Genomic DNA, 141,922 nt, shown 5'->3' with positions numbered 1-141,922 from the left:
CGGGCGTTGTGGTGTCGCCGTGCTGTCCCCTCAGCGGGAGCCCGTGGTTAAATGTGTCTTACTCGGGCAGACGTGGCCGCCTGTGCTTCCGCGGGTCGTGGCGTCAGGTAATGGAGGGTGTCCGGCTGCGCCGGGCTGGTCGAGGATGTAACTGCTGCCCCCAGAGGCAGAACCGCCATCTCCCTGCTCCGATCTTCGCAAAAATAAATGAATACATGCGTGAAAGTTGAGGGAATTCGTTTGGGGTTTTTGAGGAACCCTGACGCAGGTGGCCGCGTTGAGCCCGTGGAGAAGTGGAGTCACTGAGAACAAGTGTTAAACCCCGTCAGCCGGTTTGGTGGAGAGAAGGAGGCGGGTGCGGTGGGTTCGGTAGGCGGTAAATAGGAGCACTCTTCATTGAAATACAGCCAAACGACAACCATCAGTAGCTTCCTGCCAAAGAGCATGCGTCGAGTAGGTCCACACGGATTTTTCGAGTCTGGTATTTTTCTTGAAAGCTTGAAATGGGGTTGGTGGCCCTGACAGGCACAGAGGGCTCAGGGGCTCTGGAAGGTGGGCTGGGAATCGGGACACATTGGATCAATACACTGGCTGCTTCCAGCTCTGCTGCTGTGTAGATCAAATCACCTCTTAATTCTCCTCTTCGCTGTGGCACCGCTTAGTGGCTCCTATATTGGAGCTGAGGATGAGGAAAACAATCATTTCTTTGCCACACGAAGTATTGTCTCTCCTCAGCGGCCGCTGCAATGAATGAGAACAAAAACCAGTTTCTAAAAGGGGACTTGGCTTATTCATTTCCCTAATTTTGGAGTCTTGGGCTTGGCTGATGTTAATATAAGTAATTCTTCCCAGAGGGACACTGCAGCTTGAGAGAGTGACCTGGAAAAAAAATGAGGTTACTAGGAGGATGGATTGTTCTAACAGGAAAACAAGTAGTTTGGTTTCACTGTTACTTCTCAAGCTTCCTATCTCACAATGGGACAGAGTTACCTTAGAAATGCTTGGGGTTTGCAAAATGCTACACAAATGTAGTGTTTACTCAAGATTACTACAGAATGACTGTGCTGCAAAATGCTACTTTCTTATTTAATGTAATCCCCTACCAAATATCACTTTTGGGGGAAAAATAGGGATAAAACTGAATGCGAAACAGCTTTACGATCAGGAAGTTATTACATATATATTATATATATATCAGTACTATTCAAGAAGTTTGTAGAAGGAAAACATTCATTCATGTTCTAGACCCGGGCAAGGGCAGAGCCTCTTATCACTACAGTTGGGAGTGATTTTTTGAAATTATCATAAGATATAGTTAATTTCATTTTAAAACCTGCATGTGCCATACAATCAACAGAGCAGAAGTTGCAGCTAGTTCTTCAGAGGGAAGAAAAAAAAAAGTTTTCCATTTATTAATAAAACTACCAGCCACACCTGTGGAAGTGCCAGATAGGATTAAAAGGAAAACTTTCTGTTCAAGAACATCAACACACTGTTCCCAATGTCACTGCTGAGCTGTTATTGAAAAAGTTCAGAAGACAGGTGGAAACAACATAGGATTTGATTTAGTTCTGGTGTGGTGCCTGCTGTTGGGGGTTTTCTTTGTTTTCATTCTCAATGCGGGCCCTGAGCTCTGAGTGTAGGGGGCTTGAGAGGCACTTGATGTTCAAAGGGTAGAGCTGCCCCTGGGGCAGGGGATGCTAGAGCACCTGCTAGTAGTGAAATAATGAGTGTTCTTAAACCGGGTTTCATTATTTATACAGGTCCAAGCTTGCACTTGTTTTTTACAGTCTGCCTTCTCCCCTACGAATTAGCTGGAGCTAAATATAAACCATATAAAGCCAGAGGAGCAGCAGTGGAATGTAAGATCCAAATGTTCATGTGATGGGAGGAGGAGGAAAACCCAGCAGAGAGAATTGTTTGTTGGGAACCATTTCTGACTAGTGTGGGGAATAATGTTTTAGTGGCTGGGGAATGACAGTTTCTTATTACACTCCCTTGCAGTATCAGGCTTTACGTGAATTCCTATGCTTATATCTCACTTTTAGCATCTGAATATTTTCATGTTGGGTTAAAAAGTGCTCAGAGCATAAGACCTTGCAGGGTGAAATCCTGGTGAAAGGTAAAAACCGAGCAGCGCTCAGGTCAGTTGTGTCTAAAATAACCCGTGTCAGTGGAGCTGCTGCAGCACAGGCTTCGCACAAACTTGGGCAAAAAGCAGTTAGAAGCTTTGTGCTAAATTAAACCCAGGATCGAAGCTTTTCAAGCACACGGAGAGCAGGAGGCGAAAGAAACGGGCAGAGGATAAAGAATTTTTATTTCTGTCACTTCATTATGAGTCTGATCATGTTTTGACCTCCTTAAAATCTTCTGAAGGAAAAGCAAGGAGGCACACGCAGTCACACAAATCCAAGTTCTGGGGCTAACATCCAAGGCTCCACGTAAGAATTAGGTCATGACTTGAAAGAGATCTGCTGGAGTCTGTCGGAGTAATAGGATTAAAAAAACAAATACTAACATCCCTGCCCTGGTTCCCTATTACTTCCCTTCAGAGCATAAGCCAAGTGGGTACGAATATTTTTGTAAAATGATTTCTCACTCCTTGTGCCATTTCAAGTTCGAGGTTGTTCAGCAGCTCCAAGTTAAAAGCAGAAGGTTGCTGTTTCGCACTTGCTAAAATCTGCTTGCTTTAAGCCCAAAACTGTAATTAAAAAACCAAAACAAAATAAAGCAATATCTCCCACAGGGGTGAGGGAGCCGGACTCACGGAGCCGGGTACTGCAGTGTCCGATCCTGCAGCCTTTTTCCGGCTGGAGGTGCGGAGGTACCGCGGGGCAGCGCTCAGGGATCCGCGGCGTTGCGCGCAGGCGCCTCCCCCCGCGGCGCGGTGCGGTGGGCCGGCCCGGGTTCTCCAACCCCCCCGCGCCCGCGACGTCGGCCGGCCCAGCGGCGCGGCCCGCCCCCCGCGGAGGGAGACGCCATTGCGGGTTGTTTGTGCAGGCGGCGGCGGAGGGAGGCGGCGCTGCGGCCGCGGCCTCTTTCCCCGCGGCGATCATGTCCACCCCGGCGCGGCGCAGGCTGATGCGCGACTTCAAGAGGTGAGCGGGACCCCGGCACGGCGGGGAGCGGGGACCCCGCCCGGGGGCCGGGGCCGGCCTGGCAGCGGGGGACGCGCCGCCCGGCTGCGGGCCTGACCCGGCCGTTTGCGGGGCCGGGGCTCGGGCTCGGGCTCGGGCTCGCCCCGGCCGGGGGAGCCGTCCCCGCGGGCAGCGGCGCGGCGAGGAGCTGCGCGGGGGCGGCGTGTCCCGGGCCGTCCCTCCGGCCCCGCTCCTTTGTGCCGGGGGGGCTGGCACCGGAGCCGCCCGTCCCCGGGTCCTCTCCCCCTGGCTGCCGCGGGGCCGGAGCGCTCCGAGCCGGCGGCTTCGCCCATCGCCGCCTCGGGGAGCGGGGCTGGGAGGGGGAGCGGGGGGGTCCCGCCCGGCAGGGCCGGCTTTGTGCCGCCCGCTTCACCCGTGCGCCGACGGCTGGGGGCGTCTGAGGATAAAAGTTGAAGCGGAGCCTCCAAAACAAGGGCAGGGCCCGGGTCCGGGGAGCCTCTCCGGGGGCGGTGCGGCGGGGGCTGCGCTGGGGGCCGGGTCAGGTGTGAGTGTCCCGGGGTGCCCTCGCCCTGCGGGGCCCGGCGGAGCGGGGCCGGGTGTTCGTGCCGTGCTCCCGCTGCCCCCGCTCCTCGCACAAGCTTTTGGCCCGGTGTTCCCAAGAGACCGGGCCGTGCTGGCGCTTGGGGCTTGCTGGGCTGACGGGCTCTGAAAATAAGCGCAGTCCGGGGCGGACATCTCAAAATGAAGCGCAAAGAATTAGCAAACGCTTGATTTGTCTGTATGTAATAGAAAACGTAAAATGGCCTTTAATGTTTTTGTGCGCATGCTATTCTGTCTAAGGTTTTCAATCAAGACTCTCCTGTATAACATACACAAACTGCTAAAGACGCAGTTATTAGTTGCACTCTTTTAAATGTTAATGACTGAACCACAGACTCTAGAATAATTTATTTCCAGTCTGACATGTAAACACACTTAGAATAGTGTGGAAAAAGGCGGGGGGGGGTCTTTTGTAAGCTTTACAATAATGTCGTGTGATTTCCCTGGACTGGAGTCGCTCATAAGTTGTTGGAGGTGAGTCAGCTTTGATAGTGACTCTTTTTTTAGCGTAGCTGTGTTAGACTAGTATCTGAAAATACATCAGTAAACAGTTGACGCGTGTTGTAGTTGCTTTACGTGACTGCATGTAAAACTATAGCACTAAAAGCCTGATTTGTGAATCTGCCAAAAGTTGGAGGTTTTCGAGATGTGGAGCCTGTCTCCTCTGTTGTATTTGGGTGTTGTTGTTTGCTAAGCAGGTGTTGCTTGATTCCTGTTCAAATCAAAAGAGGATACTCAGTCTTTTGTGTTTGCTTACACAGATGACATGAACCGGTGTGTTTCATTTTTTTTTTAGGGTGAGGAACTAAGTAATTTTTCAGGATTGCAATCAGACACGTTTTTTGTGATTATATAATCTTAGAAGGACTGGTTTAATAATTTTGAAATGTAAGGTGGAGAGAAGACTTGATAGCTGTGGAAAATTATAACTAAATAAATGCAAAGAAAATCAAATTTATTTATCAAATATATGACAACTTTAATACCCCAAAGCTTATGCAACTTTTTTACGTCATATTTTTACTTTTCTCTTTCCTACTGTAAGTTATATTTTTGTTTAGCCTTATATTACTTGTATAATACCTAATACTGAAAAAGCAGACTGTGTGCTGTGAACTCTGATTCACTTTATTAAATACGAACTTATTTTGCATACTGTGACTGTCAAGAGCAGCAAAGAGAGAAACAGTTTGACAGATTTTGTATCTCATATAATTTGTTGGGCAAAACCAAAAGAAAACCAAGTTAATTATTTTTTAATTTTTGCTGTTGGAAAAGAGGCTCTGAACACATTTTCCCTGGCTGTTAGAGATTTCCAGGCCTCATTTGGATCGGTCTAATTTCTAGTCCTTGCCACCACCTTTCAGTAGTTGGAGCCTTTGACAGCAGGGTGCATGTGAGCTTTTTAAATTGATCTAAAAACCAAATCCATCCTTCAGATGCATTAGTCCGGCTGAACGCTTGGGCATTACTGCTGGCGTGCAGCCCGGCTGTCACACAGTGAGAAGCCCCGTTCCTCCTCTACCTGCCCAAAATAGTCGGCGGCTTATGCTGTTGATACTAAGCTGGCTGGACTGGGTGTGCTGGGGGAGTGGGGATGTGAACACGGAGATCAGAGGCAACCCGAGCAATGTTCTGGCTGCGCCCCAGTGTCTGCCCTGAACAAACCTGCATTTGCACACCCACCATAATTAGAATTTGTCCCTTGGTCTGCAGGGCTTTCAGTGGCAACTTGTTCATAAGGGTGTACTGTGATGTGGTCAAACCCCATGTTAACATTAAAGGATTGCTTTTGGAGCAAGGGCAGTGGCTTCATTTTCTTTATTCTTGCAAAATTCAGGAGACTGAATAAGTGGGGTGGGTGAGAGCAGTCACTGAAGGGGTTTTATTGGGCAAATTGCAGAAGGAGGGTATCTCAATCCTGTTCTTTGATTGCGATATATATATTGTGTATGGTCCAGGTTGATGTGGCTTTCAATAAGTAACGTGCTTTTCCCTAGTCCAAGGATTAAGGAACTAAAAATCTAAAATGCTTCCACGATTACTTTAGATACCAACACGTTTGTTGAAGTGGGAAGAGGGAGCAGTACGCAGGTTTCCCCCCGCTCTCCCTTTTGAATCAATCGGCTTGCCAGTCAGAATAAGCTTGTACCCAATTTAGCCGCATTACGCACGCGTCTCTGGCAGCGCAGGAGCAGCTCTGCTGACAGCCCCGGGCGCTGAGGTGTGCTGCGTGGCACTGCCTGGGCTCGGCGTTCGTTCCCTTCGTCGCACCAGCCGGCAGCAATTGCTCCTCCATTGTTCATGGTGTAATACTGTCAGTCCCAGCTGCACCTGCACTTTAAATTACTCTTGGAGTTAATGCTTTGCTCCCTGCGCACTCAATCTGACCCGTTGGGCTGTTATGCTGTGTTGGCGTAATACATGAGAAAATCTTGATGCGCATCATCTTGGAGGTTTGTCTTTTAGAGTGTTGATAAACTGCATGGAATGCTTTGCGTATTCTGTGATTTGGAATGAGAACATATTTACCAAATGTGGATATTGCTGTTAAATTATACTTGCAGGTGGGAGTATTTCATTGATATAAAGCTTGTCATTCTATATTTGTAATTCTTAGATTGCAAGAAGACCCTCCTGTGGGTGTCAGTGGTGCACCATCTGAGAATAATATAATGCAATGGAATGCAGTTATATTTGGGTAAGAGTTTTTGATCACTATAAAAAATTCTGTATCAAAGGGCTAAATATTATGAAACCTGGGGTTTGTTTTTACAATTATTCTTTTATGTACATAAAGTTGGGAGACTTAGAAAAATGACCAAGCTGTTGCAGTAAACATCTGGTTTTAGGGGTAACACAGAACACATAGGAAAGAAAAAATTAAAATATGGGGGGGTTTTCATTGTTGAATAAAGCTTGCATATGGCTTAATAAATAGGTTAGACTGTGTAGGAGTTGGGTTATGAAAAAGCAGGCTTTCTCTTTAAAGTACATAAGAGCCGCATGTTCTCAGCCATTAAATCCAGATGTATTAGCAGTGATTGGATTGATTCCCAGCAGAACAAGGTCCAGGTTCTGTCTAGGAAGTTACATTACACATCCTACAGACCAGGAACTGCCTCAGTATCCTTCATAAAACTGAAGTATGCTTGCTAGTAATTTGCTCATTAAGTCCCATCTGGTCACGTCATGGCATATATTTTGTTTGCAATGCGATAAAGTAGATATCTGGACTAGCAGATTAGCTATGGGAACGTGTCTTAGATAAAACAAAGCTCTTAGGGGTTGCATTTGGATACTTGGGGAGGATGAGAAAGAAGAGATGCATTTGTTGTGCCTGTTTAGGTAATGATCATTTTTAACTGGAGTTTATTTTTAAAACCTTTCAGGCCAGAAGGGACACCTTTTGAAGATGGTAAGCCACTAACTTTTATATCCTCTGTCATTCTTATAAGTATTACCAGTGTTAACATTGTTCTGTTTTGAAAAAAAAAATAGATGTTATCTGTATATAATTTGAAACAAACTAAGCAAGCAAGTGAAGGAGTAAGGTCTTGTTGGCTGTAAAAATACGTATTTGGATGTAAGCAGTGCCTTGTCACAGTGGCTGATGGTTAGAAAGCTGCGAAGAAATGCTTGTACCAAGAGCTGTTTATACAGATACACCAGGGCTTTTAGTGGGGGAGGTTGGTCTGATGCTGCCAGATGTGTTTTCACATCTCCGTAGCTAAGCACAAGAAGACAGGGTGCTGTTCTGGTTTCTTCTTTGTGGCATGTTTGATTCATCTCTGTTCTCTTAATGAAGAACAGGTGAAAGATCTTGAATTGTTTCAAATATAGAACTCAGTGAGGGGGAGGGAGGGAATACCAAATTTGTACATAAACATGAAAGTTGGTGTGTAATGAACCTCCCTTAGGCATATGAGGAATAATGAGTTTAATAATTATACTATTATTGCAGTAATCAGCAGCAGATGGGTTTTTCTCTGTGTTGGGTTGGAGCAGTTACAGTAAATTATTCACTGATCCATAATAAAGGTTTTCAGTGAATCAGTCATGAGCTCCAAAGACTGAGTTTGCTGATTATGAAATTCCAGTGTTTCTTTGCTGGCACCACCGTGCTGCCTTAATGAAACGCCTTAAAGTCACCGAAGTCCCTGGAACTGGCATGTTGGGTCACAGAAAAAGGGAGGAGGGGTTTGGAGTTGGGGTGGAATAATTGATGTTGGATCTGGCTGCGTTTGCCTTGTGTACTGTGAGGCTCCAAGCTTCCAGCTGCTGCTGCTGCTGGGTTTATTATATCGCTATGTAGTAGTTCCGTAGTTCCATTATCACTTGAAATACATTAAAAGAAACCAGACTCAGTGTCATTTGTGTATATAATGGTGAGAAGAAATATCGATCATGTGGCACGTAAATTAACTTATGTTGTATATATTGCTGGAGGTGTTTTGTTGTTCTTAGTTGCCTGATGGTACTTATGTTTGTTTGGACAGGTACTTTTAAACTAGTAATAGAATTTTCAGAAGAATATCCAAATAAGCCTCCAACTGTTAGGTTTTTATCAAAAATGTTCCATCCAAATGGTGAGTAAATAATTTTTATTTAGCCATAATACCCATTAAATATTACAGCGTGGTCATGTATTCTGCAAAGCTCCAGAATGCCTAACAACTCTCCATCTCTCTTCATTGCCGTCTCCTAAGGAGATGTCTGGGACAGCAACTGCTTGATGAAAAATTAAGAATTATGATGCTATAAGGAGCAGCTCTCTGTCTCTTTCTAATCGATACACAGCTTCGGTAGCAAAGCCTGTGAGCATTTGCAGCAGCTGCACTTAGCTTGGTTTAGAGGGGTGATTCTGGTTGCAGATTCCTTCCCCCTTCTATTTCACAGCAGTCGGGTCCTGTGTTGGAGTGGGGAACTGACTGAGCCAAATGTTATTTATTTGTCAGGTGAGATTTCAGCCAAGTCCATGCCCTCGTTTGGTTCACTGTACCAACCAGTACTAGCTCAGGGCAGAAGGTGAGAACGTGCAGTCGTAGGGGAGCGCAGCTGATCCAAACCCCACGATGAGGGCAGCGTTATGGGGAGAGTGCTGTGGTTCCTGCTCCAGCACTTTCTTGCATGCAGAAAACACAAACCGTGCCTTTTGCTTTTCCCAGTGACTCTGTAGCAAAGATGGGTATAGACTGGAGGGCTGAAGCGTAAGCCCATTGCAGCATTTCTTGTAGCTCGAGCCCTCTTTGAACAGGGGTAACCTTGGCTTCTGTTCGGTGACTTTCTAGGCCGTGCTGTTTAACCATTCATCTGGCACGTAAAACGCATGCCAGTGTGCCTCTGACAAGGTTTTCGTAATTTGTTGGGTTTTGTTGGCGTGAACAGGCTACAAGACTGGGGTGTAGGAGTTTGAGTGGCAAATCTGATTCATACAGGCTCTTGTATTAAAATGACAAGGCACAATGGTTTTAAAGTAAAGGAGGGGAGATTCAGGCTAGACATGAGGAAGAAATATTTTACACTGAGGGTGGTGAGAGCCTGGCCCAGGTTGCCCAGAGGGGTGGTGGATGCCCCATCCCTGGAGACATCCCAGGCCAGGCTGGACGGGGCTCTGACCAACCTGGTCTGGGTGAAGATGTCCCTGCTTATGGCAGGGGTGGCACTGGATGAGCTTTGAAGGTCCCTTCCAACCCAAATCATTCTATAATTCTGTGATTCTACTGAGAGGTATCTAGACAGCAGTAGGGTTTCAGGCACTTTGCGGTATTTTCTATTATCTGCCTTAGTGTCTCTCATAGTTAGTGTAGAGTGTGTGAAAACAGGGCACGGACTCCCTCTGTTCAGTGTGTGAGTCCCTTCAGACTCCACGGTCTTCGGCTGGTGCCGTGGATTCCATTCCTGCACTAAATGTCTCGCTGGGAAGTCACACCAGAGGAGCAAGAAACCAAGTCTACCAGTTCTGTGCTAATGCCACAGTCTTCAGACTTTCCTTCTTTTCCTCTGAAGCATTCTGTTACTTCCTTCAAAATACAAGTCAGACTACAGGAGATTGTGAGACATAACTGCTGTCCTCTTTCCGAAAGCGTTAATTTAAGCACAGACTGAATCGGAACAGTAACTCTGCCTTGAGCAGTATGTAATGAATAAACTATAAAATAAATCTGATAGTTTCTAAATGATATCTGTGTTGTATTTACAGTTTATGCGGATGGTAGCATATGTTTAGATATTCTTCAGAATCGTTGGAGTCCAACATACGATGTTTCATCTATTTTAACTTCAATTCAGGTAAGTTTGCATCTATTTTGGCAAATAATTATGTTGTTGTTATCTTTGTTCCAGAATACACAGCTCAGTGATGTGGCTAGCAGGTATCTGGATCAAGGGGACTTCAAATACGTGTGAGCTAAGCAGTAGTTTTTTACATCAAATAGAGGCCATGGTGCTGACCTATGTAACTACTAATTTTGAGCTACAAAACTGCTATTATATGGTTTTTTTATGGGAAGACAGTTAGGGATTTTGATTCCTTTTTAACTGTTTTTGTAAAGGTAGGACATCAGATGTAGAAATTTGCTTGGTGTTTGAAACGCTGTAACCTTTAGCATGAAGCCTTGCCCTAGGAAGTCCTCAAGGAGACAATACTGCTGAAACTTGCTTTACTTGGAATAAGTGGCCTGGCACGGCAAAAATGCACATTTTCTTTTCTCCTGCGTGGTTGTTTTTCTACAGTGAAGTTTTATAGGAGGCATCTTAAACCCCTCTTTAGTCCTGAATGACAATAGTACTGTAAATGCTAAATAATCAATTAGCATCATACTGCTAACTGGCAAAAATGACCATGTATCTGTTAGGTTTGTAAACCTAGAAGTGCACACAGTGCTAATGCTTCTGCAGTGTGTAATTTGAGGTTCAGCAGTGTAATTATGGGTGTCTAACCATGACTTTAACTGTTCTTTTTTTCAACTGGGCTCTTGTGAGTCATGTCTGCCTCCTGAAACACATGTGATTTGAAAGCTCTAAGTTGATTTTTTTTTTTTTTTTCCCTGATTTAAAATGTGTTGGTTTGTCTCACATTTTGTTTTCCCCTTTTTACAGTCTCTACTTGATGAACCTAATCCAAACAGTCCAGCAAACAGTCAGGCGGCACAACTCTACCAGGAGAACAAACGTGAATATGAGAAAAGAGTTTCAGCTATTGTCGAACAAAGTTGGAATGATTCGTAACAGCTGCTCTGTTACTCTCCCTCCTCATAATCATTATGTACAATTTAATTTTCAGTATAAAGGCTACCAGAAATTTCAAGTGCCACAGTTCTAAGAATTTGCATAAAAACTCATTTGCAACCAAAATTAAGCCCTCCAGTTTAGGAAACTTAAAAGCTTGTGTATCCTGATTAACGTACTTTTTATTGCATGGTATGAACTAAGTTATTGCTACATAAATTTGTAATATATCCTGTTTGTATTTTTTTTCCAAGTGTATAATGTTGGTGTGGAGTTTTCATGACAGAATATACACATTTTGTAAATCTGTACTTTTTCAAATATTGAATGCCTTATTTTTGAATTCTTTAGATTTTTAATTGGAGAAAAGCACTTAACAAAGTTTTTATATATAAATATTTCATGTAAAACTGTTAAATACATAACCTTAGTGCAAGACATTCTGCTTTCGCTCTGTATCTCTTTCAAAGGACTCGTTTTTAGTCCATTTTCCCTTTTGCTACACGCTAGTTATACCACGCACTTTACAAACAGAAAAGTTAATCCAAGATGTAACTGTCTTCACTGGATGGTTCTGCTTCTGCACCAGCACTTGATTCTGTGTCCTCAGTTGTATGAGGAAGAGCAATGTTGGCAGGTGCCAACTTAAAAATGGAGCAGCAGATGTAACTGTTTTGTTAGAAGTCCCACTTTAAACCAACGACAGAGTTGCAAACAGGACCTGGATGACCAGGCTTGATGATCATGTATTCTAATAACTTTTATTTTTCAGGGAGATTGTATTTTACCAAGTTGTAAAATGTTGTCATCTAAATCTATCCTATATTCACATACTGCTACTATAATATAGTTTTTAATCTTACTATCTAATATCTAATTATTATGAAATAATTAAAGAGGTGTCCCATTAGTTTCCCTTGGGGTAGGGAAAAAAATTAATCACCAACAGAAGGAAACGTCTGCAGATTAGTGGAGTTATTCCTTGGATCTTGGCTGTGTACCACATGGCCAGGTCTTGTGTCTGTCACAGAGGTTCCACGTAGTCTTAAATTGCCAATTTTAAAGAAGTTTGGGGTTGTTTTTGGAAATGCCAATGTGGTCACTTCTTACTGTATTCTGTAAGCCAGGCTGGATGACTACAGGAAAGAATTAGAGCTTTTTTTTTTTTTTTTTTTTTTTTTTCTCCCAGCAGCAAAATTGTAATCCTGCTGTCATAATTCCAACCAGCATTATGTGTGTATTAAGATCCCCCCAAATCCCAGACCAGAAAAATACAGCTCGGTGTGGCCTGACGAGCAGTGGAAGTTTATTTCAGCTAGAAAAGAACACGCTGTTTATTTGCAATAGTGATTACTAAAAGTCTCCATTGATGTGGTGAAACAGGAGTATCAATTTACACCTCATACCCGCTCATAAAGTTGTTTTGTGACATATAGGAGCAGCGCTATTAAGTTTAGAAACAGCAATCAGAAATAAAGTAAAACCATTCTGTGTTAGTAGCTGGCGATGCAAAACTATTCTACCTTAGATAAGAACTGTTAGAAAACTGTAACTAGTGTGCAAAGGCTCAGAAACATTAGTGCTAAGTAATACTAAACTGCAATCTTGGTAAGTTGGTTTGCTTTCCTTGAGTCAGTGAATTTGTGTTTAAAAATTCTTCAGTCTATGTCTAATTAATAAGAGAAACCCCAAAGGATCCAATTTGCCTTTTGAATATTGTGCGATTACAGTAACACGAGCAAAGTGGTGTTACATGGCATAAAGCAGCATCAGTGCAGAGATGTTTGTTCACAAATATAATATGAAAAAGCTTCCTGTTTCTAAGAGTTAGCGTGAACTTGAAAGATGTCTTTTTCTTTTAATTTTGCCTCCTGTTTCACTACTTATTTTTGTTCCTTTGACACGTGCGTGAGCGTGAGATTTGCCATTCATTAGAGTCCACATTCATTTAATTATTCCTGAACAGCCAATTTAGCCTAGTTATAGACTGATGAAGCTCAGAAAATGTTTTTTACGTATCTGGGATGGAAGCAGTGTATGTCTGAGAAACGGAATTGGAGCAGGAGTTTTAATTAGCGATCAACACTAATGCAGAGTGCCTGGGGAGGGACCCACAATGTACGGCCACACGTGCACGTTCAAAGGCATCAGAGTGGTGTTCTCTGTTGTAGGCAGGGTTTGGAGCCTGCCGCAAGTAAAGTCTGCGTGGAAAATGTTCTGCTGTCCCATGAAGTTAATTATTGTATTCCGAATGTGTTGTGGAGTTGGAAGTTCCCTCGTTTGCCCAGATCTCGTGTTGACACTGTTATGGCTGTAGAATCTGGATGAGACCAGCCTGATGGTGAGAATTCAGGGTTTTGATGATTACCTGTGGGTAGATGCTGGGGAAGAGAAACCAGCGTTTCTTGAGGTGGGAGTCCCGAGCGTGCAGGACAGCGCACACCGTCCCCCGACAGCTGCTGGGGAAAAGGTCTGGCAGCTCCTGCGAGCCCTCCCGAAGTACACATTGAAAATAGAGTATAGATTAAAAACAGTTGATAGAGTTTGATTGCCAGGCGAAATGAGCCCATTGATTATTGTGTAAGCACGTAATTGACAGCCAAGCCCACCTCCCGCAGCGCGTGGTGGCTTCGCTCTTTTCCCCGTTGGCTCCCTGGTGTCGCCAGCCTGGACTCGGGTTCCTCCTGCAGCCCCTGGGAAAACATCACCGGCTGGTCTGTTCGAACTCATGTTCAGGCTGGTGGGATTTCCTCCTTCCTTTGCTTTCCTGCTCCCCACATAAAACCGTTTTGCTTCTAAGAGACCCTCAAGAGTCCAATCGTAACTCTGGCACTAAACCGTGTCCCTAAGAACCTCATCTCGGCATCTTTTGAACCTCTCCAGGGACGGTGACTCCACCACATCCCCGGGCGGCCTGTTCCAGTGCTTTATAACCTTTTCTGGGAAGAAATTTTTCCCAATATCCAATCTGAACCTCCCTTGGTGCAACTTGAGGCCATTTCTTCTTGTCCTCTCCCTTGCAATACAGACCGGCCCTGCCGTGGCTGGGAGCGCCCGGGAGCAGCCCTGCCTTGCAGGAGCACAGCCCGTGGCTCCACCGGCCTGTCCGTACGTTGATTAACTCTTCTGCTGCGGATTTACAGCTGCAGCGCAGCTACGTACCGCCGGGCACCCGTGCGGTCTGCAGGCCGCGGGGCTGCCGGGGACGGGCCCTTCGCCGTTCGGTACAGCCCAGGGCAGCCGCGCTGCCTCCGCCCGCCGAGCACCGCCCCGCCCGCCCCGGAGCCGGGCTCCGCGGGGCCCGCGGGGCCGCCACCCGCCCCGCCGCCCTGCCCGGGAGGAGCGGGCGGGGCCGCGCAGGCGCGCCCGGGCTGGGGAGCTGCGGGCCGGCCGCGGCCTGCGCGCTGCCCCGGGGCCGCCGCTGCGTTGGGCGGGGTGGCCGCGGGCGGAGCGGCGCCTCGTGGCCCAGCCGCGGGGGCCGCGCCCCGGGCTGTCCGGCGGGCCCGGGCCGGCGGCGGTGGGAGGCGCCGAGCGGCTGCGCAGCGGAGGGGCGGCGGGGGAAGCCGCGGAGCCTCAGGAGGGCCCGGGGAGGCGGTGTCGGGCGAGCTGCCGTGGCCGGTCCCGCCGTGCGCGGTGGCTTCGGCTCTCGGGGAAAGCCGCTGTGAAGGCTTCGCTTAGGGGTGGGTTGGGGCCACCGCGGGCTGGGCTTCATGGAACCGTAGAACCATTCTGGTTGGAAGAGACCCTCAGGATCATCGAGTCCAGCCATAGCCTCACTCTGTCGCTAAGAACCTCGTCTGTACGCCTTTCAAACCTCTCCAGCGCTCCTCTTGGTCTGTCACCCAGGCGTGGGAACTTTGGGGTAATTCATCCCTCCTTCAGGAGAGAGAGAATCCCCCAAATATGCACATTATTAGGGGTGTCTGGAGAGCTTCTCCTGCCGAAGCGCCGGGTGAGGACCGTGGATAACGGGCAGCGCGAGCGCAGCCGCTGCGCTTGCGTCTTCATGCTGCAAAGAACAGCAGTCCAGTGGAATTAAAGGACAAAAAAATCCTGATTCACAAGAGCACAGCGTGGTCATGATAAACTTTGTGGCATGGTTGATTTCTTAATAGTGTGCTGGGATGCTTGATTTTTTAATTAATGAATTAGGAAATGTCGTTCACAAAGCTTGCTGGGACAGTGGGATTAATTAAGGAAGTGCTGATGGTTACACAGATTTTGGTTTCATAGCTTCTCCTGGGTCTTTGGTTCATCAATATTACACAGTTCATAATCACTTCTTTTCCGTGGGATCCCGTGTAAAGCTCTAAAATCACTCTGAAGACGTATTTAAATTATTCATCCCAGTCCTTTTGTGCTATATGTGCACGTCACTCACCTGATTTTACAGGAGAGATGGAGGCGTCCAGACCTGCGGCACTTTTGGGCAGGTCAAGAGGAAGCCGGTGGCGGGTCTGAGTCGTTCGTGGTGATTCCTCAGAGTTTCAAGTACGAGAACACCTTCGCCTTCAGGTTTATCCTACTAACGTTATTCATGAGAAGCTTCAAACACTGCACTGCTGGTGCTGCTCTCTTCAGATCTTGGTTCCCTGAAGATGTCTCATCCAAATATGGTCCCAAGCCGAAACTGTGGGAGTCAGATCTTCACAAATGTGATTAACTTCACTAGTGTGAGTCGTCCCGTTGGGATTATTCGCTGTAGCACAGATAAATGTGTGTAATTGCAGAATCGAGGCCTTAGGCTGTGAGAAGTGAAGAAATCACAGCTTGAGGTGGTATATCCGTTGTTTCTTTGTGGGAGGTTTTGTATTAATAGTCAATTAATTAAATGTGTCAAACAAATAAAGCTTTAAATATTTAGAGATTAGGAGGTCCCTAATAAAAAATTTACAGGAAAAAAGGGAAGATTCCCTGATCACTACAGCGGCATTCAGTTATTCAAAATAAAATGGGTAGGATGATATAGACAGATAGTAAAGTACTTTGTGTTTAGCCTGTCAGAATTCCGTGAGAATAGCTGTTGATGTATGTCAAAATGCCGAGGAGAGGAAGAGCCTTGTCATCTGCCCAGGCTTCCCTACCTTGTGTTTTATTTGAGCACTTTACTGTTTGTGGAAGCTGTCCCAGGCAAATACTATGCCTTATTTGTTTAGAGTTGTTTTTTTACAAGAGGAAAGATGCAATGAACAGCCAGTCTGCTGTCGTGTGTGAGTTGGCGAGGCACCGTTCTCCACCTCTGCTCCTTTTGATGGACGAAAGACCGAGAGGCTGGTTGGGCTGCGAGTGGGAAACCAGTGACCAGAGGCTCCGGATGGGTTTGTTTGTGAGCAGCTCCAGCACTCTGGTTAATGTTATTTAAGTCACTGGATAAAAGAATTATCTGGCCTTCTCTCCCTGCTTTCGTTAATTTTTCTAATGGAAGAAGTTCAATAGAGTACAAAATTTATCTGTCCGCTGCAGCATTGGGGTATTCTTACAGATCCATTGTGGGGCACCTGTCGTCATTAGAAGGTGTAAACTCAGACCTTGCACTAGTTGCTGATAGAAACCCTTGCTTGGATCCAGCCCTTGGACCATACAAACACCATATAGCCAGTGGTGAGCAATTTAGGAGGCATCGTTTTTATTTCATGAAAGGTTTTGGGGTGAAACCAGTCCAAAACTAGGAGAACAAAGACGAGTTGTGTGGTGTTGTACATGCGTGGACAGTTTTGTTGAACATGAGTCTTCTTCGCGGTTAATCTCTGGAAGTCTCTTCATATTGAAAGAATGGTGTAAGAGGTAACGGAAAAAGGAGCTAAATCTAAAAAAAAAAAAGAAGAGTCTAAGAGAATGCATTAAAACCCCCTGTGCTGTTCTGCTTTTGCTGTGCATTCAAAGGATAGAAGGTGTCATTTTGGAAAATAATATACCTTGGATCATATGTGTGTGTGTACATAGGAGAGGGGAGGGCTTTTTGAATTTATTATTATAGAAACATTAAATAATTAGATAGGAACATTGAAAATAAATGGGGTTTAGAGTTTGGGGTTTTTTTGTGCTTAGCATTGTTATTGCACCTTGAGTTTGTCTTATACCGCAGCTGCCATGAGCAGAGAACAAAAAATACACAGAACTTTTTAGACTCTGATAATGACTGTAATTAGCATCACAGGCTATGGAAATTGCAATATTCCCTAAAGTTTTCTTGTCATTCTCCCATGTTTCTGCACTGAAAAATAAAGATTTTTAAGACAGAGTATCTTCTGTATTTGGTACCATCCCACTAATGGTAATGTTCCAGCCCCGTGACTGGGTGAATCCATTCTTAATGCTGTGTCAGAGTCGTATTTCTGAGCTGGTCTGTGTGAAAACTGTATCCTGCCCAAAAGTAACCGTGCTGCTCTTAAACAGTGTCTGTTTTTCAGCATCCAAAATGAAGCCTTTTTCTTTATGATGTGGTCAAAGCACACGGCGTGGGATTTTCTGAGCTAGTGAAAACGTAAGTAAGAGAAAGTGCGTTTTGAAAATCCCGGTATGTGAATGTTTTAATGAGGAAATCAGCGATGTCATAAAATATATTTATTTTTGCCCTTAAAAATGTGCCAGGGCCGGGTCACACTGTGGCATAAAGGCAGTACTATGGTATGATGGTGTCAACTGATTTATTAGAGACCTCGGTGCAGAGGCCGTTCGCATCGAAGGTGAGTCGACTCCTCCTGCCCGAGCCTCCACCTGTAGCGCGGGGCGATCGGTCCTCAACCCACAGAACTGAAAAGATCTTGTGTTCCTTTCCTTGTTTTTCATTTCGGGTCGTTAACTGCCGTGTCTGATTCATTTCGAAGCTGAATAATTTTTGACAGCTGCCAATTCGGTACACATACCACGGGCTGAGCTGGGGAGCCGCGGAGCTGGGAAAGGACGGGCAGCCCGGGCACGGCAGCACCTCCGCACCCCGCGGGGACCAAATACCTATTTACCGGGGAATAAGTTGGGCAAAGTGAGGTCATCCCAAGCATCTGAGACCCACGTTTGTTTTTATTCTAAATAAACCCTTGCTTACAAATCAGTGGAGGTGTCCATTCTGTTTTCAAAGCTATGAGTTGAACTTTGAACTGCTTGGTTTCGGTATCATATTATCAGTAACACTGTTGCTTATCATCACGACTCATTTATTATTTGTGTTTCTGTTCGTTTTCAAGTTTATTTGGGTGTGAAGAGAAGATTATGGGTTCAGGGTTTTGCCCAGAATTCTGCCATGTAAGTACAATGTCCAGTAAATGTAAATATTGTTATTTTTATTACTTCATGTTATTGCTATTGTGATGGGAATGGAAGGATTTAGTTCTGAAATACGGTACTTCACACAGACTGAGAGGCAACTTGTCTTCAGTGACTGACCAAAACCAAGTAGAAGGAAGAAATGCCATCTCTTTTGAATTAATTATGAACCACACAGCTCTTGCTATTATCTGTTTACACATTATTGGCCTTGTGATGTGCTGGTGAGAGATTTCCTTTCACTCTCTGGTCCAAACATACATTAAGTCCAATTTCATTAAAAAGACGGCTTGCTCTCCTTGTTGAAAGGGTCATTGTGTCAGTTATTACAGTGTTTTCTTTGTGCTCGCTTTCCCCAAATTCCAGTAACTATTTTGTAGAAAAGTTTGCAACTGAACTTTTGATGCCCGTCAAAGCTGCTTCATTGACTTTATTGACTCCGGAGCCTGAAGCTCTTTATCCGCAGAGATCTTTAAAAAGGACATTAAAAAGTTTCAGCCAAAGCTTATAGAATTTGGTACTTATGGTTAAGTATCATAGACCCAATGCTGTTCCCATGGAGACCTAAAAGAATTTTTCCATTGAATTTATTAAGTGGGAAAAGGAGCAGACTGGAGAACTCAGTTTGTTGTTCCCGGTTTTGTTTGCATGCTTGCTCTTCTGTATACAGAAATAAGGAAGGAGAAATTCTAGATATTTGCGTTGCGATCCATCTTTTTCGAGGTTGCTGTGTTTGCAGACAAGGCAGGGAGTGTGGTTACAGTGCGATAACCCACGAGGCAAAGGTGGAGCTCTCCTGGTTTCACTCATTGCTGGTGTTTTTTCCTGGAAACTGGGACGCGAGGAGGGTGTTTCAGTCCCCCCACGTCTCCTGCCGGGGAGAGGTCCAGGTGGCTCATCATTGTGACCCAGTGGCTCCTGAGGGCACTCTCTAATGTCAATTTGTTAGAACACTCTGAATCATAGCAGTGAAAGTCCAACAGTTCACTAATATACTCACACTTAGGAAGAGTTTCTCCATTCTGGAAGTTTGGGATGTTGCTCAAGGGGTGGTGGGAAGCCTCTGGTGACCCCAGCTCCAGCCACGGCTTCGAGCGGGGGCCGGATCCTGCAGCTCTTGTGTATGAAGATTCTTAGTAATTTACATGAAAAAAAAAAAAAAAAAGAGGCCTCAAATTGCACAGTATGGTGCTGAAAATTGTTTTTGGTTGAAGCTGTGTCATGAAATCCTTGGCTACTGAAGTCAACAGATTTATGATTGATTTAAATGGAGTGAGGATTTTGTCTGTAATGAAGTCCTTTCATTTTGGCTCACTGAGATTTCTCTTGTTCTTTGTTAGTGCCTTATGACACATTCACTCCATCCTTGCCTTAAACAAAGAGAAATTATACTATCATGGTCTCCCTTTAAATATTTTCTGTTTGAGGGCCTACTGAAAAGACTCCAGAGGCAAATTCTTGGTTTAGAAGTTGCTATTTATGTCTAGACACATCTGAATGTCATTATACTTTGAATGTTCTGGATTGCTTGCCATTTTCTTTGTGAAGATGTATGAGTCTAGAGAGAGGGTGCATTATTTTAAATTAACTTGAAATAAGCTTTAACCAACCCAGGATTGTACTTGTTGCAACTGGCTCCCTTGATAAAAGTACATAACAAACAACAGCAGAAGTAAAATTCTTATTTATTGGTGTTTTAAAGCAGCATGGAAACAAGTTCTCCATGTATGACATTGGATTCTGTTGGCATATTAGTATTTGAATCGTTATAGTGTCTCAGATGCCTGGTCGTGGTCAGGAGCCTACATGCCATGGGCTCGACACAAACAAAACCAGAGTATTGTCTTTATTCCGAGGGGCTTTCAGCCCAAGTGTAAGGCAGGTGATGACAGGGAACATGGTCAGGCACAGAAGGAAAGAAAATACCAAAATGATAATTACTGCCGAGAAAGCTAACGGTCTCACTATTTCTAATAAATAAATAAGTTTGGCAATTTGTACACTTAATTAAAAAATATAAATATGGAGTTATGCACACCTGAAGCAAGAAGCCAAATTGTGCTCAGTGTCTGCATTTCAGCTCCAGACCCGGGTTACACAGCACGCTGTTCACAGACCGGGTGATCTCCACCATGATTTTCCTGCAGTTCTGTATTTCTAAAAGGATTCTTCAAAGCATTCTGAAGCACTACAAGTTAAATTGCCGCTCGTTTCTGTTATTTCCCAGAAACTATATTTGCTTACCAAGCAGGTAAGAGTCATGGAGGGTCAACCCGAAGAGCGGCCGAGCTCCCCCACGAGCTCTTGAGCTCTGCTGATGCACATCCACCCAAAGAAGGATGGACCCGCAACTCTCACCATGCTGTTCTGTGGGTATTAATGTAACCACATTCCCCTATGCATTAAATTAACAAATACAGAATTTTCCGGTATTTTTATTTGATGAGAAACAGATCCTCTGGGTCAATCACGAGACTTCTTGTTTGTGAATTTGGTACGGGCAGGGCAGGACCCACAGCAATGTGAGCTGGTGAAACACTGGGCACGTTCGGGTACAAGTGTTCTGATTTGCCCTGGATCGCAAGGCTGGGACTGCACGGACGTTGAGTGTGGGGTGTACGCCAGCTCAATGTGGCCTCGCTATGAACGCTCACCTTGAACGGAAACTTCGGGCAACATCTTCAGGGACATTTCATCCCTAAACCTGGCAAAATAGAGGTCAGATGTATGCAGGATAAGGGCAACACTCTTTGGTTTTGCATCACTTTAAAGAATACAAAATGTCATTACATCTCCGTATATCAGTTTATCTAACTTAATTGTCTTACTGCTGGCTGCATGCCGGTTTACATTCTTTTTTAAAGGATGAAAAAAATACTTCAAATGAATGATCAAAAGAATATTTTACTCTTTTCACTGCCAGAGAACAGAGTCTATGAAACATTTATTCAAGAAATGAAATATTAGGGCCTGACAGATATCTCGAGTGCCACTGAGTAAGCAGGTTATCTGGAGATTTTCTAGTGCAAACAATCCAATGCTTTGATGAATACATGAGTAAGACCATTATACGAGTTTGCAAGTGAGATTAGATTGGTGTTGAAGTTACAGTCATTTCAGCAATTATAATATAGTCTGAAAATTAGCAGTCTATTACAATGAGAAACGTCTTTCTTCATTGGTGTGTTTCTTATGCAAAGAATAACAGAGTATTTTGGTTTAGAGTGTAAATAACAATATTTTTGTTGAGCAGGGAGCTGGATGTAATGGAAAGAGGTTGATACTCCATAGCTTGGATTGTAGGGAATTTTGCAAGAGTATCAGTGAAATGTTGCAGCCCTGCACAGTCATAGCTTTATGTTTGGCATTGGTTTTGTGTATGACATTTCTCTGGGATTTTCACACCTCATTTTCACTCAATGTTGTCATCAAAAAGATGCAGACCCTCTGTTACTTTAAGTGGTTTGGAGCTCCGAGACCTTAAATGGTAATTACATTGCTTCAAATGTCAGGTTCTTCCACAGCGTATCACTTGTGGTGATGGAAACGTAAGCAGCTTAGGTGGTAGAAACCTAAGTAGCTTAACAGCTTCACGATGGCACATCAGGGATGGGGAATCTCCCTGCCCGGAGCATCCGGCCGGGGAGATGTGAGTCAGGGTGACAGCTCCAGCAAAGGGGCGGGCGGCGAAGTGAGGGAGCGCGAGATGCTCCCGGGAGGTGAGCTGATGGTTTGCTATTTATAGATGTAGGAAGAGGCTCCGAGACAGGAGCCCCGGGCACGGCCGCTCCTCGGTTCTCTGGGAAAACGATTCCTCTTCAGAGCTGCCAGCGAAACGCAATTCGTAGCTGGCAGAGCCTGAGAGTGCCCTGATTGTATGAACACGTGGACATGCCACAGAAGCAGCTTTTGCTGAGAGCCTGAAATGCAGCACATTTTAGCAATACAGACACTGCTGAGTTTTATCTTTCTGTTCCTTGGTGACTGTGGGGTTTTTTTACAGTGAAAGACTGAAATGGTGCCCTGTGTCCTTTACAGCAAGAACAGTCTCCTCTTGTTATTTTAGGACATAATTCAGGAATGAATTTGGTCCAGTTTATTTACTGGAAGATTCTCTCTCTTGTCAACCATCTCTGGAAACTAGAGTTATAGGTCTTACATATGGTAACCTTCTCTTCATAAGAGATGTTAATGATTACAGAATCTGGTTGCATCTATCTTATCACCATCAGCTTGAATTAAAACAAAGAGGTCGTGTTTGTTTCAGTTATTTGGCAGAACGGTGTCATGTTTTAGCTATCTCCTAAAACAAAAGGGGGACTCCAGAGCTCAGAGTGCTGGTTAGAAACCTCACAATTGTTCCTTGGAGACCTTTGTGCAATGAAGCCATGGACTGTTGCTGAAAGATGTAAGATAAACCTGCCCACTGCCTCTGGATGGAAACCTTAATTACAGGGCTCAGCGGTGACCTTAACAGTTGAAAACGTGCCCGTATGTACATCCCAGACGCTGTCTGTGGTGGTCGGTGGTGGGACGATGCTGCTGGGAAGGTGGTGGCTCCTCCAGGGGCTCATCCCCTGCAGTTTGGCTGCAGCTGAGCCGGATCAGAGGACGGTGCCATTGCCTCTGCTTCCCGCTGTTAGCGCCTTTTCTGTTGGGGTCAACACTTTCCTGGACCATTCTGTCCTAGACAGGGCTTAAGGGTTAGTTCAGGCCATTTTCAATAGGTGGTTTGGACGTGCTGCTCTGCTCTGAAGAGGGGAAGGCTTTAAGATAAAGAGTCATGGCCCAAGTGCCAGGGGAGGATCCAGCATGTTCAGTTCACCTGGGGAGATGTACCCTTTTTGCTTGATAAAAAGAGAAAAATCCAATTAGAAGAATCTACAAACCAACAGACATTATAATCCTACAAGTAGGCTGTAAGTTTTGTCATAAACCGTCTTCTCAATGAGATATTTTCTGCCTTATGCTGCAAGAAAAAAACACATTTCTCTCCCTAAGTGACTGAGTGTAGCTCTGCTACTGCTCTGGCTTAGACCCTTGTGGCCATCCAAGTCAAGGATCAATGTCACGCTTGTTTCATAGATGCCGAATTGAGTGCTCAGGGTCCAGCTCTGCTCTTAAATCCCGATGAGCTCGATGAGCGCGGAAGGAGCTCATCACCTCGGCGGATCAGGCAGACGCTGAAGCCAGCGAAGCCTCGCTCAAGCCCACGTCACACGCTTGAAAAGGTCAGTCACATATTTACAAAAGCCTCGCAGAATTGAATTGCACCCTGATTGAGATTACACTGGAAGCAAGACGTGTGATTGTGCTGGTGTTTACATCATTCCCCAAGAAGGTAAAATTCAGGCATTTCTTTTTGCATGGCGCAGAGCTGGCAGCCTGATTTGTATTCGACTGCTGCATATTGAAGCTGGTCATCGGTCTTGTAAATGGTAGATAGGAGGAATTGCTACAGCAGAGAAATATTTCTTCTGTTTTAGGATAGATTTTAGCCATAGCCCTCCGACTCCTGATAACCGAAGCAAGAGTTATGTGTCTGGCGTTCTCTGCCCTACACTCCTGGTTATTTATTCCGCGATGTGCAGGAAGGAAGGAGATGGGAGCAATCTCCATTCTTGTTACCAGGAATTGTGCACCTAATTCTCTGTGCATTGTACTGAAAATGAACTAGTGAGATGTGTTCTGCATCAGCAAAAAGGCTCACTTATTCAGTTGGAATGAGAACATGCATGCCATAACTTGGGAGTAAAGAAAGTTGCTGTAAATGATTTCTTTAAACAGATTCTGTTGGATTTTTCCTTAAATTTTTGCTGACAGTGAAGATTCTGCAGGGTTTTTTTCCTCCTTTTTCCTACCCAATTGCTAACCTTTCAGTTGCATGCGTTTCTGCTGCTTCTAGCACTTTTCATTCTGATGTCAGTTTTTCATCTCTTCACCAGCTTATGGCTAAAACAGTCCTTGTAACAGGAATTTCAGTTACTCTCCAGAATAATTTTTTCCACTTGTTCCCACTCTGGTCCCAGGGGAACGGGCTTCCTCGTGTCTCACCTTGATGGATCCATCCTCCCAGTTCCTCTACTTCGGGCAAATGTCTTCTCCATGGGTGTCAACATCAGGTGACAGCACCTTTCTGAGATGTATTTTCAAGTCATTCTTAGTTAATACATTGCCTAAACTTATTAGGGCTTACTATTAGGACTGGAATTTTCCTGGTTGGCTACTCAATTAATAAAAATGCATCGGCATATGTGTGCATAATTATGGTAATGTATATAATTCTGTGACGTATGCTGTCCGAAAACTTCGCAGAACACTTCACAGAAGTGTCGTGAAGTACCGATAATCACAGTGCAGAGGCTCAAAACAAGCGCAGAGAATGGAGCGGGTTCTTCATGCTCTTACTCAACAGTCACTAAAATAACCAGGAAAACACACTGAAATTGGGATCTCCTCACCCACTGTTCTGTGTGTTAGCCACTCCTAGATCCTAGGGGTTTTTTCTGCAGCAAAAGGTATAATAGAAAATCACAACTCAGAGTTTTTTACTGAAGAAGAATCATTTGTGCGCTGTGTGATTTTATAAAAGCCTTGGCCTCCTGCTTATTATGGTACCTTGAGCTTTGAAAATTACTTTTATCTCTGAATCTGATAGATGTTAATTAGTTAAAAAATCACTGAAATTAGAGAAAGAGTGGCTACTTCTCTGCTCCATCCAATTAACAGCTGGACACCATTCTGTACAACCTTGTTTCCTACCAATGCCACATCCCATCAAAAGTCAAGGTGAGGTGTATAAAGCGAAGGCAAAACCATTGCGGTTTTGTAAAGACAGATGTCAGGGTACAGCATGAACACATTCACACCAACAGCCATATTCCAGGGAGAGGACCAACGTTTTGAGCACAAGATGAGGTGCTGGGGGATGGCAGAGAATTGCTCTGCAACTGGAGATGGAACTCCCCATGCTGGCATCTCGCTCATCACTGATCGGCTACAGCAGAAAGCTGCCTCGCTACAACTGATCTCTAAATTTAAATCAATACAAGTAATATCAATTTTGCCTGGTTTGGTTGGGAACACATTTGACTAACCCATAATAAGCTACTTCATATGGAAATAAGCACGTGCGCAGTCCTTGCTCCAGTCAGACTGTACTGGTTTGTGGATTCCTGTGAAGTTCTGCAGCAATACAACTTTTTCTGCAGCAAAGCCCTTGGAGAGTCATCAGCCTCCTGTGTCATCAAGGTGTGGAAGTATAAAGTGAAGGTTTAGAACAATTCCACTGTGTCAAACTTCTGAATTCTGCCTGAATTCATGAAGCTGTTGTATTATTTAATGCCTCACCATATAAAGACTCAGATGTTTGTTTCAAACTTTATGTTCCCTGCTTCAGGCCTGAGCTTAAAGAGTCGTGAGAGGAGCAACCGAGTGTCATTTATTGTAATAACTTGCTGGAAGGAGGCGAAGATGCTGATCTGGGTGAAAAGCAGAGGAAATCTGGTCTCTGCAAATGATTGCTGGCACTGGAAAACCCCCAGCAGAAAGGAGTAAAGGCAAATGCGTGTTTAAGTGCTGTGAAGAGGAGACGCAGCTGGTGATGGGAGGAGTGGTTCAAACACGTTGTGGGCAGGAATCGTAAAACATCCTGCGACCAGGGAGCCCAGAAGACGTATGACAAAACTAAAGTAGAAGCTGAGTGATGACGTGGGTTCTGAAAGGCATGGAATAGCCTGAGGATATTTAACACACCACTTAAATCTGTGTGTACGTTCAGTCTGTGTGTGAGTAAATGCCTTGTGAGCCTTTTAGCCGTTCCTTCGAGAGCCCTGTGCACAGCGCACTGGTTCAGGCATTACTCCTCAAGGGTTAAACTATAAAGTGAAGTACCCTCAAGTGTGGAGCTCAAGTGAGGATGGGTTTTGAGTATCCAACAATCTTGTAGCAGCTGGAATGCAGAGTCTCATTCCTGAGCTGCAACACCAGAGCCCATGCACGGAAATCATGATTGGTGTCTGCAGAGACCCGTTCAGCTCCTTGGTTGTATTTAGGTCAGAAACGCTCCAGTATGAATTGAAAGGGTTTCAAGGGTACTAACCTGCAAAACAGAAAAGCGGTCTTCAGATACTAAATAGAAAAGGCACTTTGAGTGTCACCACTGTGAGGATTTTCCACTTGCTGGGAGCAGCATCTCAGCAGTCACAGAGTATAGAGGTGCTCAAGGAAAGAACCATGATGTGATGGGCGGTTCTTGTATTTCTTCCTGTGCATGAGCATACACGAACAAAACACTGACTCCAGTTCAGACCTTCTAAATTCTGCCAAAATCCCTTTGCCTGCTGTTTTGCACTGGCCAGGCATTGCTGGTAATAGGCACGGGGACCAGAGCAGATACAAGAAGTAAATGTGTGAAGCCAGGAGGAGAACGTCCCAAGAGCAGATGCCTCTTTTGGCTCTTTCCAACCGATGAACATCATATAACACTTTGCAAGTGTCAGCAGGAAGCTGCTGCAATGCACGTCTCCTTGTGTGCTCAGCAAGAGCTTCTCAGGAGATGCCCCATGAGTGAGGTATCAGACAACATGTACATCTTCTGTGGGAGATCTTCCCGGGATGCAGGAGCCAGGACATGGACCTCTCTGCATCCATCAGGAGCCTTCCCACAGCCTCACAACTTGCCTCGTCTAGCATGACCAAGGCAGGTGACCGCGGCTCCACAATTCTCAGGTGGTTTTGTGATTAACTTCTTGCCTCTGCATGATGAAGGACAAGCTGCCTTCTTCTTCTCCCTGGGATTAGTCCCAGACAGGGCTTTTTTGGTGCATATTATGAAGGCACTTTATCAGTAGCATTTGGACTCCCATGAAACAGCAAAGTGACCTTAAGTAAATGGGAAATCTCCTGCAGGCATGAATTTAACACCAAATCAACCTTTTCTTCCACATGCAGGGGCCAGGGAAGCAAAGCGCAGCTGTGATGATGCTCGATGTGGGGCCCGTGACACATCAATAACAGACCAATACAGAGGTATCTGTAAAAGCTGGATTTTGTGTTATATTCAGCAAAAGGATGCTTTTCGTTTACCTTCTGGTGTCTACGGAGGGGATTTACATACCTGGGCTGGAGAATGGCTGGTTGTGTGACCAGTGCATGCGTGCACATGGACCAGTTTTCTTTATTTTTGGCCACCTTGCGGGTTTTTTTTGTCTTTGGTCTGGTGACTCTGGCCTGTAAAGGAAGTATATTTACGGATGTACCTGTATTGCTGCAGTCTTTTCATCATGTTCACTTTCACTTGTACAGGATATTTAACCACTACTGCTGGAATGATTCTACAGTTGCCGCTCATTACTAATTATTAAACATACAATACAAATAGAGTACTATTTTCTTTGCAACCCTGGGGGTAAATTTTAGAGTATTAGATTTATTTTTTCAAAACCAGTGTAAAACTAAACTTTCTGTGTTGCCCCTGGGTTTTCATACTGCAGACTTGATCAATCAAGCATGCAAAAATCTGGTGAAATAAACCCTAGAGACCAGGTTTGAAATCTGCTTTTCACCATCCAGAATTTTCTTCTGCTTGAAGTGGTTGCCCAAACTCAGCACACAAGCCTTAATAATAATTAATTACTCTAAGCCAGATAATGAAAAAAGTGGTATGGACAGACTCCATGTAAGCATACCATTTAAAAGCATTAGATTTATTTTGTTGTGGTGCAAACCATCAGTAATCAAATTTCCATTACCCAGTGATGGGTGTGAACAGACAGGAAAAATACTGAGTCAACAGAATACGAATTAGAGATCTGCAGGTATCCTGCCTTAAATACGGCAAAGTAAGAGAGATTTTCCCAAGAGGCTTATCGCATGGGTGTTTGTTTTGCGTGTTTGGGGTTTTTTTATTTGTTTGGGTTTTGGTTTTGTTTGTTTGATTGGTTGTTTTTCTCCTCTTGAGAAGCACCTTCTGCTTCTGGATGTGCCAGGAGATACACAAGAGGAAAGGGATCTGCTCCCAGCCCGGAGCAAGTACGTGGCAGGGACAGAAGCAGTGAAGCAAACCTTTCTTGAGTGCCGTCTGAAGTGAGGAGGAAAAGTGGTTTGCTTTGTAAATTAGTCTAGTCAGTCTTGCTCTGGAATTGCTGTAGAAATCATGGAGAAACTTTAAAGTACAATGGGAATGTCTACCAGACGTCATTCTTCATGCTGGATTTATGGCATGACACCGTTTCTTCTGGTTTGGAGATACTGCTCAAAGTTGTGGGGTTGTTGGTGCTGGGTGGCAGACACTATGAGAAAATCAAATGTGTACGAGACTTTAAAGTTCCTTGGAAAAACAGGAGCAGCAGCAGCCATGCAAGCTGCTGGAGAGGAGGCAGGTTTAAGTTTGGTCCCAAAGACTGAGGAATCAGGAGAGGGAATTACTTCTTCTGACTGCATTACAATCTTCATGCCTTTTGCACCCACGTAACTTTTCTGGGTTTTACCTTGAAACTGTGTGTCTTAGCTACATCACACACCAGGTGTGAGATTTAATTAATATTAATAAAGCCCATGATGTAAAATTAGCCATAGACAGGAGATTCTTTAAAAGGTTAAATCATAATAGTCATGATCAGTGTCTGTGTTGCTTGGAAACCGAGAGCTGTCCTGGTCTGCTCCTCAATATTTGCCTTTCATTACGGTTATTTCCTCCTTGACTTGTAGAAAAAGAGTTTTAACAGAGAGAATCCATTGACAGTGATGACCACAAAGAAAAATCTTTTTCTGAGCTTTATTTTTTTTGCCCTTGGGTCTTGAGTCTGGCAGGTGAAGACCACGAGGAGATTCGTTAGCAAAGGTGCCCGGCAAGAGCCAGAAGCAGCAGCCAGCAGCACCGGCAGGTGCAGAGCGCGATGCTGGTTTGTTTGGGTTTGAAGTAACTTCCAGGAGATCCTCAATACTCATTTTTCCAGCCTACCTTCAGAATTTTTGGAACTGGTTCCAAACCATCCCAACCCATCCGTTTCCCAGCATAGACTTCAGCCATTAATTGCAAACACGAGCTTCAGCCATTTCAACAGCTGGATATACACCACTGGCTTTTAGGTACAGCCTTCAAATAAAGCTATGACGTATTCTTGAAAAACCTGCAGCAAAAGTACACAAACTTAAAAATAACCACACGAGTGGTGTATTCAGCTAATCAGGAGTTCCGATTGTCTCGGAATTTCTGCGCACAAATCAGTTGTATTTAGGAGACTAAAGTAGGTAGTCACCACTGGAGCCTGATTACATATTTTAAAAGTGCTGCCTGATTAGATTAAACTTGGTGCTGTTTATGGCTGATTTAGAGTAAATGGGAAAATCAGAGATGGGGTCCAGACACATAAGCTGATCCTGATTTTGAGAGTGAAAAAATCAGGACTTAAACCCAGACCTAGATGCAAGTTTTATATTGAGGCCCCTGCCTTCAGAGTGGACTGATTCAAAATCCTGTAAGGAAAGGCTCTGGGTTGTTCACCTGGAGGAAACCTGTATTTGCTTAGAAATAACTGAATTAATTCTTTAAAACTCTTGAAGGCTTGTGTCCTTGGTACTGGGTTCAGTTTAAACAAAGATAAACTGCTAAACCACTGAGTGGTTTACTTATACACAGAAATATGCATCAGAAGATATTTCATCTGTTCCTATAGTTTGCAACCCAACATCTTTGCAGGTTAGCACATGTATTCTGTCTCAGGCTTTTGATTAATTACATAGTACCAAAACCATACATATTTATAGCTTGCAGAATTAGATAAATTCTCCAGATGTGGCTTCCTTTTAGTTAAGTGGAGATGAATGGAGATCAAAGCCTTTGATCTTTAGCCTGACTGAAACCTGCTGCTGACATAAGCCTCTAGAAAATGATGCAGCGAGGGGAACTGGCCGCTCTCAACCTTGATACAGAAGCATCTCAAACAAAACCCACGGGAAGAAACTTTGTGGAGGATATATCTATACACACCATTGAAAGCAGAAGGCAGTTTTCAATGAACCTTTTACTCTTAAACAACATATTTAAATAGATTGATTTTATGTTCCAGCTGGGAAATAATTTAGGACTTTTCAGTGCATGCATATCCTCTGTGATACACAGAACTGGCAGAAAATGTCATCATGAGGTAGTTTATAGCTTCAATTAAGGCTATTTCCATTGGTCCACATGAGTAAAGCAGACTTATAGGTGAATTCCTCGTATAGTGAAATCCCTGATGCATCCCAGGATCAGCACTGCCAGCTCAATGATATCTTCTTCATGACCCTTGGAAGAAATGATGAATAGCCAGGGAGAAGCAAATTCAGACTGAATTCTGGCAACACAAACACTTGATACAAGTCTTAGCCAGTGAGGCAGATAGCACCATCTGGGAACTCTTATCTTGTATTGTACCACAGGCGATTCTAGCAGGCACAGCTACAGAGCAATGCAAAGTGCTGCCTGGCCACTGCTGCCCATCTCTGTGGCTTCATAAGCCCCACGGCACGGCCATAAACCCACATGGCTCTTTGGGTGGTATTGCCAAGCGACTTCTGACTCCCATGGACAAGGCTGGTTCAGGAGCTGTTTTCTGTAAATTAAACTGGTGCTACAAACCAAACAAAACAAAACCAAAATGATAACAACAAAAAAAATCCAGAAGCTTTCAATTCAGACTTGCCAATGTCACAAGTAAAAACAAAAATTAATTGAGGACATTACAGTGTAGCTGACCCACAGCAACCTTGAGAAAGGCTGAAAAACTTGGGCGAAAAGGCTTGTTAATAATGAAGTGAAGTAACAAGGAGAATGGGCTGCTTGCCCATCAAATACAGGTGACTCTGAGTCCGCTGTGGAGTCAGGAAGGTCAGATGGTTGATGCCTTGTGTTGTGACAGAGGAATCATCCAAAGACCAATGCAATGGTCGGAGGAGGTTCTTCGTGCTGGATTTATGGCATGATCCTGTTTCCTCCATTTCTTCTGGTTTGCAAATACTGCTTAGCTTTGGGTGGTTGTTGGTGCCAGGTGATGGACAATGCTATGAGAGACTCTGGAGCCCTAAACGTTCCTTGGGACGTCTTCAACCAGATCAGGTTGCTCAGAGCTTCATCCAGCCTGACTTCGAATGTCTCAAGGGATGGGGCATCCACCACCTCTCTGGGCAACCTGGGCCAGTGTTTCACCACCCTCAGTATAAAAAAAATTCTTCCTCTTACCGTCAGTAAATGCCAGGAAGGCTGTGAGGAATAGGATGTCTTCCCGTTGCAGACTCACGAGGGAAGAGCGGTGTTAAGGTCTCATTTTTCCCGTACGACTCAGCCTTGTAGGAATACTGTCCCAAACACCTACAATCAGGGAAGCCTCTCCAAAGGTTTCTGCTGCCCCTCACCTTTGCATCGCCGTGGTCTCATCAGCAGCTGGCGGGTGCTGAGTCAGCACATTTTCCTTCCAGGACAATCTTGCCCCATCACCTCTTCCCCGCCCGTTCCTGGCACCTGGATGATCAGACCGTGTTGCAGGCAGCTGCTCATGCCCCATCCTCTCCCCAGTGAACTTGCTGGGCTCAGTCCTGCGAGCAGGGCTGCAGCAGCAGAGTGAATCAGACGCTTTGCGTTTAATAAATGTTCCTGGAGAGCTCAGCACAACTGTTCCTGCAGAACAGAGGAGGTCACCACCCTCAGGATCACCACCTTCATGTTTAACCGTTCGTCTGTCTGGGAGAAAGGAGTTAACAGAAAGAAATGAAGATATTGTGTCACATATGTAATAATATTTCACGCTTGTATGCAAATTTTCATCCCAGCATGGTCAGAAAGGAGAACATCACTAAGATGCTGCGTCTTCTGCTGTGAAGGGCAACAGCCAGCTGGTTCATAACATGCTGCAAAGCAGATGGAGAAATTCTTTGGTGGGAGGAAAGCCATCCCAGGAGCCTTTCATTTTTAGGTGCTCTCAAAGAATTCCCAGATGGAGGTCATCTCACCTGAGATGGACGTGGTGATGGAGATCCCAGTGTGGGCACATCCAGAGGACAATTCATTCCCTCTTAATCTTGGTGTTTCCAAAGGTTGCACTGGGCTGGGCTCCCTTCTTCTCCAGTGGCTGTTGGCCAACGAGCACCTGGGCAGCTGAGGATGAGGAAGACGAATCCCCTAAGTGAATATCTGGGAGTTCAGTTTATCAGAGAGACGATCACTGAGGATTTAAGGCAGCTGGCTTGGCTGAAGATAATGGTGTGCATCAGAAGAGGCGGCTGGCCCAGTCATTCTTTCCTGTCTCAGCTGATGCCAGGATATTAAAAATGAGTTAATTTCTTCACAAAGCTGGTAACATAATATTAATTGATGGGGATAATGCATTCAAGTTAAAACACTGCAATTGGAGCCACATTCATATTTTCTCACCATACGATGCTGTGAGCAATTATCCACATTTTGGCAGTTTGAGAACTGGATTTTAAATGTAGACAGTTTGTAATATACGGCCCTTTCCTTTTTCTAAAAGGGTCAAGTTTATTTGTCTCAGTTATGAAACATTGTTCTGTTGCCAAAATTTTGTAGACTGCAGGATGGCCTATTACCAAAGCATGCAATTAAATATACTTGCACCTTGTGCTTTTTCAAATATTTACAGTACAGCCTTTCTTATGTCTCACTTCTCCATTGAATGTCCTGGAGTGGTGGTTTTGGTGTGACGCACAATCGGTGCGTTTTCTGTAACCCTGTGAGGCTGGTAGAGCTGACGGGGATCAACAGGCAGATCTCCACTGCTCTCATTGGACAGGCAGTGAAAAGAATTAACACAAAATGCAGCAGAAAACTGCAACTTAGGGATCATTTTTATTTGCCTCCATTGCTCCTTGAGCAGCCAAAAGTGTGATATTTTGAACAAAATATATTATGCATTTGGGTACAATGTGAGTGCGGTCGTACTTATGAGAATGAGGGTTGGACTGTTGCATTATGACCCTTTATACTTCCCAGAAAACATGAAGTCTTCTTCCTGCTTCATTACCTACACATGTTGACACACGTTATGGACATTTTTTTTGTAACAGCAAACTTCTGCTCATGTTCGATTACAGAAAACACCTTTTATTCTGCTTTATGATGTTTTGATGTCATAAAATGTGTCTACAGTTAGTAGACAGGTAGTTTCTGGTCAAAATATGAACATTATTTTACAGTGAAGAAAGATTATTTGCTGCTATTCTAGATGGAATAAAAGCTGCAAAACTGGATATCCATCTACCTCTCTGAGAAGTTTCTTGGTGCTGACAGTTTTATTCTGCTAGCGCATCAATGTTTGGTTTGTGATAAGCAACATCTACCCCTTCAAACCTTCCTTTATATTTCCCCTCAGGTTGTGTTACCACTCCATTGAATGCTGCCAGCTCAGGTAAGGGGATACAGCCATTGTTTGTCCTTATTTTTTGGAAGTCCGCAGCTTCCTAATGGAGTCCACCACCTATCTAATGGAGACCACTGGCAGTATGGAATGGAAAATGAGTGGGACTGTGGAGAATGAACAAACATCTTGTTTTTAAAATAGGCTTGAGGCGATAGTGTGGGGGAAGCAGAGATGGGCACAGTAGAAAAAATCAGAGGTAAGCAAAGAGATACACGAGCAATACACAACTTATAAGTCAAAATATGGCCCTCTGGAGTTGTGCGGTGACTAATGGCCACTTGTACCAGATACAATGTGTGGTCTGAGACCTCTGACCTGCCTGGGCTGCTCAGCTGAACTAAAGCCAAACGCAAGATCGGTTTGTTGTCTTCTATAGAGTTCAGGTATTACCCTCACTCTGCTGCTCAGCCAACAACATGCCTCTCAGTGGGGCAAATTATGCCCTTCAGCCCTTATGTGATGTCCATGAAGCTGCTGTCATGCAACACATAATGGCTCTTCGTGATTTTATCACCTTATGTATTCTTAGGGCATCACCCTCCGACTTCACCTGTCTGTTTTCAGACCTCCTGGGCTGCAGCTCTGGAGCACACAACTGCCTCGCCGTTACCTTTATCTGCAATGAAAAACGTTTACAGTCTCCAAAAGCCTGAAATCCATATGGCTCAACATCTGATTTGTTTCAAGCCACTTAAGTCACAAGTTGCAAAACCCTCCCTTTCGCATATGCTTAGGAGTTGGGGTGTGGATTTCTCCAGAAAAAGTCTTCTGCCTGCCTTTGAAGGAAGGGGCTTTGCCTTTGATGTAGCCGTAAGCGAGGAGGTGGCCTCATCTCACTGTGTGTTTCTTTCCCAGATGCCCAGCAGTTAAGGTATTATTTACAGTTCATATAGAAAACTAGAAGCAGAGTCTTACAATATATTGCTAATCGTGACCAGACTGGTTTTAGTAAATCTGAAGCATGGTATAGGTACTGTCATATAGATTTTACTGCTAAGAAAAGCAAGTCTTTTCACTGCAACAGGCTCCAGTGTCAGGTGAGAGCACTAATAGGCGTTAATCACCCATTAATCACCCACAGCCTCTGCCCAGGAGCCCATTTAGGCTCAACCCAAGACCATCAGTCCTTTCTTGAGCTGTATCAGGGAGCTGCTGGTCTCCAGCTTGGCCACAGCTGTGCCTGTGCTGGCCACGGACCTTATCGATCAGACTCAGGTCCATGGACTTTCTGTCTTTGTAAGAGTCCTGGCGTTGTGATGGACCTGCCTGGGTGGTGTCTGACCTGGGTTACCCTCCTTGGATCTCACCTTGACTGTGTGGCTTGTCCTCAGACCTGCCTGATGATGTGGGCTCTTGGTTGAACCTGGCTGTGATCTGTGGCTCTGCTCGCCTTGCTCAGGTACCGAGGGCTTTGCTGGCTGTGGTACTGGGCTGGGCTCTAGCCTCCTTGTCCCTGTAAAGACTTTTAAACCTCAAATCTATTTATTTTAAATTGATTTTGGTAAGATGACTCATGGCAGGGATTGAAGAATTCAGTAAAATGCAACTTTTCCCCAGAACTGGCAGTTTGTGCTGGGGAGATGATGTTGTCCAGGGCTGCATTCTAACTGATAAATTAAATATCTGCTTTTGGGGGGTAGATAGATTAGGTTTATTAATGCAGTGTGGGGTGTGATGTGTGGCTTTTTAGGGCATGGGAGGGTAATGTGGTGTTCAAAGTGAGATGTAGAGTGTTCAGATGAGCCCGCAGACTTTAGCTGATACAGGGCCACCACGTGGCCCTGGAGCTCTGCGCTCTTGAAGCATTATGAATTCTCTAAAAGAAAAAAAGAATTATAATCATAGGTAATGCAAATGGTTAAAAACATAGGCACTATGTGACCAGGTTATCAATGTGGAAGATGCTGTCATATCCACTGGCACCCAAATCAAGACTGAAACCCAGGGCTGTTGGTGTTTCTAGGAAGTGGGATGGTGTTAGTAATGTCAGCAAAGCAGTTTTTTGTGGTCTGAGATCTTCTTAAAGAAGGCTATAAGTGTTGGGAACTAAACAGCTTTATTCTGCTATGTAGTTGTAGTGATGAATCCAAATAACAGAAGGTTTATCACAAATCAAAAATTGAATCTAAATTTCAACAGCCATGCATCATTTGCTTTTGTTTTTTCAACCATTTCTTCTGCCTTTGACCCCCGAACAAGCCTCAAAGCCCGCTGCAAGCACCCGCAGACCTGCACCGTTTTCTGATGGTTACACAGCTGTGCAGGGCTCCCCATCTTCCCGCATGAGGGGCAAATCCAGTATTTTGTCTGGGGTTATCACTAGCTGTAAGTAAGGCTTTCTGCATTGTAACACTGGCACTGAGCTTTGTCTGTTGGAGGGGGGAAAAACCCTCTTTTCTGGTTAGTAAATTGTCTGTCCAAAGTTGAAGAGTGTGGTGCAGCTGAAATGCTGACAAAAGCACTAAGTGCAGAGCTGCTAACACAAAGCTGTAGCAGCAATTTAGCTTGCTATCACACAGTAAATAAGAGCTACCTCCTATTCTTTGATCAACCGTTTTTCTATTACAAACTGCATATGTTGACAAATTATGTCACCAAAAAGAATGTCAAGTCTTTGAAATAAGAGGAAAGATGCATGTGCTAGAAGTTTAAAAAAAGCACTTAAATAGACGGTTGTAGGATTTTGCACAGGTGGAGCCTTACTCAAGGTGCACGAGAAAGGGCTGGTTTGGAGGTGGGGCAGTTTGGGGACAGCGTCCTGCTGCTGGCCAGGAGCGGCCGTGGTGGCCTCAAAGTGCCCCCCGAGCCCCACAGAGGCTTTGAGAACTGTTTTAACCAGAACACTGCAGCTGTAGCCAGATGCGGGTGATTCTGCGCTGGATTCGTGACAATAAGCTGGTGCAGTTTCTGTAAATGAGTAGAAATGGATGGTTTTTTAGTGGAGAGGCACCTTAAAGAGAGAGCAGTACTGTGTTGTGGTAAGCAACTGGTTAGGGGTGAGGTTTGGATGAGAACTGGGTGAAATTTTAGTAATAAAATGCTAACAGTGGTGCTTGAAGTGCTCAGTGGAGCTTAGACATGAGTCTCGGTCAGATTCCAAGTTTCTGAACCGTTGCCCAGAATGTTAGACAGAACCAAAACCAATAGGTTTCCATGTCTGCTGCTTGAAAAACGTGACAGCAGTGCCAAGTGAAATGAGATACCACAAGCAAGGGTGCAGCGTACAGCTGGAAAGCACAAATTTGGACCTGAATTTCCCTGGAGTCTGGAGGCTTTTCGATCCAAACTCTGTTTGCTCCATTGCAGAGCTGTCCTCTGCATCCTTCCTGCTCTCAGTTCTTCCCAAGTGCAGGATGCAGTAAAGCTGGGACTTGTGCTGAGGTCATTTTTTAGTTCTGATGTAACTAAATATCTCTGCAGTCAAGATCTCTAAAAGCCGGTTCTTTCCGAACTACAGGCACGTGATTGAGATTGGCTTTTGTCAAGTACATGAGGTCTCAAACCACACCACGCTGTGGTCCAGCTGGCTCCTGCACCCTGTGGCAAACTCCAGGCGCTGCAGAAGACGATTTTTTTTTTTTTTTTTTACTTTTTTTTCCCCCAAAAGATGTTGTTCTAATACTTGAGGAACTGGCTTAAATCTTGATCTTTGCCCAGGCTGTGGCTCTGGGTATACTTATCCACATAGGACTTGGGTCTCTCCTTGACTGTTGCTGATTTATGAGCATCCATGACCTCTTCTAGCAAATCTAACAGCACATTTTTATCAATTTTGAGTTTATCACTTCACCTTAATGAGCACTAATTGACCATCAATTAATCAATTTGACAGTTAAATTATAATTTATATAGTAATATACTCAAATTAATAAGAATTAAGCCCAGAGGAATGACATAGACATCTTCAACATATCTTTCCAGTGGCTCCAGTGCAAAACGCCTCTGAAAAAATGCAGCATAGGTGTGATGACAGAACCGACGTTACTGCACACAGGATGGGTCTGTACTGCCCAAATGTCCCTTCTCCTGCGGTCACGAGCTGGGACAAACAGCAAGCGGAAAAGGGCAGAGTGTGTTCCCAGAAGGGCTGAGGCCACAGTCAAATAGGAGGCTTGGAGTACGTGCCAGAGTGGATATTGCTGTGGTTTCGGGTACGTTATCAAGTGTAAAACATTAAAGGTGGGGAACCTGAGTGTCATTTGGCTGGTGGGGCTGAGTCACTTATAAGAATCCTACTAGGATGTCTTCAATGTCCAAGTACCTTTTTTTTTTTAAAAAAAAAAAGTTTTCTAAGTAGTTAATATAAATTACTTTTTTTGAGTAAGTACAAACTACGTAGGCAACACTAGTATTTATTTCTCTTGCCTGTAAATAACTGAAATACAGACGACAAATCAGATCATTTTAAAATTTAACTAAATAAGCGGGACACTCAAAGTTTAATGCCCCACTTTGTAACATGTAACAACACGCTCCCAACAACCCCGTGAGCCTCATTTACAAAGGCTATTGCTAGAGCAGGTAGCTTATTCAGATTTTAATGCATCAGAGACCAGAAATTTTCCTGGTCATGTATATGTGAATATATTACTAAGGATAATAATTAAATTCGTTATTTTATCACTGCAGGCTGAATGTTGACAATTGTAACTTAGAGAGAGGTCTGCCTGGGTTTTAGGTGCACTATGGTCTATACTGTTTCCATTCTTTGAGGCACTTGATTTTCACCAGTCTAAAGCAGCTCTGCCCAGTGCTCTGAGTTCTCAGTCCCTTCGACTAAACATTTCCCATGCGAATGAGACCGAGGCAGCTTCAGACTGACCTTGTCCAGTGCATTTTAACCACTGTATTTGAGAATATTCACTTCTCCAGCCCCACTGACTGGCACATGCAGAAGCTGGACAGCCAGACAGACTCTGCAGTTAGTGAGTAGAGACTTACAATTCATCTTACTCTCTCTCACACGTATGGCTCAATAAATACATTTGATGGCAGCTTTGATAAAGGTGCTACAGCTCCAGACGGTTCATGAAATCGGTGTGTTCAGTCAATTTGTAACCTGCAGAAGCACCCAGCGAAAGGCACAGACACATTTGTTGAGAAAACAGCTGAACTGGAGAAATGAAACATTTCGCCGGGAATAAATATTGTTTGACAAGGTCGGGGGTAGCGAAATACTTTTCAGGGTATTTTTCTGCCTGAGGCACCTCCCTTTTGCTGCCAACACAATATACAGGACAGATGATGGTAACAGCACTGAGATGGGATTATTGACAGATTTCCCCAGTTCTTTATTCCTTGCCTCTCATCACAGCCACCAGCATAGCATGGGGCAAAAAAGCCCCACACTACATGAAGTTCCTTTGCTACCTTTTTGCTAAATTAACCTACACAGGGATGGCGAGTGCCCTGGGGGAGAAAGGGGATTTGCCCTTCAAAATCCTTTTGATCCTCAGAGATCTACGGGAGTCTTGAGACTCCTCCAGAGAAATTTTTCACTTGTGGTAAGTGGAAAAGGTGTCTGTGGGCTCCTTCCGAGGGTCTGGGCAGAGTACCCAAGGAAAGCAAAACCTCCTGCAGCCCCGCAGGGGAAATACTGGGGGATCCCCAAGCTGGAGAGGCTGCAGACCAACCACTCCTCCCAGGAGCAAAGGTACAACCAGGTGGAGCTCTGCTGCTGTCCGAGTCTGCTTTTTCCTGCTTTGCTGGCTGCGGGTTGTGCCGCAGAAACTCGCCAGCTGCAGCTGCCCACAGAAACGGCCTCTTTCACCTAAAGAGAGGTTCATGCTTCCAGACAAGCTTTGCTGCACCACCTGTGCAGGGGCAGGTCTTTCTCCTCCCCTCTCCTTAAGGTTCATGCATTTATTTTGGCTACATCTGGATCTTGCAGGAGAGTCTCTGTGAGTCCAAGGGATTGGAGGTCACAGCTGTGCAGGATTTAAGCACCTTCTTGCTGGAGGATGAGGGCTAGAGCTGGGACAGGCTTATTCTAAAGCCTTTTTGTACCATTTGGGTGATGGGAAGAGGACTCAAAGTAGCCTGACTTTAAGAGAAAGCCAAGAGTGCTGAAATGGTCTGTGGGCTCTCCAAACTCGGCCCAATTTGAACATGAAAGTGAGCTCCAAAGTCCTGCTGCTTACTTTCAAAACTAGAACCTTCTCATTGGGAAAGCAAAGTTCAACCAGTAACTGGCTTGAAGGCCTCTTAGATCCCCATCTGTGTAGAGAATAAGTACTGCCTTCCCACCGTATCAATGTGCCCCAGTCTGCAGGGGAACACCAGTAGCTGTGGATGAAGGTCTCGGAGGTTTTTTTTGCAATTTCCTGTAGTTATCTCAAGCCTTCATCTCCAAAATGCAAAGGCTTTTATAGCCCTTGTATTCTATTAGTGTAACACTGAATGCCCTCGTTCTTCAGGTATTTATAGCAACTTCTGCTGCTCCCATAATAACTCTTAGTGGCTCAGCACCTCGCGACACAATGTCTTGTTATCCCCATTTCACAGATGTGGAAATAGGGCACACAGAAATTGAGTGATTTCTGCAGGATTTTCTATAACTCAGTGCAATGCCTTGACTATAACACCACCGTCACTGAAGTGTATAGCCCAGGTAGTGTATTGTGGACTTCTGCTATTCTCTTTAAGGTGATATCTTATTAAGAGACATAGATATTGATTCAGTAATAGTGCCCTGATTTTCAGCAGTTCTGAAGATCCTCAGACATTTCTGGACTCAATGCAAACACCCAGGACCTCTGAAAATTAGGCTGGTTTTTAGGTGCTTAAGTAATGGTGTTGTACTTAGCGGCAGAGCAGGGGATTAACAAGAGGTGGAGGGCTTGAATTAATAATGATGGTAATAATTAACTGCCACACCAAAGTGGCATAAAGCTGGATTGTTTTCCAGTAAAACTATTTCTTGCCCCCTGGACTAGATGTACACCTGAATGTCACCATGCTGTTGCTGGATACGAGGCTGATTCCAACCTGCGTTATGCAAAACCTGAGGGTCTGTCATGAAAATGGTCCCAGGCCCCACAGATCTCGGTAGTGTCATCAGAATCACTAAGTCTTGTTTTCAAACGTAAACCTTTTTATCCTGGCTTGCTGTTAGAGTGGCCTTGCTCGAAGGTATGATCCTCTTGCTGACCTTTCCAGTAACAGCAGTTAACGTTTCAGGCCTTTGACTATGTGACAGGAGTGGGATGTGTTATTTGCTATAGGGGCTGGACTATTTGGATGCTTGATCACCATGTTTTGCAAGGGAGTATGGCGGTGACACATTATGCTGTGATCTGCGGCTTAAGTTTTTTATTACAACATTATTCCCTAATGATGGAACAGCTCTGGGATATATGGTGTATGCAAGCGTTAAAGGATGACAGTTGGGTAAAGGGCTGGTGTTGATGAGGGAATCCTTCCCTAAGCTGCCAAAGGTGATGGATATGCTGGTGCTGGAGGATGTTTTTATGCATCCAGAGATATTGCCCTTCCTTCCCTTGTGCTCAGCAGGGCATCACAAAATTTGGGCATTGCCAAAGCACCTGCTTTTTGGTGTCATCAGGATCAATTTTATTTGGCTAATGGGAACGGTGCTGGGCTGAGCTGGACCAGTGGTGTGTTTGGCCCTGGTCCTCATCCTCCACGACAAACATCCAGAGCTGATCCTTCAGCTTTGTTGAGAAGGAGAGCTTGCCTTGTCCTGAACCACACTGCACTTGAGGTTGGGTTAGAAACTCCAGGAAAATGGCTTCTGCCGGTAAAACAAAAGCAATGGCAATACGGAGATGACGTTTTGTAAGGTTTTCATTAATCTTGCTGTGGGAATGTCTATCGCTTCCAGCCACGGTGTCTGGTACTGTTTGGTACTGAACAAATGTGTAACAAACTGTTCCTGCCCCAAAAGAGCTGGCAGTGCAAAGCTGTACCTGCTTCGGACACATTTGCTTCAGCACATGGACATCAAAGGTCTGCAGAGCATTCGGTGTGGTGTGTTAGACAGATGGAATCTTGGAAAATTGGTAGGTACGAACACAGGACGTTTTAAGAAGTATTGTGTTTAGTGTGGTACAATAGTCCTTTATAGCCAGGGCCTTAATGCGCTGCAGTTCATGATGGTAATTAGTTGGATTAAGTTCTACCAATATAAACAAAGTAATAATGAGATGGTTGCAGTAAACGGAATGAGCAGCGCTCGTCCTGTGCCAGCTGCAGAGGTACTGTCAGGAATTTTGGATGGGTTGTGCAAAAGCCTTGGGTGTTCCTGGTCCTGGGGAGGGTGTCCGCACCCTTACGCTGCTGCTTCACAGCCCCCCGTGAACACCCAGCTGCTGGGGTGGCCTTGGCTGCTAAACAGAGCGGGATGGGAGCAGGAGGAGCACTGCTGATGTCTTGGCAGGCAAACGGGTACCAAAGCCCCAAATGGGCGATGGTGAGCACTTTTAACATGTGAGAGACGAAGGGCTTGGAGGAAAAGGTGAAGCAGTAAGGCAAGAAGTAGAAAATAAGATCGGATTACAGCTTTGCTATGTTTTAATTGCATTGTTTAATTCTAGTTTCTAAAGTTCTAAGACTAGACATCAAATAGAGTGCTAAAATTATTCTAAACCAAGCTACAAGTCTCAACATCAGAATGCCTATTACACTTATCTGTGACCTTCTTAACATTCAAACCACCATATTATTATTATTTTACATCTCCAGATTATTATTAGGCTTCTGAACTCTGCTGCAGCTTGATTTATAGAAACTGCTTAGTCACTGGCAGCAGTGCTGTGCTGGGAGGGAGAGAGATGCTCGCTGGTGTTTCAGCAGAGGCTCCTGCCAAGAAGCAGCCACTGCCCTTGACAGATCATTGAAAGCTGGTGTGCGTGTTTCCCTCTCATATCCAACTTCTGGAACTGTTGCAAACCAGCGCAACCTCCTTCCCCATGAAGAGCTGGGGGTGAAAAAATTCCAGGCTCAATTAATGCATCCTTTCCAATCAGTCGGGGCAGATTTATTACGCTTTGCATGAAAAGTAATCTTCTGTTTTGCCGTGTGCTTTGCTGGGAGCCCTGCCCTAGATTTTGGGGAGGTTGTGCTCACGTGGAGTTGGGATTCAGGCTTGAGAAGCAGCAGTTTGAAGCAACAGAAGCAGTTCGAAGGGGCAGAAGCAGCCAGCGATGTGGGAAGGAGCCGCTGTGCAGGCAGGTTGGGATGGGAGCCAGGTGGGGACCTAGCATGGTTCAGGCACTGGAGCCCTTTCAAAGTTAAATACAGGGGGACATTAATAATCATGATGGTTTCTGTGACCCCACTCATAGGAGCAAATGCTCAGAGCAGAAGTTGCAGGACAGGTCCTTACAAGAAGGGTGTTTTTTCCTGCGTTGTACATGCACCAGGGCATAGTAAATGCTAAGAATTTACAACTGTCTGAACAAACCCATTACAAACCTGTTTCTTTAGATTATTTGCTGAGTAATGACTATGCTAAGCTCTTTTTGAAGCACATACAAAATCACAAACCTCAGCCCTGTGCCATGTATGCCCTGAATGGCTACGGAGTGATGCCTTAGCCATCATTTCTTCCAACAGCATCATTCCTAGTGCTGCTGCTGCAGGGCTGTGCTCCAGGCAGACCTGTGTCACTGCATGATGGCAGAGCAGAGCCCTTCAAAAACCTGCAACATTAAAAGCTTCAAAAAAAAAAAGTGCCACCAAAACAAACCACCACCCCTCCACACCAAAAAAAAACCCAAACCAAAACCAAAAAAACAACAAAACCAAACCAAAACCAAACAAACAAAAAAACCCCCACAAACTCCACAGTATTGAACACTTCTATCCCAATTTCTTTTGTGGGTAGGTTTAAGCATCAGCTAACAAGGTCTGCCTGTTTGCAATGTGCTGATATCCTGGAGTTTTAAATGGGATAGTTCAAAGAACACACGTTGGTTAAGTAGCTTAGTCTTTAATTTTATTCACACTGGAATAAGCCATCGCTGGGTATTTTCAGGGAGCTAACAGAAGAAAAACAATAGCTCTATCTGGCAGAGTCCAGTGGATGAAAAGTATCAAAGGTATAAAGTCCTAAACTGAAGAAAATAGTTTAAAATAATGGATTAGTTCTTCTTTCCTGACTCAATGCCTTTCTTCTTTTTTTACATGATTTTTTAATTGCCTTTGCTCCTATAACGCATCGTGGTGACTCAGTGTGAAAGGTCTGTGATGATGTTTCGTTGCTCTGAATGCACCAGATAACCACTATTCATTCTCCAGCCTAACACGAATACAAATGTTTAGAATAGAGCCAGAAATGGGCTGGCATCGATAGAATAGGGTAAAATAAGAGATGGAAAGAGCATTAAAAAGCGTGTACTGAGGAATCGTGCACCCAAACCCCAATGTTTTACATATCTCTTGGAAATCAGAAATGTCATGCGATAATCCAGTGATGTACAGAGCTATTTTGTGGGATAGCTGGTGTCACAGAAGCGGCTTCTGCCCTTCTCCTGTTCAAATAATTGCACTTGCTGACAGATCCAATGGTTGAGTCAATATTTTCAGGAACTTTGCAACTTGGTGGTGAAGGGGCTGGAGCGCAAGTGTGATGGGAGCGGCTGAGGGAGCTGGGGGTTCAGCTGGAGAACAGGAGCTGAGGGGAGACCTTCTGATCTCTGAACTGCCTGAAAGGAGCCTGGAGCCAGGGGGGGTCGGGCTCTGCTCCCCAGGAACAAGTGACAGGACGAGACAAAATGGCCTTGAGTTGCACCAGGGAGGTTTAAATTGGATATTGGGAAACGTTTCTTCCTGGAAAGGGTTGTTGGGCGTTAGGACAGGCTGCCCAGGGCAATGGTGGAGTCACCGTCTCTGGAGGGGCTTAGAAGTCATGGAGATGAGGTTCTCAAGGACATGGTTTAGCGGTGGACCAGGCAGTGTTGGGTTAACGGCTGGCCTTGATGACCTTGAGGGTCTCTTCCAACCAAAATGATTCTATGATTCAACTTGGCCTCAGACCATATCTGAGGCTTCTTGGTCTTTAAAATAGCAAAGCTCCATGTGGTCCTGTACGAGTGCAGAGCTGTGAGTGTGCTGCAGGAGCAGATCTGAGCGGGGATGAGGCTCTGGAGGTGGGACCCACCACCCGGTTCGGCTTGGGCTTTGGTGTTAGAGTGGGTCAGAGGAGGGAGGTGCCACCTCCCTTAAAGCCTCTGTGCCCAGTTCTGAGTTTGCCGGCTCCTTCAGATGACCGAGTGCTGCCCTACAGAGCAGAGAGCCTGTTCCCAGAGACCTGATTGGGTGTCCTCTCTTAGCAGGGACACCTGAGGGCCATACTCTAAGTAGACACATCAAGGCTTGGCCTAATAATAAACCTATTGACTTAAGGCATTTGGGGGCATAAATTCAATATAGTTGCATTTTACTGAGCAGAGCATTGGCCAAGTCCCTTTTGCTAAAAGGATATCTCTTCTGAAGCAGCCAGAGTCCTACATGCAGCAAACCAGAGAATGTATTAAAAAAAAAAAAAAAGCGCTGGCTTGACAGTATCACACAGTCCCGTCCCAGTCTGTATCCAGTTCTCAACTATTCTCTGCCTTCAGTCCAATAGTAAAGTAATATTTATTTACTTGGCTCTGCTGCATTAATGAAAAAGCCACTTAACAAAACAAATAGAAGGAAGGACGTTTGCAACCAATTATGGTATTGCTGATCAGTCAAATTGCGCTGGAAATTACACGTTGAAGTTCAGCCCAGGCAGCTGATCTATTACCTGGTAGTTTGGCACCAGTGCAGACTATCAACTTAATAAATCAATGTAATTTCGGTCGCTATGCCAGAATATATATGAGTATCCGATATGACATCAATATTATATAATGATGGTTAAAACTAATTAGCCAAACACCATGCTCTTATCTACTGTGCAACCCCACTGGAGCCTGATGGTGCTCTAGAAGGCAGGGTGGAATTTGGCTGGCTATTCTTTAAATATACCCCTGGGCATCATTTAAAATCATATTTTTAAAGCATTTCTTTTTTTTGCAACCACAAGGGAAGTTAGCACTCCAGCACATAATTCAGGGTTGACCAAATTGCCAGCTATCTGCTTCTCGGGGAAGACTCACTGTGCGCCGGCTCCTGGCGAGGGCTGCAGAAAACGGGCGCTTGCTCTTCGGTGGCAGATGCACGTCTTGGCTGGTTCATACACAGCTTCCTCTTCTTAATTAGCTCTGACATTTTAGCTGTTGTGATATGGGTTTGGTTTAGACATGAAGGCTGAAAGCACTGGGGGTTTTTTTCTGAAAACAAAGTTTGCTTTAAATAATGGGAAATGGGGACACTTCTGTCTGAAAGCTTTGTGATGGGCTGGAGCACAGAAACGCGGGAGCTTCTGGAAGTGCCGGTGGTCACTTGCTCCCACATACAAAATCAGCAGTTTCAAAGCTCTGTGCTCTCTTATCTCACTCTTGTCCAATTAGTCTGATCTCTTCGCCCTCCCATTCTGTGCCAGTGACAACTGCAGCTGACTGGTGGTTCCCAGCTCTGCTGTACCTCTTCTCCAGGGAACAGGCTGTCATGTGTGTGCGTTTGTATTTTGGGACCACGTGCAGGGAATTGCACCACAGTTCTGTGAGGTGCTTTGCAAAAGCAGGAAAAAAAGGCAATCCCTGCCCTGAGAGTTCTGCAGGCACTAATAACCACAAGGATAAAGAATACAACTAAATTGTGTGTGTGTGTATATATTTGGCAAGGAGCATTCTTTGGTAGTGTAATTTGTAATAATGCTCAGCTGAGAGCAGAGGCAGGGAGCAAGGAAAGGAAGAAAGAAAATCTTAGTTCATCAGTTGCCCAGTCATAGCCAAGGCTGCGTTTAGTAGGTTTTTTTGGCAGAAGTGAGTAGTACAGATAGTTTTGAAGGAGGAGAAGGGAGTGGCTGTTGAGATTTTATCGGGAAGGTTTTCCCAGGCTCAGAAGCAAGCTGGGGAGAGCGCGAGTCTGCGCTTAGGGAAGAAGCTGACAGAGATTATAGGGGCTGGCGAGGCAAAGGTTCTGGGCTGGCTATACGGCAGGTAGGTTATTGGTTCAGTGAGGTAAGAGGAGATGTGGAAAGGTAATAGGAATAAAGAGGAGAAGGCAAGAAGCTTGTAAATTATGTAAACGAAGGACCGGTATGATTGTGGAGTGAATTGATGTGGTCTTGAGGGCAGCTGCTAAAGCTGAAGATTACACACTAACTGATATAAGGGTAGAGAGGCTTGAGGAGAATTTTTTTAAATTTTTTTTTTCTTTTTCCCAAGAAAAGGGTTTAGAGATGTTAAAAAGAAAAAGCACAAGCTTGAGACATGATTCCAAATAAATGCAGTCTGCATGTGGTGGGTGAGACTCGGAGGATGTGGTATCACCTGGGCAAGAGGGAGGATGGCAGCAAACCGTGCACACCGGGCTTGCGGGAGGGGGAAAGCGGAGAACTGAGCTGTTCTGTAGAGCTGCCACAGCCTTTGAGTTATCTGAGTATATTTCCAGTCTACTCGCTCATTAACAGATCTTTATGTGTATGTCATTACTGACTTGGGTAACTCGCCCAGTGTCACACAGTGCAGGTGACTGCGGGTGGTACCTTGGGGATTCAGAGTCTTCATCTGACACCAGCTTCATGCAAACAAGGTTTCTCTTGCTATTTCCAGAAGTTCATAGCAGCGAAATACTCTGAGAAAATTTTGTCTTGCGGTGGTTTATCCTTTCTAACTCTGGCCATCACTCAAATAAAAGAAAGGCAGTGGTCTGTGGAAAAAAAAAAATAGATGCTTATATTTTTCCAAACCACCAGACCAGTTTACCCATTCCTGAAAGAAGACGCAATCAAGTAATGTTTCACTTAATGTCAGAATGCAGAATAATGCCTAGATGAGTCTTCCAAAGAAGATACTTTTATATTTGTCTCATCAAATACAGAAGATAATCAGCTATTTCTTTCTCCTGCCCCAAATATTTACACGTGGAAATGTTAAGAAGTAGATTTATCTTCCTTGCTTTATTTGCTTGGTTGGAAACAAATTTCTTTATATGTTGATTTTTTTTGTTTTGTTCATGTTGGAGTACAAAAACAGGACGTAGAACAGTTGGATATGGGTGGGGGATTTGTACCAGTTAGACTTGAAGAGCATCATCTCCAGTACAGTATGATGGAAAGAAGGTGTGAAATCCTGGATCCAGAGACATCAGTAGCAATAGTTCCTTTAGTTTTCTTTATTAGATATGAATAATAGAATAATTCATACTCTTTCAAGAGCAAACACTGATTTCTCCAAAATAAATCACTTCTTTGTGATCTTTTTTCAAACTGTAAGCAATGTTACTCTATTTTAGTGCTCAACCACACCAGCAACAATCACATTTCTGTTCAGAGAAACCTTGATCACGGCTTTGGCTCTGAGTTTACTTCGGTTTCCATGAGTTCCAAGGCAGCTGTGCAGACAGGAGCTCCCAGAGCTCTGGGTACGTCTCTGTGTACATACACCGATGTGCTGCGACAGAGTCATTTCTACTCAGCACCCCTGGAGGGGTTTAAAAAACATATAGATGAGGTTCTTAGGGACATGGTTTAGTGCCAGAGTGAGGTTATGGTTGGACTCAGTGATCTTAAGGGTCTCTTCCGACCAAAATGATTCTATGATGGCTGGAGGTGGAGTGATGATGATGAAGGTGAAGTGATGCAGCCTCAGACTCTGGTACCCACCAGCTCCCGATGCTCTACCATGGCGAGTCACCCCTCAGATCTGCAGGACGACCATCTGCTGAGAAATACAGCCCCCAACAAGCCTCATCTGGTCTTTACTTTGCACTTGGAGATGACACATGTGGATGGGCGTCTCCAGCAGCCCTCGATTCAGACTCCTCACCCTGCCATCCCAGCGGTGATGATGCATTTGCATAAGAAGCAACTGGGTGAGTAATACCTGCCGCTGCAGACATCAAATGCTGCAAGTATTTTGTGGTAAACCTGTTGCTGCTCAGGGCAGGGAGGATGCACTTTACCCTGAAGGATGAAAGCCTTTGTGGCAACGGCTGTGCTTTGAAAGCGACTGAGCCCAATCCTCTGCACAAGCAACTGTTTTATTATCAGAATAACTGATCTCCCGAAGCACTTAACACCACTGCCTGCACCATGCGGAGCCAGCGCACGCTGCAGCGTTTTGCCAGTGCTGCTGAGCATCTCGGCCTTGCTCCAGCAGCAATATATTGCTGTTAATTGCAATCAAATGGTGCATTTAAGGGATTCACCTGTTTATGTTGCTTGTTTAAGTGGGCTCAGGGCAGTATGCAATGCAAATAACCACCAGGTATCTACATGACCTGAAGTGGCTGTATTTCCCCAGTTCCGAAGCTACAGGTGTGCGGTGCCGCAGACCTGTGGTTGTCATCACAGAACTGAGTCTAAGAAGAAACTAGATTTGCACCTTGCATATCTGTTTGTAGATAAGATCGCAGATACAGCTGATGGACAGACCGTGAACCTGGGTGCTGGGTTATTGCTGACTTTGGCCTTGGCCAATTAAACCACTGGAGAAAAATTCCCTGTGCTTCTGTTTTCTTATGTGCAGATAAGGACACTGGTCCCTGGATTAAAAGTGTTATTAAGGAGCCACATTAAGATTATAATTATTATTTTATAGGCTGAACAGAGTGCAGAAGCTGGCAGTGCTGCTGCTGGGCTTCTTCAAGGAGTGTGTGCATTTGCAAAAAGGAAGAAACAACCGTCTGGAAGGTTTTCTCATATATAGGCTGAGGAAACATTATCTGCGAAGCAGCCAGCAGTTTTTATTTACTGTGAAAATTTGAATCTTGCTCTCAATTTCCTATCAAGATAGAATGCAGGCATTTGGTTAAAATGGTAACTTAATGCTCCAAAGGTTTAATTACCACCACTCTGTAATCAGAATCAACACAGAGTGCACTTTGCAGCTCCCGGCTTCAGCAAGAAATGCAGCTCCTGACAAAGCAGTCAATGAAAAGCAGATATATCGCATGCATTCTAGAGTTTATCCTTCCCATAGCCAAACATGCAAATCTGCTACTGCTAATAGTTTTCAAAACTCAGGTTCTCCCTTAGGTATTATCAAACTACACAGCTCCTTATTTACTACATTTTAACTTTGTGTATAATTTCTATATAGGTGTGTGTGGTACTGAATTAAGGGAGTTCACAGTGCTGGAAACTACCTTTCCAAATTTTTCTGTATCAGCAGGAAGTACTGGTCTGAACTAGTCATAATAGGGGTGATTATTGAAACTTTGTAAGGGCCTTGGTTGATAAAAGTGTCAAGAAGGCAGATACGTTTTCTGGACCATGGCTGATGTGATCTCTGGCATGGGCCTCTGCTCCATGGGATGAATGATCGATGCTCCTCTGTTGCAGTTCCTGCTTCTTTTCTTCTATTTTATTTTCCTGTTTCTGCAGGAGCTGCAGCAGCAATGACAGATGTTGCTCTCAAAAAAACCCCTTTGCTACAGTTTCAGTTCTCTCAAAGCAAGGGTTAATTTTTTTCATCATCACCAGCCCCCTGTAAAAAGCAGCACATTTTGTATCCTGCCCCTACTGACTTGTGGAAATAAGAGATACCTTATTAATCCTTCTCCAAACAAAGCGTTGGCCTGGTTAGTGCCAGCACTTTCCATCCAGCACTTGTATTTGTTTTTCCATGCTCATAATCTTATAAATTGAATTGAGTCTGATAAAAGTGGCTTCCTGAATATTGCGTAACAGTTTGTGTCTGTCCGGATGGAAGACAAACAAACCTGACCTTGAACTTGGAAAGTTTCCTCCCAGCAGGTAGAAGCTTCCCAAAGTGTGTGCTGAGCTGGGAAATGCCAGAGGGGGCTCTGGGTCTCCTTGCTGCCCTAGGACAGCAGCAAGAACACCCTGACAGCGACCCTCTCCCCAAAAAAAGCTTTGGAAAATGCTTTGGATCCTCCTCTGGGGACCAGAGAATCCCCGGAAAGAGCTGCAGCAGAAGACAGCAGCATGTTCTTGTTCCAAAAAGGAGACGGAGAAGAAACCCTGTCCATATCTGGCATAGTTTAGCCTCCAGGGATTAATTAAAGGCTTTTTCAGTTTTTCTTTTAAACCTCACAGTATTCATCTTCGCCTCACTGAATAGGGAAAAGGAAGAGGCATTTTCTCTCGTGAATCACCAGGCTGTTTCAATTTTCAGTTTTACATTACAGTAATATTTTTTCCTAAGGGAATACCACAGGAAGGGCAAACTTTGGCTTCTCACTATTGCAGCATTACCTCATTAATAAGAGCTGGAAATCCGAGAGGTGGGTGAAATAAATATTCCCTAAACTTATCAGTCCCTCTTTGTCCTTGGTGCTTCTGTCTCCTCTTCCTGGCCCACAGGTGAGGCAGCTGAAGGTGTCAGCAGAGATCCAGCATGGGACAGGGGACTGGGAGCCTGTGTGTGGTGATGCTACAGGAGCTGGGAGGTGTCCTCCATCCTCCGATGGGAATGGAGCTCTGGGGCAGCAAAACCTTTTTTCCATAGCTCAGGCTTGTGGTGATGGATGCAATGGGAGGGAAGGAGAAGGAGCAGGAGCCACCTGGCTGGCAGGGCTCCACGTGAAACATGTGAGGTCTTTCATGCAGCTTTCCAAGTGCCAGAAAAGCAAAGGACTTGAGAACCTCTGGTTTTTGGGCAGCATCCTGAAGACGACCACAGCTCCTGGCCCAGCCTGCCCTGCCCATGGGGCCCTGCAGACCCTCTGCTGTGCCCTGGCTGTAGCATTTGTCTTCTGACCCCATTACAGTTTGGATTTCAGCTGCTTAGACTTGATTATTTTAAACCCCCTCTATCTGATTATCAGCAGCCCAACCAGGCCAGATATGAAGCTTCCTGGGGGGTGGGGTGGGAATCCCCAGTAGCACCACAGAAGGATAATTTGCTTCTCATTTATGCTCCTGACGGGCTGCTCAGCAGAGAGCAGGGGGGAAGAGATACAGGGACAGCACAAGCCTGGGGGATGGCAGCTCCCTGTGTGCTGCAGCCTTGCAAAGCTGAGGAACTTTGCTGCGTGATTGATGACCTTGCTGCCGCGGGCTGGCAGGTGCCCACCACCCCCAGGAGGTATCGGTGACGGGCACCACGGCACACGCCAACCCGCGGTGGCACGGGTGGATGCTTCTGGAAGCAGCGCGGTGACACGCCGGCATGGCAGGGTGCAGCAGATCAGTGCTGAAGCGGGGCAGCCCTCCGCAGCCTTCCCAGAGCTGCCTTGCTCTTCTTTTTTTTAATTATTTTTTATTTTTTTTATTGTTATCCTAAAGCTCTCCTCCTCCTCCCAGCAGGATGAAGAAGCCTCCAGCTGGCCTAGGAAGCTTATCAGCTCTGTCTGGCTGGGTGTTAACTGTTTATTTGCATAAGTACCTGTCCCCGTCATATGCCGCTTGCCTTTGTGACTCACTGTATTTGTTTATTTTTCCCTCCGGCAGCCAGGCTCCCTGAGCTATGCCAGGGCAGATGCCACCAGCCCCGGGCACCCTGTGATGCCCCGGCCAGGGTACACAACCTCACCCATTCCTCCTGCCCTGCGGGACCAGCTTGGAAATTCAATGTGTAACTCATTGGGGTCCTGTTTTCTCCTGGCTATCAAGATAAAATTCAATCCAACAGCCCCCCTCCCTGCCTCTTTGACAGCTTGGAAGCTGTCCCTATGTCCTGGCTGGGGATAGGAAGGTGTCCCCTGGGACCACAGTCCCAGCTCCTGTTGCAGGGACAGGGGATGCAGCTGGGTCGACAGCTGCATGATGAGTAATGCAGTTGCTCTTCCCTGCTGTTAGGTGGGCATGAGGTGAGATCCTGAAAGCCTTCTCTGAATTCAGGTCTCAACTCCAAAGGCAGAGGCTGCCTAGTTTGCCAGACCAACTCTTCTGAGTTTGCTGTGCTAACGCATCGCTCCAGCTCTGCTCCAAGTGCTGGTCATGACCGTGGAGTCACCTCCTCAGGTGGGAGCTCAGCAGTCTTGTTCCTGCTCTTTAGCTCTGTAAGGTTTTTCCATCCATAATAAGAAAGTCATTAATGTTAAACTTCCGCTGCCAGGTACAATTGATTTGAACATTATAACCACTATAAAGGAGATAGGAGTTGCATATACAATGTGTTAAAGTCCTGGTGTGCAGGAATTGTTGCTTTGGTGGTTGTCTGTCATCTGTGGAACTCACCAGAAAATGGTTCTGATGGATGTGGGGCTGCTCGGCAGCCTGGCAGTACTAGTTAAGAGCGGCTTGTTTTCAAAGTGCTAAGGCAAATTCAAATAAATAGCTGGTGCAACCTCTGCAGAGGGGCTGTAATGCTATTCTAGGAGAGGATGGACTTGATGATTTAACAAGTCTTCACCCTTGAAATAAGTATTGCGTGAAGTGTTTCAATAAATCCCACCTTTATGTCTTTTCCTCAAACGTATTAGCAGCTGATTGTCCTTCTGGCTACTCTTTAGGTCTCTCTGGGCCGTCGTCACCAGTCCCACGTCCCACGTCCCTCCCTCTCTGCTCCTGGCATCCAGGATAAGTTTGCTGCTTGGGAATATTGCTCAGGCGATAGTGTCCATGTCAGCCCCACTATGGTTAAAACCAACCCCGTAAGCAAACCCTCATCATTTTATTTATGACTTTTGGATGAGATAATGGTTTTCCGCTTTGAAAAGAGAGCTCTCCACTCCAACATTTATTTTCTATAAATGCCTTGGCATTTATATTGCAACAGGAGACTATTCAGTGACATTATCTGATAAATATCGTGTTATACAGCTGCAATTTACAATACATATATTTTTAACGGTGCTTCTAAGCTAAATTAAATGCTTCTAAAATATGGTACTTACGGAAAACAAATGCCTGTTCTAGCAATTTTGTTTTTCAGGGTACACTATTTTTTAAAAACCAGATACCATCTTTATCCTGTCAGGCAGTAAATTATGCACTTGCACTTTCATAAACTCTCCCCTTGGGAACTTAGTCAATGAAATGGAAATGTCTTTTTCACACCCTCCAACTCCACAGAAATACAGGGAAATGGCCAACTTGGTTATAAACTGAATGTCTAGAGGGAATCCATATAAAATGCGGATTAATGCAGTCTTGATGCATGTATTGTTTAGCATATGTACCATTTGCTCAAATGGCGCATTGAATTGTGACTTAGATCTTTAATGTGTGTGTGTGTGTCCCTGGTTTTTTTTTTGAATAGGAGGGTAACCGCATGTTCTGTGGTGGGATCTGCAGGTGGGAAGACAGCTGCTGGCACCTGGCTCTTAACCTCTCTCCCAAGCCAGGGAGGCTGGAGGAGGAGGAAAGCTCTCCTGGCCTCCTCAGCAGGGTAAAACATGACTGTTTTTACACCTAGACGGATCCTTCCCTGTGTTGCAGGGTGGGAATGGGCAGGACAAGAGCTTGTGATGGCATGTCCTGCCTTTGCGATGGCCCTTCATGAGGGAGAGAAGAGGTATTTAGGTGGTTGGACTAGATGATCCTTGTACGTCCCCTCCAACTGAAATATGCTAAATCTTCTAAATCTGCTATTTTTGTTGCCCGTCACCCAGAACTACAGACTTTTTGCCCATAGCAGTCAAACATCTTCACGCTGGAACTCGAGCGGTCTGAGGAGCCGTGTTATCCCATCACCGCATCGAACGCGGAAAGCTCGAAGTGCCAACAAAAAGGGAGCAAAGGAAAGAAAGTGGGGAAGGGCATTGCAGGAGAGTCTGCTGGGACACCCAAGAGTCCGTCCAAAGCATGAGGAGCTACAACAGGTCTTCTGTGGCAGGAGCAGCACTGAAGCTGTTCAGCTGACCGCCAATGGTCCTTATTTCCCCAAATCTATCCTTGAGGGCCCTCTGAAAGCCCGGGTTCTTCCAGCCTTGGGGACCAAGTGAAACGTGTGCCGCATTAGATACGTTTTGCAATAGAAATGAACTTGCAGAAAACAGAGAAGCCCACAACAGGACAAAACGGGATATTGAAATTTGTCATGCAAAATTCAGTGCACAAAACCCACAAGAACATGAGCATCTTTGCACAAAACCACTTACGGATGCATTCTGCAAAGGTAATCCCTTCAGATAGAGAAAGGTTGCCATTTCAGTGAAAGATATTAAAGCAGCTGTTGCTAGAACATAGTGATTTTTTGAGCTATCCATCAAGGGATGGACATTTGTAATGCTATTTCTGGTTTTTGTTGTTGTTTATGGTTTATTTTGATACCAAATTTCTAGCTACTGAATGTAATAGAGACTGCAAACAAAATCTCACTATCCACTGATCTGCCAAATCAAATTTTTCTCCTGTAAGTATAGTATTTTTCCTTAGCTTCAGAGAGAAAAAGAATTATGCAGAATGAATGAGAAAGAAAAGGGATTAGTTTATATAATGACCATAGCTGCCACCTCTCCCTTGATCTTTCTGTAGTAGTTAATTCTCAAAGATGGGAGTGATTATTACTGTAATTTAGAACAGAGCTTGTTCTTTTTCCTTCTACCGCATCTTACTACTCTCCAAATGAACACTTATCTCAACAAAAACTAAATATCCTGATCATAGCTGGGATATTGGATGACCCTGCCTGGGACATGGATGCAGGGAGGTTTTAATCATCTTCGTGTTCCCCTCCTGGAATGGCTGTGGACTGCTCTGCTCCTTACAGAACTCAACGTAGCCTCACTAGCTAATGTTACTAAATAGCTTGTTTCTAAGGGTCTTTGAAATGACAGTGAATTTTTATTATATTTGGGGAACACATGTGCTCCCTTGAACCTGTTCTATCCGTGTGTCTGGTGCCAGTGTGCTACAGTAACCAAATTTTATGCCAACAAGGCCACTGGGTTTTCCTTCTCCTCTCCTGTGAGCTCTGTCTGCACTGAGATTTTTTTCACTGGTCTCAAGTCCTGTTGAGAAGTTTTATTAAACCAAATTGTTGAGAGATGAATTATTTTGTATGCTTCTTCTCTGGAAGGTGTTCGAACAGTTTTGTCACTGTAGCTCTACAGTGAACCCACTCACCCCTAAAAAGCACCGAGGCACGGGCAGCGGTAGCAGCAGCTCCGTGGCATTTTGGGGTCTTGTGTTTAATGATGGGATTTAATTCTGCAGAACTCGCACAAAGCTCACAGAGATTCCGTACTCCACTTAAAACCATCTGTTAATTCTACGTACATGCTCATCATCGAAAGGTTGCCTATATTTTTCTTTTAGGTATGCAAAAATAAGCACCAGTGAATGAAGATGAAAGGAAAATGTTTCTGGTTTCTTCCCTGGGGATCGTATTTCTTACTTGTTGCATAACTGCTTATTTTAGCATCAATCAGCCGAGCCTTTGTTGTGTAGACAATTCTGTCCTTTTAGAGGATTTGTGCAGTATTATTTCTTCCAAAATGCTTTTTTTTGTTGTTTTTATTATTAGATTTATATCGTCTTTTAGCAAGTGCCAACTGACAACACCCTGTCAGAGCTCTTCTTAGGTGTTACATAAATGTCATACTATGTAAACTGAGTATCATATATATCATGCAGCTGACCTTTCTGTAGAACCATCCATCAGGTGTTATCTCTGTGTATTTTATATGTATGTCTTACATATGTGCGTTTGTATACAAGTTTAGTTTCAGTGTGCATATATGGTACCCAAAAATCTGTTAAGCACGTGATTGCTGCTGCCTAAGAAAGTACTCAAAATGCAGAAATGTCCGAATTCTTGTTGTCAGTGCAACTTAATCTGCACCCTGAAGCAGAACAAGATTTTAATTGCATGTTCAGATACTATTTTTCTTCTGCATCGCCATGGTGTGCAGAGCATGAGATGGTAAGCGAGGGGCTCAATGATGCCGGCTTGTTCCTATTGTTCAGCACACGATCCTAGGCCTTAGCTCAGCACATTATTCACGTCTGACCGCTTTTGGATTTCACAGCACCAGAAAATACAGCTCCGGTGTTGCTCTGCACAGTTTTCAAAGCAGAACAAGGTACTCATCTTCTAAATAGCAAAAATGCATGGACGTTGCATCTAAGGATGCTGTGGACCCATTGTGCGTGACCCATCGGCATTGAGGAGTGATCACGTACGTGGATTTTGAGGTGCCGTGACCTCCCCTGGAAGTGTTGTCCAGAAATCTTGGAGAAATGGCCAGAAGTGTTGTCAGGCTGTAGTGTGGTGTACCAGACCGGAGCAGGGATTTTGGCAGGTTTCTCTGAAGACAGAATTATCCATTTCCTTGTGGCTTTTTCTATGGTACTTTCCACTATGCTGCATCAGTGCTTCTGCACCTTCATTAATCCTCCCCAAACACCCGTTATGAAGATGGGTCAGGGTGACACATGGACGGATTAAGGTCAGTTTTGACTAATTCAGGGTACTCCATCTGAGAAGCCTAATGTCTGCTTTTTCAGAGCATTTAACATGATACAGCACTTCATACATGCAAGCACAGCACCCGCTGCTTCCAGCTGTACGAAGATGGATGTCAGCAATTCAGGCTAAAGGTTTCAAGCTACAAACTCAGAACGTGGGCAATACAACCATCAGCATCCTAAAGTTTGGTTTAATTACTTTGTTAGCCTACAAAGCCTGTGGCGAGGGAAGGAGAGAATCCTCTTCTTTGGGTGAGTTTTATCCTGTTGTCACTGTTGGACTGTGCCTATGTCCTGCAGTCCTTGCATCACTCCCTGGGCAGTTTTTGGCTCTGTGGATAAAATGGAGACCTGGCCAAAATCTGTTTCCTTTTTGACTTACAGAGCAGGTCCATGGCATGCAGGTGTCATATGGAAAACAGATTGTGACAATGTAGTTAAGAACTGCATTTGAACATGCATGCACAAGAAAGTCTCCATAAATTGGTACAGAATGCCTCACTTCGGACAGCTCTGATGTTCTGACCAGGTAACACAGTGTTCTTCAAAATATGCCTCACTGCAACTGGTACACATAGATGGGGTGGGATCCACAGATGAAGCCCCGGCACTGAAAGTCCCTGGAGCAGCGGGGCCAGTGCCCACCAAGGTACTGGGGACTGACTAAAAGGGGCCATGCTCATGTGTTTCACTGCTCTTACACCACCAGAAAAGGCTTTTTTTAACTGAGGGCTGGAGTTTCCCGTTCCTTGGGGGGCTGCCGAGAGGGCCCCAGGAGCAGCATCTTGAGATTTCAGCAGCCAGAATGAAGGATGTTTTTTGCCATGTGTTGCAAGCTGCTCTTCTTCAAAGACTAACATAACTAATTTGGGTGGGTTTACCTAGAAGACCATAAAAGGCTGCCTGATGCCAAATGTCAAGACCCTATTTCCACAGTTATAATCCAAAAACCCACAGCAAACCCCCAAACGACACAAGCAATACTCCTCCTCTGTTTTGATCCTTGGAAGAGTCAAAGGAAAAAAAGGAAAACCATCAACCATCCACCACAGGCTGCCAAGGGTGAAAGTTGCAGACTAATTCATTCAAGTTTGGCAAATTATAAGGACCCAGAGCAGAGATGTACAGGGGGAGCATCTGATTACTTTAGTTGTGGTGGTTCTAGCTGTGGTCTCAATGGGTTTTACCAACTGGTAATTCAGTTTCAGAGCTGACCAGCTTAATGAATGTAAGAGATGATGGAAGTATGCGATTGAAAGACCATCTTTAACCTGAATTTTAATCTGCAGCAATAGTTTAAAACAGTGAAAGGCAACTTCTGCAATTTGTTTTACTGTAGGGCCTTCGGGAGTTTGGAAATATGTAGGTTGTATAGACTGCTCCATTCAATTATGATGATTTTAATTTAAGACCCCGTTTCTATCTTGACAGCTGTGCTGTTGCTGTTTTTAATCCTGGGGAAACTCCTGGCAAGAGGCAGCCGTGAGCCACAGCGAACCCAAACCATCAATTTGGGGAGCACACGGCAGGGTCACCCCGGGGTGGGGGGGGTGTGGGAGCCGCTCCGCTCCCCTCCGCAGAAACTCTGCGAAGTTTGGGGGGGATGATCCCCCTTCGCCGGGGCTTTGCTGCTGCAGCCGCATGTCCAGCCCCGCCGCTACTCGTCCCTCCGCGGGCGCTCAGCACCTCCAGAGCTGCCGCGGAGCAGCGCGGAGGCGCCGCGGCCCTTCCCGGCAATTCCCACGCCGCCGGCCCGCCCCGCGGCCGCGGAACTTTGCTACGCGGAAAAGCGGAGGGGGTGGAAAGCGGTTCCACGCCGCGGCCCCCGCCCGCTCCGCGCTGGGCAAGAACCGTCTTTTTGACGCAGGAGAAATGGCAAATTTTAAGTACGTCATTAATATGGCGCCAAAAGGTTTTTTTTTTTTTTTTTTAAGTATAAGCTTATTTTTTTTTTAAGGTTGCAGCAGCGGCCCCGTGTACGCCTGTGCACAGCGCGGCGAGGGGGAGCGGGGGGGTGCCTCGGGGGGGTGGCTGGTGGGGGGAAGAGGAGGGAAAGAGTGTGAGCGTGTGCGGGGGGGTGCGGGGCCGGCCGGACGCCTCCGGGGCGAGCGGGCTCCGGGCGTGCGGCTCTGGGGCTCCGGGCAGCGCCATGGGGCCCCGGCGGCCGGCGGGGGGGTGAGGAGCGGGGCGGGCGGCGGCGGCGGCACGGCCCGGGATGGGACCGGCGCTGGCCGCACCTGGCCCTGCCGCTGCGCCTGGGGAAGGAAGAAGGCGCAGGAGGGAAAGAAATTGAAGATTTGGGGCGGCCGAGAAGCAAGGGGGGGGGGGGGTGTGGAAGCGCCGCCACCATTATCCGTCCCCGCTCCGAAAGTCGCTTCCCCGCCTCCCTGCCGGAGCCCGAGCGGCGGCAGGGCGAGGAGAGCCTGAGGAAGTGCGGGGTAAAAAAAAGAAAGAGAAACAGGCGGGCAGGGCTCGCCCGGCCGCCGCGGAGCGGCCATCTCGGCTGGGAGCGGGGCCGCATCCATGGAGTTACCGGGCGGGCGCTCCTAAGGAGGGCCCGGGCGGCGCGGCCCCGGCAATGACACCGGATTGAGCCGGCGAAGGGGCTCTCCCGGCCGGGGACTGCGGGAGCATCCCCCGCCCCCCGCCTGCTCCCCGCCCGTAACCCGAGAGACAGCCTCAACTCTTGGAGGACACTCTCCTGGCAAAGGTAAAGGCTCGGCGGGGCTGGCGTCGGGAATGGGCTTATTTTGCAGCGGATGGTTATTTTGCAGCTCCCCCTGCTTTGCTTGTATTTATTTATTTTTTTATTATTTTTTCCCCTCCTCCCCCCCCCCCCCCTCCCGGCTGCGAGGCGGGGGATGTGCAGCATTTCCAGGGGTGGATTGCGCATGTTGGTCACTCTTGTTTTAAAGTGTACGAGGGAGGCAGCGAGAATGTAAACAAGAACTTTTAAAGGGTCGATTCGCAGCTTCGCCTCTTTTTTTTTTTTTAATTTTCCAAATTAATGACTGCGGCAGAGGCTGCCCCGCGCCCTGCCCGCCTGGGGGAGGGGGCTCGCTCCGCGGCTTCTCGGGCCGATGTGCTGCACCGGGGGCGGGGGGGCCTCCGGCGCCGGGAAGCGCTACCGCGGGACCGGGGAGCAGCGGGCCCGCGGGCGCGGACTCTGCGCGGGGATGGCGGTGCCCGGGGGCGTGGCGGCTGCCGGCTCCCGCCTGCCCTCCCTCCCGGCCGCAGCTCCTCGGGGCTTTCCCCGCCGTGGGTCCCCGGGCTGGTGATGCAGGGTGAGGAGGGCTGCGTCTCCCGGGCCCGAAAACATCCCCGGTGGCCCTACCGGGTGTCCTGGGGGGCGGCTCCCCCCCTTCCCCGGGCTCCCTCCGGTGCCCCGCGCCGCCCCCGCAGCCGCTCCAGCCCCTTCCCCACCTGCTGAGCGCGGCGACCGCTTCGCTTTTAGGATGCGGGGCTGGGAGCGCCTTTACCTGCCGCCCTGACCCTGACATCCCCCCGCTCCGGCTGTTCGGCTTCTAGGGATGGAGGCAGCGACCTGGAAGTTGGGAAGCGCTGCGAAGATGGGGGGATGCTGAATTGTCAAGCTCGGATGCGACTGGGGGGAGGAGGGGGAGTGTATATATGTCTCCATACCTGTACATCCTGAGCGCTTTTTGAGTGGGAAGGGAAGGATGGCATTCACAGGGAAAATTCCCAGCTTCTCTCAGCACTCAGAGTGAAAATTGTTTACTTACGGGTTTGAGCCTGGACCCTCCTACTGCTGGGACATTTCTAAGAGAGGGATTTGCTTGGGAAAATCAAGGATCTCAGCCTTTCTCCCAAGGGTAAGGAGCCGAGCTCTTAGGAATAGTGTTTGACCTTTAAGCATTTATTGGCTACTGAGGTTAAAATAAGCTTGAGATAGAAGTAAAAATAGCTCGCAGAAAGGTTAAATCAAAGGTTAAGTTTGTTTTTCCTAGGGAAATTGAGGCTGATGTCCGAAAATGAAGGCTTGGAGTAAAGGGTGGGAGGGTACACATTAGGTCTGTAGGCAGGGAGGTGCAATTCATTTAACGTATTGGTGACTGCTGATAGTGTTTGGCACCAAGTTCTGAAAGTTGGTGGATAGGTGGTCCTCAAAGTAAGGTAATTTAAAATGAGGTCTGGTCTTTGCCTTTCGCTGGATGTTGGGTACAAAGTTTGGAGTGCCCGTAGCTCCTGTTGATTTTCCTCTGAGTTGCAGATGCTCAGAGACCTGCAGGATGGGGCAGCGACTGTGTCGCTGCTCTGTGTCCCTGCCCTTGCCCTCTGTCCCTGTCCACTCCCTCCTCCCCCAAGGCAGGGCTGGCTCCGAGTGCCTGCAGGAACCTTTCTGATTACCTGTGCTCTGCCTGGGCTTGCTGAAGAAAAAAAAGGGATAATTAGAGGGTAACAAGTTAGAAGAGGCAAGCAAAGTTATAAATGTGAGTAATAAAGAAAAAAAAAATCCCCTTCTAGATGTGGAAGAAGGCAAAGCACAGGAAGTAAAGGAGGGCTTGTTTTGTTTTAAATTTAAATGAGATTAAATATTGCCCCAGGGAGCCAAGATAGCACGCAGAGTTGATGTGGAGGAGAGGAGGGATGGCTCTGTCTTCAACTGGGCAGTTGAGATTTTGCTGAAGACCTTGGAGCTGACAGCAGCCTGCGGAGGGGCGGGCAAGCCCCAGCTGGCCGGGACAGGCTCCTGCCACACAGAAAATGACTGTTCCTGGGTACCTGGGCCGTGGCTTTCTGGATTTACACTTTGCAGGGTTACCACAAAGGTTAAGAAAAGGGCAGTGCTGCTTCATCTGAGACGTAGGGGCTGTGCACCAAGATTTGCTGATGGTCTGTTGGCACAGCGCATCCTTCAGTCAAAAAGTTTGTTCTTCTGTTATTGTGAAATTTGGGCTGTGCCTGCATCAGGGGATGCTGCTGCTCTCTCAGAGCCTCCTGCAGCAGCGTTTGGCTCCAAAATTGTTAATTGAAAAGGCAGTCCGATGCCGACAACCCTCCTACGGTGTCAAGGCTAGGACCTTCCAGCCCTCCGCCCTTCTTATTATACTTTCGAGCAACCTGCTGGTGTTCCTGGACAGAGCAAAGAAATAGTTAAGGCAGAGGGGAATCATCGAGAGCAGCCCCTCGACTCCACGTCCCCCAGCCGGGCACGGGCGATGGGACTGGGGGTGTGTGGGACCGGGGTTCGGTGGAGCGGGGTCCGTGGGATCGGGGCCCCGGGCTGGCCGGAGCAGCGCGGGTGCCGCTGGGGGCACCATTTTCTGTTTGTGTTCCTATTTCTGTGCTGGAAGAACAAACAGGGAAGTGGTTTTCTGCAGTCTCATTGCAGCTCACAAACAGAGCACAGAATTCCGCCGGTGTTGCTCAACTGTCACAGCGTCAGAGGTGACGGCGCAGGGGGACCGAGCGCGGCGCATCCTTTAAAGTGCGGATGAGCGCTGGGAAGAGGTGATGACCAAATACTTTTTTTTTTAATCTACAACTTCTGCAGGTTTCTGTACCTGTTCCCTGTGTGCACAGACACATATGAATTTCTCCAGTTCGCTTGCTACAATCCAGAATGGTTCAGTCTTGCAGACAGCCCCTGCACATGGTGCTGTGATGCCACCAGGAGCTCCACATCCCACGTGGACCTGATGTTTGCAGGGAGCTGGGAAACATCAGTGGATTCCCCAGAGCACAGGGATCCTGGAGGGGTTCGTGGAGGGCGAGGAGTTCATTGGAAGGAGTTGTTTGCCGGCTGGAAGGTTGCATCAGGCATTTTGGTTTCCTGTGGATGGGAGTGAGGACAGGAGCTCAGGATCTGGGCACACGTATTTCTGGGGGTGCTGAAGAGTGCTGCTGCCTTTGCTGCTCCCAGCTTACATGGGTTGGGCAAAATTGCATTTCCAAAAGCTCTTCTCCAACCCTCCCCTGCTGCGAGGCAGGACCGGGCAGCCTGAAGCCATCATCTCAATTTTACCGCCAACCCTGTAGCTAATTTGCCCAAAGCCCGGTGATTTACATTTGTTTAGGCTGATGGAGGGCCATCATCTTCCTTGGTTTAGCATTTATCTGCCTTTCTCAGCTTGAACAAAGGCAATGCTGAACATGTGTTAGTTTGCAAGCAATTCCGTTTTTGAGTTTCCAGGCATTAAGGCAGGACTATGTCCGTGGGTTTGAGTTGCAGACACTTCAGGGGGATGTTCATTTGTTTATAAAAGAAACCCACATCTGTTTCTGTTTGAATTTTTAAAGCAAGCATACATAGAAAGCTTTCTCTTGGTTTCTGGCTCTGTAAAAGCTAAATTTTGGGCCAAGTTTGACCTAACAGTGACCTTTCCAAAGTATTACAAATTTTTTTGGTATTTGTTTATGACTTTAATAATGATGCCATGTGGGGAGTGGGTCAGTTAAAGGTGAAATTAGCTTCTAATGTAAACAAACGATTAATTTTGGAGCGGAGACCGTATTTTGTGGGACTTTAATTGCTTACTAGTACACCAACTGAATTGATCCCAAGAGCTTGCTCTCTGCAAGGCTTCGCCCTGGGAGTGCGAGGGATGTGGGCGATGGGTCCCCCGCGCTGGGTGCCGAAGGGGTGTCGGGAGGCAATAACTTGCCCACCCACCGCCAGACTTTATAACCCTGTGCTCCAGGTGGGGAAATGGCCCAATTACCCTTCTCCTACAGTAAATTCCTCTGTTAAGTACCATGCGGGTTTACTACTGTTTGCCTGCTCAAGAAGATGAGTCCCTTGGAAAACAGTGCATTCGAAGCACTGCCTGGAAGTTAACCCTTTTCTGCAAGGGGTTGGTTGAATTCGGTGTGTTTTGCGCCAAATTTCACTCCCTTTAGGCCAGCAGTACCTTGTTGGCCGTCTTGTGCCATCCTCTACCCAGGCGGTCGCTGCCTTTCAGAGCTGCTGTGTTCAGAGGTGTCAGTGCTTTGCTCAACCCAGAATTTCATTCAGAGCAGTTGAAATGCAATGTGGTTCAGAGGATGCTGTCTTGGATCCTGCCAAGCAGTGGCAAAATGATTTACTGAAGTAGGGCCACTATTTACCTGTAGTGTGAACCAGTTCTGTATGTGGATATAAATTCATACTGTTATATAGTGAGCACATAAAAGTGTGTTGTGTAGATAGGAGCAGGAGAGGAGCAGGGTACAGGGACCAGGTTCAATTAAAGGGATGATCAGTGCATCTCTTCACATTTAGCAGACCTAAAACTAGTCCCAGCATCCTGACACCTGTGCTGTGTATTAATCATATACCTTTTTCGCTCCCTTGGAAGGAGAGTGATGTCAGTGACGCTGTCTTGCTGTAAAGGCGAAGATGGGAAACACTGGAAATCTCCCTGGCTGTGGGTAGCATTCCTTTGCTTCAGCTCAGCTGTTTCTTTTCCCCATTGAATTTGGCTTATTTAATCTCTCTGACTAGGAACTCCAGAATCAATAAAAGCATAGCTTTGTGCTCCAAAGCCTATTTGCCACTTCAAACCAGTAGGAGCCAGTTCAAAAGGTTCAGGTAGAATTTCCACTAAAAGTAAATAAATTGCAGTTAGGGTTGTCTTGGACATCATATTCCCCAAGCAAATTCTAATGACTACTTGGAACAAAGCTGGTTTAATAACATCTGTTTCCCCTTGAATCACTGGGGGAAAGTATTGATATTGCCGTGTTCTCGAGGAACATTTTTAATCATGTTTTGACAGGGTAATGCCTTGCCACAACACTGATAGTTAAAACGTTTATGATACTTTGTAGTATTATCCCTTATAATGGTGTGATAAAACAGAGGACATATATTGTAAAATACAGGAATTGCAAGGGGTTTATTTATATACTTCTGAGGAACTTTTCCTGTTGTTCAGGGGGAAATGGCATGGTCTAGTGTGTGCCCCTAGTACCTGCTGTGAGCGCACCACACAAAACCACTGGTTTATTATAATTCCTACTTACCGTTTGCAGAAGCAGTGGTGTGTGTGCCATGTTAACACCCCTGGATTCTTACAAAATATCTCTGGAAGTACTAGGAAGCTTTCCACAAGGTTAATGTTGTTTTCTGCTGGTGTATTTCAGCTCACAACCTGTTGGATGGTTGTCTGGTCTGTGGGTAGCACTTTCCATCCAGAGCTCCCAAAGCCCTGCGCTGGGGACCGACCACACAGGCAGGCTCCTCCCTTTTTCCTCCCTTTTTCCTCCCTTTTTCCTCCCTTTTTCCTCCCTTTTTCCTCCCTTTTTCCTCCCTTTTTCCTCCCTTTTTCCTCCCTTTTTCCTCCCTTTTTCCTCCCTTTTTCCTCCCTTTTTCCTCCCACTGGTACAGGTACTTGACTTTCAGCTCCAAGTGCTTAGTTTGTGAGGAGCGAGTTCAGGAGAACGTGCCGATTTCAAGCAGTTCTGTGGCTTGTCCAAACTCACAAAGCAAATCAGCAGCCAAGCTTGAAATGGGTCTCCTGTCCTCCTAATCGATGCAGTGGTACCCGCTGCCGTGGTTTTGTCTGCGAGAGGATGGAGAAGTCAGAGCAGCTGTGCAGAAGCCACTTGCTCAGCCCCTGGGAGCCGTGGTGCTGGCGAGGGGCTGTGCGGCTGTGCCAGAGCGGGCAGAGCAGCTCTGGGTGATGGGAAGTGTGTCTTAAAGTCTTAAAAGAAGGAGAAACCACCTGAGTTGGAAGATGAGTCAGAGGGTAAAACCCCGTCTCGTTGTACACAAGGGTCCTCTTGAGCACCCCGATGCTCGGACTTCCCCCTGCAGACATACTGAGAGTCCACAGAGTTTCCGTTCTTCTATCTGTGCGCTTCTCAGATTTGCAGCCCAGATGGTTGGTCCTGGCTTTTGTCCCATCCAGCAGTTCCGTGGTCCGTGATGGGGCATCCTCCGACAGAGGGAAGGACATTTGGTTGTGAATCCTGCGCAGGCAAATTGAGTGATCAAAGTGTGCTGACTGTACCGCCTAGGAGCTGGGAAAGCTGGTAGAGAAACACTGACGCCCTTCAAGTTTTAAAAAAAAGTGCTGCGAGGGTTGTTTTCTTCCTTTTTTTAAAGCCCCCGTGTAGTTGCCTGTTGTGAGGCAGGTACTGGCTGGTGCTGGGACAACACTGTGTGCAGATATTCAGAGATAACAGTGATTTGGTGCTGAGATGAGTTTCCTGGGCATTAAGTGTAATGTTCAATTTCTTTTGTTACAGATGGAAGAAAAACGACGCAAGTACTCGATCAGCAGTGATAACTCAGACACCACTGACAGTAAGACCTTTAATTCAAGGCTTTGAACAAGATAACTAAGCTGTTCACCTCCAGCAGGGAAAACGCTTGAATAATTACTTTGCAAAGAGTGGAGGAAGCTGCATTTACTGGGAAGTCGTCTCGCAATGAATTGTGCACTGGGCTGGGTTTGTCAGAAGTGCAGCAGCAAGCTGATATCAATTTAAGTGCCTGGTTGTGGCTCCTCTTAACTGGTGAGAGCATCTCCCTGGCCTTGTGTGAAGGGAGAGCTGCTGATCGCAAATCTGCTAAGGAAGCAAACGCCCTTTGTAGACAAGTTGTTCTTTCTTGTGAGCTGCAGCCTGGGACCAGTTAACTCTTGACTGAGTTGTACTGGGGGAAAGGGAAGTTTTTGCCGGAGTCAGGGTAAAACCAGAGCTGCCTTGTTCCCTTCTTGCGAGCTGGAGAGTGATGTGGGAAAAGGGATAAGGCTCAAGCCAGCAAAGCTTGCAAGCCCACGCTTGCTTTTCAACATCTACCTCACTTTGTCGTTCAGGAAAGCACAGAAGCATGTGCTCAACAATAAACATGTGCAAATGTGCTGAATTTTGGCTATAAATAGAGCGCTTTCCTCTCCCACTTATTCCCGGGTTTCACCCACTGCAGACATACTGCAGTGCCTTAGTGTTTGGTACCCTCCAGGCACTAGTCTAATCCCTCGTCTGGGATCTGGAGTTTCCTACTAGTTGCTCTTGATTTCTTACAAATGTCACAGTAATTTCGTCCGGGCCATGCTGGGAATTTGCTGTCCACACTTTACAGGATCTGGCTGCTGGATACCCGAGAACGAAAGGGACTTTGCTAAAGACACTAAATTTCTGGGCTTTTTCTTAACAGGATGATGGGGAGATTACAGGGGGTTATGGAAAGGCTGATCTTGCTGGGCTTGGCTGCCGTTCCCACAGCTTTAGCCAAAAAAATTGTCAGTGTGAGTGGAGTTTGCACCACTACTGCCAAGGGGAACCTGCTATTTGGCGGATGGCGGGGACCCCTGTCCTGCTGGAGCCCTGGGCGGGGGTCTGGGGGCTGGGCTGTGCCTATGGAAAGTGTTTCAAGCTCTGTCAACACCACGGGCTTCTTGTAAAATAAAACATCTCTATCTCAGAAAGGGGTTTGTTTTGGAAGCTGTGCTTCAAACTTCCCGTCCCCTCTTGCCCAGGTGCTCAGAGGCTTTTCCAAGCCGAGCTGTGCTGGTGGCTGCTCTGCCTTTTGGGGTAAGGCATCTTTAATCATGGTATTAAACACCGTGGCCTTATCTCTATTGGGCTTGGCTATTTATGCTGCAGGTGATACCTAAGCTGTTGACAAACACTCTCCTGCAGGATAATTGTAAAATAAGTGATGACCTTTTTCTATGCCTCTGCCAGGGAAGGATGGTGGTGGCGTGTTATCTAAGTCTACAGAGTTGCAGCACCACATTGTACGTTGAGAAGAGGGGGCAAGGTGGAAATTAGTGGCTCAATCTCTCAGTAGAAACGGCAGACCTGCTGCTGCGATGCTTTGAGCAGCTCAATGAGTAAAGCAACGTTTCCCGGTGTCTACAGCACAGGGACTTCTACAGTGGGCTTTGCCTATGTGGTCCTGTTATGTACTGAAATGATTAAAAAAAAAGCATTTACCTGGAGTCCACTTCAATGACATGGAGCCTGATGCTGCAGTCAGGAAAGCAGCTGTTCTTTGGGAACAGCTGATGCCATCAGGTGTGGTCTTCATTTTATGAAGTACAAGAAAGTGGGTTTATCAAGTAAAGAGTGCAAGGTGAACTAGTGCCTCTTCCACTGCGAGCAAAAAAAAAGGCATGTGAGATGTATTTGGGACCATGAGGGACTCAGTTCCCTGAGCTGGCAGAGGAGGGATGTTTCCCACTGTGCTGGTACCGCACCAGGGACTACCCCAGGCCCTCATGTGAACTCAGGTCCCAGCTCCGAACCCCTTCTGAAGTCCTTCATGCATGGCTCCATTGTGTTTGGCATTTGCTTATGTGCACAGTGTTGTTTCCTCCTATTCAGCTTTCCAACGATAAAATCAGTGTTAAATAGGCTTATCAGTAGTTCATCTGTTGCACCCCCACATTTTTATATAGTGGAATATGGGGGATCCTGCTATACAAAAGATCCAGGTGTCATCATTATTGTAAAAAGATTTCAATGATTAGTTTATTATATATTATTATTAAATACATACAGGTTTCATGGTTTTTTTAAGCGATAGTAACACCTGTGGATTGGAAATACAGATTAATAACATAATGGTCCCAGCACATTTCAGGCTTCGACTGCCCTCGCCTTGCTGAGGCGGTAGCGGTGCTGATGATCCCGCTGCAGGCAGGATGGTGAGAGCCCATTCATAATGCTCCCAGAGTAAAGTGATCCCAAACCCCAAAGCAAATACTCTCTTACTGCTGAAAAGTGTAATGTGCAATCGCTCGATGTGTTCTGTTTCATGGTTACCACTTGATGCCAAACTGCACGCAGGTGTGGGAGTTACTAGTCCTGACAACGGCAGAGGAGTTTTACCCAATCTGGTCAGTATTTTTGACCATGGGGGCTGAAGCCCTCAAGCAGTTCAGATACTTGTCTTTAAGCAGCCTTGTTAGAAAATTTTGATCTTATCTCCTTAATTCCCGATTCCCTCCTAGAAGCTGTTCTTACTCACGACTTTGGGTTTCTCATTTCTGATGTCTGCATTTGAAAACAATGTTTTTAAATTTCAGTGGCCTCTGTATCATCTGTAGCAGCAGGAAAGTGACATTCACCTGTTTTGTTGAGGTACCCTCAGATGTGCACAAAAATAAAGTCTTGTCACCTCTTAACATTGACCCAAAGTGTTGGGTGAGGCTGTAGTAATGGCAGTGGGGCTGGTGACAAAGATATGGAAAAAACTTTGTCTCTTTCCCAGGTAACCTGTCTCTGTTACCTCGTTGCAGGTCACACCACGTCCGCCTCCAGATGCTCCAAAATTCCAAACACCAAATCCACCTGGTCACGGCAGAAGGAGAAGAAGCCCTCTGAGGTATGTGGGCTTTTGCCAAAGCAGAGTTTTTCCCTGGGGCTGTGCCAGCCCAGGCGTGGTGGCAGCCAGCGTGCCCGTGAATGTGGGTGGTGGGTGCCAGGACAGGACGTCCTCTGAGAAGCCGGAGCCCACAGTGCAGAGCCCCAGCTCTGCTGGGGGGCAGCAGGAGGAGGTACCCGGTGGGCATCTGGGACAAAGGATGGGGGGGTCCTTGTGCCCGCTCCATCCCTGTTGAAGAGGTCAAGTTTGCTGGGAATGGGAGGTTGGACAGTATCGTGGTGGCTGTGTGCTGAGGTTCCCTGTTTGGGTGCCCACCTGGGTGCTCTGTCATTAATGGCACAGGTCCTAGCACTGGTGGGTGCTCAGTGGTCTGGAGGCTCCTCCTGGCGAAGAAGTGGGTGGTGCAGAGAGCTGTGAAATGAAAGACAGCACAACTGGGTTGGAGATCATGTTGTGTCGGCTTCCTCCGGTCACGGGGCTCGAGGGCATTAAGCCGAGGCTGTTGGCGTCTGACCTTGCCGCAGGGTTTTCCCTCGCTCCTCGCTGGCCCAGGCAGTGCTGCCCACCCTGAGGACATCACCCAGGTCCCCTCTGTCAGCTCTGCAGTGCAGGGTCTGGGACGGGGTCAGGAGGAGCTGCGTTCCCCAAGGACCATGCTGTGATGATGCTGTGCGCTGTTTTCCCTTGCGTGCCTCGGATACGTTTCCACTAGACATGGAAACTATACTTGGCATGAGCTGCTGTTGTAGCAACTGCCGTGTTTAGCCCTGGTCCTCTTCGTTTCAAGAGCAACCTGAGCAAAGCCAGAGGAACATTGTTCTCACATTCCCTTTCCTCTGGACCGGGGTCCGGAGTCAAACAGAGCTAAGTTTAGCAGCAGGTGAAGCTGGCCTGGCTAATGCTGGCTTCAGGCTGTAAATTCCTTCCTAAACCCCCACATTACGCCTCTCTGGAGGCCGTGGCCCGATAAGCACAAACCTCTCTAACGTCCTCCCTTTGCATCAGGCTGAGTAGAGATTTCGAGGTTTTTGTGTGGTCGCTGCCTGGATTACAGCTGCGCTTAGTTCTTATTGCTGTGACAGATTTACGTTGATATATCTAATGTGTTGGCAGTGGACAGAGATTTAGAAAGTCCGAGTTGCTTGTGTCTTGGGTAAAGAGAGGGGCTGAAAAGCTGTAATTACCAGCTGAGGTAATTGGAAACACTCCAGAGAGCGAAGAACCAGGGGTACGGATGTCACTGGCTGCTGACAAGGCTTTCAGAAAGTTGCACATTAGCACTGGTAATGTCATTTTTTGATTATAGATGTGTCTCTTGAAATGCGTGAGGGGCTATATTTTGTGAGCTGAGTCCCCTGCTGAAAAGGTGAAGTATTTAGAGCATCTCCTCTTCCTGGGACACTGTTACCTTCTGCCCCAGAATAACTGCCCATCTCTGTACCTGATGAGTCCATAAAGGCATCAGATTAGCCATGTAGGTGCTGTCAGGAGTCCGGCGGAGATGCCCAGCGTTAGACCTGTTTAGATGTCTGACAATGTGACTCATGTCACCAGCAGTGTCACACATGCCACCCTGCTGCTACCCAGTAAAATCCTCCTCCAAAAGAGCCTGCACTGGGAGATCTGCATCACTGCTACAGACACGCTTTTGTCTTTAATATGAATTAGCTTCATCAGCCAGCTAGGAGTTTACCTGGCTGCTAATGAAATTCCTGGGTGTAAGTCGGAGCCAAGACTCCAAGTGAAAATGCTTCTGTGCTTTGTGAAGGATGTGCAGACCCAGATGCAAGTTTTGCTGCTCTACAACAGCTGGAGTGAAAATGGGATGTTAGTCCATGGGACCTGGGGAGATGTCAGATGTGGGACCACGGAGGCCAGGTTCATCCCTTCTGCTTCATGCTCCATTATGCCCAGAGGGTGGTTCTCAGTGCAATGTAGCTCTGGAACAAATAAAGCAGGGCAAAAGCTTAATAATGGCTGGCTTAGCAACAGTTGGGACAGAAGGTAAACCCCGATGGCCTACCTGAACTGAAACTCCTGGGGAATTTGGGGAGGCAGTGTGTAATTACTGAAGTTGGAGTTTGGCCAGGACAAACAAGCTGACAAACCATCTTTTACAAAAGCATGGTGGGAACCTGAGCAGATGGGACTGGTCCAGATCTCAGCTTTACTCCCCTCACCCTACGGCTGCAGGAGTCCAGGGCTGCTCGAGTCCAGCTCCAGGTACAAACAGGGGTCAGGAGAGCGTGGACTGTCCCTGGGGTTGGACACAGGTCCAAGAGCCATAGCGGTGCACGGTAACGGTTTGGAGCTCACTCTGGTGAGTACTAGTTTATGGATTTCCTATGTGACAGCATCTTCCAAACTTTTCCGTGAGTGACCCAACTTCTGCTCTTACTGGGAGCACGTGTGAACCTGTCTGAGTCCATGTGTGGGATCTGCTGTTATCTGTGAAACACTGCAGGGTTTGGGATGTCCCGGGGGATTTCTCACAGGAGCCCTGGGGGATTTCAGGCACGGACCAGGATGGACATCGTGTCCCGCTGGAGCAAGTGCTGAGGAGCGTAAAACATAAACCGCTCCACTGTCAAACCCATTTCACATGAAATGCCGAAGCACCTTCCTCTTTGCAGTACCTTTCCATCTCATTGAGGATGGAAACCACGGGAGGGTGACATTGAGACTGTGATGGATGTATTATCAGGTTTTTAACCCACCGTGGGCAGTCCGCCCCAGACATTTTGGGGCTGAACACACCTTTTCAAACAGTAACTCAGCCTCCAGGTTTACACACTCATGTAGCTTTATGGAGAGCTGAGCTGCCCTCCAGGTGCAGGGGGTCCGGGCACGGCCTGAGCAGCGGTGATGCTGGGGGAGCAGCGGGGGGTCTGTGTGCGTGGGGAAGCACTGAGCTCTCCTGCTCCTCTCAAAGTCATGTCCACGTTTCTTACCGAGCTGCTGTCTGCATTCCCCCTGGCAAGCCGAGCAGGAGATAAAAAAAAAAAATCAAAAGCATTAGTGTTACATAGTTATTAGCCAGGTCAGGGGGTGATGTTTATTATGAAAGACTCTGTGAGAAGGGATTAACTCTACACATTAAAAACCACCCGATACAAGGCATCTGGAAAAACAAGCTTCTTAACTTGGAAAAGTACTGAGCTGTTTGTAAACATCCGCGAAGGGGGCCATTGCCAGGGCGGGTGATTATATTTATCTGTGCCTGTCACGGGGCTCTGCCCGGGCTCTTTCTTGATGTATCCCAGGCACCGCGGCTCCGTCCCAGCTGTCTCCCTTGCAGAGGTGACAGTTGTCCTCCCCTACGCCATGCCTGGGCAGCAGAGACCTGGGCGCGATGTCAGCGGTGACACGGGCACAGCTCTCCTGCCCTTGCCCGTAGGATGGACACGGGCAGCTGCCAGCAGCTGCTTCTATCTGCGGTGATAGCAGTCCCCCAATCTGGTCATTTTAATTAATCTTGTGAGAGCCCGTTTGTCACTGAACCTGGCCTCAAACAGAGCGTGGTGGCCGGTACCCATCCCCGGAGCCCTGCGAGGAGATGCTGGTCGCGCTCCCTGGAGCCGGAGGGAGGGGGTTGCTCGCTCGGGTGCTCCCTGTCTTGGATGCGGAATCTGCAGCAGGGAATAAGATGTGCCTGAAGTACGGATTTCTGCTTCTTTTCGTGGCACATTAGCGCAATCCTGCCCCTGGCTATAGGGCTGCTGGGGATGTGAGCACAAGCCTCGCTGGTTAGACCGCAGTCATCAAGCCCTCTCTTCTGTTTCTGACAGGGAACGGTTGTTAGCGTCTAAGGAGAAAATATAAGACCACGGCAAGTGTGTAATGATGCTGGTTCTATGCGCCAGCTCCCAGCCATCAGCGGCCTGGGGACTCCCCGAGTCACTGCCTTAGCCCATGTGTTAGTCATGAGCTCCTGAACTATTTGGGATCCAAAGCACTACCTTGCAATGAGTTGCACTGCTAGAATGTATTATTTTGGGGGAAAAGAAAACCCCTGCTTTTTTGTGCAAGCCAGCTGCCTGACACCCCCCCAGCCGTCCCCTTTCGAAGCTGAAGAGCCCTGCACAGTCTCGTCTCTGCTCGTCTCCCCGGACATCCTTACCGCCCTTCTCCCTCGGTCCGGACCTTGCGGAGATGAGGGGACCGCAGCTGCAGGCAGGGTTCAAGATGAAGGGGAAACCACAAATTTATACAATTTACTTTATTTTCTACTTGCCTTGTTTAGATGTTACTTCCGTGTTTTGAAAGATGACTTTGTCTCTTTACAAGGTTTTAACCCTTTTAACAAACATCTGCATTGCTTCTCTTCTAAAAAGTGATTCTTAGTGCATTGGATCTTAGGGGTTTTTTTCCCTATGAGAGATACATAGTGGCCCAGTGCAATGTGAATGTAGTCCTTGGGCTCTCCATGCTTGAAGAAGGGCTTTTATGAGTATGGCCGAGCAAGACTGGACATGCTTTTACTGGGCTGGATGAGGAGAAAAATCTGTGTCTGTTGAAAGGTTTGACTGCAGCAGCTTTGTCACTTTTCCCAGGCCGGCCTGGGGATAACAGATAATTACCACTGTCTCTCGAATGCTGAGAAGGGCCAGACAAAAATGCTTCTTGTTCCTATTTTAAATTCTGTTGTTCATTGAATCTTTAACATTCAGCATTTTGAGAGGAAACAAGACTAGATGAAGAGATAGCAGGCTGGCTCCCAAATGAACACGAGAGCAAGTATTTTTTTTCCCCACAGGCAGATAATATCGCTGCCGACAAGCACACACCAGGCATTGCCGTGTTTCAGAGCCTTGCTACCGAGTATTGCAGCTTGTCTCATTTTGGAAAGGGCTGGAAAAATGTGATATAATGGCAGGGAAATAGGGCTGGGGAGGCCGGAGAGGAGCAGGGCTGGGCACCCACGGAGGTGCCGACTCAAGCTGATACGAAGACAGTTTGTACAACCAAAAACTATTCCCAGGGCTCCCATTGTTTTCTCTTTCTCTCAAAATCCTTGTGACTCATGAGCTACAACAAACAATTTTATGCTTGAGAGAGTGAAGGGCTAATAGTGCTGGCTGGAAATGAGGAGGGAGCATCCCCCCGGTCCCGCTGTGGATGGAGAGAGGGGGCTATGGCTGGGGGGGGGCGTTATGCGGGACACAACTGCCAGGACTGCAGCTGGGGGGAGAAAGAGAATGTTGAACCAAAACCTAAAGAAAAACTGTTATTTCAGTGTCAAGAAGCACTCTCCTTCGTGAAGTGACCTGCTGCTGCCCGTCCTTCAAAGCGGTGCTCGGAGAGCTCGTCTGTGCGAGGTCCCGCATCGCTGCTGCGGATGTGAGGGTGTCGGGAGGATTGCGGATTTGTTGGGTTATAGGAGGGAACAGATCCAAACGTGAGATTTCGGGTGCGGGCTGCGGCTGGTCCCACCTCTCCTGCCTGCCCTCTCCTTAGCGAGTATGTTACACTTCAGAGCATGCGCTTGGATTGTGAACGATGGGCTTCATTTCTCTTATTGAACCAGTTATTTGCATTGTGCAGTGCTTGGAAAGGTTTATTTTTGCTAAAACTTTTAGGATACGAACGTGTATAAACAAAACCTGCATTCCATCCCAGTGCTGGGAGCAGGGATGGCACCTGTCCCTCTGCCCCAAGAGCCAGGTCTGAAAGCCCCAGGGTCAGCTGGGTGCAGATGCGGGGGAAAATGCGTAACACAATTCCCACTGGCTTGGAAAACCTTGTGTGCAGGGGGCCAGTTGCATTTGGCTGAGCTGCCTGGTCCCTTCGGAGCCGGTTTTCACCCGGGTGGGTTTGCAGCAGGCGGCTGGAGCCAGCACCCCGACCGCAAACCTGTGTTGGGGATGCCGAGGCTGTGCCGCCTCGTCGGCCGCGATCCGGATCCCGCACGGCAGTCCCTGGGCTGGCTGCGGTTTTAAAAGCGAATTAAAACCAGCGCTAGACGGATTTCTCCTCGTTTCGATTTGAAGCCCAAAACAGATACCGCTTTTTGGCTCTCACCCAGGAGCTGGTTTCGTACGAGTGGAAAGTTGTTACCGTGGGATGTGAATTCGGTGTTTTCGCATCGGTATTTGGGGCTAAGGGGATGATTGGCAGACACAGACCTACGGTGCAGCCACTTGAAAAGCTGAGTCCTTGACAGAGCACGTAAAGTGGGAGTTGAATGGCAGTGAGATTGCCGGGCCACTTTATTAGAGGAGTTGGTGAGTGAGTCAAAGAACCTGGAAATCGGTAAGAGGATTGCACAGAAAGGTGGTGGAGAGGCTTGGAGAAGGGCTGGTTGGCCACGGAGGAGGTGGAGAAGGAGGAGGGATGCTGCTGCAAGGCATCCTTTGCTAAGAGTTCCTTATGGGTGCCCATCGCAGTGAGGCACAATGTGCCATGGCATCTCCTCCCATGGGGAGCTGTTTCTGTCTAAGGTTGCCTGAGCGTTGGACAAATTGATGCTGGCCAAATCCTGCCCAGCAGCCATCTCAGGGTGCAGGTCTGGCAGGTGAAGCAGGAGATCCTCTGTGAGGTGGGATGCGCTGTGTACGAGGTGCTTGTGCTTCACGGGGAGCTGACTCCAAGCCCTGCCTTACAGGTTGTTTCCAGAACCCATAACCCCAGGAACATCCTTCCCACACCAGGCTGGAGTGGAGTGAAGCCTTAGGATGTGAAGATCAGAAGATGTGTTATATTTAATTAGTTTGTGGAATTTTTTTTTTTTTTTTTTTTAGAGAGTAAATCCATACAGCCTTTGCTTCACAACAGAAAATTACAGATAAAAAATTTTGATGTGTCATTGAGGAATGCAATGGCTTTGGTGTGCCTCCCTCCTGCAGCTTCTGGGGGAACGCTGGGCACCTCCCTTCTTTTTGCCTTTTCCTCACCCTGCCCTGACATGAAACACTTTTTTTGCTCACCCGCGTGGCTTTGGGATCAACGGGGACTGAGACACAGCTTTTGTCCCTGTGCCTTTCTTCTACCTGAGGCTGCATGAGCACATCAACACCGACTCCTGGTCCCTCTCTCTTGGAAATGCAAAAGGAAAAATATCTCAGGATTTTGCAGTTTTGTGTTCTTATTCCCCATCTTTAAAGCTGATGCTAGCAAAGGGTGAAGCTGTCCCCTGGGCATCGGTGCGATGCATCTCCGAGCATCGCTGAAACCTGCCTGAGGTTCCCGAGCAAGCAGAGGTAATAAAGTGAACGTCTTCGTTTGGTCTTCTCCATCGCCGGCAGATCGATAGGCAATAAACTGGATCCCGCTGCTGGGCTGGAACGGAAGAATGGAGCCGGGCCAGGGCTGCGGGGGGAGCGGGGAGGGATGCAGCCTGGCCTGGGAGACAATTTGTCAGCCCCTGTGGCCTGGGAGAAACAGTAAACACTCCTATTGAGGGAAAATTGCTTGTTTTCTGGTACCCAACTTTCTCTTCACCGCCAGGTCCTCGGTTCATCGGTGCCCAATTTATCCTTTATTTGGTTTTCATAAATAATTCAGAAGAGTTTGAGTAGAATAATTGAGTCTTTTCCCAACCCTAATCCCAGACAATTCAAAACAAAAAGACATTTAGATTACAATTTGAGCGTATTAGCTGTTGGGAGATATCCAGACAACTGATCTGCTTTCCTTTAGAATTTCTGTGCCGTTCTATCATTTCTAAAGTGTTCTGCTTTGATAGTTAATAATTTGAGCATTTCCAGTTCTTCATGAAAAGACAGAGGCATTGCTGTGATAAAGTGCGGGGGTGCATGCTGCCTTTGGATGGGCAAGCTTATCTGTTTTCCAAGAAGGACTAAATAAATGAAGTAGTGAGATTGCAAATCCAGCCTGCGATGTGCCTTATCATCTTCAGGGAAATAGATACAATCATGCTTATTTGGCTTAAAATTAAAACTAAGCTTCTATGCCAATGTGAACTGAAAAGCCAGAAGGGATGAATTTGGGGAAGACTTAATGCAGGAAAACACGAGCCTGGGATCCACACCATGCAGAGGGGAGAAATTATACTGAGGGCTGATCCCCTTGCTGCGTTTTCCAATGCAGAAGCTGCGAGGTACCTGCGGCGGTTTGCCGGAGGGTTTTCCATCTGCTGAGGACGTTGTGAAGCGTTGGTGAGGCTGGTCCTGCTGGTTCAGAGCAGCGTTGAGCGGTGGGGGATGCATGGTCTGTGGGATGCTGGACTGCGGAAGTCACAACCCCAGCAAACAGCAGAAAGCACTAAAGAAATTATCTAAGTAATAGCTGTAAGCAAAAGAAAATGTCTTTAGTGTGCGATGCGAGGATCGGATGGAACTGTTTTATTTCCTGCCCGTGGATGGCAGCTCTCAGGGGTACCAGGGCTCCCCAGCAGCGCTGCTGGCTCCTGCCTGGGCTGGTTGCAGTTCTGCAAATGGAGCGGTGTAGAAGTGCTGTGACACTCCTGCCCCGGTACTGGTGACTGGAGCAGGGAGGTGGCGCCAGTCCCAGGTGCTGCCCATGCCCGTGCGTGGTCCAGGCACCAGGAAGCATCTTGTCTAGCAAAGCAGAGCAGTCCGAGGTGGGGAGACTCGCTCGGGTTTGCGTTGTCCTCATGCACCGAAACTGGGTAATGGAGATGCCTTTTGCCCGTGTTGTGACCCTGGCAATGCAGGGGTGTCAAGAACAGGATGTATTTGTACACTGTATCTTAGAAAATGAGCTACAGCGAGGTTATTTTTATACACAGACACGCGGCGCTGGAAGTACTATGACATCTCACATATCCCTTCTCATGTTTGATTATTGTTTATCTTTTCTAAATTTCTCACACTGGCAACACAGTAAAAGGTTACTGTGGCATTCCTAACTGTGCATTTGTAGCACACGGAGACTTAAAGGAACCTGATCTTTCTCAAATTGAGCCTAATTCTGACTGTAATATGTAGGCTGTTAATTATGTTTATTGAAGGATGGGCTGAGACTGCGTCTGGCCGACTCAAATCGAGTTTATATAGATGTAGTCAAAAATGTCTCCAAGCAGATGCATTGAGAGGAGGGTACCAGCACAATTCAGAAAGGTCCCAACATAGAAAAGGTTGTTTATGTATTGTATTTAACTCTAATTGGGTTAGCAGCTGAGACTCTGAGGATTAAACAAACTGACCTAAATACTGGTCTCAGTGGTGTTAGCTAATGTCTAGTTTCCTGCTTCTCAGCCGATTTGGTTTCCCAAATACTCTCCAAAGCATGTTATCTTTGTATGAAAAGTCTAAAACCATATTATATCATTTATTGTGGTTCTGACAAAGCAATACTCATTTGGAGAGTAGGCTCTGCAAACAGATTAATCAGCATCTGAAGAGAACACCTGATCCATCCCGGTAACGCAGAAGGTAACGCAGGAGTATCAGGGATGGAGTGGATAGAGCGAGATGGTGTCCAGGCATGATTGCTGGCACCGTTGGTTATTATTTCGTGTAATAGCAGATGGTAGAGAGGAGAAATCATCCATTTTCATTTACAATTTATTTTTATGCTGCAAGAGGCAGGATTGCTCGAGTCATTGCTGTCAGGCAATCCTCTGGAAGGAAAACCTTATTTACCATGAGGGATTTCTTTTGGAATGAGTTTTTCATTGTAGTATATTGGACGAAGACTCTGCAGGGCCAGGCGTGAGGTGGAGAACGAGCCCATCCAGTGTCTGTGGGGCTAGAGGATTTTTGTAGAGGAGGGGTCAAGTGTCCATCTCACAGGAGGTTTATTGGGTCAGTAAAAATCTCCGTTATTTGGCTGTGGATGTTTTCGCAGGCACATAGATCACCTCGTAGTCAGATATTTTCCAGCTCTGGCATAACCCAGCTTGGCTTTATTTTTCCTTTTGCTCCTTGGTGTGCAATCACTGCTGGAGGAATCAAGGCCCCATGAAGTACCTTTAGCTTTTGGCTGTCCCACTCGGGGCAGTGCGGTGACACAATGGGGACATAAGGGTGCTTGGGACGATGAGGTGGCTCTGAGTTTCCAACAGCTTCTTTTGTGGCAGGAATGTTATTTCCCCCAGTAAGGCTGGACGTGAAGAAGCCCGGTTGCTGCACATCCCTTGGTGTTTGGGGTTGACATCCGTGTGGCTGTGTTGAAAACACTGACCCCCTGAGGGAAAGCAGCCTGTTGTTTCTTTAGTTTAATACTAATTTTTGTTTTGGCCGAGCTTGCACCCTGCAGCTGGATTCCACATCTGCCTGGGCTGGGGGATCTGCGGCGGGGTGACAGCTGTGGGGCTCAGGTTCTTGACACTGCCTGGCCTGCAGCACCTTGTTCTCCCCAAATCCTGCCCAAACCTCACTTGGGAGGTGACATAAAGTGACACCTCAAAGCCACACCCTTGGGGATGTGAGGACCCACCACACTGTCCCTTGGGGACCGATTCCCCAGGGCACCCTCCCCGTGCACCCAACCTCTGCCAGACCCCTTCACCCTGTTGCGTGTTTGTTTTTCCCGGTGCAGGTTTTCCGTACGGATCTGATAACAGCCATGAAGATCCCCGACTCCTTCCAGCTGAGCCCTGATGAATACTACGTCCTGGCCGATCCCTGGAGGCAGGAGTGGGAGAAAGGCGTCCAGGTGCCGGCGAGCGCCGAGGCCATCCCCGAACCCGTGGTCAGGTAAGCGAGCAGGGTCCCTGCTGTGGGGTCCTGTCCGTGGGGTCCCCTCAGCCTCGGTGGGGTGCACAGCATCTCGAAGAGCATGTAAAAGGGATGCAGGGGATCCCGGGCTTGCATAGGGATGGATGGATGGGGACCTCCTGCTGCACCCTGCCGTGGGCAGCTGCTTTTTGAAAGTCCCTCTCATACGTGCCCGGCTTTTCTTGAGCAGCAGCAAGGAGCCGTGCCAGGCAGGCCAGGGAATTCTTAAAAGAACTGATAAACTCAGAGGGATGGTAAAAAAAAAATACCAACAGGAACCCACCCAGAATGTCAGCCTCTGCCTGGCTGGTTGATGCATCTTCATCTAGAAAGATGTGGCTGTAGTGCTGGTATTTCACAGCAGGGGAGCGGGAATTGGTTCTTAAAAACTTTCCTCTTTACCATGTGAGCTATTTGTGCGTATTGGAAACGTGATGGGCATGCCGAGATTCAGGGCTTGGGAAAAGGAGCCCAATGAATAGACAGCCATCTCCTGAACCTTGTAGAGACGATGTCTACCGGCCCAGATCAGTGTCTCATTAGCTATTTTAAAATAGGGAACTGAGTTTTAAAATAGACACTTAAACGGCTGCTCAGGCAGAAAAGAAACGTGGGGGAGCTGCTACGCGTTCGTTGTGCACAGGGAATTATCCCAGGGCGATGGAGGAAAGGCTGATGCTGCCAGTGAGGAGAACCAGGGGGGATCAGGAAGGGATCCTAAAGCTTGCAGGGTTGGACCCCAAAACTCCTAGGGTGGGAACCTGAAACTCATAGGGTTTGCAGCAGTTTTGCAGCTCTCACGCTGCTTGATCTGTGGTGTGCAGCCCTGGGTGCACATCCCGTACTCGAGAAAGCATCATGCTGGTGCAATGCTGGGGCTGCGCCTGGGAGCGGAGCGGCTGCAGGAGGATGCCCTGTGCTGGGGGATTTGGGCGATTTGGGCAGGGTGCGGGGGCCAGCAGAGGCTCCGCTCATCCCACAGCAAGAGCAGCTGCTGCTGCAGCTGCCGACCCCGCTTCTGAAGTAAACTTTTGTGTACGCTCCCCTTCCTCCCCTGGGGAAAGCAGAGAAAGAAATGAAACTTTAATGAATCTGAACATATCAAAAGGGAAGTTGTAAAGGGGGCTGTTGAGTTGGTTTAATCCTTGGGAAAAAAACAAAAACAAAAACCCCAAAGCAAACAGAAAAGAAGAGAGGGGAAATAAAAAACTGTGTGTGGAGTATCTTTTTTTAGTTGTCTTTGATAGCTGACCGCAGTCTGGACTTCCGAGCGCTCTGCTCCCCAGCTGAGGGCTTGTGCTCGTGCTATTTCCAGCCAAAAAGCAATAGCTGGGCACTGCCTGGGCTGGCGGTGCCCGTGTACTGCTGCTTCCCAGCCGTCCCTCGGGTGGGGGTTTGCATCCCACACCTCTGAGCCGAGGGTGTGGGGGCGCGGGGCAGGCTGCAGACCCCTCTGCTGTTCTCCAAGCCCTTGTTTTTTGGGGGGACCTCGGGGCAGCTCTGCTGGTGCTGCCTGTTCTTGTGCAGGGATGCTGCTAAAGCTGCGCCTGGTGTGGGTCGCCCCCACCATGTCCGCATCCCACCCTGGTCCCCACTCACAGCCCTGCTCCGACACCAGCCTCTCCCAATCTCTTTCACAATGTTCAGGCTGCTGTCATGCCTCCTCTGAGTCCTCTCCCCTCTAGATTAAACAGATGCATTCATTTTGAGCTTCCATCAAAGGTCATGTTTTCTGGAATTGTGAACGTTTTTGTTGCCATCTTCCAGGCTTCGCCCACATCACCCTGGGGATGTGCCCGTGTGCCTGGCACTGACCTGTGGGCTTCGGGGAGTCATCGGACACACCACCACAGCCTGGTGCTGCCCACTCACCTTGAGCTTGGAATTCACTCCAACCATCAGATCCTTTCTGAAAAATTTCCTAATTCTTGGGATATTTTTTTTCCTCTTCTGATTATTCTCAAGCTCGGTGCTATTCCATAATCCTTGATGAATTGCCTCTTGTAATATTTCCAGCTCTTTCTTCAATTCCTCAACACCATTTTGTTTTCAAGCCTTGCTCTCCGAAGAGTTTGTGGCTTCCCCTTCATTGGAGTGAGCGGGTGTACCCGTGTCTGTGCGAGGAAGCCTGGTCCCACAGAGGTCTCGGCGCAGCCCACGGACACGGGCAAGCATCTCCTGATAGGCAGCGTTGAAGCCTTGCCAAGCCGAGATGGGTCCCATCTGCTCCTTTCCTATCCACCCACCACAGAGGTCCCAACCCATGCTGGGTTATTTTCCGCGTGCATTCATTTAGATTGCTTATTTATGTGTTTCAGTGGTTTTCCCCAAGTTTCCTTTTTAAAGGCGGATAAGGTGTATCTTCTTCTGGTCTTCTGCAATCTGACCTGTTCTCCGTGACCTCCCTAAGTTACTTGTTGGTGGCTCCATCACTCTCAGCTAATCCCAGGTGGATTTTTGCAGCCCCACCGGGTTACAACGTGCCTTGTTCATCCCAGGCTGCTCCTCCTGGTCTGCTGCGGGATGGTGCTGCTTACCCACAGCCTGAGCTTCCTCGGAGGTTTTTCCTCTCTTGTTGCTCTGTCTGTCTGTCCTGCATCGTGTCTTATCTGCCTGAACCATCTCTCTTTGCTGGCATGACACTGAGCATGGCCTGAAGGGCTTTGTCCACAAACTGAAGCCCATTCAGGATATTTTACCTCTGTTGGTGCGATGTGAGTGGAATGAAGAGCTCTTCTTACAGCAGCGTTAATGGTTGCACCTGGTTTGTGGCCGTGATGCACATCCCAGGGGGACAAGCAGTGACACTGCCAGATTTTTTTTTTAATCAAGACAACATCTCTCCACATGCGCACCAGAAGGCACAGCAGAGACGGGTGTGCTCCTCCTGAGCAGTTCTCCCTCCCATAGCATCCGTGCCCTCAATGTTTTCCCATTTGGCTCAATGATGGGAGTGCAGGGGATGGAGAGAGCAGCACTCGGGCTGCCAAGGACAGATGGAGACTTCAGTCCCTCTCCTATTTCCAGTGTCAGACAGCTCCCTCTTGCAGCTTGCCCTCCTTTGGAGAGGTGTCAAGTATTTTGTCACAAGAGGTAGCTATATTTCATCTGCCTGAAGAGTGCAGCCTTAAAAGGCCTGACAACTCCATTTACCTCCCTAGTTTAGTTGCTTTAACTGCCCCTACCTCCATCCTGGCAGTAGTGAGCAGGTACCTCGCTGGTCCCACCTGAGCTGCTGGTTCCACTGCTCCATGGGCTCTGTACCCCTTTTCCCTTTTCTTTCCAAGCTTTCCTTCTTCCACCACTCAAAAAATTTCACATAAACCCAACAGATCCTCCATGTGTTGGATGTGGGCAATCCAAATTCTTTGCTGAAAAAAATCCCAGCGCTGATTTTTTCCTAGACTGGGAAAGGTGGAGCACCGCAGCTGCCGGGCTCCTCGCTTTTCCTCGCTGCAGTTTTCCCTCGCTGTCAGGGCAGCATTTTGCTTTTCCCCTCTGTCTCAAAGGTGTAACGCGGGGTCGTGACAGTGTGTCCTGCCCTTAGGTTTGCAGCAGCGGGGGATGGATGCCCGTAGCAATCCAGTCCTGATGTTACTCCTGACAGCAGTTTCCACGTGAAATTCCTAGAGGGAGGGTGGGAGATGCCGCTACATCCCCGGGAGCTGGAGAGCAGGCAGGCACTGCCTGCAAAATCATACTCAGCCCATCGTCCTGTGACGCCAGGGGTCTGGTTCCTGGGCTGAGCCCTCAGCAAGGAGCACATTTTGCTGCAAAGAGAGTCGTTTCCCACTCCAGAGCTGGATCTCACCCTCCAAAAGGTGCTTTGTACGCAGCCGCTTTTGTCACCTCCTGCCTGGGTACTTGGAAACCGGCTCTTCCTACCCGCACCCTGCCTCTAGGTTTTGTGCTTCCAAAGCTGAAAATTAGATTTTTTTGAGAGATTTTATTTTTCTGGAGCTCTAAAATGCCAAAAGCTGGAGGTGAGGCAGAAGGAAAGAGCTGTATTTTAAGGAATGCTTTCCCCAGAAAGCTGCTGTCTCAAAATGCGTCTACTAAGAGCCGCCTTAAACTGGAGGGTCCTTTCTAGGCTAGCACAAATTGCAGTGCAGTTGCGAGGAAGGCGGTGGGGGAAGAGGTGCAGCATCTCTTGGCTGGGTGTCCCGGGAAGCAGGGATGCTGCCACCGGCCACCCGCACACCAGGGTCTTCAGGCAGCGCAGGAGATCAGCTCTTTCCTCTCCACAATAATTTCTGGCTCATCACTACTGAAAAAGGGTTTTATTGTGGACGGTAACGTGCGTGAGAATTGCCCAAGGCTCGAAGGGCTCCAGCATGGCGAGAAAAGCCACTTGCAGCCAGATGAGAGGAGGAGAATGAGGAGTTGAGGCGAGGTTCCTCTGCCTGTGTGTCTCCAGGTCACCCGCCCTGGGATGTGGATGGTGATGTCACTGCATCCCAGTGATGACAGCATGTCCCACCTTTGCTAGAGCCCATAGCTGGAGGATCTCCCCTGGCTTTCCAGAACCGGAGATGAGCCTTACAGCCCCCCTGTGAGCTCTGCAGTTATTTTACAAATGGGGAAACTGAGGCACAGAGATTTTCACCATCAGTCAGTGGCAGAGCCAGGTACAAGGTCTTGGGCTGGTGTTGAGGCACTGTTGGGTGCTGGATGCAATGTTGGAGCGTCTCAGCATGGCTTGAGTTTAAGGATTACACAAGGTAAGGTAGCAGGAAGAATAATTGCAATGGTCTTGGAGCATCCAGGTTGCGGGTACCACTCCTGTTGTAAATGGGAAAGAGAAGCTTTAGATTAGCTTTGTCTTCCTCAAGTCACACCCTGATACACCCAAGAGGAAAGTGAGGCCTTGCTGGTTTGCCCTGGATACTCGTAGGAGGCTGTGAAGCCCTTTTTGCAGAGCACGTGTGCAGGGATCTGACCCGGGCTTGTCCCTACCCACTGGTGGCTTTGGTGGTGCCGTGCAAGGCATCACATTTAGCTCGCTCAGCAGAGCATCACTCCATAAAGCAGCAGCACCTATGTGGGATTTTATGCACCTGTACAGGCTTTAATTCCTCTTTCATGTAATGATTTAACATTTTTGGCACGCGGCTCCTTCCCCAGGCCAGCAGGGATGCAGGCAGGATCTAGAGGTGGCTCTTGGATCTTGCATTAAGCCACATTAGTATGTGCTGTAGATTCTGTTTCCTGTGAATTTGCCCACAGCAGGAGGACGAGCAGGAAGGCTGCTCTTTGTTGGCAGGCTTCCCGGATATTCTTGGCATTGCAGATCTATACTTACATCGTTGCAGTGGCCCTGTTTTAACAGAAAACAAAGTGCTGTGGCTACACGAAGGCACAACCTCTGCGAGTACCAACCTGGCGACAGCACCAGCGCAAACGCTGCAGGGAGAGTGGCTGCCACGTTGGCACGGTGTTTGCATCACTGTCCTGTCCTCCTCCGGGTCCCCTCTGTCCCCTCTCCGCCAACAGCTACACAGGCAGGTAAAGCAGCTCTTTGTGCTGCTGGATATGTGCTGAGCTGGTGCAGGTGCAGGGCTGGCTGTGCCTGGATCGTGATGTGGAGCTGCCCTGTGTTCATCTCCTTCCAGCTCTGTTGCTCTTTAGCAGACTCCAGTCCCATAAGGAGTTGCCCCAACATCTCCAGGAGGTCCATCAGTTCTTCGAGAGGGTGCACAGTTGTTGGCAGAAATTTTCATGTTGTGGCTTTGTGATACCAGAATCATTGCAAAAGGGAGCAAGAGGAAAGATGCGGAGCAGGTCTGCTCACAGAGAGCGGTGTTGGAGATGCATGTACTGGGCCAGGGAGGACAATTAACTCATAGAATGAGAAAGGCAGGAATACTGGTACACCAGTAATGAGTGTAGGACTGGGACATGTCCCTGCCCTTCTTCCCTTCTGCTCCCACTGAGCGGATGCCTCGGCTCATCCTGGTGAGACTGGATGCTGCATCCTGAACACTCAGCACAGGGAGGGAGCAATTCCAGCCAAGGGAGAAAAAAGCCCCGAGAGCAACCTCTGCCGCGGTGTGACATGTGGTAGCACCGAGGAGCTGCGGCCAGGCTGGCCCAGCAGCGGGCGGCACGACGCGAACATCCCAGCAATGCCTGGACTTCGCCTCTGCCTCCGCCGGCAGCGGGAGCCCTGGATGGCGGCCAGGCTGGATCCTCGCAGCTGCCCGGCTCCCAGCCCGGGGAAGGGCTTTCCGAGGCTTCGTTCTCAGCATGTACTGTATGAACCAGCACACTTTGTTCTCAAGTGTTGAGATTGGATTTCCTTCCCTCGGTCGGCGATGCAGGCTGGCTGTTGACTCATCAGCAGCTTCCCTTGGGCTTTGCTGCAGAAGGGGCAGGCAGGATTCTGCAGCAGTTTGTGTATCTTTTGGAGCAGAGTTTGTTTTTTTTTTTTTAACATGATCCTTTTTTTCTTTCTTTTTTTTTTTTTTTTCCTTCCCTGCAGCTCATCATGAAAAATGTGTGAGTTTGGGGCTTGCAGGTGGCACGCTGGTGATTTTATAAGGGGCTGTTTCTTGGGTCAGTTGTCCCCGTTCTGTGCCTGCCTGCCCTTAAATATGCCTGGATTCTGGTATGCTTCAGAAATAAGTGTATGCTTCCCTTTCGACATCTGAGACTGTTCTGATCAAAAGAAATAAAAATCCCAGCTGCCCTAGGCCTAAATGTTGAGATCACAAGCCCTGGGACACAGAAGCGCTGGGAGAGGAAAACTTGCTGCCTGCACATTCCGTGCACTCCCAGAGACCCCGGGCGATGCCTGGTCATGGTGAGGACGGGCTGGCTGGCGGCACTGATCCAGGGCAGCAAAAAAACCCCAGCAGTGTGACATCCTTGAGTTCGCTCTGCAACCCTGTGCTGGGAAAGGGAGGCTTCCAGTTGGGTCTGCCCAGGCAGCCTTTGTCCCTGCAAGTGACGGGGAGGGACGGGTTGCTGCCGGGTGGTCTGTGCTGCCGGTCTTTCAGGTATGTCATTTGGGATGGGGTGAATCACCTGTACGGCAGCAGGGGTTGGGTGGTTCAGAGGGTCTGGGCCGTGCAAAAGGTGGTATCGGCGCTGTAGAGGGTTGTTAGATTGTGTCTGGTGCTTTGCAAAGGAGTAAGCCTGATTTACTCTGTCTGTTACTTGGAATTATTTCTGGTTTACAATCTTGCTTTCAGCAAGTCCTCACCTTTATTAGTTTGCTACAGGCAAACGTGTTAATCCAGGCTGTTCTTACCTAGTACCCAGCCACCTGGACTTTTATTTTAAATGTTTGCTAATCCTCCCAGTGGATGCCTGTGGTTTATACTGGATCAAGCACACAGAAAATCAAGTGCGTTTCAGCAGTTAATGTATATTACGAGCAAGGCTTGATTCCTGCTGCCCCATAACGAGGTTTATGGCTCTTGGGACAGACTCCAGTTTGCTTCAGCCTTGGGAGTCTCCACATCTCTCTCCATCACCTCTGCTCTCCATCCAGAACCATGAATTCAGCGTATAGCCAGGCGAACCGTAGCACATCTGATTGCTGCTGCTTGCAACCACAGCAGTAATTAAATCACCTCTTAGTGATTTAGTGCCCCTTGTGTCCCCATTGAACGATACAAGAAACTATTACTCTTAAGCGCTCTTCAGAGTGATGGGAGGACCAGGACAGCCTGGCAGTGGGAATAGCTGCTCCGTTCTTGGTGCTGCTGTGGATAATCCTGTTGAATTTAGGTAAAGGCTGCACTGCTGGAAATTGAGTTTTAGCATGTTCCCGGGACCTTGGTGAGGTGAAGAAGAGCTGGTAGGTTTTTTTTCTCAGTGCGCTTGTAGATGATCTGGGGAAATGCACCAAAAGAAGCGTAGCTGCGTAGCAGCATGGGGATGGTGCAGGAGGCAGACGGATCCCTCCCGGGTTTGTGGGATGGACTGCGCGCCGCTTTGGGTGACTCAGCGCCAAAACTCTTCCCATGCATTTCAGGGTTCAGCGTTAGTGCAGTGACTCAAAACACATTAAAAAAGGCTGGATGCTGCCTTTTCAAATTCCTCAAAGATTTGCTTTTGCTGGGTTCGTTTTGCATAAGGAGACCTGTGCGATGGCACTGTGCTAATCACAGAAATAGTCGTCATTGTGCCCTTGCCTGTGTTTGGAGCTTGCCGATGCTCAGCGTCGTTAGCAGTGGGATCGGGGGGGTTTGGCCAATTCCTGATGTGCTGTGGGTTGTGCTCCCATCCTCTTCAGAGCACGGCAGGTGCAGAGCTGCTGCCATCGCTCGCAGCCTCTGTCTCTGCTCTCTGTTAGTAGGTGGATGCAAGTGGAGCTGTTTGCGTTACTGAAATAATTGTGGAAACATTATCTGGCTGAGATAATTAATTCCAGATGCTTTAATGTTAGTAGCTTGGCTGAAGTTACACAAGGAAGCATCATTTTTTGTCTTTTTATATCTAGAAAACATACGCTCAAGTGTCCTTGACTTCCCTAGTAGCAATTCCAAGATATATGTTGCTTAAATGGAAATGAGCAGCATAGTAGTGGCCTGCTGGCTGGGTTTGGAGAAGGTTGATATGAAGCACTGGTCCCCAGAGTGCCACCAGGTAGGTGGGTGGTGCTCGGGGAGCAGAAGAGCAGCACCCATGGGTGCTGGTGCTGGCTCTGCCCTGCTTGCCCATGGGGAGCAGATGCTGCCTGAGCATCCTCTGCAGCTGCCCGGGGGTGGGGGCTGCCATGTTTTGGTGTATTTTGGGGCCAGAAAAGCCGAGGAGCAGGTCGTGCCTCTTCCCAGCAGTGGGTCAGAGCCCCGCCATGGCCTTCAATGCTGCTGTTAAGGCTGAATGGCACAAAGGGGAAAGGGGGCAAGGAATATGAAAATGCTCCTTGCACAGCATCAAAAATTGTGTGTATTTTGCTCCCAGCCCAGATGCTGGTTTTGTCTAGTCAACCAGAAAAACATCTGGGCTTTGTTGTTCCAAGCAGCCCACCAGCAAACCGCTGCCTGGCCGTGGCTGTTTGTCCCTGCAGCCCTGGTTTTCTTCTGCACAGAAGATGTGCAGATGAGCCCCGCTGTGAAACGGTGCCCGTCCTCTCCTCTTCTTTACCAGATCCCTTCTCTGGTCCACATCAAAATTATTTTCTGGGCACAGAACCTGAGTTGAGACCTCATTAATTCATTTGTTGAGCTAAATCTTGGTGAGATTTAGGCTGGAATATAAACGTGAGAAAGACAGGGACATCCATACTCTGGGCTTTATCTAGTCTGCTGAGTATCAGGCTTTTTATGTGGTGATAAACAGCTCAGAAATGAAATTGGAAAAGCTGTCTGGGTTTAACAAGATGGCTGTTTAGTGCCTCCTGTTCACTTGTTTTCCTCTTTTTATCACATCAAAGAAGAGTGAATCACTTTCTCCTTAGAGGATTACATTATTCCAGAGGCCTGGAAGGACCTACTCTGGTTACAGGCTGTTACTGGAGAAGATTTTAGAGGAAGGGGGGGAGAACAGGGCATTTTTCTTATTGCACCTATTCATTGCAATTTGGAGCTTCAGCTGCATTGCTGTAAAACTTCCAGGACCTGCCTATATGAATCTTAAACTGCCAGCAGTATGTGAGGAGCCACCCTACCCCGTCCTTAACATTTTGCACAGAAATAGGATTGTCAGAAGGGCATTTTCAAACCCAAACAGTGAGACTCTGGACAGTGCCAGACTCAAAAGGAATTTCCCAGCCGAGATGTGCTCACGGTGCAGCGAGGCTGTGCTGGGGTTCCAGTGCCGGTCACTGTGCGCTCTGATTACTGGAGATGCTTTAAAAGCTGATAATGATCATTTCTCATATTCATTGGATAGCACTGCGTGAGTTTCAGCTGGGAAAAACAACAGATAAAGGGACGGCGGGTGTAGATGAGCCACACTGTCCTGGGCTGGTCCCTGCCTGGCAGAGGATGCCGGGGTCCCTGACGCATCCTGAGGTCCCTGGCACATCTCCAGCGCAGAAGGGATGGAGATGCAGGAGGGATGTGGGGTGCAGGAGGGATAGGGGGTGCAGGAGGGATATGGGGAGTGCAGGAGGGATGTGGGGGTGCAAGAGGGGTATGGAGGATGCAGGAGAGATGGGGGGTGCAAGAGGGGTATGGGGGATGCAGGAGGGATGTGGGGTGCAGGGGGAATGGAGCGTGCAGGAGGGATGGAGGGTGCGGGGGGGTGAGGGTGCAGGAGAGATAAGGCAGATGCAGGAGGGATGAGCGTGCAGCAGGGTTAAGGGTGCAGGGGGAATGAGGGTGCAAGAGGGACATGGCAGGTGCAGGAGGGGTGGGGGGTGCAGCCTGCACAGCCACCCAGCATTACATCACCCGCAGCCACACTCACTGGCTGCTGGTACCCGGAGGGCAGGACACTGCTGCAAGCAGCGTTAACCCCTTCCTGAGCGTTCCCGAGCGCTGCTCGGGTAACACAAAGGGACCTTTGTGGGACTGAGTGTTGACCACCCGTGTCTGTGCAGTCGGGGCTGCCTTTTGGGCACAAGTGCTTCTTTTACTGGAGCTTGGTGGATCCTCCCAGGGACAAATCCAACTGCTTTGTTCTCCGAAAACAGCAGCAAGAAGCCAAACGAGAGTTCAGAGCTGAACCAAGTGTTTACTGCTCACGTAGGATTTTCGGACAAGTGTTTTACTGAAGGTTTAGGTTGTACCCGAGGCTGGTGCTGGCCCACCCACATCAGCAGTAGTGGTGACAAACGGCATGGTTACACGGGGCTGCTTCCTCAAGCACCGATGTCCAAGGGAAGGGTTGATGTTATGTTAACTCCATCAACTTTTTTTGCTAGAAATATGCTTGTTACAGCCCCCGACATGAGGATAGCCAACGAGTGGCATGAGGCGGGGTGGCAGACAGGGCCACCAGACCAGACAGCCACTGCAGGTTCCCCTTGCAGACCCACCTTTGGCCCCCAGGCTGAGCCATGTGCCTGCAGTCGCTCTGTTACGTACAGATGAATTTTTGCGGATTTGCAAAGGCTGTTGCCAAATCTTGAGGGGTTTTGGCTCCAACAGCTGATGAGGAAATACTGCAAATTCTTACTTTTCTGAACAAAGTGGTCCCAGCAGTGCCAGCTAAAAATGGGGCTTTAATTCTGTTGAAGTTCTTGTCTATTTAATTTGTTTTCGAATAAAAGAGTTTGGTGCCAGTGGCCTGCCAAGGCACTGCGTCACCACTCTCCTCCCCGGGACCTCCAGCCCTTTCTCTGCTCCGTCACTCGGGGACATGCTGGCAGACACTGGGTACCAGTTGTCCCTCCTGCAGGGTCCTTGTCTCTGGTTTCGGGGTGACAGCGGGGTGCCTGCAGGGCTGTGAGCTCTCGAGCATGTTGTGCTGGTGACCAGGGTGATCCTGATGTGACCTGGAGCATCTTCAGTCAAGGAGAGAGTGGTGAAGTGCACAGGCATCCGTTAGCGCTGAGACCTGGATCCTAGAGATGCTTTTAGGTTACTCCTCCAGCCAGTTACCTGCTAGTCTGAACTTCAGACCCATTAATTTAAAACCTAACCTATTTGATACCTTCTTGGCATTCCGTTTCTTCTTTGAACTCAGCTTTGGGCGTATAGTTTTTGGCTCATGGTTTTACAGACTTTGCTAGAAGCTGTATAAGTGGAATACGTAGGTGTAACATGGTCAGTAAATCTGGGCCTGGGTACGCCGAGGGTCCCAAAATCTTGCATGTGGGTTGCAGCTTGTTACTATGACAATCCACGACTCTGCAGCCCCAGTCCTTCACCCTTATGCCACTCGGCTCTTTTTCTAACATCTTAAATTCTGCTCTACTATTGAGGAGCAATAGCATCTATAAAATCTGTTAGCTGAAGTTTATAAGATTGGGCATCTGCTCTGCATGGCCTGCTAGATACTATTTTAATAAACAGAAAATGAAAATCATCCCTTTAAACTGCCTTTTCTAAAGTTGACGAGTGCCGCAGGACAATTCCCCCGCGAGCAGAGCTGATGGTAAGAACAGTATCAGCATCGGCTGACGGTTGCTGGCGGAGTTATCTTTCCACTGACTTTCCTAAGCTGATTTATTTATGGACACTGGACAAGACTAATTTAGACTGTAATGTAGGTAAAGAAGAGATGACTGACTAAAGTCTTCATTGCAATAAAATTAAGTATTTTCAGAAGAGAAACACTACGCAGGATTAATTATTTCTATCTAGTAAATTAAAAGGGAGCATATAGAAAAAAATGCCTTCGCCTCTCAGCCAAGTGAAGCATTCAGTTTACAGAGATGATTAACCATGGAAATTTGCTGAGTATATTTTATTACCACGTAATCTTCTCTAGGGATAGATGTGATCCTCAAGAGTGTTGGGGTCCACTTACTCGTTTTCCTCAAGTGCCCTTGAGACCCACTTTCAGACTAATGGCCTGAGGTTTGTTGTGCTTTACAGGCTGCTCCCAATTTTCAGCTCTTCATTTAAATAAACCCTTGATTGATACATTTTTTTTAAGCACGATGTCTCTGGCTGGATGGATAAATTAAGGAATAAATGCTCCTCCAGTGTAATCGAGCTTCTGCAAATGGTTTGGCACTTCTTGGAGGCCTTGCCTCTGTGATGCTTTGCCATGGTGGTGCAGGGAGAGCTGGACCATCGCAGTGGTGGCGCATGACTAGCAGACGCCAGTCCTGGTAGCTGTGATGGGAAGGCGTGTGGTCCCACCTGCTTGGAAAATGAGTCACGTCAGGCCACAGGTTGGCCTCATCCCGGGTCGTTGGGGTGGCAGCGATGTGCTGTGGGTCAGTGAGACGTGGTTTATCTCATGGTTGTGGGTCTGCTGTGCTGGGATGCTCTGTGATGGGGCTGAGATGCAGGTAAAGCCCTCGTGTCACCGTGGAGCGGGGCAGGTCTGTCCTGCCCATCACCGCATCCTCTGCTGTAGGGGCTGGAGGGGCGAGCAGGACTTTGGAGGTCACTTTGGGGTGTGGTGGGGGTGGTGTTGAAGAGCACTCACAGGGCCAAGGCACCTTGTGGCTCTCTGAGCTGTTTGGTGGCACTCAGGACCGTGTTTTTTCCCCAAGGACAGTGTAATTCAGGGAATATGGTTCTCACTGTGCTCTTCAGTAGCACAGTGTGGGGTTTTTTTTTACTTTCAGTAGAAGTGGGCTTTTTACGCGAATAAAACTTCACGGTCCAGCGAAGAGATTTCTGCTTGAATTTTTCAAGGAATTTTTGAGATGAAGAAAATGCTTGTGTTGCTGTAACGGGGTAATGATTCTCTGTAATGCACCTATGTTGTACTGGTGAACCTTCAGGCCATGCTGTTTGGTCCTGTAATGTTTTCCTTTCCCGCTTTGGTGTTATTTATCCTCTTGCCACCTGCCCATTCTGGGACATTTGAGACATTCTCCATTGGGCTATGAGCCACCATGACCTTGAGACCATTTCTGTCCCCAACCCAGGGTCACACACGATACTGTCCCTTCTCTCAGCACCCCCTGCACATCACAGAGCCTCAGAAGCTCACGGTCTTGCCTCATCCACATGCTTCTTAACACATTCCTTGCTAACCAAGACTCTTTTGCTCTAGTTTAGGTTGGGAGTGGTGGTTTGGGGCCTTTTGGAGCATTTTATTGCTTTTCATGCAGACTCAGTCTGAGTGGATTGGTTGGTCATGCCCTGCACAGGGTCCCTGGCTGCAGGGATGCTCGTGTGTTGCTGTCACCATTTATTTGGAGCATGCCGAAGCTGATACAGCCTGGGGCCGAGCGTGTCTCGCCATCGAGTGTAGGGATGAATAACGAAGGCATCAAAACTCGGGCAGAATGGGAAAAACCCTCCAAGACACATGAAATTCCTCTTGGGCTATGGAAATCTGCTCGTGCAGGAGCTGACCCCACCAGGACAGTGACTTCTCAGCCTCACCAATGCCCCAACAGTTAATTTCCTTTTGCTGTTTCCTTTTGCTGTTTACCTGACTTCTTCTAAAAAGGAGGAAATTTTCTAAACGAGCCAACAGAAGCCCTTTAATACAGATAAAGGCAAACGGGAAAACAGGTAATTGAGGTAATTAAGAGCTTGACTCTTGCTTTCTCTCTGAGAAGGGAAAAATCAATGGAGCGTGTCGGTGCTGTCAGCAGGAGTGGGGCTGGGTGCCCTCCCAAGCTGAGGCAGATGCCAGGGCACAGCATGACCGCACCGCTGGCTCTCACCAAGGGCAAGGAATAGGTGTTTTCACCAATCTTTAGAAAATCATCTCCCTGAGCACGTACCTGTGTATTGCCAGGCTCCTCCGGGTACACGCTGCCCAGTCCGGCAATGGCAGCGAGCATCCCTGGTTTCCCACGGCCCACACCCCGGGCGGTGTCTGGGCATCCTGAAGCAGGTAGGAAGCCCTGCATCTCCCCCAGTACGCCCGAGGCTGGAACAGAAGAGGAAAACTAGAAAACAAGACTAGAAATGAGAAGGAAGGGTTGATTCCTATGGGATTACTGATGCCTGAACCTGGGGCGTGAAGCATATTAGTACATAATGCAAAATTCACTGCAAATTTGTGTGAGTTGGTGGCGCATGTGCAGACATCATCATCATTCAGGCTGTTTTTTTTCTTTTTACACTCAGCAACTATGTGGAAACGTGGATGTTTCCAAAGGCATTAAGCCTCTTTCCTGCGTGCAAGGAAAGCCCTGATGACGTCCCCGCCAGCCCCAGCTCTCGGACCCCAGCGGGAGAAGGGCAGGAGATGCTGGCCAGGGCAGCTTTGGTGGTTTCTTCGCTTCTTCTGGCTGTGTCCAGGCTTCAGTGCGGAGCACAAAGCAGCACAAAGCTCACAGCCTTCCACACTCCAGTTTTCTTGATGTTATTATAGATGAGGAGGGGTGCACAGCATGGTCTGTTCTCTGTATCGCTGCAAATCAGGGCATGGGTTTTTCCAAAGGATTGCTCTCTTTTATTAAAATTGTAGGTTCTCTTCCCTCCACTGTTTCCCCTAGCCCAAGGCAACTGTCTCTGCAGTCATTGATCTTTATATCTGTACACCACGAAGCTCTTTGCAGGTGTGTTAGCATGTGTCAGGGAGGAACAGGCTGTGCTTTAGGAACATGATTTCACCCACTAAAGCAATTCCAGGGATCGCTGGTGGGCCACACGCCTCCGGGCATCATGTCCTGCTTGGGGTGTCCTGTGTGAGCCCCCAGCACCTGGCAGCCTCCTGCACCCCTCGGGGCGGGAGGGACGGCTGTACATGCTCATATGGTTTGCCGGATCGCCTGCAAGCCATAAGAACCTGATGTTTAACCAAGTGCTGCAGGCGGGTCAGGGGTTTGATCTGGACCAAGGTTCCAGTGGGTCTTTGCATTAAATATAGACGTTACTGAATCCTCAAGCCCTGTCCTAGATTACAGTGAGCTCAGTTTAAAACCTGGGGACTGAGAGCTGTCTTTTCATGGGGTGATTTTCAGACCTTGGACTGAAATTTGGAGGTGTCCTTTATGGCATCAAGGCACACCTTTATTTTCAGTTTACTTGGGGGGGAAGTAAGGAAAATGTTCTTGATGTTTCCATCTCTGTTCTTGATGTTTCCCTCTCTGCGCAATGAAGCTGTTCCTTCTCCCACTGGTGGCTCTGGAAGTGCCTCCAGTGGTTGTGACTGCAGAGGACAGCAATTAAACTACATGTCTGGGTCTGGAGAAACTCCAGGTTTATTTTTCCTGCCCTGCCACAGATTTCCTTGGGCAAGGCAGGCAGGGTCCCCTTCCCAAGAGCAGCTGCACACAAATTTCTTCCCTTGGCACTTACAGACCTCGGAGCATCTGGTACCACTATTCAGCTGGTTACGTGATGGACATGATGGCTTTGCCCCAGACACATCATGGAGCACGAGGCACTCGATGCTCTGACATTAACTTACGTATCAGAACAGAAGGCAGATAAAAGTCTGACAGGGGCCAGTGGGCTGGTGCAAGAGGAGGGTTGGATTCTCAGGCTTTGCACAGCAGAAAAGCTGCTTGGAAAGGGCCAGCGTGCTGCAGCGGTTGCTGTTTGCTTGTTTGTTTCTTTGCGGAGTCTTTTTGTGTTGACATTTGTGCCGGGAGGTGGTATTTCGGGGAGGAAACGTGAGCTGTGCAAATACTGCAGTGAGCTCCAGCTCCCAACTTTGCAGAGATCTGGCAGCTGGCAGCACAGCCTGCTTTTCATTTCCAGCTCGTCCTCTGCTTGCATGTCATTACGCGCGACACTGTTGACGTGTGCATGGCAAGTGTCACGCGTGTTGCCGCCGAGTTGCCAAGAAAAGGCAGAAGAGCTAACAGCGAGCGCCTGTTCGCTTTCTGTGCGGGGAGTCCGCAGCAGGCCAGGCTGCTCCTCTCCCCGTCCCTGCGGTGGCGATTGCAGGGTGCTCAGAATGCATCTCACAGACCACCGTGGGACGTTGGCTGTTGCCGAGCTTGCCGAAGGGCTGCCCAGCACGGTGTGGACGTGGCACTGAAGTGCCGAAGGTGTCCGTGGTGGCGGGCAGCAGGCAGCCTGCCTGAAACGTGGGGCTCGTTCGCAGGGGCTTGGCTGGAGGATGTTTTAAATCGGAGGTCACTCTGCCTGCAAACAGTGTTCTGGGGCATCGGTACCTGCACGGAGTGGGCTTGGGCATCTCATCTGGACAGCCATGGACCAGGATCTGGTCTCTGTTGTACCCCAGTAAATTAGCAGTAATTGCTTGTGAGGAGTCAGTGGCTGGAGGAGTCACTGTTGCTGTCAGTATTTGGACCATCGTAGCAATAAATTAGCAGTAATTGCTTATGAGGAATCAGTGGCTGGAGAAGTCACTGTTGCTGTCAGGATTAGGATCATCGTAGCCATTGGACCTAATCTTTCTCAGGTAAAGAGTTAATTTCCATAGACGAATGGTTAAACTATTGCTGTAGGTAAAGAAAAGTTGCCACGGACCCATGCTGGGATGGACTGTCAGTGTGACCCCACCGGTTGACGTTGGTGCCATGGGGCTGGAGCAGAGAGCCCGGCCAAGGCTGCCACATCACTGGGGAGGGCAGCGAGCAAAGCTGGGCGACTTCGGCTCACCAAACTGTAACTCGTTTTTCCTGCAGTCAGGTCCTCGGCCAGGCACGCGGGGAAGCACTGGCAGAGCTGGGGCTTTCTCCAGTCCTTGGGGATCTCTGGAGAGAGACCCGACAGACGCCTGTGCTCCTGCTGAGCACTATGGGCAGGGCAGAGCGGGGACGAGGCATTCAGCTGCTGCTGGCTCATGTTTCTGAATGTAACTAGGACAGAGCTTTGCACTTAAATTCATCCACTGGGCAGAGTCTCATCTTCTCCAGGGCACGGAGTGTGTTGCGGTGCCAGACCTGGCACCCACGTGCCACCTTCCTGCCTGGCGGGTAGAAGGAGCTGGGTGGGAGCATGGCTGAGACAACAGTGGTGAGCAGAAGCCCTTGCTGTAGCCCCATCCCCGTGTTAATCCTGTGGTTTGGGTGCATCCCGCCTCGCTGGGGGTGTGGGATGCTGCTTCACAGCCACGGAGCAGGGATGTGTTGGTCCCACTGCACCGGCAGGACCGCTGGCTCCGGGCAAGAGCATCACTCGGTAACAGCCCCAGTCCTGTGCTTGCATGTGCTTTCCACATCAGATTTCCCAGTTTCAGAGGCAGGACAGGGTATTATTTCTCCCAAATGGGCTGTTTCTGCCCTGATGTGATATTCCTGCATGAGCCTCTCATGAGGCCCCATGGAGAGAAACAATTCTCTAATGTCAGGAGGAGCAACATGAGGTTGATGCCAGCAGCTGTAGCCGTAGGTCGAGTTATTTGACTCGGGAATCCAAACACGTAGGAAGCTGCTGCTGGGAGGAAGAAAAGGAGCCACGCAAAGTGGAAAAAATGGCTTAATTTCTCATGATTGTAAGGGGGAATTGCAGAGCTCTTGAGCAGGCGTGTTCCTGCGGAGAGCCCGGAGCAGAGCCGCCCACTCAGTGCTTCCCCGGGGCTGCTCTGCGGCATGGAGCCCTGCGGGGCACGGGCTGGTTCCTACTGAAAAGCATCAGAAGCCAAATTCCTGGTTCTCAGACTGTTCATTCCTCTCTTGATTGCAGGAGGCGGGTGGGCATGGTGCCGTGCCGCGGTGGGATGCGGGCTGGTCCTCAGCAGCAGGCACGATGCTGGAGCCGTGCTGCTGCTTTTGTGTGGGACACTGAGAAAAGTACAAACTGCAGGTTTGAGGTCCCAAGATGGGGAGCTGGCAGTTGGAGTATGCTCAGCATTTTCTGAAAATCAGCTTGTTTTGATGCATCTGAACTCAAATAATCATATAGGGTACCCAGACCAGCAGTCCTTGGGAAAGTGCTCATGTCCAAGTTGTGGTCCTCAGAGCATTCAAGGCACAGGAGACGGCACTGAGTGCACAGAACCCCTTTTATTTTGCTGGACTCAGTTCCTTCTTAGGGTTGGGTTTGTACATGGAGTGGTTGTACCCTCCATGGCAAGAAATCAGATGCTTCTGCAAGTTGTAGCTCTTTCTCAACCTCTCTTTTCTTCCAGGATTATACCCCAGCTGGAGAACTCGCCTTCACAGGTTTCACCGAGTAGCCTGCCTGGCTCTGAGATTTCAGAAGCTACAAGGACTTACTTGCAAGGCATGAGCCGCTATGACCTGGACGAGCTCGATGCTTGCTGGTTGGAACTTGTTAATATGGAGCTCAAGGAGATGGGTGAGTGTTGCAGTTGTTTTTATCCTTACCTGGGCATCCCGGCGTGGGCATTCAGTCTTTCTAAGTAATCATGTGGAACAAAAGTTCTTGAAGACCTTTTTGTTCAGGCTCTCCAGAAGAGATTACACTGATTCCTGCAGTGCAGGATCTTGAGTGCATTTCAGTGCCTCGCACTCATGTAGGGGTTTTGGGACGTGGTCCAAGAAGAACGGGGCAAACCAGATGATGGTAGGGCCAGTGCAGCATGTCCTGTGGAGCAGGGCTCTGGTGTGCAGAAGAACCAATAGATCCAGATTACTCATGACCATGCTCTGATTTCATGACCATCATTATCTCCTGTACACGTCCCTGCAGCATCTGTGCTGCCGGAGGAGGTGTTGGTCAGGATGGGTGTGTTGAGCCTGGTTCCTCTTCCTTTGACTGCCCACATCTGAAAGCATTTCTCCAACATTTCTCCAACATTTCTCCAACTGTAGCCAACTGGGCAGATGGAGTCAGAGGAAAGAGGATTTCCTAGTCAAATGTGTAATTCTCAGAAATCGTGGTCCTGCGTTGTCTCTCCTTTCCCAGGTGTCTCTAAATATCACAGCATAACATTGCCTGCATCACTGCTGTTATATCACTGCACATTCCTAAAATCTATTAGTGCATTATGGTTGAGTGCAAGTACCCGGACTTGGAATTTGACCATTGGCACTAGTGCTTAGCATGGTCTGCTGGGCAGATTTGTTGGCACAGGCACGTGGGTGTGTTGTCCTGCCAGACCAGGGAGGGATTTTCCAGTCCTTGTTAGGTCAGGATTGCTGTGGCGTGGTTACTGCTGCACAGGTAAGAATAACAACACAATAAAACATTCACCTTGTGAGGTCGGTGAAAGCTGAAGCGTGCCTACATGAAGCATTACTTCCTGTTGCAAAGGTCTTTCAAGGTTGGGACAAAGCATGTTCTCAAGTGCTGGAGCAGACGGGATCGTGCGCTGCTGAACAGAAGGCTGTGCTGAGTCTCACAGCCGGCTGGCTCAGAGCTGCAGGGAGATTCAGTGCCGCCGCAGTAAGATTCGGTTCAGTAAGCTCGCACGGAGCATAAACAAGCTCAGAAGTTGGCTACCACGTTGGTTGATCTTGGGTGCAGATCTCTGTTCTTCTGATGTACTCATCATTTACAACTAAATTTTGTTACCACAACCTCCAGGACTTTGAGAAAGTTGTAGAAGCTGGCTTTTGAGTTTGGCTAATTATCTATTATACGTATCCTGTATATCGGATTTCCCGTAATCTTGGTGTTGTGGAGTCTGTAGTGTCACTAGCAAATCACAGTCAGCTTTGCCCTCGTTAACTGGTCCTCTATTAGCAACCTCAGCTCTCTCGTTAGCATGGCCAGGTTTTGAGATATTGGCAGCTACAGTCAAGTCCTTGGGCAGAGCAGAGGGTGCTCCTGGGCAAAGACAAGTGGTTTGGTTCTGCTTGGGTGCCTCGCAGAGGATCCACCCTTGCTAACACTGCCCAGCTGCAGTATTGCATCAGGAAACCAGCTTGTACCACACTGGACATCCTGCTTTTCTCCCCACAGTGCTTTAGCTGTATCTCCCGCTGCATTTCCCTCGCCGTCTCCACAGCTGGGTGGCCATCAGAGCTGTCTCTGGGCTCCAGGGAAGGGTTGTCTGTGTTTTGACTTCCCCCTTGTACATATTTCGTAGGTCTCTCCAAAGGCAGCAGGCAAAGATTTGGCTTATCCAGCTGGGTTTAAAATTGGCTCACTTTATCATATATATCTTCAAAGTATTAGGTTACAAATGCAATGTCTTAAATGGCTTTCAGATGTGGAGCTCCCATGCTGAAGGGTAACTGGAAGGTTGTGATGAGACGGGTGCTGTCGGGGCAGGGATGCTCCTGCCCCAGGCCAGCCGGGATCTGGCTGTCCCCTGTGAGCGGGATGTCACCGTGGGGCTGGCACGTGCCAAACCTGCGTGTGTGGGGGGAGAAAGGTGGCTTTGCCAGCGGGGCTGCCTTGGGAGACTGTTGGATTTAGGAGAGGAGCTGGAGCATTGCCACAGCCGTATAGCCCTGGTAGCTGGGCTCCTCAGGTGGGCTGGCATCGCCGTGTCCCCATGAGCACACCCTGACCCTGCGTCGGGGCACGGGCGATGCTTTGCCGCTGACCCTCGTGCAGTTTTGAGCGAGCTGCATTTTTTCTTCCTCCAGCTCTTTGTCATTTATCAGCCAGTGAGCTCGTTCAAGGACAGTCCTTAGGAGATGTTTGTACAGCACCAGGCTGGGTGGGACCATGGTCTCTGACAAAGCCCCTGAGCCCTCCTGCCAGTACCAACTACGGATGGTAATAACGATCCCAGGGGATTGGAGCAGTGGGAATGCAAAGAGCCTCACTGTCTGTTAGCTGATTCTCCAGCCCATTTCTGCAAGTGTAATTACTGGCTGAGCCTTAAATACGCTGGGGAGAGAGAAGCTTTGAAAACCAGCATTTGGCATGTGAAATCCACAGCGGATATGGCTCCTGCCCGAAGGATTCTGATTGCTCGCCCCATCCCCTGGCCCTCCCCACTTCTCTAGCAGTATGAGGACTAGTGCATTTTTTCCAGTGGCTTGAACGGGAAAACATGTGGCATTGATTAATAACCTGTTCTTGGGGCTGCGGGGAGCCAGGGGTCTGTCAGGGGGCAGGGTGGGTGCTGGTGTCCCCGGCTGTGGGACCACGGTCACATCACCCCACAGTGCGGGGCTGGACCATGGAGGCTGTGGGGCATCGGGGCTGCTGGGGCAGCGGGTTTCTTCGGGGGGATGCGTTTTCCTTCTTGTGGAAGTGATGGATTTTGGGTGCACGTAGCGGAAAGCTAGATCTATGGCTGCTCACCTGCCGGGCTGTGCTGGAGCAGAGACTTTGCTCCCTCTGCATCCCATATGGGAGAAACCGTGCAGCTGGGAGCGGTGCGCGGAGGATTAGGCTGCCCTTCACCACCCAACCCAGAAGATTGCCACCTGCCTGGGTTGGTCTGAAGGGAGTCCAGAGAAAGCGCTTTCTTACAGAAGCCCCGGACATACTGAGATTTCTAAACCAGCTTTGCTAACCTCTGAGATCATTAACATGACTTAATTGGAGAATTGCAGCCTCTCCTCCTATTCAGAGAAGTCAGGAGTTATCTCCCAGCCTCAAGAGATATGCAGAAGTTTAAATTCCCCCTGGGTGTTTAACTGACCTGTTGTCACTGGGCAGTCCAGGGGCACAATGTGTCATTCCCAAAATATTTAATGACAAAGAAGGAGCCTGATTTGTGAGTGGCTCTTGAGGAGCCGCAGGGAGGAGAGCTGGAAAACACCTATGAGATCATCCATCTCACTTTGCCGTTAGCGCGGCGTTGATCCACGTAGCACATAGCACATGCCTTTTCCAGTCCTTTTTAGGTCACCCCAGGGATGGAATTTTATCACCAAGATCAGATAAACCTCCAGATAGCTCCAGCTCACTTCACTCTGTCGGCTCCTCTCCCAGTTAGGTGGAATTGCTCTGAAAAGCAAAAGTTGTTAATGTAAAACGGCTTTAAATAGTTTTAACCCCCCCACCCAGTAAGATGCCTCCATAGGTGTTACTGTGCTCAGTAGAAATGTACTGTTTAAGGAACTTTTGTGTGCTAGAGATGAGATCAATGTTTAAGCACACCTAGATGTTTTATTTGTTGCTGCTGCAATATCAGATAGTAAAAAAAGTGGGGCTGAAGTAGTCTGAATGAAACCCTGACCCAGATTTACGTACATGCCACTCCAGGCAGCACAGACCTTTCCTTTTAGAGAGGAGCTGTGCCATAAGTCTTCATTTTTATATTAACATTTTATGCTGTATTTTGATTTCCACTAGATCCAAAGCTATTGTAAGAGCGAGGCTAGAGAGACTTCAAAGACTTAGGCTGAAAGATACGTTTGTGGTGATCGGCACTTCATAAACACACGGAAAATCCTCAAGAAATTGCTAAAAACATTGCGGGAATCAATTTTGCTGAAGGCAGAGTCGAAGTTTCTAAGTATTGCCTTGACTTAATCCATATGGTGTATGCTGCTCACATATGCCCACCACAGCTTCTATCTTGGGAGCTGAAGGTGTTCCTGGTATTTTATGGCAGGAACATGCAAAGGTCACATTTATTGCTTTTGAAGCTCCGGGGGGAATTCATCACTGCGTACTTGAGCGATGTCTGTGTACTAATGAGATGATCCCTCCCTCGGCAGAGGTGAGATTGGTCAAGTAGATGTGGAATAAACCGCAGTCGGTGGAGTAACCCCGGGGAAGATGTACTCCATGGAGCAGAGGTTGCCATTAATTGTACGCCTTGGAGAGCGGCTGCCTGCCACCCAGCAGCGCTGGGAGTCCTTGGCCGAGGCTACCCCCATCGCACCACATCCTTTCGGGATTCGGGGAGCCCCATTCTCCCCCGGAAGCAGCACATTGGTGTCCCCAGGCAGAGCCTGTCCCCATGCACCTGGCACCCACCCAAGTTGCCCTTCACCGTGGCCCGGCTCCATCCGCTGCGTAGAGCCACCCCAGTCTCTGTTGTGTGAAATTTTTCTATTATTTTAACGACTTCAGGCACGATTCTCCGCTGTGCCACGGCAGCAGAGGCGCAGCCCCGCTCCCCACCGGTGCAGCCGGACAGAGGGAGCCCCATGACAGGGATGCTGCCCCCGCTGTGGGGGATCCAGGGGCTGCCGTCCCCCCATGGGGATGCTCCCCAGCCCTGGCTGGCAGGTGGATGTGCAGAGCTCTGGCCTTTCTGTAGTGGGATCCGTTTCCTTTAACCACCAGCCTGGCTTCCCCTTTTCAAGCCTTGTCGCCAGATAGGGGACCACTCACAGCAGTGTCCCTTCCACCCCTTCTCCCGCCGCGACCCCATACCTGGGCTCACCCTTCTTTTACCACTCATCGCTTGAGAAAGCTTACCCCATTAATAATTCAGGCTCTGTTTGTTTGGATTTTTTTTCTTGTTTTGAAGAAATCTTGCCAGTTTGGAGCTGGTTTATAACATGTCTGTGCTGCAGCCCACAACAAACATCTGCACGTAGCCTGAAATCTTTGTTCTCTGCCGAGATCATATGCTCATTGCACAAGTTACCATTTCGGCAGCAGATCAGTTTGGTGCCTGGACAGATGAACCAGCTAATCCTCGACTACTTGGTGGTATATTACAAGCGAGAGATGTATTTAATAGAGGCACCAATGTACAGCGTGGAAGTATCTTGGGAGTGGATTTAGGGCTGGAAGCTGTTCTCGATTATATCACCGTTCATCTGGATTAACACCATTGGTGTCAACAGGAGGAGGACTCGCCTGAGCTGCCCGTAGGCTCACGCTTGCTGCTGGGCTGTTGCTCTTAATGTAGAGGTGGATGCTGTTGGAGATCAGTGGGAGACGCGTTAGACCTTTTGCCTGCATGTTTTTCAGCACAATCAGTTTTTATGTCAAGTCATCGTTTCGCAATTTCCATAAATCCCTTGCAGTAGTTTCCAGCAATACTCAGAGTTTTGTGAGAAGGCTTTCACCAGAAGTGCTCCAGGACAGCTCTGTCAGTGCCGAGCGCCGCTGGAGAGAGACAGCAGCTTATAAAGTGCCTTCTAAAACATTTCATCATCATCTTAATTTTGAGCAATAATTGATGTTGGTGGGTGGCAGAAAGGGTGATAATTGGCTCCTGTAAATCTTTTAAGTGCATTAGCAGGCTGTGTTTGTAACAAAATATCTAGAAGTTTCACTGGATGCTCAGCTGGCACAGGTTGCGTGTTGCCGTTTGCTTTGTTGGTCACGCTTTATGATAAGGGTCATCGATAAAAGGTTAATGTTCGATTGCCGCATCTCCCAAGCATCACGTGCCTAGAGGGGAAGGGTTAAAGGTGGCTGGGGGAGTCCCAGGTGGTCTGGTGTGGTGTTGGGGTGCTTGTCCATCATCCCGTCACCTTTGCCAAGGATGCTCGGGACAGGACCTGGGACACCCCGGGCAGCACCTGGGCCGGGGCAGGGGTGGCTGGTGTCCCCACGGGTGCCTCCAGTGTGCCGTTCCTCAGCTCCCAGCCTTGTTCACAGGCAAACTGCGCTTCTCCCGAAGTGTCCTTCTGCACAGCGGAGCCTAAACTCAGTTTTAGCAAATAGCCAGTGCCTTTGTCCTTCGGATTGCTTTCATTCTGCTGGCCTCTGAGGTGGGAAGGATCCTCAGCACAGCTTTGCAGAGGCAGAAGCAGTGGGCAGGTTTGAAGTGACTTGTCCAGGCTGAGCTGCAGGGACAGTGGGGTGGAGGGACAGCGAGGTGGACAAAGTCAGGAGCCCAAAGTCCCCGTGACACATACCAACACCTCTGTCCCATCAGGGAGCTGGCATCCTTTCACTCTCAGTTTTTCAAAGATACTAAGAGACAAGCCTACATCATCTCACAAGTGCTTTCCTTTTTTTTTAATTATTATTTTTAAAAACGGTACTTTTGCTTGTTTATATGTATTTTTACTGAAAAGTAGACTCCAAGGTTTATGGCTTGTGAATCAGCAAACGGCACAGCCTGCAGTCCTGATGACTGTTTGTTCATGAGCTGTTTTATTTCCAGGTATCCTCCACAGGGTAAAAGGATTTATTGTTTCAGTAAATTGATTTTAGTGGAGCACATCTTAGTCAGAAATAGGTCTCTGTTTTGTGAGAGGTGGCTATTTTTTTCCTCCCTGCACAGTGAGTTGGCTCACACCACGATAAGGAATAGCTGAGAATTCATTTAGCAGAAGAATATTGCTCCTTCATGCCACATAAATTACGATATTACAGAAATAATTATAACGGAGAGCAGCATTGTGTAAAGTAATGCGCCCGGTGGTTCTCCCAGACCCGGCGCTCTGGCTTCGGTGCCAACCCAGCAATCTCAGCTCCTTTGGGATAAAATACTAAATTCTCACTTCTGCCTGTGTCCCTCTGGATAGAAACTATGGAGGATTTTGCAGCTACATGGCACTTCTCTGCAGAGACTCAGAAAAGCTTCGTTTTCTCCCCATCTTTCATACAAGACCCTGGCTTACCTTAACCAGGTAAAAATACCTTTCTCCTGGTCAGCAGGTAGAGTCCACGGTCCAGGTGATGGTCTCAAAAGTGTGACTTGCTCCCTGGATGTTGCTGGATTTATTCATTGTAGCCAAGATTAGTACTTGGGTCTTTGCTTTTCCTTCCTTGGGGTCAATAACAGTGTCACTTGTACATGTACACATGGAGTGTTTTGGTGGAGTATGTTTTTGTTTTTGCTGTTTAGCTGGTCAAAATCAATTCAGATAGCATTTTTGCAGCCAAAGAGATGACGATTTTATGAATGGATTCCAATAGCACAAACTTTGTATGATGCAGAAGGAGATAAATGGAGCACAAATGGAAAAAGCGCTTCACCCCAGGCCCCATTGTTTAGTGTTTCATAAACGATTAATCGCTTCATCCCCATCAAGTGCAATTGTCAATTCAATAAGCTCCGAGGTATTCTGAATGGCACTTGGCAAAGAATTCCTAATGTAATTACATCTAAATGGAGAGTGAGAGCACGCGTGTGCGGGCGGGAGAGATCCATATTTTTTGATGTAACGGTATAACAACTGTATTGCACGTATATTCCCATGAAATGGGAACAGTGGTGATGCCAGAGCGATCCTGACCCCGCGGGCAGGTCAAGATCAGGATTCCTGTGGAAATTCCCATCGCTTTCCTTCCTGGCGCTGCCTGCAGCTGCCTGCTCTCTGCCTGCCCTCTCCCCTGAGCAGATACAGCAAGTGTGTGGGGAAAAGCACCAGGAATGCTTTAATGACCATTTTACTTTTCAGAAGAGCAGAGGCTGAGATATTGGGAGAAAGGGAGTAACTCAGGCTGACGCTCCGGTGCCCAGGATCATGATCACAGGTGTGGATTTGAGACACTGACCGAGAGCTTACTTAATCATAGAATTGTTTGGGTTGGAAAAGACTGTCAAGATCATCAAGTCCAACCATTAACGCAACATTGTCACTAAACCATGTCCCTAAGAACCTCATCTCCGCTTCTTATAAACCCCTCTAGGGGTGGTGACTCCACCACTGCCCTGGGCAGCCTGTTCCAGTGCTTTACAACCTTTTCCATGAAGAAATTTTTCCCAATAACCAATGGGTGCAAGTCGAGGCTGTTTCCTCTCATCCTGTTGCTTGTTCCTGGGGAGCAGAGCCCGACCCCCCTGGCTCCAAGCTCCTTCCAGGCAGTTCAGAGATCAGAAGGTCTCCCCTCAGCTCCTGTTCTCCAGCTGAACCCCCAGCTCCCTCAGCCGCTCCCATCACACTTGTGCTCCAGCCCCTCACCAGCTCCGTTCCTTTCTCTCAACTCGCTCCAGCACCTCAAGGTTTTTCTTGTTGTGAGGGGCCCAAAACTGACCCCTGATTCAAGGTGCAACCTCACCAGTGTCCAGTGCAGGGGGACGGTCACAGCCCTGGTCCTGCTGGCCACACTGGTCTTGATAGAAGCCAGGATGCTGGTGGCCTTTTTGGCCACACAACGCTCGCATGAATTCATGGCTTGCAGCTCTCCATCAAGTGCAACACAGGTGGTGTGTTTATAAAGGGACACCATTAAGGCAAAAGTAACACTCTGGCTTTGTCTGTAACCCTCTCCCTGCCCTATTGCGTCCGACCAGCATGATGCCAAGAGCAAGCTGCGCCCATTGCCCGGGCTGCTGGGCAATAAAACAGGTATTGTCAGGTTCCTCAGCATGTTGTGGCACAGCAGCCCGAGCCCTTGAAAGGGCTGCGATAGGGAACAGTGTTGTCTGTCTTAGATGGTATCTCAGACTTGACACAGACATGTAAAATGCCAGGCTAGATGTTTGCAGAGACTTGTCAAGCCAAGGGAATCCGTGCCAACACGAAACATTGGGGAAGAGCTTAAAAAGGCAGACCATGGTGTGTTTGCTGGCCGAGCTCAACTGCAGGTTGCTTTCCCCGTTGACAGAGGTTTTTTGGCCGGTCTGTGGCTGTCGGGGGAAGGTGCAGCCTCTGCCAGCATCATCCAGCTGGAGGGGCTGGGAGCGCTGGCTGGGACCCCTGTTCCGCGTCCCTCCCCGGCCCCGGGGGCCTCCCAGGGCCCCAGAGCTCGTCCAGGACAGGGATGTCACACTGTGGCTCGAGAGATGCCCAGGATAACAACCTTCTCACTGAGCATTTAATTAATAACTGCTTCATATTACTACTTCCTCAAGCCTTTTTTGCCCTTCTCTGCTCATAAATGAGATATTTTCTCCCATTACCTTGCAACAAAAAGGGTGTATAGCAGCGTGGGTCAGGCTCCTCTGCTGTCTGGTGCATTCTGAAGCATCCTGGCCATCACCACGGATAATATACACAAACAGAATGCAGAGATGAAGTGATTTTCATTGCATCCTGCTGGTATCTCCATCCCCATCTCTGCACCTTCTCTGGTGATGAAATAGTGCTCATGGGGAGACGGGGTGCGGTGGGGGCTTAACTCTGCCTCGTACCCCTCACAGAGAACCTCACTCCTGCTGCTGATTAATTTTTTCCTTCTTCTTTCCTTTACCTGGAGTGACCTCACGTTGCGTTTGTGGCACCGGGATGTTTGTGTGCAGGTGAGACTCAGCACCTTTGGGAGCAGCGCTTAGTGTGGCACCGTTTTGGAGCTGCTGAGCTCCTGGCAGCAGCAGCATCTCCCGTAAAGGTGGCCAGGTATCCCGCTGCAGGGGGTTAATGCTCTGAAAAACCCTATTCTGGTTATTTGCCTCATATTCCTGGTCGTCACTCTGGATAAACGGCTGGTGAAGCACCTCTGCCGCTTCTTTCCACTGAAGATCCTGGTATGGGGGGGATAAACAGCAGCACAGCAGTGTCTGGCCTTCTGATTCCGCTAAACCCAGCCAGGGGAAAAAATCCTTATTTGTTCTCAGTTTCAGCCTTTGGCTTCAGTTTTACAGTTCCGTTTAATTGGCCTTAAAAGGGTCAGTTTTCAGTCTTAACAATTAAAGCATTGACTTTGTTTTGCCAAAGCTTGTCTGAGCCCTCGCTGCAGAAAGCATCTTTGCAAAACTTGTCTCCTTGAACATTTAAACTGTCAGACCTAATTATCCGCATTGCTTCAGCTGAATGGATTTCTTTCCTCTCAGCCAGCAGCAATATTTCGTTACTGTCTATGAAACATAAACTGCATCCCGAGTTACAAGCAGCCACTTTCTGAATCGCCGCTTGTACCATCACGGTGGATTTGCCTCTTGAGCTACGGTTTAAAATGCTCAGCCCTTTGCAAAACGCTCCCCAAAGGCGGATGGGAGCCGCATCAGTGTCCTCCTCTGCCTTCTGCCTTGCAGAAAAGCCCGAGCTGGACGAGATCACCCTGGAGCGAGTGCTGGAGGAGCTGGAGACCATGTGCTACGAGAACATGAACATCGCCATTGAAACGGAGGAAGGTTTGGGCATCGAGTACGATGAGGATGTGGTGTGCGACGTCTGCCGCTCGCCGGAGGGGGAGGACGGCAACGAGATGGTTTTCTGCGACAAGTGCAACGTCTGCGTGCACCAGGTGAGCCCCCACCACAGGTTTTGGCTGTCGGCACATCGCACTCCTGTACCCCCCCGGCAGTTCCCCCCATCCCCGCCGTCCCTCTCGCCCCGAGTGGCTGGAGACCCCTGCTCAGGTGTTCTAGTGGATTCCAAGCCCGTTTGCAGCAGAGCAGGGGTAGCAAATGGGGTCTTGGGTAGATAGCAGGCAGCAAACTTGCCTTTTTTACTTTCTTAGCCCCAACCCTTGATAAGTGCCCACAGAAATAAACAGCCAGAGGTTGAAAACCACCTCCTGCGAGCTTGCTTTGCCCTCTGCCTCTGTTCCCTGTGATATTTCATTTTATGCCTCCTCTTCCATTAATGTGCTGATTCTTCTTTCTTTACCTTATCTTTCTTTAGCCCATCTTTCTTTATTAAACTGCAGCCGTGGGACCTTTAGCACCCAGAGATGACCGGGACTGCGTGTGGGCCTGTGGGCTGGGAGGGATGCAGGTCTGCAGCCCTGCACTCGCTTGCATGGACCTCCCCCCTCCTCCCCAGCATTATACTGGGGGTACTGGGACCTTCCAGCTCCACTAGCACTGTCTCCCATTACAGGGTTTCTGTCCCATCTTCCCTGCTGTACAAGTGTTGGATTTTGTGTTTATTTTGCTGCCTGGAGGAAGTAATTTTATTTTTAGAATTGAGTGCAAATGCTTCAAGCCCTTGCTGGGGGGATCTGTGGGCTCCCGCTCTTGGGGAAACCTTGACAAGGAGCAAACAGCCGTGCGAGGGTCTCCCTGGGCCCCTCGTGGGTCCGGGGAGGTTTTGCTGGTCGTGTTTTGAGGGGAAACACTGTGCAGTGCTGGGATGGTGGTGGCAGCTGCTGGGCTTCACTCTCTGTGTAGAGGTTTCGGCTTTTTTTTTCCCTCTGAAGAGAGCCATTTGCTCATCTTTTGGGCAGCTTTTCCATCAGCACTTCCCGGAGGTGGGAGAGCACTGGAGATATCTATAGTTGCGGGATGTGGGTGTTTTGAATGGTTTCCATCAGTGAATCAGATTCCACAAAATGCCAGGACGATTCAGGGTTGGGGTTGATTTTTTTTAATTTTTTTTTTAACAAGCCCAAGTGGCAACGCCGTGAGCTGACACGGGCCTCAGGGGGAGGCAGGTCAGCGTGCACGGGGCTGCCGTGGGGACATACGGACCCCGGCTGTCCCCACTGCGGGCCATGGCACCTGTGGGCTCCTTTTGGCATCAACCCCGGTGCTGGGAGCAGAGCGGTGCTGTAGAAGGGGACACGGCGGGCTGGATTTCAAGGCTCTTGAAAAAAAAGGAAGATTTCCCATTGTTTGCAGAGAGCAGAGTCCAGCCCGATGCCAGCCCACAAGCTGCCCCTGATTTAATCTCTGCCCTGATTTACACAGGTCCAGAGCCAGAGTGCAGGGTGTTATGTGGCATCATACTCCTTATCTATCCTGCCACGTGCCTTTGCCAGCCCCACATCCAAAACTTGTTGGGGTCGATGCTTTCCTGTAGGGAACCAGGTGTCGAAGCCAGGGGCTTTGTGTATTTGGGCAGCAGTGGAGGGGAGCTGGGGTCCCGTGGGGCATGGCCAGAGCGATGCCTCGTCCTCCTGCACCCCAGCGGGAAGGGGCAGAGCAGGGTTGTGCCAAGACACACATTGGTGAGTTATGGTGCCGGAAGGGATCGTTATAATTATCCACATAACACAAGCCATGAGGCTTGCTATTAGTTAATTTCTATGAAATGTAGCTTTTAGAAAACACATGCAGTCTTAATTTCTAAATTTTCGGTGAGGAGGAATCTTCCCCCCGCTGCTAAACCGTTGTGGTTCATTGCTCTTGTGGTAACAACATCGCGCTTCTCTTTAGCACAGGAATGATCCATCCAGGTTCCAGCCACCACGCCGAGGTCCCGTCACTACCAAATCCCCGTTCCCAGGCGTGGGGACCCAGCCAAGCCCTCCCTCTGTTACATGAACCATGCCAAGCTTTGCCCTGGCTCAGCATCCTCCCCATTTTTTTCAGTGTCACCTTCTCGGTGATGTTGAGCCCATGACAGAGACAGTGATAAAAAGAGCTGCTCTGCTCCTACTGAGCATTGCTCTGGCTCTGTGTTCCTGGAGCACCTTCGGACTGGCACAGGACTGGGAGAGCTGATAACCCACCTCATTTCCAGAGCTGCTCCTTGTCCAGGACAGAGGCTCCTAGGAGTAGAATTGCACCTTCAGCCGCTCTAAAGCCTCTAGGAATAAATAACCAAGAGCCAAGACATTGCTAGAGATGTACACCTGGTCGTAATTCCTGTTTTCCCTTGGATTTTGAGATCAGCCTGCCAGTTTATTCTCCTGGTAGTACGTACCTAGCTGGTTTTGTCTGGTAGTAAATCACATTTTAGGAAACTCTGTTGCAGATGAGATTTATCTGTCAGATTTGGAGGTGCTGTGAAACACACAGTTAAGTCTCTCTGAACTGTGTAGACTCACAGCAATAATATTACCTCCCTTAATTCCTTATTATCCCAATAAGATGTTCACGAAGTGGCTTTTTCCCCTTGGAAATCACTATCAGGGTCAATTTGTGATTTGAGGCAGCCTAAAGCCATGTTATGAAGTCTGTTTTGGCCAGTAAAGGCCGAAGATGCACTTTTCCCATGCTCCTGCCTCTCTGTGTGCTCCCCCTGCCCCATCCCCACCTGCGGCTCGGGCACTTGCTGTGACGGTGACTTACAGCACCGGGGCGAAAAACTTGTTCTTTTTTGGGGTAAACTTCAAGAAGCAGAGTTGACGAATGCCTGGGCTGAGTTTACAGCCAGCAGCGCTGGGGGTGCTTATCGGTGCTGCCCGCTTGCCTTCTGGAGGGATGTCAGAGCAGCCAGATCTAGAATTAATTACATCGCCTCGCTTAAAGTAGTGACACAGCCCCGCATTAGCGCCCAAGGCAGTTGTCTGCCACTCCCTAAAAACCCTTTAAGTGCAAGTTATCAGGACCTGCTGGTGAAAAACTGTCTAGTTTTAGCAGTAGTTGTTTTATACAATCGTAAGTTACAGCCAAAGTGGAAAGTATTTTATCATCACTATTATGTGATATGGCTTATCGTTTGGCTCTTCCCCAAGTACAGAAGTATTTATGAAGCACTTTGGCTTCTCTGCGTCCTGTGCTATCACAGTAGGTTGGGAGCTCCATGGGTGACCAGAGTCCTTTAGCTCTTGCTCTCCTGGCCATAGTACTGTCCTTGCCTCCTTTAGGTTTATCATCCTTTAGATTTACCATCCTCTTTGGTTCCTCCCTTCTGATTTATATTCATGACTATTGGTTTCCCCTTTTTACCTTCCCGTAGTTCTTTTCGCTTCCCCTTTGGGCTGGATTGGGTGTGTAACCAGTGTGGGCAACTTTCTCAATCATGGGGTTGTGGCTTTTCAGCCCTCAGCTACCTCAGAGGTTTTCTCCACACAGCATTTCTTACTTCTCTGAGTTGTCGTGGGTCTGGTAGCTGTTCAGGAATGGGCAGGAGATGAGTGGGCAGATGTCTGCATGGCAAAGCTGCCAGTGATGGGGGCTCTAATGGAGCAGCCTGGATGCCCCCAGCACCCTGACACGCAGCCGGGTGGATGCTTGGCACGATACACAGCACGTTTGTCTACTTAGCTTTTAATTAAAAACCAGGACATATTGATCCAGTATGAGTCTCCACATGAAAACAGGGAAGGCAGCAAGGAAGGAAGGACTTAACCTCACTGTCTGTGACTGCAGAGCTGCTTTACATCTGCTGTTTATCATTAGGATGCCCAGATGCAGTGGCAACAAGCCAGCGGTAGTGAAGAAGGTGCGAGGGAAGGAGGAGGCACTGGAGGATTCTCTTCCTGGGCTGCTGGGACTAATCCTTCTTTCTCATGTCCCCACAGGCGTGCTATGGCATCCTGAAGGTGCCCATCGGGAGCTGGCTGTGCCGGACCTGCGCCCTCGGGGTTCAGCCAAAGTGTCTCCTGTGCCCCAAGAGAGGGGGAGCCCTGAAGCCCACCCGGAGCGGGACGAAATGGGTCCACGTTAGCTGTGCCTTATGGATACCTGAAGTAAGATGTTTTCCAGCCTCCTCTTGACACGTGGGTGGGCACAGACCTGGTTTCCAGGTCTCAGCCTACGATGTTCATTTATGGTCTAAGTGGCAAGTCCAGTTTGGCTCGTCAAGCCGTGCCCAGGTCAGAGCTGCCATGCTGGTTGGTCGTTGGGCTATGTGTTTAATTAGCAGCCGAGGTGTAGCTCATTAAGGGAGGACAGAGGTGGGGTGTAAGGGCGCAAGGGTGGGGGCATTCACAGGACCTGCCTGGGCAGGGTAAAGCTGATTTCATGTGCCCGTCTGAGATACACAGTGACATCCAGGTGAGGAATTAGTTCGGAGGAAACACTGTCATGAATTTTTACTTCCATTTCATCCAGATTTGCTTCTGGAGTTTTGGGTTCGTTTTTTATTCCCGCATTACAAGTGACACTGAAAAATAACAAAAAAAATATCCATACAGACATCCCCTTGTAGGAGATTTGGGATGGTAACCAGCATTTACAACTCGTCTTCTATTGCATTACCAGGTTAGCATTGGATGTCCTGAAAAAATGGAACCCATTACAAAGATCTCACATATCCCAGCAAGCAGATGGGCTTTGTCCTGCAGCCTCTGCAAGGAGTGCACTGGGACGTGTATTCAGGTATGTATTTTGGCACTGAAAAACTCAGACCTCCGGGGTTGAGCCTGTAATAGCCACTGGAGAGTCTCGACTTGTTGGCAGACACGATCTGGCTGAGGCTTATTCCTGCTCCAAATAAACCTAACAACAGGGAGCACTAGCACTCATCAGACATCATCAGGTGCTGTTTGCAATCATTTAATATATTGAGTGCTAGGAATCTGTCTTTGCATAACATGGGGTTGTTGCTGTAGTGACACTAATTACTGGGACTCCAAATGACCTTGGTTTGAAATCAGGAATCTCCAGCAGAAAGGCTTGGCATAGCTTCTGGAAAAGTGAGATACTCGTGAGATGCAAAGCCTGAGTATTTCACAAACCAGTGGGGGTTGGCTGAGAAGCCTTTCTGTTGGGAGTATATCAGGAAACCCTGGAATTAGATAGTCCTCACTAGCCTGCTGGCTTGGAAGATAGAGTATTGACTGCATATTACATTCCACATTTTCTCCACACCTAAGCAAACCACTGCAGGCATCTGATTGCCAACTTTTCCCCCAGCAGCAGTGTGAGATGTTCTCTTTTCAGACCGAAAGCAGGATGCTCTGGGCTTTCCTGTTACAAAAGTGAGACACAGCTTCCAAGGCCATGATCTCTTTTCTTGGGGAACAAAGAGCAGAAGCTCCCATCCAAAATGCAGCAGACTTGATGTGAGAGCATTTGGGGAGCCTTCTTGCACCCAGTGGTTTCCCTGCATCCCCCTACTCTGCCTGTGTAAGTGGCTGGCAGTCCCTAGGAAGGGGCTGGGGGATCATAGAATCATGGAATGGTTTGGGTTGGAAGGGACCTTCAGAGCTCATCCTGCCATGAGCAGGGACTCCTTCACCAGCTCAGGTTGCTCAGAGCCCCGTCCAGCCTGGCCTTGGATGTCTTCAGGGATGGTTCATCCACCACCTCTCTGGGCAACCTGGGCCAGGCTCTCACCACCTTTGTTGTAAACAATTTCTTCCTCCTGTCTAACCTGAATCTCCCCTCCTTTAGTTTAAAACCGTCACCCCTTGTCCTGTCGGATCTGCTACTCTGCGGTGCTGCTGCCTGTTGCTTTCATTGGCAGACCAGGCGTGGAAGCAGTCTTGGTGTGCAGAGGAGGATGGACTAGCTTTGAAAAATTGGGAGAAAGTTTGGGATGTGCACCAATCCTGACTGATCAGCTCCCGTACACCAATGGGAGCTGTACCTCAGAGGTCAGTGTAGGCAGAGGTGACTGTTGGGAACCAGAATAGCTGGCTGGTTGCAGAAGGATGATAGGAATAGTATCTCCGCAGGCTCCGTTACGTTTGTGTGACTGCCTTGGGTTTAATACTTTAAAGGGAGCTACTTAAAAGCAATCCCCTTAGCTTGAAATGAATATCACAATACTTCTTTAAATCTCTAGCGTTGACTCACTTCTTTTTTGATGGCTCTGGGTGGATCTGCTTATTCACCCTGCCAGATGGAGATACTGTGTCATAACGGCAACTGCTTTCAAAGAACGGAAGGGCAGGGAAGGAGGCAAACAACAGGCTTGGCAGCATCAAAAAGAATTCAGCTTCTCTGAGGCTTCATCCTCTTAGTGCCGGCATGGCACGGGAGCTGTGAGATCCCTTGGACTGAATGGATTTGCGTTAAAGGTCACCTGAGATGGAACAGGAGCTTTATTGTCTTCTGTGCCGGCAGCTCACAGTTTCTAAGTCTTCACGAGATTGTCACAGGAGCGTTCTCTGAGGCCACCCTAGCACGCCCGGGATGGTTTAGCTTCAAGGAAAAGGGGGAGAAGAAACAAAAAAAGCAGGCGGTGACTTTATTTAAGATTTATGGGGTAAATCAGCAAGTTCACCCATGGATAAATAAACACGCTCCATACTCACCAGTGGTACAGAGCTCTGTTTTGAAAGCTTATGTTTATGGAGCATTTTTTTTATTAGTGCCTGTTTATATAGGTGTAATCTAACTACCTTTGTCAGCGTTTCAGGTTTGTGACCCAGTTCTAAAAGGAGAAGGTTGTTTTCTGCTAAAGCACTGAGCTTTTATCCTTGGCAGTGGGAATCGAGTGCCCCAGGTGGGGCAGGTCTGGGGAAGGAGGGGTGTTACTTCCAGGAGGGGGTTTTCCAAGTGACTGGTTAGAACTGGGCTTTGCTGAAACAAGAGGTGGATCCAGAGGTCAGGCTTGGAGGAGTAGAAGACCATCATCCCAGAGGGGCACGGGGATGCTCAGAAAACATCCACCTCCACCACGTTTATGGAGACCAATATGAGATATTTCTACATAGGCACCTCTGTGCATCGGAGTATTTTTCCCCATCCAAATTTGACCATCAAAATGGAAACGAACCCAAGGAAGCCTGAGGAAGGGCTCCCCACTGCTCTCCATGCGTCTGCCCTTGCTGCTTGTCTGTAATTACTTCCCTTGCTTTGCTGGTGCGGAGCTGTGAACCCAGGGTAACTTGGTGTGGCTGTAGCCGAGCCAGAGCTCCCGGATGCTGGTCAGGGATGCAGCTTCCCCATCTCCCGTTAAGGGGAAGTCATGACCTCATGGTGGTTCTTGTGGTCAGACATCAGGAGATGCCAAAGAGAACTCAGTATCCAGCAGGAATTTTCTGATTTGCATTGCTGAGACGGAAAAGAGGATGCTAGGAGTCGGTCTCTGGCACAGCCCGAGTCCCGACTGCACTTGCTTGGGACCCAGCTCGCTCCTCACCAACTCCCTCCTCGCTTCTCAGAGCATCTGGAAGAGCTCACCAAGCCTTGCAACACAGCACAAAATGCCAGGTCTCTATTAGTTGCTGGCAGGCTTCTCCAAAGGGCACCATCTTTCGTTGTCATTATCTTCCAGCTTTCTTTTTGGTGGTGTTTTTTGGAGAAAAAGCCCTGGGAAGTGTCCCCCACTGCTCATTTATTATCGCTCCTTTGACTGCTGCTCCCAGCTGCCCTTGAGCTGCTTGTGCTGCTGGTCCCCATCCACTGGGATAACTGGTGTGGCGGTTCTCGGAGCTGTCATGGGATTGTGTCTGTAGCCCTGAAAATGTGCATTTTGCCCTGGGGGAAGAGCAGCGTGTTTGTACTGCGCAGCCCCCCCGCCATCCCCTGCCTCAGCCCCGCATCCTCCCAGGATGTCTCCATGCTGAAATCACCTGTTCCGGCTGAGAAGTGCTACCAGGATCCAGACCATCTGTGGTCACTAAAAATCACATGGTAGTTTTTGTGAGGATGCAGAAGTGTTGTGGCTGATGGCTTGGCTGGAGTTCAGCACCGGTAATTAATTTTTCCTTCCTGAGTTCCCTTTGCAGGACTGTTGGAGGAGCCGCTTCCTTCCCCTCTGGCCCCAAACTGCAGCAGAGCATCGCTGTGAGCTGGTAAAGTCCTTGGCAAATAAAATCATCCCTCTATTTCTTCCCAGTAAGAGTGGTTTGAGGACTAATTAACAGCCCATGTTAATCTCTGGTGCAGTTTTCACCCTCTCTCTCGGAATTCTGTTTGGGGATGGATTTGCCTGGCTAAGCAAAGTGTGCTGAAATCCTTGAATGAAAGGTGCTGTAAGATAATGAAGATAATGATCAGTAACGAAGTAGACTTGGGGACTGCACCATTCTTTTGAGCCTGGTTTATTCTGCATGGCAAATCCCTTCTGCCTGTGAAGAGCGGCTTCATTCCACCGTTCTGGGATGGATCAATATGTTTTTATTGTCAGTTTATGCAAAGACCTTGGGTAGCCGTGGCCAACCAGGTACCTTTCTTTGCTGCCCTGTCAGCTGAGCTGCTTAATTGTTTTCTGTTTGCATTTTGGGCACGGTCTCTGACAAGTGCTGCTTGCCATCTGTCAGAGGAGAGATCCAGGGTGGGTGTCACTTGCTTTGCTTTACTCCTAAGGGGGAGTGATGGTGGTTCCTGTGAGTAGGACGTTGTCCTGGCAGAAGCCACAGCCGTGCTGTTAATGCCGTTAGTAGCGCTGGTGGCAGAAACAGGAGGGAGGGGAGATCGCTGTATGGCTTTCCTTAGCTCACGTACTTCACCGATGGCAGCGAGTTCTCGGTCTCCACTTTTTCTACCTTTATGTGCATAACAGCACAAAAAGGATGCTGAAGTTTGAAGCGCCCGTGGCTGTTACACCAGAACAGCCAGGATGGAGTACATCAGGAGTGTGTTAGGAGTATGTCAGAAGTGCATCAGTAGTACGTCAGGAGTGCATGAGGAGTACATAAGGAGTACGTCAGGAGTACATCAGGAGTGCATAAAGAGCTCTGTAGCTCCATGCAGCACCATTACCATGTTGGCTACCACAGAAGAAAGCTCGGTCATGGGAACTTCCAGCTGGCAAAGGCGTCCAACCTGAAAGTCATCACAAATCCTCCTTCTGTTAGTGCTCACCCCGTGGCTGCAGGAGTGAGCACCTGCACTTTAAAAGCCATCGTATGATGTACTGACCAGTACTGGATGCTGCAGTCAGGCTGGGCTCCCTCTGTCCCTGCTGCGGTACCAGAAATAAACGGTCGTGTGCAAGCTGATTTACGCAAGCTATCACCTATTTTCACGAGCAATTTCAGGCTGAAATTAGGAACAAATGGCTGTATTTACACAAGGTAAGCGGAGGGTTAGGAGTTCATAATCCACTTGGATTTGGTGCCCGCAGGAGTTAGTGCCCGCAGCCCTGCTAGCACAGCTCGGGGCTTGGCGGGGGCTGCAGCTGCCTCGTCCCACTGGTTTTGGAGGCTTTGGAGCGGGGCCTGGAGAACCCTGGAAGGGGAGGACTTAGACACCGCTTGCCAACGCTTTTGTTGGCCCTGGCAGCCACACAGGTCTCTTGCTTTCATAAGGACCAGCAGATTGATAAACAAAGTCAAGGGAAAGTATCTAAAAGCAGCAAGGTCAAAAGTTCACACGTCGGGTGACTGAGCTGGAGTTCAGGGCTGATGGGATGAAGATAAAAAGACATAACACTTCTGTTCTTCAACTACTACCAGAATTATTTTGTTCTTCTTTTTGAGAATTGAAGTGCGGTAAAGCTCAAGTAAAACTCTACAGCATCCCGAATGGTTTGTCGTCAATGTCCAGGAAATTTCATGTCCCTCTGCCTGGTCCCTCAGGCCACAACTGCATCTTCATCCCCTACAAGAATAATTCTTCTATAAATGCTGATATATGGTGCCTACAGTAATAGCCCACTTAAAATGTCTCATTATGGCAGTTTAACTGGTCATTAGCAGCTGGAATAGACTGATTTCTTATGGGTTATGGCTGAATTAATTACCTGACACTCTCGGCCATTAAAAACAAGTTAATGAGTAGAGGGGGAGAAGGTGCTGGCATGGACACGGGCACAGTGCTGGCTGGAGAGGTCCCTCTGTAGGAAACCAGGCTGGAGTTTGCTGCCTGTGGGGTCCAAGGTGCTTTAAGCATGAGGTAAGTTAGGAAAATTGTTCAAAAATTAATCTGATAGAAGTTTGACAACACTCCAGCCACTACTGTAGTTCTGAAAAGTTAATTTCATGATGTTTTACTCTATAGGTGCTGAGTTGCCTTTTTTTTTTCTTTTTTAATGGAGCTAATTGGAGGCAATGTAATTTACAGAGGAGAAAGACATCGTGCTCTGTGAGTGTTGGCTGCTTCTGAGATACCACGTTCACTCATAATCCTTGACATGTTCTGTATTCTTTCAGTAAAAATAACATATTTGCTTTAGATGTGGTAGCAGAGTGGGGTAGTTTAAGGGTGAAATAGAGATGAAAATTTCTCCATCAGGAGAAATCCATTGACAGTCTTTGAGTATCCCATTGGCCCGTGCTATTGTCGCTGGCTGTTGATGTGTCTTGTTGGAAGAACCATCAGAAGCTCCTGTTGATGGAAGGTGACAGATGAGCAGGGCCAGTCACAGGGGAGGATTGAAGCAGGTGAAGTGGGAAGATGCCTGCTGATATCTGCTGTACCTGTGTTTCTTCTGCTTGGGTTTATGGTGTCCAACTCATAGGTGTGCAAGACTTGGGCAATACAGGTGTTCCTCCGTAAGGAGAACCTGTGGTCGAGCATCCATCGCTTTGTGGTAGGTGTTGTCACTCGCATGGGTGTCACTGGGTTTTGTAGTAAGCACTTGTGGTCCTGTTGTGTTGGTAAGCATCCCCCCCACCAATGATGCTTTGCCCTGGCTGTAAGCCCTGTCCTTCTCCCTGCAGTGCTCCATGCCCGCCTGCGTCACCGCGTTCCACGTCACCTGCGCCTTCGATCACAACCTGGACATGCGGACTATTCTAGCAGACAATGATGAAGTGAAGTTCAAGTCCTTCTGCCTTGAGCACAGCACCGGTGCCACCAAGTTGCCCGAGGAGGCACGGACAGAGCCCGACCAAGCCCAGCTGGACTTGGAGAAGGTCACGCTGCGGAAGCAGAAGCTCCAGCAGCTGGAGGAGGACTTCTATGAACTCGTGAAGCCTTCAGAGGTGGCTGAGAACCTTGACTTAAGTGAATCGCTGGTGGATTTTGTCTACCAGTACTGGAAGCTGAAGAGGAAAGCAAATTCCAACAAACCGCTGCTGACCCCAAAAACGGATGAGGTGGACAACTTGGCCCAGCAAGAACAGGATGTTCTCTACCGACGCTTAAAGCTCTTCATGCACCTCAGGCAAGACCTGGAGAGGGTGAGTACAGCTTTTCCTTCAGTGCTGTACCCGTGTGCTCCATCAGAGCCGCTTTAATATGTGCTGGCACCTATAGACAGAACGAGCCCTGTTCCCTCTTGACCCCTCACAGTTGTGTCCCTTCATCTAGTGCATATTCAGATGAATAATGTTGCTCAGCCTGTGTGTCATCGCTGCCAAAACACTGACACTGATGAAGTAAGTCAGTGGTGGTCTCAGCTGGGGGTTCAAAATCTCTGTGGGGAGGGGTGCTTCAGCGAGGCAGGTGATGCTGCAGCTTATATCCACTATATCTGAATAGTCGCAAACCACAAAATTATCCTGTGCTGCCCCTCAGATGCTTTCCAGCAGCAAGGCATGGCAACACTTCATCATTTCCTCACATTAAACATCAAAGACGGGTGAATGGCAGGAGTGAGCTGCAGGGCCAGCGGGACTGGGCATTCCCTGCCGCAGCCCAAAGTGGGTCGGCTCCTCGGGGAGCTGCCGGCAGAGGCAGAGCCAAGCCGGAGGATGCAGCCGGAGGATGCAGGCATCCCTGTGGCACAGAGCATCCTTGCACAGGGGCGGGAGCAGCCACCCTCCACAGCAGCTTTTTGGGGGAGAACAAACGTTGGTGGAGCAGCAGTGCCAGAGCGGTGCCGGAGCCCCCCCAGGGCTGCGCTCGGTGCCGCACCGCGCTGCCAGCCTGAGGGTTTGGCTGTCATGGCTGCTCGCAGGGAAGGAGCGGGGTGGGCAGAGGCAGGCTGGAGAGGAGGAGGGGTGGCGAAGGCAAGAAGCAGCCAGGGGAAGAAGAACCGAAGAAACACAGCACCTGGAGTGAGACAGCAGAGAGCGGCCAGGGAGGGGATGCGTGCGGTAGCACCACTGCTGGGGGGGGACACGGGCACGGCAGTGGGACAGGGACAGGCAGGGCAGGGCTGCTGAGCCTGGCATGCAGGGACTAAGCTCCCTCTCCTGCTCTGATTAAAACCTGAGCCCTGCCTGGTCCCCCTCTCCTGCTCCTGCCAGAGGAGTGAACCCATGGCCCCTGCCTGACCACCCTCCAGGGGTGCAAAACCATGGAAGGGCTCAGGGGGTCTCTGTGAGCAGCAAGGAAGGAGGAAGGCAGGAAAACAGCATCGCTTTGACTCGGTGGAGGTGGCGCCGTGGAAACCCTAAGCAGGGAGTGCAGAGAGCGCTGCAGGGGACATGCTGCTCCCTGGGAGGTGAAGATGACAGTGATGCTGCCCCTGCCTGTCCCTGAACTCTCTCTCCAAGCTGCTGTGGGTCTGTGGTATAATTTAACCCACTGGAGAAAGGTGGCGCGGCTGAGGACTGTGTTCGTGTCCAGGTGGAGTTTTGGCTCTGGACCAGCCTGCCCTGGTCCCTTGCTGCACCCACCTCCTCAGGTGGGTCTCAGAGCCTCAGACCCTTCTCCTGTGTAAAAGCAATTGGATTTCAAACTATTGATCCCTTTTCTGTGGCCCTATTAGCCTTCATCCCTGCGTACGTTGTTGCCATCGCTCTGCCAGCCTGTCCCTCCTTTGCTCCTGCTTTTACTGCATTGTGTTTCCACCTCTGTGTTGGGCTGGGCTGGTGACACCATTAATGAGTCTCCAGCACCGAGCCGTAGGCAACAGGCTGCAGCTGCCAGATCCAAGGGTGACGAGTTTAACTCACGTTATTCCCCTCATCTGCTTATGTTATAAATCTAAACCAGGCTGCTCCACCTCCCTCTGCTTCCACTTGCTCCCAGCCTGACTTGCCCAGCTGCGTGGAACCACTGTGCATCTCTGGGTACAGAACTTTGCTCCAGGAGCTGCCTAATTCAAAGACGTGGCATGGCAGCTTCTCTTTGATTTCTTTGTGTCAAAACTACAGGTTTTACCAGATTTCTCATTTTCTAGAGTTGCCTTCAGGCTTTGTGGGTTCATTCCCCATTGGTGTTCAGCCTTTGCTTAGCAACTCCCGGACGCGTTTCTCTGCCTGGCCCTGGAAGAGCTATTTGTTTGCTCTTCTTGCAAGAGGGGGGAACAATAAATATTGGCCAGATCAAAGTTCGGTGCTGAAATGGGTGATAGGGCTTTAAATCCCATCACTGCCAGCACACCCCAGGTCTCTGATCCTGCCAGCTGCCCTGTTTCACTTGCAATAAGGAGGCATCACGTCATAGAATAGAGTCATAGAATAATTTTGGTTGGAAGACAACCTCAAGATCATCAAGTCCAGCTGTTAACCCAACACTGGCACAAGACCATGTCCCTAAGAACCTTGTCTACGTGTCTTTTAAATTCCTCCGGGGATGGTGACTCCACCACTTCTGGGGGCAGCCTGTTCCAATGCCTGACAGCCCTTTCCATGAAGAAATTGTTCCCAGTATCCAATCTAAACCTCTCCGGTGCAACTTGAGGCCATTTCCTCTCATCCTGTCGCTTTGATATTTGATATCAAATAGGGGTCAGAGAAGAGCAGCCTGGAGGGGTGACTTTCAGAGGTGTCCTTGGGGTATCACATTCAATTTTAGTGTTTTCAGCAATTAATCTGGCAGAAATGGTTGTGATTTGGGGGCTGATGATGGTATCTGGATCCAGGAGTTGGGGAGGCAGAAGCAGTGGGGCAGGTGATGCAGGGGCAGCCAGAGTGGTGGTGTTTCCCTCTGCCATCCCTTGACCACTGTCATTTCTGCACTTCAGTGTCAGCAAATTAAAGCTATTGCCGGGGAATCCTAATACCGTTCCTCCATTTTCTTTTTGGGCTTTTTTAACCCTCTTTGCCTTTTTTTTTTTTTTTAAGCTTTTTCCAGGGACTGGTTGTTTAAATTACAGCTGTAAAAAACAACATAGTTTCCAGGCTTTTGTACCAGCATCTAAGCGTGGCTTGGGGAAGCAGCGCTGGATGGGGTTAAGCTGTGCAAGTGTGTGTAAATACCAGCAGTCTCTAAGCAGAGCACAAGTCATGTTTTCTCCCAGGAATACCAAATCATAGAGGAGAGATACCGCCAAACACTTTGAGATGCAGGTTGCCAGAGGCAGTTGTTTTCCTCATAAAGAAATTTTAGTTTGATGTTTTCTCCAATCCCGAACAAAAAAAGAGAATGTGGTAAAATATATGGCATGTAGCTCACTGATTTATGTTTATAACTAGGGAATTCGACAACAATGAAGAAAGAGCAGCTCTTTCTCCTCTATTCCTCGGTGTTTCCAAATTGTCCTTAGGTAAGAACGATGCTATTAGGGGATGGCCACGGGCATTCTGCTGCTTTCACAGCCTTTGGTGGCAGAGATCAGGTAAGCGTGGGACGAGGTCCTGGCTTGCCCTGTCACCAGGAGAGGCACAAAGGCTCCTGACCCCATTGGGACTGTCCCCCGAGCCTGGAAATAGCCCAGCTTTCCTCTGCAGAGAGGGGTCTGAGGACGAGGAGGAATCAGAAACATCAGAGTCACATGCGAATGTGGACGTACGCACGCACATTAGCGCCTGTTGATTCAGGCCACCTCTTCCTCACCTTATTACAGGCAGTTTTGTTCTTTCACAATATCAGGAAGCTGAGTAAATGCTCTCAAACCCTGTTAGCTGCCATCAGCACTTTCTGTTTTGCACCAAAACCATCCGTTTCCTCCAAAAGCCGTGAAGCCCGCCGCAACCATGGTGACAGAGCCTGGCTCTCCAGCCACCCTTATGCAGGGCTGGCAAAAAGCATGGCACTGAAACTTGTCCCAAGGCAGATGCCAGCGGGTGTCACAGCATAGCCCTGTCATCGGGGGCTGCTGGGCTGTTTATCAGCAACCCCGTGTGACGAGCAGGGTTTAACAGAGCTCACACGAGCATTTGTGTCTCCTGCTTTATTGTTTGCATTTATGGCTTCCCGCTTGGGTAACAGTTTCTTGTACTGGGGTTTGCAGGTAGATGTGGAGTGAGTGTGAGTAACCATATCGAGGGGCCAGATTTGGGGTAGGAGAGCTGCACCCGCTGCTGACCTGGGCCAGCGTCACCTGGATATTTTGCTGTATTTTCTATGCTCTGTCCTGGCATTTGCTTTAGGGCAACAGGCAGTTCGGTAAGGCAGATGTGCAGATCGGTATCCTCATACCTGCAGCTCTGTCCCAGCTGTGCCCCTTCCCCATGCTGGCTGCGGGAAGAGAGTCTCTCCCTCCCTGCAAAAGGAGCCATTTGTAGATGAGAACTGCCGTATTGACCCAGGGCACTGAAGTACCTCTGAGCATTTGGCATTTCTTTGTGCAGGTTTCTGTGTTGGGTGTGAACAGGGCACGTGGGTGATGCAGCTGCAGGGCTGAGGGCTCAGCGCGATGCTCGGGGCTCTGTACTTCTGCTGGGCCTTTGCATAACTATATTATAATGCTCCTTCTACAGCATCTTCCCTTCCGAGACTTTCCAAATCCTTTAGAGACATTAACTTCTTCATACAGGTCTGTGAAAATTAGCAGGAGATTAAACCAGCCTGTGTGTCCCCACCGTTGCCATACCTGGGTAAGATCACAAAATAATTTACCCGTTTCTCCTAGCTCTTTTCCCATTTCGTGGGTCTTGGTCACTTTGTACACTGATGTGTAGCAACAACAGAGTTAAGGTATGTGCTGCAACAAGTACTGAAAGTTAATCCTGACTAATCAGAGCAGATTAGCAGCGTGCTTGGCCCCGTTTGACTCCCTGCATGCTGTGTTATTCGGGCTGAATTTGTGCCCTCGAAAGAACCGATGCTGAAGGGCAAACCCTGCCCGTGCATTCAGGCCTTTGATGGGAGAAGTTAAACATTAACTTGCTTATTGTTTATGCTCAGAAGAAGACAGGAAAGAGAGAGACTCCCCTGCATGGGGAGGGCTTCGGACTGGGGCTGCCCCTTGGGCAGGACGGTCCCAGCCTGCTGCCGCCCCAGGCACTGTCAGCGGTGGTGGCCGATGTCCCTCGTGCCGTGAGAGAGGCTGGGGGAGCCGTGTTTGGGGTTCCCAAGGTGGCCGCTCTGGTTTGGGGTGGGTGCCCCAGGCAGGTTGGCTGGTATCTGCAGGGCTTTGCAGGGAGACTTGCTGCTACAGGAGAGACTCGCTGTTGGGGTAAGCAAAGCTGCATCTCTGGAGATATCATGTGTCCTTATGGCTTTCATGTGCACAGTGCATGTGCTGGAGAAGCCGACCAGCCCTCCTTGTCCCCCTCATGGGGTCATGGCTATTGGAGCCAGAACAGGCATGTTTAAGAATCACAGAATCATAGAACAGTTTGGGTTGAAGGGACCTTCCAAGCTCACCCAGTGCCCCCCCTGCCACGAGCAGGGACATCTGCACCAGCTCAGGTTGCTCAGAGCCCCGTCCAGCCTGGCCTGGGATGTCTCCAGGGATGGGGCATCCACCACCTCTCTGGGCAACCTGGGCCAGGCTCTCACCACCCTCAGTGCAAACAATTTCTTCCCCATGTCTAGCATGTTTAGGTTTTGAATCATTCACTGCATGATCTTTCCCACATGTATTGCACAGTTTGGATCAAGACTCCTCATCTCTAGTCCTGGCATATCCAAAGAGCCCTGGTAGAAGTTTCGGTGCAGCGCAGATGATGGCGAGATGAAGAGGACGGAATCCCAGGGCACAGGGATTTCCAGCAGCGACACAGCTTGAGAGGACTCTCTTCGAGCCCTGCCTGACGCTGTTTCTTGTGTTTCTGTAGGTTAGAAATCTCTGTTACATGGTGACGAGACGGGAGAAAATGAAACACACCATTTGTAAACTTCAGGAGCAGATCTTCCATCTCCAGATGAAGCTTATTGAGAAAGATCTTTACCCAGGTCAGTACCACCAGAGCTGGTTCTTGCACATGTCCCTGCCGTCTTCTGCAGCTAAAGACTCGTGCCTGAGCCTCAGTCCCCACCCCAAGGAAACCAGAGCTGCCCCCTCCCCTGTGGTGTTTTTTTAAGCACAGTTTGTATTTTGACTCTTTGCACATCTCCAGTTTTGTTCAGAAACACGCAATAAAACCATAACCTGGGTGACCAGGAGTGTTGGAGCTCCTTGCTTTTTACAGATCCCTCTTGAACCTCCTCACCACAGGAATCAGTCAGAAAGACTGTTTGGTTAGATGTTGATGCTAAGGCAGCGTTTTGGGTGACTTTTGTGGAGATGGAGCTGTTTGGGAGCAGATGACAAATCCTGGGCACCGGGCTGCTGACATTGGGGCTGATCCACGGCAGCTGGCTCCTTGGCACAGGTCAGCAGCCCTCGCTTTGGACTCTTTGGAGATGCCTTTGGCTCTATTGAGAACCGAAGGTTAAGCTGCTGGTGGGATGTCTGTTGCTCCTAGAGACCAGCTCCTTTAGCTCTGGTCCGCTGCAGTTCTCTGCTCCATGTACTTACTAGTGGAGAACGTTGCACTACTGCATGCAAAACCTCTGGCACCTTTTATTAAGGAACTGAAATAAAGTTGATTTCCTTCTGTCCTATTTTTTTTTCCTTTTGCACAAGCAGTGCCAGAGCCCACAGCTCCTGCTCCCCCCTCCTTTCCCTTCGGTGGCAGTGCAGACCAAAGCCCGTGGCTGCAGAACAGTTTTTCCAGCAGCAGCATCTGGTGCTTTGGCAGACTGTGCCGACGGTGGTTGTGTTTGTGGCTTTGGAGTTGCATTTGAAGCCATCACATGGCTGGGGTTTCTTCAGGAACCATCTGGGCTGAGCTTTCCTTGACAAAAGTTTCCTTTGACTGAACTTTTGGAGGCTGAGAAGTGTGTACGTTGAGATGTTTGTGACTCTGAGTCTGTGTGAATTCCTCTCGATGGCCAGAGGCAGGCAGCTGCGCAGGGCAGGGGTAACTGGCGCCCAAAGAGATGTGGGTCCTGTAAATCTCGGTCCCCAGGACACTCTGTGTTGCTCCATACGTCCTCACTGAACCAGCGATATGGGTCACCAGCTTGGACACACACAAAATGGTGTTTGTGGTGGTCTCACCAAGGGGAGACCCTGTGCTGCACATCTCCAGAGCCGTTCCCTGCACCCACGAAGTGTGTGCTGGGTGCTGCTTCCAGCAGGGATGCTGTTGGCCGGGGTGGCGAGGCGGAAGGTTCAGCTCGTCAGTAACAGGTAGATTAAAGACAAGACCAACAACCTCAGATCCTGAAGGGAGATGCCGTGTGCTGTCGCTGCCAGACTCTGGGGGTTTTGAGGGAATTGCAAAGGACCCTGTGATGCTCTTCAGTTCAGCTGGTTGAACTTAGTTTAGCATTTGCAGCTCTTGGGAGGAGACAGGTGCTGGATAGGTTGCCAGGAAGGCTTTTTGAGCTCACCTCCCTTGCAAATGGGGTGGGGTGTTAGATGGCTGGAGATTCCCCCTGGGGACATACATTCCCCAAAATGCCTTGGAGAGTCCAGCCTCCAGGGCGTGCCCGACCCTCTCCAGCACAGTGATGCGGGGGCAGTCGGCAGCTCCTCCAGGGAGGGCTTTGGGGTGAGCTGGAACCTTCCCCCATGGGGTGGGGATGCCAGACAGCGAGCAGGAGCTGTGTCAGGACTCTGCCGGCTGCGTTTCGGGGCTGTCTGCAGCACTTGGTGTTTGTTCTGCTTAAAGGTGAGCGATCGGAGACAAACCCACAGTGTGCAGGTGGCTTGGGTGGTGATCGATGTGCAGGTTAGGGGATTGCTTCGTATGTTGTGATGCAAACGTTCTTCTCTCCTACCCCAAATGGTTGGTGTTTCACAATTTGGTTTGTGATCTGAACCACCTGAGACAAGCTGCTCATCTCTCCCAGGATGGGCTTTTTGGTTGAGCGTGAGCAGGGGCTGCTGCCTCCAGGAGCCGGCTGCCGTGAGTCCGGTGCTGGGGAAAGGGCTCGGCTGCTGGAATTTGGTCCTGGGATTTCCAGGTGGTTTTGTGCACCTGAGTCCTTCCCATGTCAGGGGGATGTTAGGGATCTGAGTGCCTTTTCACATTGGCGTGTATGTTCTCCTGAGCTTGGGAGGAATTCCTTACCGAGAGGCAGCATCAGGCCGTAAGCTGCGATCCCAAATGTGGGAAGAGAGGATGGCCGGGTTAGCTGTGACAGTCACAGCGCAGGTAGGAGCACAGCATCGGTCCGTACCTCCTCCACGGTGCAGCACACAACCCTCATGGTGACCCCCAGCTCCTCCGGGGCCGTCGGCGGCACGGCACGGAGGGACAGTATCCTCGATGCCAGTTGACGATACTTAGAGCTAAAGATATTCATCTCCCAGTGGGACCAAAGCTCTGGATAACTCACTGCTGCGTTTCGCATCGTTACGAAGTGGTAACTGGTTTGAAAGTGGGGAGGATGCATCCTGTAGCATCCCTTCCACACAGCTCCTGACTGGGCAGCTCTGCGTACCTGGGGTTTCTTGGAGAAAAGAAAAAGTCTGCATTATTTTGCCTGGATGAGGCCAGTTTTTAATTGCTGTTACAGTAGTCATTGACCAAAATCTGTTTGGGTTATTCCAAAGATGGGTTTGGCGCAAAGGTTTTTTTTGGAGTGGCTCCCACATAAAACTCAAAACTGGAGGGGTTTTATTTTTCATGCTGACAAATGGTCATTTAAGCAGGAGATTTTTAATAAAATTAGTGAGAACTGCCCGTGTAAAATGAACCCACCTCTCTCCCCTATATTTTTCATGGAGTGGAAAGTAAACACTGTCTGACTTTGAAATACGGCTACTATTTTGACAGATTCCTCTTCAAAAAGCACTGCTCGGGTTTCTCTTTAGCCCTATTGTGCTGTCTAAACAAAGTTAGAATTTTATTTTGTAAGCGAAGTGAAAAATGTGTCTGCGTTTCTCCAGTTATTTGGCAGGAACGTAGCAAATACTGGTTTTGCTTCTACTTTTCTTTCTTTCAGTGAGTCCTTTGGGCAGGAGGGGTTCCTGGCTTGGCAACCCCGGGACTGTACATCCTCTGTTAACCCAGACTCAGGCAGGTGCAATGCAAATTCTCTCCTCTGCTCGCCCAGTACATTTCCAGTGCAGCACAATAACAGAGGTTATTCCCTCTGACCCAACCAGCTTTTAAAATTGTTGCTTCAATAGCTGCACAACTTCTTTGGGTTCAACCTATGGGCCAGACTCTGAAAAACCTGCATGTCCCACCTCCTCTTCCATGAGCCACTCACATTGTGGTTTAAGGGCAATATCCTTCCCACCTCTGAAAATTAATAGCAGTTCTAGCATGGACTTCTTCGGGAGAATGACCTAACAGTGTAGGTAAAGACTGTTGGAGTATTTCGCTTGGCAATACAAGTCGTTCTTTTATAGGGTGTTTGTCCTGTTTACCCAAGAGGAATAAATGCAGTAGAAGTTCAAAGCCATTTAGGAAACATTGATTTTTAGCTGAATGTCTGCATAGCTAAGAGTTGTATCTCTGGCTTTCTGCAGGCAATGCTGGTAGTCTTTCCTATTCCATTTACATATGTTCAACATGCTGCTTAGGTTTTATATCTTTGGGGTTTTTCACTCCCTCACAGTGTGAGTGCAAGCAGTTAGTATCACCAAAAGGTCAAATCAAATCAAAAGTCTGCTTTAAAATGCTCCTGGTACCGTTGCTGTCAAACTTGCAGGTGAATCCTTCCAGGACATGCTGTAGTCGGTGACGGGTGGCACGCTCGAGGTCCCCATGGCTCCTGGAAGGTGTCTGAGCAGGGTTAGGGGTTCAAGGCCCAAATTTCTTTTTATATAACCTACAAGGTACAGATTTTCTTAACCTATAGAGACTTTAGCCTACCGTTAGCCAAAAAGCGGCCGCTGTTCTCCCTTCAGCTTGGAGTTGTTTTCAGGTCTGGTCCAGGTCTCCACCACAGGGTTGTGCCCCCGGGGAACTTGCTCACCGCAGCATCCCTGATGCCTCGTCTCACACGGAGTTTTCCTTTTTTTCTGAAAAATGCCAGAACAAACTGGGAAGAAGACAAAGGGTAAGAAAAGTGACCCAAGAAGGAAAGGAAGAGATGGTAGAAAAAGTAGTCCTGAGAAGAAAGAGAAAAGGAAATCAGTCAACGAAACTGTATTGGGACAACTGGGTAAGTCTGATTTTATGGGTGCAGAGTTGACCTGTGCCGCTGGCGGCTCCCTGTTTTGGGGAGCAGGGTTAGGAGTCCCAGAGCCCCTGATCCCTCCTGCACGTCCGTGGTGGAGATACACCTGAGGCCGTGGAGCCTCTTCCATGTCTCCCTTGCAGGCATCAGCCTGAACGATCCATTACGGTGGTTCTGTGGGAGAGACATCGTCAGCCGCTGTGGGGCAGGGGGTGTAAAATCCCCCCACACGCCGCAGCCTCAGGGCTTGTACCCAGTCTGGGAGAATGTGTTACAAACCCTGTCATGTGCTGCTGAAGCATGATTTCGCTTTCTGGTGATAAAATCAGACTTACCCACCCCACAGTAGGGCTGATCCCCTGTGTCCGCTGTGCTGTGCACCGATGGTGGGTACAGCACGTGGGCTGTGCTTCTTCATGGCATATACTGTCCAGGACTGTGTGGTCGTGCTGGTCGTGCCGGCGGTCCGGGAGCATCCAGGAGGCAGGCACAGAGCATGGCTGGTCTCCTGAATTTGCTCGGGGGGCAAGGAGATGCAGGCTGGCTCTGCTGATGCTTCTCCCACCTCTGACTCTTCCCCATCAGCTACAACCTACCACTGCTTGGCAGCCGATGGGTCTTGGGGGGAACTAAAAGAACAGAACAGAAAGGTCATTTTTGTCAAGATCCTTGACAACTGCATATGGTTTTCAGACTGAATTGGGTTTTTGTTCAACTTCCTCTAGCACTGTCACCTCCTCCAGCAGACGGGGCAGGAGGTGATGAGTATCAGCTCAGCTGCTTTGCACTGGTCCCATGGGGCACTTGGACAGTCCAGGGGTGCTATAAATCCTGCTGGGGGGGTACAGAGAGTTTCTGAGGGAGGTCTGGGGGTCTGGACCACCCTGCCTTGCCCTGCTTTGCCCATTGCTCGCCCTGACTGCTGCGTTCTGTTCAGCTTAAAGCTGTTGGGTTTTAGGCAGGAACTCCTTTGGAAACTGGACTTTTGTGCTTGTCCTGTCGCTGCACTGTTCTCAGTTGAAGAAACTTTTGATTTTCTGGGGCAAATTCTGTCAAATGACGGAGGGCTGGGACATCTTTGAGAAAAGCTGCACTTTGCAAGCCAGGGAAACTAGGCAGCTGACCCAAACCTACACTGGGGTCTTTGTAACCTCCTGGATTTAAATTTTAGGGGCTTGAGGCATCACCTGAGGCCACAGTCATCAGGGCAGGGCTGGGGGACGGTGACCTTGACAGTTCACTTGCCAGCAAGACCTCAGGCTGTTCCATTCCTGGGTATCAGGCGATGCCTGAGCTCATCCGCGCTCCTGCACCCCCTTCCCCGGATTGGGCTGCCAGGGTGGGTGGCTCGCTTCTCCAAAAGGACCGTGGGGACCTGCCAGGAGGTGTGGGACAGACACCTGGACAGTGTCATCTCCAAGGAGGGCTCTGACCTGACCCACCACCCCAGTGCTGCCCTTGAGCAGCAGCCCTGGCATCGCGCAGGGTGGTTTGTGTGTCCCTGGAGTCGTCGCTGCTCACAGGGGAGGGTGATGCAAGTTTGCCATCAAGACAGGCAAACATTGCAGGCGCGAGTCACCCTGCCCGTGCTGCTGCTCTTTCCCTCACCTGTTGCTAAATGGGCTGCTTTAAAAGGAAAGCTCTCACCTGGAATAAAAAAATCAAATCTATTCCATAAAACCAGCTGTGGTGTGGAACCCAGGGGTTTCTGTTATGGGTATTAAAACTGGGTGTGCTGGTGCAGGTGTGTGCCTTTCCAGTTGCTAATTAGACCTACCCCACAGTGCTCCCCTTGCTCTCAGAGATAATTATTAGGAAGTTTTTTAGCTTTTCCTGTTGCAGCCTGTCATCTCTGCTCCTCCTCTTCAGTTTTCACACCTCTTGAGTATTTGGAGATGTTCTCAGACCTGCCTCCCTCCCTCCCTGCCTTTGCACACAGATTTAGCACTGGTCCCATCGCTCTGCTGCTGCCTGGGCTTTTGACAGCATGTTGGTGGCCCGGCAGCAGCTGCTCCCTGGGGAACCCCGCACCCCTTTCCTGGGCATACGTCCCACTCTGGTAGCAGTCACCAAATCTTTAGCCTTACACCCAGATTGTTTGTCTGCTGCTTTCGCATGGGAATGTGTTTTCCACCTGTGCTGGAGTGGGTTGGGGCCTGGCATGTTTGGGGCGGAAAGATGCTCCGTTTAGATATGGGGAGGTTCACGGAGTGTTGGGTGTGGGGGACTGTGCGGGTTGTTGCGTTGTGAGTAAACTCTTCTGGAGTAAACTCTTCTGTGCCCTGGTACATTATGGGTGACTTTTTGAGTGATTCTCCGGTGCCGGGGAGTTCCAATGAAGTTGGTGGTGGTGTCAAAGGGCAGTGTGGCCATTTCTGGCTCCTGACTCACTCTTACCTTTTTGTTTTTTCCAGGCTTGTCAACCTCCTTCCCCATCGACGGGACCTTTTTCAACAGCTGGTTGGCTCAGTCGGTCCAGATCACCGCCGAGAACATGGCGATGAGCGAGTGGTCCCTCAACAACGCCCACCACGAGGACAGCACCCCCGGGCTCTCCGAGGAGCTCCTCCAGGACGAGGAGACCTTGCTGAGCTTCATGATGGACCATTCCCTCAGGTCCCCGTTCAAGCAGAGCGAGGCCACAAAGAAAGTGAAAAGCAAAACGAGAACGAACACTAAGAAAAAGCTGCCCAGGAGCAGCCCCCCCGCCGTGGGCGGGAGCCACCCGGAGAGCTCGGAGCCCTGGACTAACAATGCCAGCGACTTGTCGGATGATGCCACCAAGCCCTTCGCTCCCGAATCCAGAGCAAGCAAATCGGAGAAAGGGGCGGTGAAGCTTCCCTCCGACCGCAAAGGGACGGGCGAGGTGAAAAAGGCCACCAAGAAGGGCTCTCTCCCGAAAGCTGGTGAGCCTCACCCCCCGACCGGCGCGAGGGGGTGCGTCAGCAAGGAGGAGGAGGAGGAGGAAGAAGAGGAGGAGGAGACGCCGAGCTGTGCTCAACCGGAGCCCAGCCCCGCGGCCAAAGTGCCTGACTCCGTAGGTAGCCCCAAAACCGTCGTGCGGTTCAAATTACCAAAGGAGAGCCGAGGGACTCGGAGGTCGCAGCCCCCCAAGCCCGATGGTGCCGGAGGAGCTCCCTTGCATCGTTTCGACGCCGAGACGGACGGCTACTTCTCCGACGCAGAGATGAGCGACTCAGACGGGGAGTCCCGCAGCGGCAGGGCACAGCGGGGACAGCTGGATGCTGCCGGCGAGGACATCGTCAGGATGAGCATCCTGGCATCCTAATTCCTGCCCATCACACCAGCTCGACGAGTCCTCTACCCAGTTACAACTGCCATGTCCAATTTCTGCCTGGTATCATAGCACGGGGGATTTTTAATATGTGTATATAGTTGGAAATTCGGCACTGTTGTCTTTTTTTCTTCTCTATACGCCTGTGATACAGCTTCAGCTTCACCGACATCGATGACCGTAACAGTCGTGGTCCCTCCCCGGATCCCCGCTGGACCCCACTTCCCGGGAGCTTAAGCCGGCGCCCGGCGGGACCGATGCCGAGGGTGCCGAGAGGGCGGAGGGTGCCGGTACCCGTGCTTTCTGCAGGGATGACAGTTTAATTAATGGGCATTATTTAACGAGGGGCAGATTTCTGCCCAGGACGGTTGCCCCCGAAGCAGGGAGCGAGCGGAGGGTACGGTAGCAGAGCTGCGGGAGGGGAAATCCCTGCCTGCCTGCGCGTATGTGAGGAAGCAAAATAAGCGATACTAAAATTAAAAAAAAAAAAAGACTAAAGCACAAAAAGCTTGTTGGAGGGTAGCGCTTGGGGTGGAAGAGAGCAATGTTATGTTTCTATTTTCAGAAAAAAAACCAACCCTCGGTCATTATTTTTCCCCTCACTTTTCCATCTGGTCAGGATCCATCCAGGGGCCAGGATGCAAAACTTCTCCCCATCCCTGTGGGTCGACCCTGTTGAGGTCGTTAGAAAAACCGAAGTGATTTACTCAGGTGAATTGATCGGCTCTTAGCAAGCTGGAAAAATGGAAAAGTGCGGCAGGATGGAGGAGAAAAGCATCCTTTAAAAACACCGTGGGGAGTCAGGGTTGGTTTAATCTGGGAGGCTGAGCAAAGTTTTCTGCCCATGATTCTCTCCAGCAGCTGCTGTGGTCCCACCGTGCCGGGGCAGCGCATTTGAAAGCCCCTTTCCACAAGGAAAAGCTTGGCCCCAAGGCTAAATGTACCGTCACCGAGGGGAAATGGAAACGCTTGCCTTCACCATTTTGTTTTCCCCACTAAACGCTACAATGGAAATGGTGAATTTATTCCTCCCCATCTTTTTTTTTTTTTTTTAATTATTATTCCTTAAGTCTTGGTTACAAGCTGTTGACTCGTTGTGGGAGGGTGATTCACAGAAGCTGACATTATAAATACTACAATAATTTAATGCATAAAATGTCCCAAATAAGCCTTAAATGTTGTTTAAAAGCCCATGTTACCTACAAGTCAGGCGAATTTCCATGTTTGCACTTAATTGCACCATTACTTCGGTTTTGGCTTCAAAGGTCACAGTTAAGTCGTGCTACGTGTTTTATTGGAGTGACCCCAGTGTGAGCTCAGGGAACAAAAAAAAAAAGGAATTCACTGAAACTTTTGTTGTTGTTGTTTTTTAAAAATAAAAAATGTCTAAAAAAAAAAAAAACTTAAAAAAAAATAAACCAAACCTGGGACACTTCTGCAACCGGTTAAACCCATCACTAAACAAAAAAACCTTGCAATTGTCAAACCAATCAGTCAAATAATTTTGTGGATGCCAAAGAATATTTTGACAGTCAAGCAGCACAGCCAGAAACCAGAAACTTATCATTACGAAAAAGAATTGGAAGTTGTTTAGCAACAAAGGACTAAAGACACACTCATAACACACTGCTGTGGCGTTAGGTTCCAAGCTTGCTCCGAGGGATGCTGCCGCTCCCAGACCGCATCCTGCCGTTTTGATTTCCGATGCTTTGTGCTCATTTCACTGTGAGCTTTCTTTTGAAACTCTGAGACTCCTTCAATTGATGTTTTAGAGTAGATCATCTTTATCAGCCTTCCAAAGTCCTTATTCTTGATAAAATTGCAGCGAAGATAAGCAATGACAGCCGAGCTCATCCCAGGCATGGCGAGCAGCGGGGGCTTCGGGTCGGATGCACCCAGCCCTGGCTAAGCCCCACACTGACCATGCTTGGGGGGAAATCTGCCTCAGATGGGAAAAATGTTACACAAGTTATTAGCAGGAAGAAAAAAAAAAAAAAAAAACCAAAATGGGAACCACCTTTGCTATAAATTAGCATAATCCATTGAGGTTGGAAATGAAAATCTGCTCATTAATTAAGGCTCAGTGTGTTCAGATAATGTTAAATACAGTAAATAGGACTTAGTTTATCTTATCAGGCTTGCTAGCTTTAGCTACAGTATCCTAGTATAAGAGTCATAACAATAATCAATATGCTGCCTTTTAATGAATCTTGCTTCCGTGTGCTTCACTCAATTATGGTTAAAAAAAAAAAAAGCAATCCACAAATTTCACTGTACACAGCTCCATTCATCAGCTTCTGCACTACTTGTCTTCTCAGTACAGGAAAGCAAAAAGAGGGAGACCTTAAAGAGCAACCAACTCGGCACCACCAGCACCAGGCAATGAACCAGTTTGAAACGCTCCCCAAAACGTCATATTTTGCCATCGGGAGACTGTGTTTAGGTGGGGAAAACTAAAGAGGGTTGTGGGGTTTGTCAGACCCTGGGAGAAGAATGGGGTGGGTGAAGTAAGAGAAAAGGGGCATCCGTGGAGGGAAGGGGCTCTCTGGGGGCTGCGGAATCCCTGCCTGGCGCATCCTTGCCATCCCCTCGCCTTGGATCAGGGGAGTCTGGCGGTCAGGAGAGAAGATGCACAAGGCCAATATTTTTGATGTCACTGTAAATGTATTTTGAAATGAATAGAAAGGAATTTAAAAAAAAAAATACAAGCGTTTATTTTAGTAGAGAAATGTTGTCTTTTAAAGATGTATAAACTGCAGGAATCGCCATTTGCACTGTCAGAGCAGCCGTTTCCTTGGAGAAGCAGCAGCTGTTGTGGTTGAGATGAGGATGCGAATAGCATCATGCGCTGAGCACGGAGCACAGCCCCAACACCGTCCCCAGCCCCGAGGACAGCTCCGATTCCACACACCCCTTCTCCCCACCCTCTTTTTTTTTTTTTTTTTTTTGCTTGCACCTATTTTACGGGGTCTGGGTGCCTGCTGTCCCACAGAGCTCACCCCAAGGCGGGATGCAGAATGGAGCCAGCAGGTGCGAGCAGGATGCGGGAGCAGCCGCCGAGCGGGAAGATGCTGGTGTAGGGCAGGTTTGGTTGTTCTTTAAGGAAATCCCCCACGGTTTGCGCCATTTCACATACAAAACAGACCCACTTCACATCAGTTACAGGAAATGATATGAATGTCACAGGAGGAGAAACCCTTCTGTTTTCTTTGTTTCAAAGAACGTGATGTGCCATTTGTTAATATAAAAGAGAAATATTGAAAATATATTGAAAAGAGCAATTTTAAATTATTTTTGGCTTATGTTGCAATATTTATTTTCTTGTATTAGAAATTCCTTTGTAGAGAAAAAATGTATTTTTCATTAATGCAAAAACCTATTTCTCCTTTTTGTACATTTTCCATGTTAGTTAATCCTTAAAGCAATATAATGTTATCAAACTCGTTCTGTGTGAGACTGTATTATGCATGCTATTTGTGTTGCCTTGGAATAGCTGTCTGCCATTATTTTCATCCTGTTTAGGTACAGTGTATGCTTTAATACACATTGGGACCATGACCCATTGCTTATGAAAAGAAAACCCTTTGCATTCCTCAGTGTATTGGCAAATGCAGTCAATAAAGCAGTGTTTTCTGTGTACCTCAGTGTCTGTGTGGTGAGCAAGGTCACACAGAGCAAAGTTATCCGGGGACCATGTAAACCGTTATTATGTGAACCAAATTTCTTCCCAGAAAGGGTTGTCGGGCACTGGAACAGGCTGCCCAGGGCAGTGGTGGAGTCACCATCCCTGGGGGGTTGAACAGATGCAGAGATGAGGTTCTTAGGGACATGGTTTTGTACCAGAGTTAAGTTATGGTTGGACTCGATGATCTTGTGGGTCTCTTCCAACCAAAATGATTCTATAATCCCAGGGATGCAGCTCTGTGCATGGGGGATGCAGAGCTGGTCCGGCCCTCCTGGTACAGCCACTGTCTGCCCGCAAACAGTGAATTTTGAAATTTCCATTGTGTTTGCATTTACATTTGGGCAGCTAACAGTTGCTCTGTATGTCTCCTCTTTTCCCAGAGAGCCCGTTTCACAGGAGAGACAATAACGGACATGACAACAAAACCAATCCACCAAGAACAGCTCAGCTGCTCAGTCCTGGTGTCCTTCTGCTTGGGGAAACAACTCCCAAACTAGCAGCTGGTTCTTGCAGGAGCAAGGAACAATGGGGAGCTCTGCAAGGACCGGACCCAACCCCTGCGTACCCAAACCCAGGCAGTACCCCAGTGCCCATCACCAGGCGAGAGCCACCAGAACAGGTCCCCGAGCCACCAGCCCTGAGGGTCACCGCTGTTCTCCCAGGCACCCGACAGAGCAGGGACATCATCCCCAGCCAGCTCTGGGACACCGGGGTTCCACCAGCAGCACCACATCATCCTTCTCCTACAGCCCGGCCTGAAAAATACTTCCCCAATAAAGTTACAAAAAGGCATTCTTATTTTTAAAAAATATAGGCATTTATAGCACATAGGGTTTCCCTGTGTTGCTTGCTTGGGGTTTGCCTATAGTACCCTCCTCACAGATGGTGCTGAATGCCTCAATTGGGAGTGAGCAGGCGAAGAATCATTTCAGTTTAATTGCAAAATAAATGTTAGGCTATCCCCAGTATGTTTTGCATAAGGATTGCAAGTGCCACCATAAATACTAATGGGACAAAAGCGCCCCAGTGTCAGTAAATCGTCAGCAATGGGTGTGAAAATGAATTCATTTCCCTTCAACTTATCCTGAAAGAACTGCAGTAAGATCTCATTTTATTGTGTTTGATTAAGTGCTAGTGGCATAACATAATTTCCCCTAACCATTAAAAATGCTGGTGCTGTACTTCTGCATAAATGTTCCTAATGCAATGAGAGTGTATTTAATATTTACTCTTCCAAAGTTAATACATTTAGAGAAGACATTTTGTGTGCTAAAAATAGTTCATTAGACTTGGATTTCCATGTAGGGCTGTGAAATGATGTGTCTGCTATGATTGCAACAGATGAATAAGAAAAAAAAATCTAAAAAAATAAACAAACCTATGACTAACCCACACAACAAGGGGAAAAAAATTCCCACTGTAGCCAACGCTGACCCTGGCTGAACCAGCTGGATTTTGCCAGCACTGCCTCTGCCTTGATGTCTCACCCATCCCAAATTCCACTTGACAAACTCATTCCTTGTCCATTTAATGCACAAGTTAAATATAGACTTGCACGTGTGGCGTGCGGGGTTTAACCAGCACCGTTTTTCACGGGGAAGTCAGAGTGATGAGATGGGGCTGGTTTTGTTCACGGGCAGCTCTTTCTGCCCCTGGGATACACTGGAGACCATCCATGGATTCGTGGTGGGCAGGTGCTCAACTCCCAGCCAAGCGGTTTTGGGGGCACAGGGTGAGCCCGCAGCTTTGTCTGGATCCGTCCCTCATCCATGAGTGGATGCTGTGGGCACTGATCCTGAATCCTGCAACCAATTTATAGGGGAATTAGAAGGAGGTGGGAGGAATACAGTCCCTTCCAAAGGCAGGAGTCAGGTGCTGGGGGTGTCGTTTGTGCTGTGGCTGCCCTGAGAAATGAGTCCTGGGGGTGTCCACGAGCTCGGCTGATGTGTGTCGTGGTGGGATGGAGCTTCCCAAAGTGGTTGGATGCCATTTCCCAGCCAAACCCACTCTGCTGAGTATCAGACGCAGTGTTTTTGCTCGGGAGAAGCTGCTGTACATTCCAATGTAATAAAGATTAAAATAATTGACTGCCTGTGCTTATATTTGGAGTGGTACTTTATAACGCTGACACTAAACACTAGGAGAAAATGCAGAGGTTAAAATTACTGTTACGACTTGGCTATTGGCAACCCTGCAATGAGCTTGAAATGCTCTGATCAATGAAATGGAGTTTTTCCTAGGAGGCAGGCAGGTCAAAAAGCAAAATAACACATCTGCAGCTATAACTCCTGAGAAAATTATTCCGAGGAGCAAGACGCTGTGTTTGTTTAGGATGCTGCTGCCACGAGAGAGGGACACCGGCCATCCACACAGGTCTGGACCTGCCTCCATCCAAGCATCCCCCTGTGCAGGCTGGAGTACCACCAGCAGCTCCGGGCATCCTGCGAGAGAGAACTCCCTGCGGAAAACAAGGTACTGAAACCCCTTCCAAGAATGCTCAGCTAAAAATAGGTGTTTGTTGTACGAGATACCACAAATAACACTCAGGCTGCGCAGAGGGACTGGCAGGCAGGGGATAAATTCCTGCCCTTAATTAGCAAGCAGGATCAATAAAGCATTTCTAAAAGAGCGAAATCAGCAATTTTTGTAGCTCTGGCTTTAAGATGACTAAGTTTGGAGGATAAAAAATAGCAGCAAGGATGCCAGTTTTTGTGCTGCGCATGCCCAGAGACACCAGCCTGGGGGACAGAGGGGTCCCCGGCTCCCAGAGAGGTCAGCACACAGACCTGGAGTGATCCTCTTCCCCCAAAGGGTTGCTTCTGGAGACACGTGGGGAGCGCCCTGGTCTGAATTTGCATTTTAAATCCACCATACAGACAGAGAGCAGCCTCTGGAGCAGCACAGAACCAAGCAGCATCACTGGGCAGCCAGAGGCAGGACGGGGACACGCATCCCCCGTGCCCTGAGCATCGCCTCCTCGGCACCGGCTCTTCTCCAGCAGAAAAAGGCACCCGTGGCTGATTTTTTAGGCTTTCTGAGGCATGAGACTGCCAAAGCACGAAGTCAGGCACAGGGCAGCAGTGCCACCGTTAATCGGCACGGCAAACGCCAGATGTGTGCTGAGCCATGAGAACTTTGGTCACTCCTCTGATTTGAAGCCTGTGAGCATCTCCCCCGTCCTCTGTTTGTGCTAGACAACAGCTATGAGACTGGCTCATATAAATACAGTAGGATGAAGAAACGCTATAAATAGCTGAGCTCTGGGAGCCATGCCTTCCCCCTGCCAACAGCAACCACAGCCGCCTCGCCGCATCCCACCAGCAACGCATGTGCAATCTTATCCCTCCCAAGCGTCAGAAAATAGTGGGTGAGGATGAAGTAACTGCCCCACCTGACAGCAAGGGAGATGTCACTGCCACGTATGGCTCACAGCTCTCTTCTACAGCTGGAAAACATGACCTGAGCTTTGAAATTCAGCAAATCTGGTCCCCTTGGCCCAAGCAGGGGGAGCAGTGCTGGTGGGCATTACCCTGCAGAGGTGTTTCCATCCAGGTCACTCCCATCCAGCAAAGGCAAAGCTGGATGGAAGTGAGCAGCAACGCAGCTGGTTTGGGAGCAATCAGCCACCCGCACATGCTACAGCAGTAACTGGATATAATTATAGTTTGAAGACACTCTCAAGCTGAGAAAAGACTTAACATCCCCTGCAAAGTCCAGCTACAATGCAAACCTGACCCACCACGTGGTCTCTCAGTGGGGATTGCAAATGTCTGACAGTAACTTTCCTATAAAGTCATTTATTCAGCCTGTCCCTTGCAAACCTCCTCTGCTGAACAGCTCATTGAATGCTGCTGGGAGCAAAGCAAGGAGCAGAGATCAGCTTTAAACTTCAGAGGAACGATCTTCTCTCCAAGCCTGGTCAAGCTCTACATACTTTCTAGCACTTTAAAAGAGAGTTAAATTAGTTTATCTATACCAGGCCATTCAAAGTTTCCCAGGTTGAGTGGGGATGTGAACCCTTTACACTGTGTTGTTCTCGCTCTTGTGGATTCTGTTGTCTTTTACCGAATATTTAGATGTTGAGCGATTCTTTATTTAATCACACCATCTTATCTGTGTGATACAAATCTGCAGCTGTGACATTTCAGGGTTATTGCCTTTGCAGCATCTGTAATAACAGAAGGATGAAAAATGTCAGTATGTGCATGGGACAAGGCAAATATGCTCTGAGTGTTTGGGCTTGTTCTACATGAAGAGAAAAGAGAATGGATTGTTTCCCATGTGACGAGTATAGCAGTTGCAGAGGGGAAAGAAAGAAAAGGAAAAAAAAAAAAGGTTGGTATTGAGTACTTTTATTGCTCTAGTCCTCCCTGCCCACCTCTCCTCTGGGTTTCGGTAGTATCTCAGCAAAAAAGCTGGAAAAGAGCCAGCTAAATGCAGGGC

At 48.3% G+C, this 141,922-nt stretch overlaps 2 protein-coding genes across 6 annotated transcripts; both read left to right on the top strand.

Moving 5' to 3' along the window:
- Nucleotides 1-2,952: 2,952 nt before the first annotated feature.
- On the top strand, nucleotides 2,953-11,793 carry UBE2B (ubiquitin conjugating enzyme E2 B). Of its 2 annotated transcripts, XM_065644256.1 has the most exons (6): nucleotides 2,953-3,098; nucleotides 6,319-6,399; nucleotides 7,091-7,116; nucleotides 8,198-8,287; nucleotides 9,901-9,989; nucleotides 10,800-11,793. In XM_065644256.1, exons 1-6 carry the CDS (start codon nucleotides 3,055-3,057, stop codon nucleotides 10,926-10,928), a joined length of 459 nt encoding a protein of 152 aa, XP_065500328.1. In that variant the 5' UTR covers nucleotides 2,953-3,054; the 3' UTR covers nucleotides 10,929-11,793. The 2 variants fall into 2 exon arrangements, with proteins under 2 accessions (XP_065500328.1, XP_065500329.1); XM_065644257.1 differs by lacking the exon at nucleotides 8,198-8,287.
- A 46,963-nt stretch (nucleotides 11,794-58,756) lies between these two features.
- JADE2 (jade family PHD finger 2) lies at nucleotides 58,757-137,428 on the top strand. Of its 4 annotated transcripts, none has more exons than XM_065643885.1 (12): nucleotides 58,757-58,870; nucleotides 66,177-66,234; nucleotides 69,179-69,264; nucleotides 79,729-79,886; nucleotides 98,436-98,605; nucleotides 108,957-109,168; nucleotides 113,057-113,224; nucleotides 113,739-113,855; nucleotides 120,035-120,496; nucleotides 126,152-126,269; nucleotides 130,356-130,484; nucleotides 132,914-137,428. In XM_065643885.1, exons 2-12 carry the CDS (start codon nucleotides 66,177-66,179, stop codon nucleotides 133,786-133,788), a joined length of 2,553 nt encoding a protein of 850 aa, XP_065499957.1. In that variant the 5' UTR covers nucleotides 58,757-58,870; the 3' UTR covers nucleotides 133,789-137,428. The 4 variants fall into 4 exon arrangements, with proteins under 4 accessions (XP_065499957.1, XP_065499956.1, XP_065499959.1 ...); XM_065643884.1 differs by lacking the exon at nucleotides 58,757-58,870 and adding an exon at nucleotides 59,079-59,694; XM_065643886.1 differs by lacking the exon at nucleotides 58,757-58,870 and adding an exon at nucleotides 62,363-62,456.
- The last annotated feature ends 4,494 nt before the right edge of the window (nucleotides 137,429-141,922 follow it).

Source organism: Caloenas nicobarica, chromosome 13 (genome assembly GCF_036013445.1).
Source record: "Caloenas nicobarica isolate bCalNic1 chromosome 13, bCalNic1.hap1, whole genome shotgun sequence".
Classification (NCBI taxonomy): domain Eukaryota; kingdom Metazoa; phylum Chordata; class Aves; order Columbiformes; family Columbidae; genus Caloenas; species Caloenas nicobarica.
This window is presented reverse-complemented; position numbering and strand designations above follow the sequence as displayed.

Bases quoted from the DNA above. Each gene is read 5' to 3' on its own strand.
- UBE2B (XM_065644256.1), top strand. From the start codon at position 3,055: ATGTCCACCCCGGCGCGGCGCAGGCTGATGCGCGACTTCAAGAG. The intron at 7,117-8,197 runs GTAAGCCACTAA...TTGTTTGGACAG, and splicing joins AGGGACACCTTTTGAAGATG to GTACTTTTAAACTAGTAATA. The intron at 8,288-9,900 runs GTGAGTAAATAA...TTGTATTTACAG, and splicing joins AAAAATGTTCCATCCAAATG to TTTATGCGGATGGTAGCATA.
- JADE2 (XM_065643885.1), top strand. From the start codon at position 66,177: ATGGAAGAAAAACGACGCAAGTACTCGATCAGCAGTGATAACTCAGAC. The intron at 79,887-98,435 runs GTAAGCGAGCAG...CTTTTCTTCCAG, and splicing joins ATCCCCGAACCCGTGGTCAG to GATTATACCCCAGCTGGAGA. The intron at 126,270-130,355 runs GTCAGTACCACC...GAAAAATGCCAG, and splicing joins TGAGAAAGATCTTTACCCAG to AACAAACTGGGAAGAAGACA.